The 127,474-nt window shown below is 49.4% G+C and overlaps 6 protein-coding genes and 1 pseudogene across 11 annotated transcripts; 2 read left to right on the forward strand and 5 right to left on the reverse strand.

Annotated features, from left to right (window-relative positions):
- Positions 1 to 1,978: 1,978 nt before the first annotated feature.
- LOC121436395 (oncostatin-M-like) lies at positions 1,979 to 4,630 on the reverse strand. Its single transcript, XM_041636233.1, has 3 exons — positions 4,597 to 4,630; positions 2,918 to 3,054; positions 1,979 to 2,443 (listed from the first exon to the last, which is right to left on the reverse strand). Exons 1-3 carry the CDS (start codon positions 4,628 to 4,630, stop codon positions 1,979 to 1,981), a joined length of 636 nt encoding a protein of 211 aa, XP_041492167.1.
- A 15,111-nt stretch (positions 4,631 to 19,741) lies between these two features.
- Positions 19,742 to 25,064, reverse strand: LOC121436506 (cytosolic arginine sensor for mTORC1 subunit 1). 3 transcript variants are annotated; one of them, XM_041636474.1, is made up of 9 exons: positions 24,620 to 25,064; positions 23,100 to 23,170; positions 21,881 to 22,068; positions 21,667 to 21,799; positions 21,346 to 21,469; positions 20,879 to 20,992; positions 20,628 to 20,710; positions 20,440 to 20,534; positions 19,742 to 20,276 (listed from the first exon to the last, which is right to left on the reverse strand). In XM_041636474.1, the coding sequence occupies exons 2-9, from the start codon at positions 23,122 to 23,124 to the stop codon at positions 20,199 to 20,201; spliced, it is 840 nt and encodes a 279-aa protein (XP_041492408.1). In that variant the 5' UTR covers positions 23,125 to 23,170; positions 24,620 to 25,064; the 3' UTR covers positions 19,742 to 20,198. The 3 variants fall into 3 exon arrangements, with proteins under 3 accessions (XP_041492408.1, XP_041492406.1, XP_041492407.1); XM_041636472.1 differs by lacking the exon at positions 24,620 to 25,064 and adding an exon at positions 23,707 to 24,523; XM_041636473.1 differs by lacking the exon at positions 24,620 to 25,064 and adding an exon at positions 23,793 to 24,521.
- A 1,174-nt stretch (positions 25,065 to 26,238) lies between these two features.
- Positions 26,239 to 60,764, reverse strand: LOC121436504 (TBC1 domain family member 10A). The gene is made up of 9 exons (XM_041636471.1): positions 60,490 to 60,764; positions 38,579 to 38,678; positions 34,460 to 34,567; positions 29,605 to 29,711; positions 28,905 to 29,019; positions 28,766 to 28,831; positions 27,993 to 28,182; positions 27,759 to 27,913; positions 26,239 to 27,047 (listed from the first exon to the last, which is right to left on the reverse strand). Exons 1-9 carry the CDS (start codon positions 60,696 to 60,698, stop codon positions 26,595 to 26,597), a joined length of 1,503 nt encoding a protein of 500 aa, XP_041492405.1. The 5' UTR covers positions 60,699 to 60,764; the 3' UTR covers positions 26,239 to 26,594.
- Positions 60,765 to 61,265: 501 nt separating this feature from the next.
- LOC121436532 lies at positions 61,266 to 61,924 on the forward strand (annotated as a pseudogene).
- A 6,910-nt stretch (positions 61,925 to 68,834) lies between these two features.
- On the reverse strand, positions 68,835 to 92,669 carry LOC121436527 (splicing factor 3A subunit 1). The gene is made up of 16 exons (XM_041636519.1): positions 92,480 to 92,669; positions 89,462 to 89,583; positions 83,499 to 83,706; positions 82,296 to 82,553; positions 78,512 to 78,586; positions 76,833 to 76,983; positions 75,783 to 75,976; positions 74,727 to 74,844; positions 74,112 to 74,297; positions 73,296 to 73,417; positions 72,971 to 73,216; positions 72,247 to 72,454; positions 71,653 to 71,807; positions 70,325 to 70,426; positions 70,140 to 70,211; positions 68,835 to 69,486 (listed from the first exon to the last, which is right to left on the reverse strand). Exons 1-16 carry the CDS (start codon positions 92,540 to 92,542, stop codon positions 69,385 to 69,387), a joined length of 2,382 nt encoding a protein of 793 aa, XP_041492453.1. The 5' UTR covers positions 92,543 to 92,669; the 3' UTR covers positions 68,835 to 69,384.
- Positions 92,670 to 92,751: 82 nt separating this feature from the next.
- On the forward strand, positions 92,752 to 108,503 carry LOC121436528 (coiled-coil domain-containing protein 157). 2 transcript variants are annotated; one of them, XM_041636520.1, is made up of 12 exons: positions 92,752 to 92,877; positions 97,822 to 97,975; positions 98,885 to 99,149; positions 101,288 to 101,459; positions 102,266 to 102,911; positions 103,553 to 103,630; positions 103,947 to 104,137; positions 104,855 to 105,031; positions 105,163 to 105,331; positions 107,120 to 107,259; positions 107,873 to 107,961; positions 108,045 to 108,503. In XM_041636520.1, exons 3-12 carry the CDS (start codon positions 98,902 to 98,904, stop codon positions 108,292 to 108,294), a joined length of 2,160 nt encoding a protein of 719 aa, XP_041492454.1. In that variant the 5' UTR covers positions 92,752 to 92,877; positions 97,822 to 97,975; positions 98,885 to 98,901; the 3' UTR covers positions 108,295 to 108,503. The 2 variants fall into 2 exon arrangements, with proteins under 2 accessions (XP_041492454.1, XP_041492455.1); XM_041636521.1 differs by having other exon boundaries at positions 104,864 to 105,031.
- A 1,723-nt stretch (positions 108,504 to 110,226) lies between these two features.
- On the reverse strand, positions 110,227 to 115,865 carry LOC121436391 (RING finger protein 215-like). Of its 3 annotated transcripts, none has more exons than XM_041636230.1 (9): positions 115,485 to 115,865; positions 115,085 to 115,237; positions 114,454 to 114,525; positions 114,288 to 114,373; positions 113,802 to 113,958; positions 111,732 to 111,848; positions 111,512 to 111,655; positions 111,194 to 111,296; positions 110,227 to 111,106 (listed from the first exon to the last, which is right to left on the reverse strand). In XM_041636230.1, the coding sequence occupies exons 1-9, from the start codon at positions 115,773 to 115,775 to the stop codon at positions 111,084 to 111,086; spliced, it is 1,146 nt and encodes a 381-aa protein (XP_041492164.1). In that variant the 5' UTR covers positions 115,776 to 115,865; the 3' UTR covers positions 110,227 to 111,083. The 3 variants fall into 3 exon arrangements, with proteins under 3 accessions (XP_041492164.1, XP_041492163.1, XP_041492165.1); XM_041636229.1 differs by having other exon boundaries at positions 111,732 to 111,851; positions 115,485 to 115,864; XM_041636231.1 differs by having other exon boundaries at positions 111,732 to 111,851; positions 115,094 to 115,237; positions 115,485 to 115,862.
- Positions 115,866 to 127,474: the final 11,609 nt, after the last annotated feature.

Here is a 127,474-nt window from a genome sequence, read left to right on the forward strand (position 1 = left end):
CACTCACATGCCCCCAAAACTATCTGTAACTTCAGTCCCAAGAGGTCTGATGCCCTCTCCTGGCCTCCACCAACATTGCACTCGTGTGCGCAGACCCACAGATAAAATCTTTAAAGGGAGGGTGGTTTGTAACCCCCAAGTTGCAGAAGAAGAGGCATATGGCCTAGCAAACAGGGAGCTCCAGGTTCAGTGACAGGGTTCCGGGACAATTTCCTCAAAACTGAATCACTGTCCAGGAGACAGGAGGCTCACGAGCCTCAGGGAGTAAACCAAAGTTCATAGCTCTGGGAGAACAAAAACTCGCAAGAGTCCGAAGGGTCCCTCCCCAGAAAATAAGGAGGAGGAGGTGCTGGAGAAGGGCGCTGAGCTGATGCCTCAGAGAGGGGACAGTGGGTTGTCAGCGGACTGCACAGTGCTCAGAGACCCTGCTGCTGCTGCCACCTGCGCTGGGTGGGCTTTTCAGGGAAGATCTGCTTCTGATTCATCCCTCCCCTGAGTAACCCCTCACCACGCTCCTGTGTGTAACACCGATAGAACGCGCTGCTTCGCCAACTCGGCCTTGAACTGTAGTCGCTTATGGGCTCCCGTTCTGGTACCGAGGAGATGTGCGCATGTTGTATCTCCCCAGGAAAAGCCTAATCACGCACGCGCGGCTAAGGAAAAGGAGATGCTCCACGTGTGTGACACAGCTGTGGCCGCGGGATTTCCCTTTCTGAGGGAAACTCAGACCTCTAATCTAGAGCGCAGCATCTTTGGCCTTGACACCTAAAGGCCTCCCCCCAGGCAGGTCTCCAAACCTCGCATAAGAAAAGACTGACACCAACTTTAGAAACTCGGCAAGTTTTAAATATGTTAGCAAAATATTAACATTAAATATACATTTATAAATAAGCCTTATAAATATAAAAGTGATTAAAACTGATAAAAAACAATAAATTAGTCATGTCTCTCCAAGTAATTAATTACTCATCTGCTTTTGAGTCCCCTTCCGGGAGGACCGGTTCAGCGTGTGAAAATTCCACAATACACCACCAGAGGGAGCAACAAGCAGCGAGGACCCACGACAGGGCTTACAGGCGCTGGGAGAGCTCCCATGAACCCACCCTATGACCGTTTGCGCCCTGTTCCCATTTACAGAGACTTTGATGTCCACCCTATGTCACAGAGTCCAGCAGCTGACAGGCGGTGAGAGCCTTAAATAAGGACCCAAACACACACACACACACACACACACACACACTCACACTCACACTCACACACACCACAGCTTTACATAGAGAAAGCTAACACTCAGATATATAAAGTGTCCTGACCACAGCCATACAGAGACTCGGGGAACAAGCCAGGACTCTGAACTCTCTTCCCCTAAACTTCTCCATCCGTGTTCCTTTTAGGATACCCTGCCCCTGTTGCGACGGGCAAATGTGAGGTCTCCCAGACGTCCAGGTATCTGGTCTGGGTGGGATGAGACACAGGAGAGAGCCCTGGACCTGACCTCCCCTTTGGAACTCAGCCACAGGGAAAGGAGGAAGTCTGGAGGCAACAGCTTCAAGTCATGAGAGGAAAGGACCAACAGCCTGGGGGTTTCAGCCCAGCCGTGAGTCAGCGTGTGTCATCAGACCCCTGAATCAATGGAAAGCCGACCCCACGTGGCCTGACCCAGCTGCCCCACTCAGATTGGAGGCTTGGAGTGGGGCATCACAACCTGACTACCCTTGCAGTCCAGTCGTGGTGGGAGGGGCCACCCGACGCCACGCTTTAAAGTGCTGTTCTTCAAAGCTCTGAATGTAGGAGCATCCCTGAAAGCCTCTGAGAGGCGACATCCCGTATCCACAGACTATGCTGTGTCCGTCAGTGTATCCTCAGGCTACCGGGGCACCTGCACCCTGGATTTAGAGCTCTGGCTGCTCCTGGAGGGTCTGATTCTGCGGGCTCCTTTGCGCCAGCCCCGGAGCAGGCTGCGTTGCGGACTGTGAGCCTAGAGCCGTCTCCGTCTCCGTCTGCGACTAGGGCCATCTCCCCACTCCCTGAAGACCCTCCCTACTGAGCCCATGAAGCTGTGGTAGCCCCACAGGAAGCGGCAGCTGTCTATCTTGGCCTGGAAAATGCTTGGTGTGGTAGTGGACGGCAAGGCCCCAGAGCCTGCTTGTGTGGGCTCAGGTATCTCCAGGTGGTGGTGGAGCAGCTGGGCCAAGCAGTAGACATTGTTCCTGATGCCTTGAATGTTCCCCCTGGCCCTCTTCAGCTCTGGAAAATTCTTAATGTTCAGAAATTGCTGTCTTAAAGCACCCAGTTGGTGCCAGACTCTGCCCAGTGTGGCGTGGACAGTGTTCAGGAAACGAGGCTTGCTCAGTGCCCGTAGGTTGTCCTCACTCGGGAAAGCCACAGGGTGCTCGGTGCAGGCAGCTCTCAGGGTAGTTGTGTTCAGGCCTTGGAGGAGGAGCTGAAGAAGGAAGAGAGTGAGGGTTGCATGCCAAAACCCCGCAAATACACACAGATGAACCTGCCTTTGCTGCCTTTGAAACCCTAGATCTTGTGTGATCTTGCCAGCAAAGAGATACAAAAGCCAAGGTAGAAGAGATGAGTCTGAGTAGCAGAGATGGGACGGGAGGGCTGCTGGGGCCGTGGGGGTCACTGTGGGCAGTGGATTGGGTGAGGGTCCCTAGGTACGGTGGGGGCTGCAGAAGCACTGGACTAGTTCACTCTCTCCCATATCTGGGAACCTAGAACATGTGCCAAACCATCAGGTGACAGCAGGTGGTCACCGAGGGACAGAGCCGGGAGCCAGGCAGCTCCACTGTCCCCAGCAAACACAGTTCCCCCACCTGTCCCTACCAGGACCTCCATGTGTGCACTCTCTCACTAGTCCCTAAGAGTCTTTGGGGCTCGGGTACCCTGAGGGCTGACTGAGGCTTACATAGGGCTCCATGAGTGATTCCGTGTTCCCCGTGATGTTCGCCTGATTCAGCAGCTGGCTGAGGAGCTGTGCAGAAGAGCTGGAGCAGCCGCGTGTGGCCCGTGCCATGTTCAGGAACAGGAGACTGAGGGCCATACCTGGGGCAGACAGGAAGGGTATGGTTACCCGCTGGTGGCATGGACAACCCTCATGCCTGGTTGTGCAGCTCAGAGCAAGAGCTGGGCATGGAGCAGGCACTGGTCTGCATAGGAACCCTCACTGAGGCCACCACCTTCCCAGTGAGTCACCACACAGACCAAACAGGGTGAGGAGGCAGCTGCAATCACCAAGCCTGGAAGCTGGGCATTTGCACAAGCATCCCTGTTGGCCTTGGGTCCACTAGGAGACGGCTGGCCTCACACACAAGGTTTGGTCTCGACCTAAGACTGACTGGTCAAGTCCCTGACTTCCGTACAGACCATAACATCCCATGTAGGCTGAATGAAGTAGTGGACCTGGGGTCCCTGACTTCCGTACAGACCATAACATCCCATGTAGGCTGAATGAAGTAGTGGACCTGGGTGCACACCCCACCCCCACTCCCCAGGGCAGCTGCTCTCTGTTCACAGAGCCAGGGAAGGCACTCTCCACCTATGGGACACCGGGTCTACTAAAAGGTGAATTAGGTACAAGAGAAAGTCCTACTCAGGTCACACATGCCCACAACTCTCCTCGACCTCCCTGCCCTTCCGTCAAAAAAGCCCCACGCATACGCACACCAGAGATACTGGGAGTCCCCGAGAAGGTAGTGGGGGTGGGTGAGGGTAGACTAGCATATTTCCAGCTTGCTGGCCCCCACCCTCAGGCACCGGCAGCCACGTGGTCGGAAGGGGCCTGTGGTGCAATGGCCCGGAAGGCTGTGACACCATCCTTCCCTTCCTACAAACCGACCAGCCCCTTGGGGAGGGCCAGCTGCTGGGGAGAGTCAGGAGCCCAGGCGTGCCAACCACAAGTCCCCTCCCCAACTTCCCCAGGTGTCTGTAGCTACACTGCCAGGGAGGGCCCACGGTGAGCATGTAACCAGTGCACGTGGGCCAGAGCCTGTAGGGGTGTGCCCATAGGCTGCGTGAAGCACTGGGGGTACCCTCCCGGTTCTTCGGGGTTCTGGTCTGCAGGTAAGCCTTCCTGTATCAGTGTGTGGGAAGCCCCTCACCCATACTGGCGGCTTTGTTTGCTTGTCTCCATGGGGGTGTGGCTGTGCGTGAAGCGAGATGATCTGAGGCCCTCAGACTCTGCTGAGTTTCTGTCTACCCTAGACCCTGGGAATTGAATCAGGGCAAGAAGGAGGCCCCATCCCAGGACTTACCCCACTTCCTCACAGGTCTCCTGCAACTTCCTTTTCTGTTCTTCTCCCATCTGCCCCAGGCTTCTCCAGCTTCTTTCTGCTCTATCCTCTTTCCTCATGTTCTGGTCCCCAACACAGTCTATCTCGCCTCCCTTGGTTAGCCTTCCAGGAATACCTCATCTGCACCTGTAGGGATGCTGGGGTCTCAGCGGACCCCTGGTCTTCTAGTTCTCCCTCTCATCAGCATCCTTCTTCACCTGATGCTAGATCTGCAGCTCCCCAAGGGAAGAAGTGCCCACAGCCGCCGGGTGGCACAGCTGTGCCCTGGGCTGGCAGAAAGGAAGGAAGTACTTACTGAGCAGTGTTCTCTGTGGAAGCTGTATCCGCATGCTGGGTGCTGGTGATTCGGCCCGTGCTGCTCTGGGTTGACAGGGCTCGGCTGGGTGTCCTGCGGGCTGGCAGCCACTTTATGCCCGACAGGGCGATTGGCCAACACCTCGTGAGGTGGGTGGGGAGGGGGAGGGGGAAGGGCAGGCCTTCTGGGAACATGACCCCAAAAACCAAAGTCTCCACAGGCGGCCAATGGGCGCTGGGCGCCATGACAAGCCCGCTCCTCCTCCCGTTTTCTTCGAATTCGTTCTTCGAGGTCAGCCCCACGCCCAAGGATGATGTAAACCGCAGGCCCAGCCTTCTTGGAGTGAGCGGGCAGCACGGGGGTCCATGCCATCTTCAGGGAGTCAGTTCAGGGGTCAGGGCAGGAGCTGCAAAGCCAGGCCTCTGGGAGCCCAGGCCATCTTTGGCCCAGGAACCACCAACCTCACAGGACACTGAGGTTTAGGGCTAAAGAGGAGCTAGACATCTTCCTCGTTGAGTGCCCTTCCCACCCTCTCGCTTGGGCTGTCGGGACATCTGTGAGCGGAAACCACCAGGCTCTGGGCACAGAGCCAGACTCGGGCCCCAAGATTGTGGCTCTAATCCTAGACCAGCATCCTCTAGCCCAAGTCCACATTTCCATTTCCCCCAGTAGCTGTCCCCTACATCCTTCCCAATCCCAGGTCCCCTCTCTGTAGACAGGATCATCTAAGAAGACTTGGGCACTCAGGACAAGACAGAGACTAGATCTCAAACCTTCTGACATGCTGTGTGGCGTGAGACAAGTCACTTAACAACTCTGAGCCTCACCTGTGAAATGAAAAGAGAATGAGAAAAGCATTTCTTGGTTCACCTTACAAGGCCCACTGCCAACATGGACATAAAAGGAAAAGACAAAACTCGAATTCCAAGTACTAGTTTTCGGGGGACGGGATACAGAGGGGGCGGAGGAGATGGGGAAGCCGTGAGCTCAGAAGGGAAGCTGGGGGGGGGGGGGGGCTGCTGCGGTGGCAGTTGGAGACCAGGTTTCACTTTCTCTGAAAGATAGTGATCCATCATGGGTGGGTCTCCTGTTTCTCAGCACTGGCTGAACGTGACCATTTATGGCCCTGGAGACAGTGGCTCCCAGTTGGTGAGCTGCTTTACTGTGGTAAACTGAGACCCAGGCTGACCCAGGTCCACAGGCCACGCTTGGAAGCCCCAGCATGTCTACCAAGCTACAATGAGCATCCTCAGGCTGTAACCTCAGGGACCAGAGGTAGCCTGAGGAGGCCTTGGTGTGGGCCCTGGGACTCTGGGGGGGGGCCTGAGCTGCTTCGGCTGCGGGGACACTGCAGAAAGAGCCCAGCCCCAGCTATACACCCTGCCGCTGGTCCTCATGTATCCATTGAACAAACATCTTCACCCCCACTCCTCATCCAGAGGCAGCTGTGTCTCCACCCACCCGCTCCCTGTGCCCAGCAGGGTGCTCCCCTTGACAGCACCCCATCAGGCTGGCCCAGTCTAGATCCCTCCTCCTGAGGCCTTCATTTCCTCCCGTTGAGTTTCTCACCTCTGCCCACCCCAGGGTACTGTTCCCTAAGGGCCTTGGCCAGGGCTCCTTCTGCGTTTCACATCCCTGATGTCATCCTGGAACAGCTCCTCTGCCCCTGCACCCAGACTCTGTGGGAGCTGCCTCATCTCACTGGGGCAGGGACACAGAGGGAAGCTCTGAGCAGCCAGGTCTGGCTGGAGAACGTGTTGTGTTGTGTTGGCAAGAGGCCCTCCTTCGCCTCAGCGTTCCTTTCTCCCACCGTGGACCCTTCACTAGCTCCTCCATTGAAAGCAAAGGCAGAGAGAGGTGCAGTTGCCCCCCTGGAGGCCACCCTGCAGAGTTGAGAGGGCACCCAAACCTGGCCTGGTGGGACACATTTGTAATCACAGCTTCTCGGGAGGCTGAGGCAGGAGTGTGAACCAGAGGCCAGCCTGGGATAAACAGGGAGACCCAATCTCAAAATCAAATCACCAGCTGGGCATACGGTCCCAACACTCGGGAGTCAGTCACATACTCACTGCAAGTTCCAGGCCAGCCAGGGAGACTCTGTCTCAAACAAATAAATTCAAGTAAATCAAGTAAAAGGGGCTGCCAGTGTCCGCCAATGCTAGGTGCTGGCCTGGACGGTTGATGTCCATAGCATCCTATTACTAAAGAAAAGAAAAGGAAGGAAGCCGGGTGGTGGTGATGCATGCCTTTAATCCCAGCACTCGGGAGGCAGAGGCAGGCAAATCTCTGTGAATTCAAGGCCAGCCTGGGCTACAGAGCAAGTTCCAGGACAGTCACCAAAGAAACCCTGTCTCCAATAAACCAAAAATAAATAAACGTTGGAGAGGCCACTTGTTGGTTTGGTTCCTGGCCACCCGGCTAGGTTAGACCCGAAATAATCACACAGAAACTATATTAATTAAAACACTGCTTGGCCCATTAGTTCTAGCTTCTTATTGGATAACTCTTACATCTTAATTTAGCCCATTTCTATTAATCTGTGTTATCACCGCGAGGTTGTGGCCTACCAGCAAAGTTTCAACACGTCTATCTCCGGCGGCGGCTCCATGACGTGTGTGTGTGTCTCTCTCTCTCCGCCTTCCTTCTCCCAGCATTCAGTCCAGTTTCCCCCCCTGCCCCCCCTTCCCCCCCCCCCCGCCTACCTAAGCTCTGCCCTATCAACAGGCCAAGGCAGTTTCTTCATTCATTAACCAATAAAAGCAACACACAGACAGAAGGATCTTCTACACCAGATAATAAAAAAACAAATAGCAAAGGAAGGGAAGAAGAGCATTCCCCCCCATGCTCTTAGCCCGGGGGCCAATCTAAGTGTTCTGTGCACAGAACTGTCACCCAGGGCAAGGTCTGCGTATATGTATTCTTTCCTGGAACTGTCATCATCAGTACAACTGACCCTTGGTACACACAAGTGACTGATTTGGCGGTCTCCTTCCCAAAGGTACAGAAGCCTCAGACCCTTTTAAAAATGGCGTAGTGTATGCACGGAACCTCCACACGACTTCCTGTAGACAGTCCCCAGCAGAAGGCAAAGGCTTCGTGCACACAACGGTGTCGCTAGGGAATCACAGCAAAAAAAGTCTGCGCACATTCCTTACCGAGGGGCCATCTTAGTCCAGTCTCATTTTCTGTGCACACCTCACTGAAGCCTCTGGTAAGGAGCCTATGGACGGACGAGTGTCCCACAGGCTGAGCAGCCTCAACAAAAAGTGCACTCCCTACCACTGTAGAGCTAGACATCTGAGTTAAGCCGTCACTGGAGCCGGTTCGTTCCCAGGGACAGCTCCTTAGCTATTGATTTATTTAGGACAGTTCTCAGGCCCAGGCTGGCCTCTGACTCACCCTGAAGTCCAGATTGGCCTCAGATTCTCATTCCTCTTGCTTTGGCCTCTCTAGTGTTGGGATTGTTGGAATATGCCACACCACGTGGCTGCTCCGTGGCTTGTGGATGGCCGGCATGTTTTCCCGGTGTCTTATATAGTCATTTGCTTCTGCATTTTCTGTGTCCTGACCTCTTTGTACATGGTACATGCATGCCTATGTACTTACGAGGACAGGTACACGTACAACTTGTGTCTGTGCTTGTGGAGGCCAGAGCTCACAGCTAAGCATAGTTAAGTGTCTTCCTCTGTTACTCTCCACATTTGTATATAAGGGTGTGTGTTTGTTTGTGTGTGTGTAATGTATGTGTGTGCATGTATATGCTGTGTGGACACATGGGAGTGTGCGTGTGCACACGGAAGCCATAGGAGGACACTGTACATCCTGTCTTACCCCTCGAGGTGGGACCCAGCATCCGATCTGGAGCTAGACTAGCAGTTGAAAACTCCAGGCATTTCTGTTTCTATTCCTTACACAGTGCTGGGGTTGCAGGCCTGCATGACCACATCTGGCTTTTTACAAAGATTCCAGGGATTTGAACTCAGGTCCTGATGTTTGCAAAGCAAGCTCTTTACTGGTGGAGCTGTCTCCCAGCCCCTAATTTCTTTCCTAATCCAGACATACTGACTCAAAGCCCCCCAATGACCCGTTTTGATTTACCATTTGAAGGACCCCATTTCCAAATACAGTCCCATCTGAGATACTGTGAGTTAGGATTTACATTGTGACTCCAGGAACAGGCTCCAGTCCATAACAGATTACAAGAGGAGTCAGGATTAGAGGATGGGGACACCAGTGGAGGGTCCTTGGTGCTACACAGGAGCAGTAGGAGTGGCCCAGAGGCCCAGAGGCGGGGACTCACTACCAGCCAGGCAAAGTGTGAGGGAAGATGCGTCAGCGATTCTGGTGAGGTCAGCTCCTAGTGACGTCGCTATCGCCAGCAGGAAAGGCTTGCAACAGCCAGTATAAATAGGATCCTCAACCACAGGGCCCAGGCTGTCCCCTCTTCCTGGGCCACGTCAGTTAGGTCCTCGTGATGCAGAGAGGAAGAGAGGGTGGGTTTGTTTCCTCAAAACTGTTATCTTCCAGTCTTTCTGACCCACCCTCTGGCTGCGAGGGCTCTGCCCCTTTAAATGCATGACCAGGACCTGCCACGGCCTGAGGTGGGGTACAGGAGGCTGCTCCATTGGGCAGAGTGGGTGGACCCCCACTTGCTGGGTCAGAGGTAGACACAGATTCAAGTTGCAGTCCCTATGGCTCATGAGCCCCTTCTCAGCTGAGTCACGCCCTCTCAGGGCCTCGGTCTCTCTTCCCTGTAAACCTCAGTGGCACAATTCAACAACAAGACGCATGAACAATCCAATTAAAAATGGGCAAAAGATGTGGTAGCACAGGCCTGTGATTTGAGCATTTGGAAAGGTAGAAGCAGGAGGATCAGGAGTTCAAGGTCAGCCTCAGCTACCTGGGGAGCTCAAGGTTGACCTCAGCACACAGTGAGACCAAGGGTCAATCTCAGCTACACAGTGAGACCAAGGGTCAATCTCAGCTACACAGTGAGATCAAAGTCAACGTCAGCACACAGCGAGACCAAGGTCAGCCTCAGCTACAGGGTGGGAGCACGGCAGTCTGTGCTTCAGGAGAGCCTGGGGATGGATGGCTGGGGTAATGAAACTGGGAAGAGTGTGCTGGAGATGGCACAGCCAATGAATTGTGGCCTGAATTCCATCCCCAGAACCCACAGAAAAATGCCAGGCACGGTGGCCTGTTCCTGTGATCCTGGCAGCAGCGTGACAAAAATGGCATCCCAGAGGGTCACTAGCCAGTCCGACTGGGGAGCTCCGGGCTAAGAACAGACCCTTTTTCAAAGGAGGTTGCTGGCATTCCTAAGGATGACACCCAAGCTTGTCTCTAGCTTCTGGGCACACGCACACCACACACACACACACCCTTGACAAAGGATTTGATCAGACATTTCCTACTGAAGAAAAACATACAAGACTGTCCTAGAAGTGTCTGAAAGGTTGCTCAAAATCAGGAGATATAGAGAGGTACAGAGCGGCGGCTGTACCACACCGTTATGGGTTGAATCAGAGACAGACAGTAGCAAACATTGGTGACAATACAGGGACACTAGAACCCTTGTACAATGCTGGCAGGAAGGCAAGACACTGCCTGGAAAACAGACAAAAACAAAGAATCAGCCCAGCAAGTCTGCTCCTGATGTGGGATTCCCTTCTGTATGCTGTGAATACCATTGGTGAATAAAGGAACTGCCTTGGTCTGTTGCTAGGGTAGAGTAGAGCTAGGCGGGGGGGGGGGGGGGGGGGGGGCTAAACTGAATGCTGGGAGAAAGAAGGAGGAGTTGGAGAGAAGCCATGTAGCCCCACTGGACACAGACATTGGAACTTTACCTGATAAGCCACAACCTTGTGGCGATACACAGATTAATAGAGATGGGCTAAATTAAGGTGTAAGAGTTAGCCAATAAGAAGCTAGAGCTAATGGGCCAAGCAGTGATCTGATTAATACAGTTTCTGTGTGGTTATTTCAGGGCTGAGCTGCCAAGAACTAACTAGTGGCCTCCTACTACACGCTCCTCCTAAACTCACACCCCAAAACACATCCAAACTGTACCATAGGCTAGTCCTCACTCTAGGCTAGTCTGCAATTCACTATATAGTCAAGATTGGCCTCAAACTCACGGCAATCTTTCTGCTTTAGCCTTCCAAGCACTAAGATTACAGGTGTGCACCACCACTTCAGGCCAAAAACACTTGTTCTAATGAGAAGCAAAACCAGAAAATACATGCCCACACACAAACCTGCAGGAATCAGAGGAGAGGTTGTTTGCATTCCCCCGAAAGCATAAGCCCGATGGCCAGAGGAAATGGATAAACAAAGTACAGATAAACAACACAATGCCATATCAAGTCACAAAGACAGGTGAAGTGCTGACATGTGCCACAACATGGACACGCCCGGAGGAAGCACACCAGTAGGAAAGGCCACTGACACTGTGCGATGAAGATGATGCTCACACACGAGGTCAGGGAGGGCAGCAGGAGTGTGGGAACTCAGGGATGGGGAATGACCGCCAGCAGAACCTGGAGAGGAATGGCTGGATTATTCTAGAACCGGAGAGTGGCCATGACCGTGTAACCCTGAATGAAGGAAACACACAGACCTGTGTAAGCCCGAAACTATGAGGGCTGTACCTGCCGTGGCAATGCAGGCCACTTCTTAATCTAGTTAGTGTCGCTCAAGGGCTGAGCCTGGCCCTCAGTGGGAACTTGGTAAACATGTACCTGGCACTTCGTGGGGCAGACGAAGGCACACATCGGTTTATGTCACTGGGTGGCTTTGGGGCGGTTGAGAAAGGCATTGTTACGTAAGCCCCAGTGGCGGGGACAAGCGGGTCAGAGAGGTCATGGGGCCCCGGGGATCCCTTGTTCTCCAGTTACCACAGAGTCTTCCTGGGCCCTGGCCTGCCAACAGGTGTGCTCTCTGCTTCCCCAAATGAGTAACTGACCCCCAGGGGTCTGAAGCCTTATTCAGAAGAGGGGAAGGAAAGACAAGAGTTCCTCCAGCTCTGTGCCTCTCTCTGACACACTAGCCACCATCACTACAGCTCCTGTGACCAGACCCGAGTCAGGGAAACCCAGACTGAGGGGAACCCGGGGACAGTGACAACAGGCGTACCGACAAGCTGGCAACCGAGCAGAGGTTGCCCAGCCGTCACTGGCTGGTTACCCCAGGATGACCTTACCACCTACTATAAGCCCAGATCAAACCTGCAGGGTAAGAGAAGCCCAATGGCTACAGAAGGTCCAGGGCCCCCACAGACTGTGTCCCTCCAAACGAACCACCATGCCCAAAAGTGACAAGGTAGGAATTCAGCTGTACACCACATTGCTTGTAGAATACACTGCTCACTTTTTGAGGCGGGCTCTCAGGGATCCCAGGCTGGCCTTGAGCCATTATGTGGCTAACCCTGAACATGTGACCCCACCTCCTCCACCAGTGCCTGACACCACAAAGACCTACAAGGTGTAGTGCTTGAATCCAGGGCTTCATGCATGGTAGGCAAGGAGTCTACTAACTGATCTACCTCTCCGGCCTTTGGAACACCTATTTTGAAATTCAGATCCTTGACTAAAATATTTGGGTTCCCTAGCCCCTCAAAACTAGGTAGGTTTCTAGATTGTTTTTCATGGGCCAGGCTTGGCATTACACACTTTTGCAGCGCACACCACCAGATTCTCATAACCGGTTTAGGAGCCAGCTCCATTTTGCAGATGGAGAAACTGAGGCGTAGAAGGCAGGATCCTGAAAGGAGAGAACATGCAGGCTGGAGCTCAGATAGCCTTCCTAGGCCAAGAGACCAGCATGTTCAATGGACTGTCCAGAGCTGATGCTGCCAAGTGACAAAAATGACAGTCTCGGGCTGGAGAGATGGCTCAGAGGTTAAGAGCACTGGCTGTTCTTCCAGAGGTCCTGAGTTCAATTCCCAGCAACCACATGGTGGCTCACAACCATCTGTACTGAGATCTGGCACCCTCCTCTGGCGTGCAGGCATACATCGAGGCAGAATGTTGTATACATAATAAATAAATAAATCCTTTAAAAAAAAAAATGACAGTCTCTCCGCAGGGGCAGAGGTAAGAGGCACAGGACCAGGTAGGTGTGACCGAGAGTCCAATAGGGAGGGAGGAAAACAAGGAAGGAAAGTGTGTCCCGTGCTCAGGGTGCAGACAGGGCCCGGGATACAGGAGGGGCTGAAGAGACCTCAGTGGGCATATGCATGGACATCCAGATGTGGCCATCTGGAGAAACCGCAGCGCAGAGGAGTCATGGCTGCCAACCTGCAGGACCCAGACACGCACCCATGCATCCATGACTGGGCTTCTGGAGGGGCAGCATCCCGGGCCGCTGGCTGGAGCAGCTGATCTCAGGCAGTCCAGCTGCTTAGGTCCCTTTCCAAAGGAATCAAGTCTCTGTCACCCTTGTCACACCGGAGCACGTGATCTTGTTTCTGGGCAGCTTTGGAAACATGCTGACTCTTTTATAGCATGTCCGAAAATTTGCTTTTTAGACTGCTCTAGATTGCAACACTTTTCCAGGAAAGCCAGCTGAAAGAAGAGTGCCACACGTCACCTCCTTTAGACAATTCACTCGGGCACCCATTCCACAAAAGCGGCACCTGCTGGTCTCACAAAGGGAGGTGCCGTGGAAGGCTGACTCGTTTTATGTGTGTGTGTTTGTGTGCATGTGTGATGTGCATTGGCTAGAGGCCAATGCCCAGTGTCTTTCTCAATCACTCTCCACCTTATTTATTTATTATTTATTTTGAGACAGGATCTCTCCCTGAACCTGGGTCTCACCAGCCTGACTGGACTGGTTGGCTATCCAGCAAGCTCTAGGGATCTACCTGTCTCTGTCCCCCCCACCCCTCAGTACTGGGGTTATACCTGCACCATAGGCCCTGGATTTTGCGAGGATATTGGGCATCTGAACACAGATCCTCACATATGCAAGGCAGGCACATTACTGACTCTTTATTCCTAGGAATTGAACACCAGAGATAAACAATCAAGAAAGAGAAGTTATGTATGGGTGTGGTGGCGCACGCCTTTATTCCCAGCATTCAGGAGGCAGAGGCAGGTGGATCTTTAAATTTCAGGTCAGTCTGGTTTACGTAGCAAGTTCCTGGACAGCTAGAGGAAGATGTGGGAGAAGGACTCCAGGCCCACAGCAAGAGCACTGGGTAAGTGACTTGGGAGATGCAGTGAAGTCACCGTCTTCCATGTGTGTTCTTGGGGACACCCCAGGGAAAGTCCACATGATTACATGATATAAGAAAGAAATTTATCCTGCACCCAAGGAAAGAATTCATCATGCTGTTTCCAAGCACCTCCTGGTGGCCACGCAATGGAGGGGAGGGTGTTAAGGGGTTGCTGATCCCCGTGTTCTAGAATGAACTTAAGATCAGGATGGAGGAACCATACCAGCTTACTCAGACTCTGAGTCTAATAGGCTCAAGTGGGCAATCCCCAAATTTCTTCAAACAAAACGCAGCATGCAGTAGGTATTGCATGCAATGGGGTATTAGCACCCATGAGGAGGACATACTGACACATGCCACAGTGCAGGTGACACTCAAGAACATTGAGCTAAGTGGGAGCAATGACACACAAGTCACACTGTACGGGTGTGTGGTTCCACCAATAGGAACCAGGGAGGAAAATGCAGAGAGAATGTGGACCAGTGGTGAGCACAGAAGGAGCAATGGGCGTGGCTGCTCATGTGTGCATGGGTGGTGAACTAAATGTGCCAAATACCATGAAATCACTCGATTGAAAACAGCTGTCAGCACACCTGTAATCCTAGCACTGGGGAGGCTGAGGCAGGAGGATCGTGACATGCAAACAAGACCCTGTGTCAAGAGAGAAAGGAAAAATAGTAAAATTATGCAAATTTAAAAATTGGCCAGGCAGTGGTGGTGCACGTCTTTAATCCCAGCACTTGGGAGGCAAAGGCAGAAGGATCTCTGTGAGTTCGAGGCCAACCTGGTCTACAAGAGCTAGTTCCAGGATAGGCTCCAAAGCTACAGAGAAACCCTGTCTCAAAAAACCAAAAAAAAAAAAAAAAAAAAAAAAAAGAAAGAAAAGAAAAGAAAAAAACTGGAGAAGAAGCGGGAGAGATGGCTCAGCAGTTAAGAGCACTTGTTGCACCCACACTGGAGCATCGGACTGAGCTCCCAAGGTCCCAATGAAGAGCAGAAGGAGGGAGAACATGAGCAAGGAAGTCAGGACCACGAGGGGTACACCCATCCACTGAGACAGTGGGGCTGATCTATTGGGAGCTCACCAAGGCCAGCTGGACTGTGACTGAAAAAGCATGGGATAAAACCGGACTCTTTGAACATGGCGGACAATGAGGGCTGATGAGAAGCCAAAGACAATGGCACTGGGTTTTGATCCTACTTCATGTTCTGGCTTTGTGGGAGCCTAGCCAGTATGGATGTTCACCTTCCTAGACCTGGATGGAGCGGGGAGGACCTTGGACTTTCCACAGGGCAGGGAACCCTGACTGCTCTTTGGACTGGAGAGGGAGGGGGAGAGGAGTGGGGGGAGGGGGAGGGAAATGGGAGGCTGGGAGGAGGTGGGAATTTCTTTTTTTTTCTTTCAATAAAAAAAAAAAAAACATAACCATAAGAGAAAAAAAAAGAGCACTTGTTGCTCATGCAGAGGACCCGAATTCAGTTCCCAGCCTCCACGGTTCACTCACAACTGTCTGTAACTCCAGTTCCTGAGGATCCAACCCCCTCTTCTGACATCTGCAGGCATTGCACGTATGCGATGCAAATACATGTAGGCAAAACACTCATACGCATGAAAACGTGGAACTTTTTTTAAGTTGGGGAACTGGGGAGATGGCCGGGGGTAAAGAGCTTGGGGCACCAGCACAAGAACTGAGTTCAGGTCCCCAGCACCATGTAAAAGCCGGGCACGGTGGTGGGCATCTGAGACCCCAGCACTGGGGGTCAGGGACAGGTGTGCCCCACGGGCTCACTGGCCAGTCAGTCTAGCAGGAACGTGGAGCTCCAGGTTCACTGAGACCCGACCTCAAAAACAAGGTGGCAAGCCATAGAGGAAGACACGTGGCTTTGACCACTGGCCTCCACAGACATGCATCCCTGCATCCACTACCCATGTGTCCACGCATGCACACATGCATCCACATACTCATGTGTCCATGCATGCACGCACAATCCAAACACTAAGAAAAAAATGAAAGAGCTTAAAAGCATGCAAGGGCTTGGGGTGTTATCAGTATGTGAGGGGCCCTTCAGTATGGAAGCGGGGAGGAAGGAGATGGGTGAAGAGAAAGATGCAGGACAGAGGGAGGAAGGGAGACAGACATACAGCCACCTCGGGAAATCCAAGGGGTTTCCAAGGTTACATGAGTGAGTGGGAAGCCCAGGGTCTGCTTGAGAAGGAGCACAGCTGTGGGGCTGTGCTCTCAAGGGACGTGCTGGGGGACAACTCACTTGTGCAGTGACAGGAAAGGGAACTGAGTCACTAAAGCCAGTAGAGACCAGGGCCAACACCAGGAATAAGAACACCCATAAGGTGCTGTGTGCTGATCAGGAGGCTCACGAGGGGCTGGAGGATGGGTCGTATCTTGGGGTCTAGGCAGGAAGCTGTCCATGCTTGCTCTGGGGGCAGCAGGCAAGGGGACAGAGAGTGGGGTGAAGTGCGAGCACCTAGGAGAGCTGAAATAGAGGAAAGCAAGGGGAAACAGGGACCCTGGGAAGAAGCAACAGGGGCAGAGGGCACCTGTGATCATGTAAACACCAAAGATGCCCACAATTCCTACATACATGCAGAGATAGAGTCAAGCCCACAGCGGACATTCATACAACACAGACACGCACACAGACAGACATCCACATGCTCACCAAAGACTGGGTAACGACCACACCAGGACACTGTCCCTTCTCCATGTGTATAGGTGACTAGCAAATACACACACACACACACACACACACACACACACACACACCACCAATATCCATATGATGCCACAGCTAATCCCCTGGAAAGAAGTTCTGGGCTTCACTATGACAGGCACCCATGGCTCAGAACCCCAGCACCATGACCCTCTTGGGAAAGTGACAGACAGGGGCCATTGCTCAATATCTCCACCCTATTCAGCTCAGGGTCAGGGAGGAGCCAGGGCCAGACCTCGCGTGCCTGCCCACACAGCCGCTGTCAGCTGTCACCAGCAGCAGACACCCGGCCACCAACGCAGACAGCTTGGATTACAAGGGATCTGACAAAATCTTTCCCATCCTTCAGGGCTCCTCTGAAGTCTGTCTCTCTCTCTCTCTCCCTCTCCTCTCTCTCTCTCTCTCTCTCTCTCTCTCTCTCTCACACACACACACACACACACAACACACACACACACACACACACACACACACACACACACACACACTTCCCAGGCCCGGTGGGCAGACAGACCCTTTCAGATCCCTGATTTTGTTAGCCCTAACTGTGTGGCCTTGAGCAAGCTGCTTCAGCTGTGCTTCATTTCATCTAAGGATGAGAAAGACTGTATGGGATGTGAACCAACAGGCACACCCCCTAACAGCCCTACCCACAGAGGAGGACACTGCACACCCCCTAACAGCCCTACCCACAGAGGAGGACACTGCAACCCCCTAACAGCCCTACCCCACAGAGGAGGGCACTGCACACCCCTAACAGCCCTTCCCACAGAGGAGGGCACTGCACACCCCTAACAGCCCTACCCCACAGAGGAGGGCACTGCACACCCCTAACAGCCCTACCCCACAGAGGAGGGCACTGCACACCCCCTAACAGCCCTACCCACAGAGGAGGGCACTGCACAAGATCAATGGGAGAAGCAGCCTCCTTGTGGGCATGCAGCGCCAGCTGCAGACAATTTCACCTCCCGCTCCTGCCTCCTGGCTGGGTTTCCTGCAGGGCAGGATCCTGGCATTGCGTGGTGACTAGCACCTTTTCTCACTCCTACAGAGGAGCAGGAGTCCAACTGCGAGGGCTGGAGAGACAGCTCAGTGGTTAAGGGCACTGGCTGCTCTTACAGAGATCAGGGTTCAGTTTCCAGCAGCCACGTGGGGGCTCACAACTATCCATAACTCCACTTCCAGGGGCTCCGATGCCCTCTCCTGACCTCCGTGGGCACTAGGCATGCACGTGCAGGCAAAACACACACATAAAATAAATAAATCTTTAAAAATTAAGAAGAAAAAAACCCAGCTGGGATGCAGCTTGGCACACACAGGAGCAGGCAACCCTGAACTTCTGTTCCTCTCCTGGAGGATGACCTGACATGGATTCCTGTGGATTTCCTGTGTATTGACAAGATGGGAGAGGATAGAAATGGGCCCTAGCTGAGATTTGCTCCTGTCCCATCTCCACTTGTCCAGGCCCACATCTCAGCCAGAGCTGGACCCTGGGCTCCATGATGGAAGGCTAAGCATACCTTCCGTTGCCTCTAGGACAGACCTGCTGACCCCAGCCCAGGCTGACCACACTGATTGCCCCGAGACCCCCAAAGAGGCCTATGGAGAACAAACGGGTTGGGTCTCAGCCCCTACCTCAGCCTGGAGACTGCTAGGCCCAACCTAGAACATCAGCCTCCAGAGAGGAAACAGGCAAGTTGAAGCCACTCTCTGAGGCACCAGGCTGGGCTGGAAACCCCCTCCCTGGGGCACCTTCTAAGTCCTGTGCCTGTACCCCCCAAATGTCTGAGGCCCCTTGGAACTTAGTGGACCTGCTAGAGGCTAGAACCCCAGCCCTGGGACCCCAAGGATCCCAGTACCTTGAGAGCCAAGACCCTCTACACGGACGAGTCAGATGCAGACAGAGAAGTGAGACACAGATACACTCACCAAACTGTGCACACCACCAACGAGGCTTATTGCATCTGCAGCCAGAGGCCCCAGCCTTGGGGCGCTCCTGAACAGCCTTCTTGGCCAGGGTTCTGGCCCCCAGCTGGATCAGACAGTGGGAAGCCCTGAGAGGCAGCTGGGACTGGTCTGGACCTGGCTGAGGCCTGAGGCTTTTGAGAACCAGAACAACAAAAGCACCCAAACCTGAGAGTGACTCACAGGCAGACCTTCCAAGTGGCACAGGGCCAGCTGGGTAGAGGAGAGGCAGCCCTGAGCGTCTTCACCCCTCTCTAGGGCCGTCTGCCCACCGCCCCAGCCTGAGCTTACACTAATCCCCAACTGTAGAACACAGGAGTTCTCCGTTCCATTCCCCAATCCAGACAAACTCCAAGAAAATGCTCCCTCCCAGGGTCCCAGAAGGAACTGATTCCTGGGCAGGAGAAACTGAGGCTGAGGAAGAGGACTGGCCAAGGTCTCTCACCACTCACTCACCATGCCGGACTGTGCTCTAGGCTCATCGGATCTGCAGCCTGAGGCCCCAGCCTCGGGGTCCCCAGAGCCAGGTGGGCATACTGCCAGAAGCCTAGCCCGTGTGTTGGCTTTTCTGGGGAGTCACTGTGACCTGGGTACACAGAAGTCACACCCTTCTTCCCCTCCTGAGCATGGGTGGGTCTGAGCTGAAGGCATCTGATAACCTCCCAGGGTATGTGTGGGGCCCTGGCTGCTGTAATGGAGTCCTGGTCCTACTGAACAGGGGGCCCCATGACAGAAAAACCCAGGTTCGGATGTACCCAGACATATAGCCCTGGAGGGCAAAGAGGGCTCCAAGTGGCCTCTAGGGTTCTGCTCTGTCTGCTTAGCCCTGTACCTCAGCAGGAAAAGGCCTGGCCACCTTCTCAAGTGTCATAAACTGTGTGATTTCTCCACAAGAGGAACATAAGAATTCGGGCAAGACCCATAGGAATGTAGGCAGTGGCCTGGGAGGAAGGTGTTCTGGGAGCTCCTGGATAGCTTCCCAGTGTCCAGCTAGGGGACTCAGGTAAGAGGGACAGGAATTTCTCCCTGAATAGAACTCTAGGTCATCCTGTAACTAAGAATGAATGGACTCCAGACTAGCTTTGGCTGGGAACCACGTGACCTCGTCACAAATGCGTTAGAGGCCTCAGTTACTCATTGGTCACACATACATACTGCTCGAAAAGTCACGGAGGTCGGAGAAATCTGGAAGGCCAAGACCTGACACTGGCTGACACTCAGAACCTGAAGGCCCAGCTCAGAAAGTCTTTTATTTAAACAGTCATAAAAATATGAGTGAGATGTAAAACCCCTTTCCTTGGGAGCCCCAAGCGGGAAGGCACTGTTGGAGCTCACCTGGCCAGGAAGGCAACCCAAGCTGGAGATCAGAGCCCAGCTCAGGGCAGAAGGACCCAGCAAGGTGAGACAGAGATGGCTCGAGCCTTGTGCAGGGACTGTGCAAACGCTGAGGTCATGTAGAAAGTGATGGGTTGGGGGTCTAAGCCCCAAGCACCAAGGTGTCCTTTTGGGCAGATATTTGGAGGCAGCACTGCCCACTGTGCTGAGGGCCAGCTCCATGCAGCTTACATACAGACAGCAGAACCAGGGTCCCTTGGTAGGATCAGGGGCTCATTCTGCAGCTTCAGGAAAGAGCTCAGAAAAGTCTCTGAGAGCCCCGTGGTAGGGAATTCTGGGAGGCTTGTGTACCCTACGGATCTTTGGAAGTCAGCCCTTCTTGCCTTCGCTGGAGCACACCAATGACACTGCCGATCCCATCTTCAGGAACCTGGGGTAAGGGCACAGCACGAAATGCCAGGGCCGAGTCTGGCCAGGGATGCCCAACTCCCTAAATCAGCTGGAATTTCTTCCCGCCCCCACTCTGGGATCTTGCAGGATATGCCCCAGGGGTCAGGGTAGTTAGGGATGACCAGCCCAGTCCAGGCACTCACCAGGGCGTGGTCAAAGTTGAAGGTGCTGATGTAATAAGCAGAGATATCGGCAGCCGCCAGGGGACCCGCGATCTGGGCCACAATCCCACATTCATCTGAGGGTTGGAGAAACGGGTGGCTCAGGGTAGATGCTGTGGATACCCATAGGCTTGCCCTAACCCCCAATTCAGGGTGTGTGTGGTCCTCACCAAAACCCAGGGGCTGTCCCCCGATGCGCACCATCCTCCACAGCTCTCCAGAGGAACTGGTCAGCAGGAGGTCACTGGGGAACCTAGGGAGGCAGGTGGGTGATGGGAAGGGAACCGAAGCATCCCCAACTACCCTGACCCCTGGAGCATATCCTCCTGCCAACCACAGAGTCTGGCACCCCGCCTTCCCCTTTCCCTGAGGCTGGCTGAGGGGCTATGACCTTCTTGGGGGTCAGGGAGGGGTTACATACTTTTTCTGGGTCTCGGCATCCATAACAATGGAGATGTAACCCTCAATGAGGGAGAAGGCGAAGAACGGGATGGAGCTTGACTCAGGACCACTGGAGGCTGCCTCCCTGGGGACACTGGAGAGGGATGACAGGGTCAAGGGCTCTGCCAGGCACATGGCCCTCTCCATTTCCTGAATACCAGACTACAGAGGAGCCAGGAGAACGGCTCTGGAAAGGGCCTCATGAGAGAATCCTGATTTCCCAAGGGACAAGCCCTAACTGCCAAAACCCAAGGGCCTTGGGCAGAGGGCCTGACTGGGGTGTATGTGGTTTGGAGTGGCTCTGTCAACACCTCTGGCTGAGGGCTACTGGGCTGTCAGGAACCCTAAGGCACTGAGGACACAGAGTGACAGAAGGGATGGATGAGACAAAGGTCAGAGTGCACGGAGCACTAGTGAGGCCAGAGATCAAGTGTACGCATGGCCCACCTGTGTGAGTAGAAGAGGACATCGATGAGGGTGGTGGCAATAGCCGGCAATGTCTCAGGGTCCAGTGTGAGGACACAAAATCGGTTCTGCGGGCTCTGAATGGGATGCACCGTGGGGCTGGGCCCTGCACGAGACACAGGGGTCATAAGGTGAAAAGGCAATCCTGGGCTGGGGCGACCCCTGGTGGCTGGTCAGGGAAGGGCTTGGGTGTACCCATCCCATCTCACACATTGAGAAACACCCATCCCAGTCCTTCGAAAGACAAGCCCTCCTGTGGGGAAAGGTCCCACCGAAATCTGGGTGTTGGCGGGCAGACTTTACCGTGCTGGGCTCGGGGAAAGCCGTTGCTCGAATCATCCTTGGCAACCGGAACAGGCTCCCCACCTACTTCCCGGTAGATTTGGAACTCCTGGGCCAGTGTGTGGATCACTACAGACAGGTCCTGCTCCCGAACCTGGGTCAAGGCAAACGGCACACATTACGCAGCCCCAGGCACCTAGGCTCCCGCCCTGCCACAGCACCTGCCCGAACCCACCAGGATGAAGTCTGTCTGGTATGTGGACAGCATCAACACAGACACGTGGTGCTCGGCCAGCGGGGCAATGACAGACCGCGCAATCTTGGTAACGCCAGCAGCCTGCATCACCGCCCCACTGTGAGAGGATACGTTCATCACCAGCCATGTGGCCTCGGCCACTTGCAGGAACTCGGATGGGGGTAGCTCTGTGGGCAGGAGGTACATGAACCTTAGTGAGTTCTAGCAGGGCAGGCCAGGACTGGAGCTCATGGCTGTCTCTCCTCAGTTCTGCCTCCGTGTGTATGAAAGCATTCTCAAACTCAGCACTAGGGTGACGTCCCAGTTTTACCATTTGCTGTGAGACTTGAGACAAGTGGTTGCTCATTGCTTGTTTCCTTTGAGCCGTGTCTTACAATGTAGATTAGGCTGGGCTTGAACTCAAACCGATCCTCTTGCCATAGCCTCCTAAATGCTGGGATCCCAAGCCCTGTTTAGTCTCAGTTTCCTATCTGCAAAATGGGATATTTCTCATGACTTTTATGTGACCTGATTGGCTTCGTAGCACCACCAGAGGGTGCCGAGTGACCTACTGATGAGGAGGTGCTCTCCTGCAGGCCAGAGCTTTCCCTGCAGAACAGGGAAACTAAGTCCTTCGGGAGGGCGGCTAGGCCAAGCTCCAGGTGGCTGGCTTGAGACTCCAGGCCTTAGAGGACAGGACAGGCAGGCAGAAGTGGGAGCCAGAAGTCAGCTCCCAGGTTCCAGTACTGAACAGGGACAAGGGCCAGGGTGACTGTTGTTCGCCCAAGCACAGCCAGGAGGCCCCAGGACCTTGCTCTGGGCTTGCTGCCTGTTCCTGCATTCCTTCCCCAACCCTCAGACTTTTAGACTTCCCAGGCCAGTAAAGGAGAAGCTGGCTTTCACCGAGGAGCTAATTCCAAGAAGAAACAATGACCAGGGGTTAAAACAGCTACAGGACTGTAGCTAAAACACCTTAATCTGGCCTAAAACTGTGAGAACTCCCCCCAACCTTGCTGGCCTGGGACTCATATCCAGACCTTTATAAAGCTCTCATAAATATTGTTAAACAGCCATGACTATATCTTAGATATGAGAAAACAGTACTTAAGTGAGGGGTGGAGTTTCGAATCCAGATCCATATGCCTTTGAGTCCTAAACTCTCTGGAAGCTGTGCCTGGTAAGAATAGGGCTTAGAAGTGAGCAAGGGGTCAGTTCCCACCTTTAAAGCCCTCCTCATCCACCATGAGTGTGTAATCTTCCGGGGTCTCCGTCAGGCTGAAGAACTTGCACCTAGTGGGAAGGAAGGGGTGGGAACTTTCAGGCTGGGGAGGACAAATGAACTTTGCTCCAGCAGCACTAAAGGACCCCCCGCCAGGCGCCTTCCTGACCCGCCCTCAGGCCTCAACTTCTTCCTCGGAGCAACGTGGTCTGGGTCCAACGTCTGGGATCTCCGGCTGTTTTCCAACTCCAGATCTCCCCTCCATTCCACACCCTAGAGGTGTCGGGCTTTGGATTCCCCTAGACAACTCTTAACACTTTACGTGAGGAGTCTGGGAAAGGGCTAAGGCAGGGCTAGAAGGCATGCTCCACTACACTGCCTATCCCAGGCAGTTTGCACCTTGACAAGCCCAGCAAGAGGACCGCTCCAGGCCGGATAGGCGGCGTCTCAGAAAGGGTAATCCCCGGCCAGACGGCGGCCAGAGAGGACAACGTCCCCACCCGGTACATGCCGCTTCCTCGCGGCGACCCTAATCCTCTGCCCCTGGCCTGGAATGACAGAGGAGCCCCCACCCGTCTGGCCTGCGCCCCTGAACCCGGGTGCGCACCGGCTGCGATGGGGCAGGAAGAGCAGCTTGATGAGAGGGTGAGTGTAGAGCCAGAGGCCCGGGCGGGCGAGGCTCAGTACACGCACCCGGTGCTCTAGGATGTGGAGTTCCATCGCAGATCGCCCGGCCACGGCCCCGCCGCCAGCTAGACCCAGGCAGTGGCGGGGCGGCGCCCGGCTTAAAGGAGCCGCGCTGAGGGGGCTCCGCACCGCCCGCTAAGCCGCGGGCCCGCCCAGGCAGCGACCCACTCTCCGAAGGCCACGCCCCACAGCCTCAACGAAGTGGTCACGCCTCCTCCCGAGCCCCGCCTTCCCGGCGCTGCAGGCTGCCCTCGAACCCGGACTTGGTCTACTGTCCATTCCTCTAGCCCAGTCTGGGGATCCCTGCCTGCTCCCACCCCTCGGCGGCCTCCAGGCCACGCCCCGGCCACGCCCTTTCCGCTGGCCGCCGGCTGTGTTGGGTTTGGAAACGTGCCGGAAGCTCAGGGTCCTGTCTGAACTCCAGGCTTGCACGTGGGCTTTACAGTTGAGGTAATTAAGACGCGAGAGGGCTTCAAGACTTGCCGGGGTTCGGCTAGGGCTGGAATGCTGTCCACAGATATCCGGAGCGTGGAGACTGGAGACCCGTGCGCGGTACAGCTGGGTGGCGCTTTTGTCCTTCCTTTTATTGCTGGGGACAGGGACTGCAGAGCTGACAGGGCTGATCGTACTAAAGATCACTAGGCAACGGCTGCCCTGGGCTGGTATTGGTAATACTGCATCCTCTACCCGGCCATTCTGACCAGCCGTCCTAGGTTTTAATCACCCGACTTCCAGAGTAGAATGCTCCTCTCTAAGGGGAAGCACAGAAAAAGCATCCCATCACCTAGCTAAGCAAAGCTTGGGGTTATTCCAGGGAAAGAACCCAGAAGTACCTGAGTTGGGACCGCCCAGGGCTCAGGCATTGAGGGGACAGGCCCTTGCACTTGAGGCTCCCTGGGTATTCAGGCCAGAGACTTGAGCCCCATAGAAGTCTCCTCAAAGCCTGTCACCCTCAGCAGAACGCAACTGGTCTGAGCACATCTAGATTTGCTTCCGATCCAAGAAGGCCCCAAGCGCTGGCAGACACCCCAGGTTTGATCAAGTTTAAGAAGACCCCAAGGCTGAGCAGGAATGAGCAGGCACAGGTTGGTTCCACGGCAGGACACAGCATGCTCCATGGGGCTTCGATTTGGCCCAGGCACTCAAGCCTCAACTTGAAGGCGTTGAATAAGGTAGGTTAAAGTCGACCTCCAGCACGACTGGGACCCAGCAGGTCCATGCAGGACGTGTTCTGGACCCAGTACCGCAGGCAGACGGAAGCTGGGCTCAACCCTGTTCCTGGCTTTTCTAACTCCAAATGATTCTCATGGAACACAGTGCAGCCACCACATCCTGGCTGGTCCTCTGGAGAACTGGGGGTGGGGTGGGAGCACTTCCCAAAGGCTGAGTCCATCTCACCATGGCAGGTGTGGAGAGTGGGAAAGCAGAGGGTGAGAGGCAGGAGCAGAGAGCGAGTGAGCTGCCCAGGGCCTCTGGTGTCCACTCACTTCTCGAGCCTCGGTATCCTCAGCTGTGCCAGAACATGTTCTAGGCCCAGGCTGTGTCTGAAGCTCCCAGCGAGAGTCTGTTTCTCCCTCCCTGTTCCCTCCTATGGTCTGGCCCAGCTTGGTCTCAGGCCAGGAACAGCCACTATTGTTTGACTAGAAAAGCTGCTTCCTCAGCAGAAGGGGGGAACCCTCTCCCAGGGACACCCTGTTCTCGCCATTGCCAGTTATCAGGTTGTCACTGAGCACCTGCCTGCCCCTCCATGGCAGTCCGCTCACTTGGGTGAGTGAGGACCTTGGGGTATAAATGTGGCTCTTGGAGGGGGAGGACACAGAACTCCTTTTCTGTCAGGCACAATCCCAGCCTAGCAAGAGGACCATGTCAGCAAATAGGAAGTAGCATCGTATCAAGGAGGCCAACCTCGCCCCTTACCGGTCGGCCTCTGGTGGAAGCCTGTGTCAGACATCTACAGTGCCTCATCCTGGTGGCAGCCCCTGACACAGTGTGAAGTGATCAGAAGTTAATGGGATCTGAAGTGGCATCAAGGCCTGGCTCTGGAGGAGGAACAGCTCTAAGCTACCTCACAGGGATCCACCTCTAACTCCCACCCCCAATAAAAAGACAGGGACCAGGCCAGCACACGCCTTTAATCCCAGCACTCAGGTGGATCTCTGTGAGTTCAAGGCCATCCTGGTCTACAAAGTGAGTTCCAGGACACCCAGGGCTACAACAGAGAAACCCAGGGACCTCAGGGATTATTTCCTGCTCTGCCCCAGTGGTGAGCTTCAGTTCTCGAGTCATCTAGGTCAGAAGATGGACACAGCATCAGAGAGAACAGCCTAGAACAGCAGCTGGCCTTGGACTTGGGGCCTCGTGTATCAAAGGTATGTTTCAGAGGGGTTCCTGCCGGGCTGGGGGCCCAGGATGAAGGGTGATACCCCTTTTGGGTCCCCAGCTGCACACCAGCTCTCTATACAAGCCTGTTTATTTTCGTACAAAACCATATTTCTATTTTACACAAGAGTACCCCCTGCTTCCCCTCACGTCAGCACCCTAGCCCTGAAGAATATCCCCCAGAAGGACAGGGCTGGGTGAGACCCAACCCATTTGGCCATAGCTTCTGCCTGTGCTGGCTGGGCCAGCTTGACTCAAGAGAAAATAAATAAGGAGGCTTGGGCAGAATCTGTACTGGGCCAGCCAGATTCTATCCCAGCCCAATGGCCAAGCAGTTGGGCCTTCAGGTACACAGGACCTGGAGTGTTGTCAGTCTCTGAACCGTGTAAGATGTGTGGAGACCCCACCTGGAGGCCTGAACTCCCCGGGTTACAAGTAGGTGTCCTCACTCTCCTGGGAGGTCAGGCTCTCCTGGGAATGGTGGAAGGCTAAGTCCTGGGGAGCAGAGTCCTGGGGGACTGGGTCCTTTGGAGGCACATCCTGAGGAGGACATGCATCTCCTGAAGCAGTCACCACTGTGGCTTGATTGGGGCCTGGGGACTTGTCCAGCTGTCCACTGGCCTTTGTCCTCCTCTGCTCCTTCTGGACCTGCTTGGGCGGCTTTGCTTTGGAAGTGAGGAGGGTTGCATCTGGGGGTAGGCGGATGGATGGTGAAGGTTGCAGGGCAGGTCGGGGACCAGGCTCTGCATCCAGGATGGCTTTGGCACCATGCATCCTGGGTGGAGAGCGACACTCCAGCTCACCACGGGTCTCTTGCCAGCGCCGCAGCTGGATGAGATGTTCTCGCTCAATCTGGCGCTCTGTCACCGGCAACTCTATTACCTTTGGGACAACAAAGGACAAGTGAGCACCAGAAAGAGTGACCTTTCCCTTCTGTCTGCAATCCTAGGCTCTCCCCCCACCAGCAACCCCTAACTGTGTCTGCTAAAAGCTGAACCCAGGAAGGATGTGACTGTGGTTTGAGTGCCAAACATGAGAGACCCATTGTCTCAGAGGACAGACCTGCCTACAGCTCACAGGCCCACCCAGCTTCCATCTTGGACAGAAGCAGCAGTCTTGTATTGTCCCCTACTGACCAGGGCAGCCTGGCTGTCCAGGCTCCACTACTTTTCAGCTGGAATTGAAATCTGCCTCTGAGCCTCTATTTCCTCAAACGTAAAATGGGGACACTGCTGGAAGTTGCATATGCTGAAGATGGCCTTGTATGTCTGCCCCGTAACATGAACTAACATTGGCCTGGCCTTGGTCTGTCCCCCCTCACAGAAGTTAGCCATGCCTATGTCTCTTAATTTGTAGCCTCCAAAAAACAAGTACCCTCAGGAGAAGTGAGAGGGCAGTAGATCACAGCTCTGCTCTACTCACAAAGCAGACTCGAAGGAAGGCACTGCACAGCTGGGCCCCACTTGCCTAGCAAAATGATGAGGTCCATCAGTCCTCACCTGGGCTGACCAACCCTTGGATCAGGGCCATATAAGGCCTCCTCTAAAACCAGCTCCCTTCCCTCCAATAATATGTGGGAGGTGTGGGCCGCACCTCCTGGACCAAGAAGGCTTCCTGCATGATCTTGGGGCTGAGGCTCCGCAGCTGCTCGATGGTTTCATACTGGCCCTGGCAGGCTTTGAGCTTCTCAGGAGAGCCTAGTGCATGCTTCAGCAGTACCAGCCCCACACGGAAGATAATCTTGACGCCTGTATGGGGCAGGTGATGAGTCCAAGGGAGGCTTGTGGGCTTCTTTTGCACCCCCCACAATCCAGCACTGCCTGATACCTTCACAAAAGAACATGTCCCAGACTCGCAGCACGGAGCTCCAGGGCAGGGTGCGGGCAAAGGCACACATAAACCATTCTGTCATGTACAGCAGGGGGTCAATCTTCTGCCTGCTAAGGTGCTTGTGAGCCACGGGGGACACCTTTTGTAGCAGTGAGAAGAGGATCTCACCATCCAGCTGGATTGCCTCCTGGAGAAACAGCAAGGCCACACAGCATGACCACAGCCCATACTGGGTCAGCATAAGGTAGCTGGAGCCTATAGAGTACTGGAAGACAGGTGAGCAAACTAGATACAGAATGGGAGAGGGAACACTGGGGCTGAGTTTCCCAAACAAGGAAGGAACAGGTGCAGCCTATCAAGGTCAGGAAAGGGCCACTCCTGGGCTGAAGGACAAGGGAAAGGCATTCTGAGTTAACAGAATGGAGCTGCAAGCAGAAGCTCTCCCCTCCCTGCAACACAGGGGTTTGTTCTGGAACTCACTTTGTAGACCAGGCTAGCACTGGACTCAAGAGATCACCTGCCTCTGCCTCCCAAGTGCTGGGATTAAAGGTGTGTACCACACTGCCAGGCTCTTATACCTATGTCAAGGAGGGAGGGACCAGGAGTCCTGAGGAATTTTGATCCGTCCCACTGCCTCAGAGAACATCAAATGGCCAGAGGCACAGATGAAAATATAACTGATGAAGCTGGTGCCTGAGTGGCCTCTATCAGGTTTTGGGACTTTAGCCTTGGAGTGGCCACAGAAGGCACCCAAGTCAGCAGGTACTCACCAGTTTCTCACTGTAGTAGCCAGGCAGGTACTTCTCACAGACTTGTACCAGACACCAGAAGGCTTGCTGTGGGTGAGAGAGGCATGAGCCCTTGTGGCTGAGGTCAGGTCCCCTGCCCACCCACCCGGGTCCTGGGTACCTCAGCAGGCATGTGCATGAGCAGCACAGCGGCAATGGGTGCCTGGGCCTGGCAGTAACCCTCCTCAGGACGGTACAGCGTGTAGGCCTTCAGCACACGGAACAGGTCCTGCTGGCTGTGGAGAGGACAAGCAGGATAGGATGGCAGGCATGGCTACTGCCCACCACCTCCCCTGTACTTCACTGAACCAGACCTGCCTCAGGACTTGCTCTTCCCTGGAAAGGATGTACTGTAGTCACTGTGGGTCAGTCTCCCACTGGGATCCAAGGACAGGGTTTAAAGAGAAAGCAGGGGTTGGGGCAGGGCTGTATAGCAGATAGAGACTGAAGAGGGGCTAGAGAGGGCTACCTTGCTAGGCAGCTCTGTCCCCTTGCCCAATATATCACTCCCCTCCTACCTACTGTTTCGGTCCACCAGCCTCCCTTACCTCTTTCCCCTTGCCCAATATATCACTCCCCTCCTGCCTACTGTTTCGGTCCACCAGCCTCCCTTGCCTCTTTCCCTACATCAAGCAGGCCTAACCAGCAAAGTTCTAACAGTCTAGAGAGGAAAGAGTCACAAGTGGGTCAGGACACCAAACCAGAAGGTAAAGGCTAACAGCAGGGTTTTGAGCACATGCCCCCAAGCTCAGTGTACCTTCCTTGACAGTCTAAGAGGCATCCTAGAGCCACTTCCCAGCCCACATGCTTAGCCTGCTTACCCATGGCCTCCTCGGGACACAAACATCTCATGGAAAGGGAACTGCCGGTGCAGGTCACGTTCAATCACATCTAGCCACTTGGGGTCCCCAGGAGACATGTCCAGTTCCTGGAAGCAAGGACATAATGTCAGGAAGCAGTGGGGGGGAGGGGTGGCACTTCTGGTAGAAGATAACTGTCTTGGGTATCAGATTAGGTACCAGAGGCACCCAATTGCATCATAGAACCAGGCCTTCCTGAAGATAGCAGAACCCTGGGAAACCTGAGAGCGATCCTAGTGCTCAGTAGTTTTGTTTTTTGAGATCCAGAACTCTATTTTTTTTTTTTTTTTTTTTTTTTTTTTTTTTTTTTGGTTTTTTGAGACAGGGTTTCTCTGTGGTTTTGGAGCCTGTCCTAGAACTAGCTCTTGTAGACCAGGCTGGTCTCCAACTCACAGAGATCCGCCTGCCTCTGCCTCCCATGTGCTGGGATTAAAGGCGTGCGCCACCACCGCCCGGCTAGTTTTGTTTTTTGAAACAGGGTTCCGCTCTGTAGATCAGGCTGGTCTCAAATTCAGAGATCCATCTGCCTCTGCATCCCGAGTATTGGGATCAAAGGTGTGCGCCACCACCAACCAGGCTCTCAGAATATTCTTATGAGCAAGAATCTATCCTAGCTGTTTACCTTTTTTTTTAAACCTTATTTAACTTTATTTTATGCACAATGGTATAATGGTGTCAGATTCTCTGGAACTGGAGTTACAGACAGCTATGAGCTGCCATGTGGGTGCTGGGAATTGAACCCAGGTCCTCTGGGAGAGTAGTCAGTGCTCTTAACCACTGAACCATCTCGCCAGCCCCTCCTAGCTGTTTATCTAGGGATAATGTTGTGTCCTTCAGATAGAAGGCTTCTTTTTTTCTTTTTATTGAGAAAAGGAGGAAAAAAAAAAACAAGTTTCCACCTCCTCCCAGCCTCCCATTTCCTTCCCCCTCCTCCCACCCTACGCCCCCTCCTCCCACCCTTCTCCCCCTACCCCCACTCCTTTCCCCCTCCCTCTCCAGTCCAAAGAGCAGTCAGGGTTTTCTGCCCTGTGGTAAGACCTAGGACCTCCCCCCTCCGTCCATATCTAGGAAGGTGAACATCCAAACTGGCTAGGCTCCCACAAAGCCAGAACATGAAGTAGGATCAAACCCCCGTGCCATTGTCCTTTGCGTCTCATCAGCCCTCATTGTTTGTCATGTTCAGAGAGTCCAGTTTTATCCCATGCTTTTTCAGTCACAGTCCAGCTGGTCTTGGTGAGCTCTCAATAGATCAGCTCCACTGTCTCAGTGGGTGGGTGCATCCCTCGTGGTCCCGACTTCTTTGCTCATATTCTCCCTCCTTCTGCTCCTCATTGGGACCTTGGGAGCTCAGTCCAGTAGAAGGCTTCTTAATAGCTACAGGTGTTACCATTGCTCAAAGCCAAAGACAGAGCTGAGTGTAGAACACACATGGGACTCACTGGCCCCTTTTCTACCCCAAAACAGATCCTGACATAACACCATGTTCACAGATGAGAGAACTGAAGGGTCAAAATAAAGTCGGTTACCCAAGGCCTTGAGACTAGAAAAATGATGGAGCTGAGATGTGAAAGCAGGTGTGACTCAGAGCCACCAAACCCAGACTCTGCTGCTTGCACCCCGTGTTTCAGGTATCCCCTGTTCAGGAAGGGACTGTGACATCTGTCAGCCTTAAGTGCTTGTCTAGGTACTGAGGGCTCAACAGTGTGCCTTTCTTCTCCAAACCCTGACTGTGTACTTTTGAAAAGCCATCAGGCTCTACCAGAATAAAGTCCCACAGTCATTGGAAATGTCTCCATCTGAGCGCTGGCAACATGCGCATGTTTTCTCAGACTCACAGCTCTATGCTCGAGTCTGTCCTTCTTACTCTAGGTGAATCCATACATCCATTTTCAAAAAAGGAAATTCAGAGGGATGGGCCGGGAGGCCAAGCAAGTACTAGTTGCCTGCGGGGTGGAACAGCATCTGGAAAAGTCCTGTAAAGTGAAGCCTTGGCAAACATACAAGATGGGTGTAGGCGGGGCTTTGGCCCTGGCAGACAGTGACTGCACACAGACCCCTTTCTCTCCTGGCCCTAGGTAGTGGTATTCAGAATACTAAAGAACTAGTGTGTTCTTCAACACACTTCTCTCTGGTCAGACCTGTTCTCTATGAAGAGGGCTCGAGCTATTTGTTGGCAGCACTCAGACTTGAAGAACAGAGTCTGAAGGGGTGGCAGCATCAGACTAGAGAGCATTGCCCAGTCAGTGAACCATATCTCCTGGGAGCTGTTGTTCATCTAAGATTCTACCCTTAGCAGGCCTAGTGGAATGAACTTCATTACAGCTCTGCACCCTATTCTAGCCCTTTCTCTTGGCAATTACTCAGGTTTGCTTTTATGGTTGAGCTCAGTGCATTACTTCACAGCTCCTGGTCATCAGGAAGTGACCCTCAGACCACATCCCTTCCTGGTGCCTCTAACATGTGCCGTAGTCTTTAGGAGCCTTCACATTTCTTGGCCCCAATCTCTATTCTGTCTCCTGTCTCTAGTATGTCAGAAACTGGGCTGGAAAGCAAACAATGAGGTGAGGCTCATGGAGTGTTGAAGGTTGCAGGGCAGAGGAAGGGGCTGGGATTTTTCAGTGGAAGGAGTGGGCACCACCCCCTCAAGTTAGTGTCCTGTGTACTCCCCTGTATCACCTGAGTACAATGCAGGCTTGCTTTTCTCAGGAAGAAAGTTCACTCGATTCTTCTAGTGGCTCCTGAGAACCCCAAAAGTCAGCTCCTTGGATGTGGGATCGGGAACCTCAGCAGCCCAGCTGCAGGGCCTCCAGGGAAAGGGATGCTGAATACCACAGGCAGGTGCAGCTGCCAGCAGACCCGTGTGTGGTGCAGTCGTTAGGACTGCAGCCTCTGTGAACCTAAGTGGTGCTTGAGGTGCTTAAGGAGATGAAGTCAGAGAAAACCAAAAAAAAGCAGGAAGATTCTGCCAAGGAAGAGGCAAGAAAGAGCAAGTGCTGGAGAAAATGGAGCCAGCAGATGCTGTAGTGTGTGCAGAAGGGCCCCGAGCTCGAGAACAGGTCAGAGCGCTGACACCACAGATCGGCTCTGTGCTTCCCCATGGCTCAGGCACTCAGAGCAGAAGAGAACACCCCACCCTCACTACTTTCTCTAGATCTTCTCCAGGTAAGTCTTTCCAGGTGTGCTTGAAAACACTGGGGCCCCAGTATTGCCATGACGACCCACCATACATCTTCAGGGTTCCAAGACAAATCTACCTCTTTATATAAGCAACCTACCAGCCATCTCAGGGGTGGCCATTTCCTCTCTGGCACTCATCTAGGCACACATGTACAAAGTTCTGTGCTTCTGCTGGGTGGTGGTGTACACCTTTAATCCCAGCACTCAGGAGGCAGAGGCAGACAGATCTCTAAGTTCGAACCAGCCTGGTCTACAAAGTGAGGACTGTCAGGACTACAAAGAGAAACCCTGTCTTAAAAAATTAAACAAACAAAAAACAACCAAAAGACCCCCCAGAAACCAAAGCTCTGTGTTTCACTGCACTGTGGACACACTCCTTCTAGACCATGCACCAGGAGGCTAGCTACTCACAGCCTGCCTTTATGCTTATGTCTGGGCCCATCCTCACACTGCCAGCCCTGGCCAGGATGGAGCCCCTGGAATACAGGAGGCATTACTACTAGAGGGAAGATTAGAGAATCAAGTTGCTCTTGTGGGACCTGGTCTCGGTGTTGTATGGGAAGATCCACTCACCCTTTCTTTTAATGAATATTGAGAACATAGTTACTGGCTCTGAGCCTAAAAGGCACCCTTGGCACTATCAAACCCAATTCACAGCTGCCTCTAGCCAAGTGCTGCCACCCCCATCAGGCTCTCTGTCTCCCAGGACCAAATGCTGCCAACAAATAGCTCGAGCCCTCTTCAGGCCAACAGTGTAAACTACAGGCTGCCCTGCTCTGCCCCTGACCACTCTTCACAGAGAACAGGTCTGGCCAGAGAGAAGTTATTTACTGAAGTATGAAGCATATCAATGAAGAGTTGGTAGCTGGCATCTCTGTCTCACTGCCTATTGTTAGTCCCAATGGCCTGGAGGAACCCCTAATGCCTGGAGCCAAGTCTGGAGGTAAGCTGGGTCAACTGTTACCATGGTATTCTCCAAGGGTAACAGGCTCTGCAGTTCAGTTCAATGAATGGAAAAGTATTATGCCATGGGAGCCATGGGGAGAGCGCTGGGGAGCAGGATGGTGGGGCATGACTATAGAAGGCACTGTCTCTGACTACTGACTGACTGGCTTCTGACCCCAAGTAGCTGTGAAGACCACCTAGTGGACATGTCTCTGTAGGCTTAAAGACAGGAGACAGAGTAGATAGAGGATGGGGGCCAAGAAATGTGAAGGCTCTTGTGATCCTAACAGGCAAGCTCCTAAAGACTACGGCACATGTTAGAGACACCAGGAAGGGATGTGGTCTGAGGGTCACTTCCTGATGACCAGGAGCTGTGAAGTAATGCACTGAGCTCAACCATAAAAGCAAACTTGAGTAACTGCCGAGAGAAAGGGCTAGAATAGGGTGCAGAGCTGTAATGAAGTTCATTCCACTAGGCCTGCTAAGGGTAGAATCTTAGCTGAACAACAGCCCCCAGGAGATGTGGTTCAGTGACTGGGCCAATCTGGGTCTTGAGCAGTCAGGTTGTGAGTAGAAGTCCTGCCAATTGTCCATCTTGCTGAAGCCTAGGGCAGCACATGGGAGATCCACTGCCAGGGGAGATGCCCAATCCAGAGACACAACAGGCAGACGAAGTAAAGGAAAGAAAACTCACATCGAATTTTCCAGGGTTCTGCTGAAGTTTCACCTTGCCTCCTGACAGGTACTGCCAAGCCCGTCCCCGCAGAGAAGGTGGGATGCCCTTCTGGCACCGAAGACGAATCTGAAAGTCAAAAAGACAGCTGTGCCCAAGCATCCACCCTAGCAGCTCCTCTGCCAAGGCTTGGTGGTCCTTCAGTGAGCATTCACACAAGAGCAGAAAGGGACTGAGGGTTTTCCTACCCTGCAATGCAGAGCCCATGGCGGGAATGGGGACTGCGATTAGACATGCTGCCACCAGGTAATGGCAAAGTGCACATTCTCTAATGGCAACACAGGGACTTCTGGACCCCACAACTACAGTCAACTGTCAGTAACCATGGGAGATTGGTTCTGGGATCCCCTGCAGACATCAAACCCACTTACAAAGAAGAAGCCAAGCATAATGGGACATACTGTTAGGACTCAAAGATCTGGGACAAATGGCTAACTGTGGTGCCTATTAGCCTATAAGTGAATGCAGGGCTCCAGGCTCACTCAGTACCTGTCTGTGGCTCTCTTAGCTCTTCTCACTACATCCCTACCTTCTCCAGTCCAAGGCTTCTCTTCTCTTCCCCCAGCTTCTCTTTTCTGTGCAATCCTGTCATTTCAGTCCTCTGCTCTTGGTTCCTGGTCTCCTCTCTAGGTCGTCCCTCCCTCTCACTGCCCAGTCCAGTCTGCTGGCCATGTTCAGTCTTTTTCTTTCTTTCCCTGTTCTGGATTCTTCCAGATGCCTTTGGCTGTTCTCTCCCTCATATCTACAATAGAAACCTCCTCAACCATACCTTAAAGTGTCATGTTCTCATTTTCACTTGTACACCTTGAATCCCAACACTTGGGAGGCAGAGGGAGGCTAGCCAGGAACTTGCTGTGTAGACCAGGCTGGCCTTGAACTCACAGAGATCCACAGGCTAACACATGTGCTACCATGGCCAGCCTACTATCATGCCTTTGAAGAAGACACAGAACTATTTAAGGGAACAAAAGATATTAAAGGGAAGGAGAGAGGAAAGGGATACAGATAGGAATATGCTCAATGTACAATAAATATATACTTACATGAAAATTTGAAAACAAAGAACAATATCTTTCCTCAGAACAGGGAAAACTCTTATTAGCACAGGCTCAGAAACCCTACCACCTCTACACTGTGCCACACAGGCTGGAGGGACCCAACCCTGTGTACTTCCTACCCCACTGGTCCCTCAGAAATCTATAGGCGAAAGGAAGTAGGCTCCTCCTGGGCTTGATCCCCAAAAGAAGTTTTCAGGGTAGCTGTCTGACCTATCAGTCAGGTGAGCGCAAAGGGGCAAAGAGGGCCTGAGTTTGTGGGGTGATGGCAGAAAGGATAGGGTCGAGAGGCAGTGACCCTCCTTCACCCCTGCACTAAGCAGCCTGGCCTGAGATCAAGGGGACCAGTGCTTGTGGCATGAGAACACCTGATGTGGGTTTGAATCCCACACTACCCTTGGACCAGCCACTTCTTACCTGCTTTAATATCTGAATAACATTACATGTTTCTGTGGAAGCTTGACGAATTTCCTTTAGAGGAGAAATGTGCTTAGTGTGTGTGGGGCTTTCTCTCCACCACCATCCCAGAAAGGCACTTGGCACAGAAACGCCAAGGGATTCAGCTGCTCACATTTAAAGCCTCACAAGAGGGTTGCAAAGTGGCTGGCCTTCCTGATGACGAGCATAAGTAAAAGGAAAGTTTCTAGAGTTAAGAGCAACTTAAGGACCAGGAAGGAGACAGACACCAGGCTGTAGAATGCAGTCAGTAAGGAATAGCAGCTGGCTACTCAAAAGAGCCAAGCTGGGGCTTCTGACAGCTTGAAAACTGGGAGAGAAGGGAGCGGAAGAGAACTGCATAGACACTGGGGACAATTTCCTGTTGCTGTGGGACAAGGGTCACCTTAAGGAAGCCACTTTTGGCAGGCTTTGGCAGTGGGACATAGGACAGTGCAGAGCCACAGGTCCTTCAAGCTCCCACACTTGGGCAAAGTCAGCATAAGACAACCTTCTCTCAGCCCATCACACATGCCTGCTGCAGGACAGTCCTGGACGCACTCAGCCTACTGTGATGCTCCCATAGACACCAGGGCGAGGGCAGGAAATGGAGAGTCAAGTGCACATCCAGCCTTTTCCAGATCCCTACAATTGAACACAAAGGTACTGGAGATGGTCATCAGCCTGCCTTAGGGAGGACGGACAGAATGAGTTAGGATAACACACGAGGAAGTATGGCCAGAATACTCAAAAGATTGCCAGTCTCTATGGCAAACTTGAAGGGGGTCATCAATGACAGCTAAGTGAAGCCACACCCTTGCCTGCTGAACTCTGGGAGGGCAAAGTCCTGACTCCCTTTCACTTCTGTCCTGAGCACAACTGGGAGGTGGAGGAGGCATCCTCCTAGCAGGACTAAGGATGAATCCAGGAGAAATGCTGAGTCTGAGCCCACTTCCCAGAATGGTTATTACCCTTCCTGTGACATGACTTCCTGAGTGGAAGAATCCATGCTTCCAGAGCCAGGCAGGAGTTACCCAAGCAGAGCCCGATGTGGCCACAGCTGAGGCAGCAGTCTTGGTTTGGGTTTCTGAGTATCATAGGCTAAAGCATGTCTCTGAAGGCCTCTGCTGGGCAAAGGCAGCCCTTGGCTCTACCCACAGTGCCAGGGAAGTCAAAGGGAAAAGGAAGGGTTTCAGGGTGATCTACTAGAGAAGGTCCCCACAGCTACAAAAGAGGTACAGAGCTAGCTACAGCTCAGGGTAAGAACTGCAGGGAAGATAAGGTAGTGCCCCAAAGTTAGCCAGGGAACAACTGGAGAATAAGTGTCCTAAAAATACTGAGTTTATCAGGTATGGTGATAATCCCAGCACTTAGAAGAATTACAGCAAGATGGAGACTAGCCTGGTTTATAGAGCAACACACACATACACACACTCTCTCTCTCTCTCTCGGGGGGGGGGGTGAAAGAAGGAGAAGGGAGGGGAATATTCTTTCTTTCCTTGCACATGCTAAGCACGTATTCTATTACTGAACTCTACTCCCAACCCTACACAGAATAGCAAGAAAGAGCCCCAGCCTGGATGAGCCTCTCCCGCTTGGCAGCATGTGAAGTACTTCCTGTTACCACCTTGTAAGGATCCTCATAAAAAGGCTTAGCACTCCCACTAGACTAAGGGCTCTGAGTCTGAGGAGAGGGAGACGACTTGTCCTAAATTCCATAGCTCACGCGTGAGGACACACGTGAGACTGAGCCCACACTCTCTCCAGACTTGCAGCTCTGGGCCAACAGACAAGTGTGTCAGCTGGTGACAGGAAGCAGTGAGCTAACTTTGTAGATTGGGAATTTGCACAGACTGTGGTCACGAGAGGCCAGGCAGAGATTAAACTCTGCAAAGGGCTCCCAAGGACATTGACACACACACTTCAGAAAGGTAATTGAGTATGATGTTCCCATAGGTGGACCAAGTCTATACCTAAGGACAGTCTAAATAGACAGAGAATGGGTATTCTCATTTCTGTAACACTACTTGTAAATTATAGGGTTACTTTTCTTTTCACTCTGGCCAGGAGACAAGAGGAAAATCATCAACTTGTCTTGGTGGTGAAGAAGGCCCTTACTGTGGGGGTCAACAGTGCAGACACTAAAGCTTGCTGCCTGGCTTCAAATCTTGACTCTTAGGTCATTAGTAAAGCAAGCGTGTTGCTAATACTAACTTCATCAGGGTGTCAGCTAGATTATTGCACTCAAGACATGAACCCAAAAAATGCTCCCACAAGTTAGCTGCATTAAAATTAGGAAGCTCTTCAGCCCTTCTTCTGCCAGGTGTAAAGCAAAATTACCAATGAGGGCTGTTGGCTACAGAGCGGCTCTGAGGTTTAACTCCAGGACAAAGTTCTGTGCAGCTCTTCGCTGAAGTCAGATGCCAAGTCCTAACTCTGTCCCAGTCCTAAAGCCAGGTTTACTCCCCACCTGACCAATAGAGGACCCCTAAGGCAGTCTGGCAGTTGGAGAAGCCCCATTTTGCTATAAAGATGAAGTTCATCCCCCCTTTCCCTCTCCCCTCAGACTGCGCAAGGCCAGGCCCCTTACCTTTTTGTGCTTCTTGGCCATCCATTTGTCCCAGTTGTTGAGCATGTCCAGCCACTTGGACTCCCTCTGCCTCAGCACCTCCAGGGGAACTTCCTCCAGCCTGTGGATGCAGGGCAGGGTATCAGATGTGTCAAGACAAGCAAAGGCCCTGGCTTTGGCCAGCCCTGTAGTCCACTGCACTCTGCCTCTCGACCTCCTTCAGGTCTGCAGACTCATGATGCCCTGCTACAGATGAGCACAAACGTCGCAGGCCAGATACAACAGGTGCAGGTGCCTACTCTCCCGATGTGTCAAGGGATCAGGGACACCTTGCCTCTCCGGGTCAAAGGCTGATGTATGCCTCTGTGCACTGAAGTCAAACATTCCTGTCTCAGGCCTGCCTTAGTAAATAAGCTCTTCAGGGGCCAGCATGTAAGAGTGAAGCTGGATGCAAAAACTAGTCAAGCAAGTACAGAAATATCATGCTCACCTTTTCACCTGAGCCAAACTCATTACTCAGACTTTTCCCAATTATACGCTCGCTCTTTCCCACCTCTCAACCTCTCCTCAGGCCAACCCCTTGGCAGGAATGCTCCCCAAGTGGTCTCCACCTATTAAAACCATACAGACACTTCAAAGTCCTTCAAATGCCACCTTCTATATTTGTGCACCTACTGACTGAGCAGCTGTGTCAGTTCTGGGCAGGCTAAGCAGATTCTTGTTCCCAGACCCCTTGTAGAGTTGACATTTGATGGGTGCCGAGGATCAGCCCAAGCAGATCAACACCAAAGCAGGCAGAGGTGGGTTGAGGGAGGAATCCCTGTCTTATGTGGAGAGCAGTAACTGAGTAAGCTTCCTCAGAGAATAAGCCCTGGAGACCCACAAGTTCACAGAACTCTCAAAAACAGAGAAAAGAAGGAAACTATATTTATAATACAGGCATTGTACATATGATTTCTTATCCGGCCTACAGAGTCACGGCAAAGCAGACAAACATGTAACACAAATGTACATGTACAACTCTGTCACACACACACACAGTTTCCTTAAGTGCATTTTAAAGTACTAGCTTATTAAAATCTTACATTTCTTTGTTGTGTTTTTGTGAAGTTCCCCCCAATTCCCCAAGTAAGAAAGTGGTACTTGGTCTGATGATTTGTAGCTCAGTGATAGAGTGGATGCCTAGCATGTGCCAAGCACTGTGTTCAATTCTTAGTACCTCCAGAAAAAAAAAAGTAGTATTTTATAAACTGGGCATAATCCTGGCAGAGGCAGAAGTTTAAGGCCAGCCTGGGAAACATGACATCCTGTCAAAAAAAACAAAACAAAATAAAAACAAAAACTGAAAGTACTTGGGGGCTGGAGAGATGGCTCAGCCAGTGGTTAAGAGCACTGACTGTTCTTCCAGAGGACCCCGATTTAATTCCCAGCACCCATATGGCACTTCACAACTCTCTGTAGTTCCAGTTCCAGGGGATCCAACACCCTCACACAGACATACAGGCAAGCAAAACACCAGTGCACATAAAATAAAATTTTAAAAAATCATTAAAAAATTAAGTACTTTACAGTATTAAGAAAGGATTAAATACAGACGAGGAAACAGGCACAGAGAAGCTAACATACCCAGGGAGGGTATCCTGCTCAGAGTCAGACAGAAAATCAGTGAGGAACCTGGATTCAATTCCAAGTCAGACCCTACACAGCCCAAAGCTGGCATTCAGTCCTATTGACTGCCCTGAAAGGGGCACAGGGTAGGAGGACTTGAGTCAGCTCTGGGGAGCTCTCAGTAACAGGACATGGTAGAGCTGGGCCTGGCCCAGAGCTGGAGTTTCTGATCCTCTATGCCGGAAGGAAATATGTTGCTGTGACTTTTACTGGTTGCAAGTGCAGAGGGAGGGGCCCTGGCAGAGCTGAGGCCTCCAGGATGCCAAAAGGCAAGTCCTCTTGTTTAGTGAGCTTTATCTGGGGAACTGAGCCTGAACTCAGCCTTGGAATAGAATTTGCCTAGGATTAAAAACAAAAAACCGGGCCTCTTAACACACTGACACTAGTCACTGTGCCTTAAACTGTCTCTCCAACCTAGGGCAGGTCCAAGGCACAAAGTTACTTTCTTTCTCTCTTGGGTAAAAACAAAGCAGTGTCAGGGTGGTGGCGCACGCCTTTAATCCCAGCACTTGGGAGGCAGGGCCAGACGGATCTCTGTGAGTTCAAGGCAGCCTGGGCTACAGTTCCAGGACAGGCTCCAAAGTTACAGGGAAACCCTGTCTCAAAGAGAGAGAGAGAGAGAGAGAGAGAGAGAGAGAGAGAGAGAGAGAGAGAGAGAGACAGAGAGAGAGAGAGAGTTAGTTTTAGAGAGAGAGAGAACACAAAACTGTCAAATAATTAACAAGAGGATACACATGTTCAGGCAAACCCCAAATACCTAAGAAGCAAACATCAAAGGTCCCTACACCCCACGCCACAATGACCTGTATACCAACAACAGTATTCACTTAGGCAACAAGTCAGTGATGGTCTTCTAGTTAACTAAACCGAGGGTAGGGTGCCCATGAGAAAACAGGAAGTTCTAGCAGTAATGGGTGTGATAACATCTGATTCAGCCCTCTGTGCAGATAGGAAACTAAGGTTCAAAGAAGATGAGACTTACAACTGAAACTGCTAGTTGCCAAAGAATCCCCCTGAGATGAAATCCCTGCCTATATGCCAGCTCAATCCCGGGGTCTGGTTTTTGTTGGTAAAATGTGACTGTAGGGCCTCAGGGACACCTATTCTCCCAACTGCAAACACAGGCAAACATGCTAAAAGTTCTGTCAGCTGATACCAGATGATATCTTTGGCAGTTTCAAAGCCCCAGTGCCAAACAGCAACGCAGAATTCAAACAGGGCACAAAACAAAAGGTCATGTTTCCTGGATTCTAAGACACCCCTGATTGTAGGCAAGTTTCCAGAAAGACAAACAGCTATTGCTCTCAATGTGCCTATCAAATAGAAGATTTGTTTTAAATTTAAAACCTTGAACTGGGGAAATTTTGAGGAAATATACTCGTTTAAATGGCTTCTCTTCCAGTAAAAGAACTTAATCTGGAGGTTGGGAGGGCAGCCACTGAGGCCTGGCTGTCCCTAGCACTCCGCACGGTTTCCAACTACAGGTGGGTATGTCTTCCCACACAGGATGTCCATTTTTTAAAAATCAGGTTAAAGATCCTTCAGTAGTGTCAGTCAGGATCCTAAAAAGCATGTCTGGTTTCTACAACAACCAAGTCCCACCAGGGCTGGAGAGATAGCTCAGCAGTTAAGAATACTGACTGCTCTTCCAGAGTACCTGGGTTTGGATCCCAGCACTCACATGACAGCGACCAGGTGTCTATAATTCCAGTTCCAGAGGATCCGATGCCCTCTTCTGACCTCCACAGGCACTGGTACATAGACATACATACAGGCAAAACACTCATACACAGTAAATAAAACTAAAAACTAAAAACAAAACAAAACGAAACAAACACAAAAGCCAACAAGCTAGTCCCCTTCCTTTTCTGTGCTTGTTTTCTTTGATATGTGTACAGGCGATACTGTAAATTGACTTTAAAAGGATGCCAAGAGGGGAGCTGAGGGATGAAGCTGGGAGGTTGGGAGTGCTTTAAACAGCTTGGTGGTATAAAGGCCCTAAGGTGGCTCCCTCCTGACAGTGTGGAGTGTATGAGCCAATTGCTAGTAGTGAGAGAGAAACTGACCAAATGCTCTGTGGGGGTGCTTCAGGTCAGGAGCACACTCACTTTCCAGAAAACCCTCTGGTGTAGGAGGTCCTTCTGTTTGTGTGTTGCTTTCATTGGTTAATGAATAAAGAAACTGCCTTGGCCTAGTTGATAGGGCAGAACCTAGGTAGGTGGGGAAGACAGAACTGAATGCTGAGAGGAAGAGAGGCGGAGTAGGAGAGAGACACCATGGAGCCGCCAGAGACAGACATGCCAAATCTTTCCCGGTAAGCCACTGCCACATGGTGATACACAGATTAATAGAAATGGGTTAAACTGAGATGTAAGAGTTAGCCTTACATCTTACAGTAAGAAGTTAGAGCTAGTGGGCCAAGCAGTATTTTAATTAATGCAGTTTCTGTGTGGTTATTTTGGTTCTGGGCAGCTGAGACAAACAAGTGGCCGCCCCTGCAACAATCCTCTTTCTTGAAGGTGGTCTGAGGGGGTTTCAATACCCAAAGAGCCTACTAAGAGCAATCTCTGGGGTCAGCTTTTACTGGGACGGCACGGGCTAGTGCTTATCTCTATGGCAGCCATCCTACTGCTGAACAGGTTCTACTGCTAAATGTTCTTTCCCCAGCTAGGACAGAAATTTCCTGGTATCTCCTCCCTCTAATTTCAACACCACCTTCTGGGGCTACAGTGCTCGCGCCCTCTTATACCAGACACATACAGCGTATCCCTTGTCACCCACTCACCTACTCTTGTCTGAAATGCTCTCTCTTCTCTCTTCTCTGTCAGCACCAGGGCCTCATATACCATCAAAACCCCCAACAACAACAGTAGTTAGCATTTATACATCACTTACTACTTAACTAATTCTGTCTCAGGATTTCATGTGTTTATCACATGTACCCCAGGACAATGTCACTCTCTCCATTAACAACAGAATACCAGACCTACATGCACAACTGTAAGAAGTAAAATTGAAACGAAACAAAGGGCTGCGTGACTCCACAGCCATGTTTTTGACCTTTATGCTATAGTCCTACACATCTAGAGGCCAAACCCTCAGTATCCTCACAGCCTGACCATCTGTGTGTGCAACTTGCAGACCTTCATCTGGCTTGCAACACTGTTTCTCAGACTTTAAACTGAGGCCCACGGTAAGACCCACATTCTATATTAAGTATACATTCATATAACTGAAATGTTTTATGAAAGAAGTTTCCCTTACATGAAGAAATATGCACTCTGATTTTCAAATCAATTTCAGTCAGTTTTTTTAAGTTAGGTAGGCTGGGCATAATGGCATACATCCCAGCACCTGGAAAGTTGAGACAGAAGGAGTGTCGTGAGTTTGAGGCTAGCCTGGACTACAGACTAAGACCCAAACAATCAAAAAGCCACTTTCAGGACAGTGAGATGATTCAGTGGCTGAAGGTACTTGCCTCCAAGCTTGACAACCAGAGTTTGACCCCTGAGGTCTGTTTTCCTTAGACCTCTGCACACATGTAAGTGTGCGTATGCACACACACAAAGTTTTAATAAAGAATCATTTATTTATTTTTGGGTTTTTGAGATACGGTTTCTCTGTGTAATCCTGGTTGTCCTGGAACTTACTCTGTAGACCAGGCTGGCTTGAACTCAGAGACGTACCTGCTCTGCCTCCTGAGTTTTTTTTTTAAAAAAAAAAAAAAAAAACTTGTTTTGTTTTTGAGACAGAGTTTCTTGTAGCTTTGGAGCTAATCCTGGAACTTGCTCTGAAGACCAGGCTGGCATCAAACTCACAGAGATCCACCTGCCTCTGCCTCCCGAGTACTGGGATTAAAGGCATGTGCCACCCCGCCTGGCTCAAAAAAAGACTCTTTAAAGTTACATATAATCCTCTGGAACGGACTCCAGTAACTACATGAATGGATGGAGACATTACATCTGAAATGAATGTTCATTACAGTGTGGGTTTGCTCATACTGCTTAGTGTTATCCACTGCTGGTTGAATCAGGTCTCACTTATGCAGTAACTCCTACTCCTGATTTTCTCTGACATCATAACTTCCATATATATTATATTCAGGCATATACAAGGCACTTCTACCTACAGTAACTGTCTTTGTCTCTCTAATGTTCAACGAAAAGGAGCCCTAACAGATTAACTATAATTTCCATTTGGGCAATAAGGAGAGTGGACCAGATCAGAAACGCTTAGGCAAAGTCACATAGTTAGAAAGTAGATGGCTGACCAGAGCTTCTCCTCTGCCACAGTAACTCATGCACTGACGCTGACTCCCTATGGGAGTCTGTGGGGAAACCAGACCCTGTTCCAGATGATGCATGGTTTTATCTGGCCCACAGGCCCCTGGAGAAGTCCGTCTCCTGCCTGTGTTCTTACAGCTATAATGAGAGTCAGTCAGCCTATGTGTAACACTGCCCAGCAAGGTCAATAGGATGGACAGGCATTGCTGGCAAGTACAACCTCAGCAGGAGATGCTATGCTTAGGCGATTTGCTGTTTGCCAATAGGAGAAGGGCAACTCAGAGACAAAGGTGGTAACTGACTACAGATCCTGCCAGGCTCCCAGACTCTCAGACCTAGCTGTGCTGTGCCATCCTATGGCCCAAGGTGGCAGCGACACTTCACATACCCCACTCTCTGCAAGCCCTCCCAAAACTCAGAAGTTAGAGGCTTCCAAAAGCTCAGAGCGACAAGCCCACTTCCTAAGGTTCCTGAAGTTTCTCTCCCTAGTCCTTTTAGACTTCTGTTCTCAATCCCCTGGCCCGGCAAACTCAGTAAGGTACTGCACATGCCTAGAACCCTTATATCCTATGTGGAAGATACACCTTGGTTCCCCTCCTACAAGCTGCACTCCCTGAACCCTAAGCAGACATACTTACTGAAGTCACAGATCACAGGACTCGTGCTTTTCATCTCCCTCATCAGGGATACTAAACGGGACACCCCTCAAGTCAACCCACCTAGGAATGCATTACAGTTCCTCCATCTGTTCGCTGGACACCATGAGCTGGAGCTTCCCCCAACCTGCTCAGCTCCGGCTACATCACCCCTGGGCCTTGTGTATGATGTAAAAAGGCAGTCTTTGCCGAGCTGCATCCCCAGCACTACTTCATCTTTAGAGGGACCACATACACACCTTGTATTACCCAGGACTGCAATGAAGAATAAACACACACTGTGGATAGTCAGAAAATGGCAGCCAGTTCACAACTTGTATTTGGAAATATAACTTTCACACTCATTTTCTCTTCTAACTAGTCCCCAAATGCAGCTCCTGGACACAGGCAGGACAAGATCATCCTCATTTTACGTAAAAAGCCACAGAGGTCCACGAGATGATGTCATTTATTCTATGACACATGAACTATAGTTCCTGGCATCTATCACTTTATTTTGGGGGGTGGGGGCTCAAGGCAAGGTTACTCTGTGAAACAGTCTTGGCTATCCTGGAACTTACTCTGTAAAACAGGATGGCCTTGAACTCACAGAGATCCACCTGCTCCTGTCTCCTGAGTGCTGGGATTACTGGTGTGTGTCACCACCGGCTGCATCTATCACGTTTCAGCTATGAGAAAGAAAGAAGGGCTCTGCTTCTCCATCCTCTAAGCTCCCTGTTTCTCATTTCTAATAGGGTGGCTAATGTCACCTGCCCAGGGAGCAACTGTAAAGATGCCTCAAGAGCTGCCCATGTACTAACTCTGCTGAGCCACTACAGGGTACACATTTCCCCCTGGAAACGGTTCTTATCACCTCCATTCAGCATGGTTAAGCAATCTGCCCACATTAGATAGCCTGTAAGTGGAGACTGTCACTCAGACACTAACCTAATAGATATAAGTACCCCACACAAAACACAGATTGTCTTTGTCATACTCCCTTTCCCTTCTCTTCCCTACCACTTAAGTTAAGAAAGAGAAGAATATGAAACAGCTTTCACACCTGCACCTCTAGGACAGAGACAAGGTCACGTGAGGAAATCCCAATCAAAGTGTGGGAATTAGAAATATGCAGAGAAATATGGTTAACCGTGAAGAGAGGGGAGCTGGGAAGATATATGATAAAGAGGATGCCCTGCTCTACACACTGGGTGATAACTTCTAGAGTTCATACTCTAAAAGGTAGTAATGCCTGAAAGTACACATAGCTTTACAGCCAGTTTCATAGAAATGGAGGGGAAACTAGAGTATGGGAGAAGGTAGGGAAGGGTGTGCAAATGGCTGACAGTCAGGCCCGACAGATCACACAGTTAAGAATACCCTTTCCAGGTGGCACATGCCTTTAATCCCAGAGGCAGAGGCAGGTGGATGGTTCTCTGTGAATTCAAGGCCAGCCTGGTCTACAAAGTGAGTTCCAGGACAGCCAGCATTGTTAGACAGAGAAACCCTGTAACAAAAAACAAAACAAAAAAACAAAACAAAACAGCAACAAACAAAACAAAAAGAACACCCTTCCCAGACAGCTGGGGAGGTCTGGTGTCCAGAGGGTAAGTGACTTGCCCAAGGACATGCTGTGGGTGGCAGGGAAAAGGTGATATCTGTAGCAGCCTAGTGCTCCCTCCTGTGGTCTGGTCTCTCTGCCTTGGAGCTGGCTGGCAGTGGCTCCTGTCTGGGTGAGAGAGTCTGGCTTGCTTCACTCTCCCTCACTCCCAGTGGCAGTGAGTTCTGGACCAACCTCTCTATCCCATGAGGCACTTACTGGCTCTGCTCCTTCCGGCTCTGGGTCAGTGCACAATGGTAAACAGGTTCTCTCCACCCTTCACTGGCCTCGGCATCCTGGCCTCTGCCCAGCTCTCCACTCTACTCAGCTCCACCCTGTTCTGTTTTGCAGACTCCAAAACTCAAGGAATCATCTTTTAGTCCACTAAGCTGGGGAGGGCACAGATAGCAGAATGCCCAGGGCAGCTCTCCCTGACAACTACAGGAAGCTGTGGAGGCTCTTCTTAACAGAAGCCACCACTTTCCCAAAACTTAGCTGTGCTCAGGCAGAGTGGTGTTGGACATTTTCTGCTTGTGACTGAGCACTTAGCTCACAATCTCCCTTGTAGACGCCCAGAGTCCACCCTGATCCACGTGTGACTCCCTAGACCATCCTTACCAAACTGTTAGCTCTCACCTACTATCCTGACTCACTGTGTTCACAAGGGCCCTCCTTCTGAAACTTCCTGGCTCCCTATTGCCCCCATCTACAACAAAAATTGTAGCCCCTGGTTCTCCAATCCTCCTGTCCTTTGCACATGACTCCTCTCTCTCCTACTTTTACTCTAGGTGCCCCCTCCCTGAGCCACTTCTCTCAGCCGCCCTCCACTTCTACCTGGCTCCTACTGACCACTGAAGATCTCATCCAAAACTGCCTCTCCTTTCTGTATTGCCTCTAACTGCTCCAGGCACTGCACAATCAGCACATTTCACTCCATACACTTCTCTCCAGAGCCTTACAGGAAAGATGAATAGAATACATACTCTGCCTTTGCAGAAGCCAATGGTGCAGAAGCAGCTGGGTGGATAAATAACTCATACACACTGAAAAGAGGGCACAGAGCTTGGGAAAGGTGCTAGGAATCTGCAAGAAGCCCCGGGGTGAGGGTGGAGACGTTTGGGGAGCTGACTTTTAAACTGAGGTTTGAAGGCTGACAGGAAGTGGCTAGGCTGAGAAAGGGGGAAAGAACATAGCAGGCAGAAAGCCCAGTATGCACAAGCGCAAGTTAACAGGAAGGGCATGGCTTGTGTGGGGAATGTGAGCAGTCCAGCAGAGCAGGTCCAGCTTCCCACCTGACCTCTGCTCTGCTGAGGCAGCATTCCTTGAGGAGGTATGCTCCTAGCGAGCCCATCAGGTCATACTCTACAGTGCGTCTCAGGCTAAGACCATTACCTAGTACCTAGCTGGCACTTACTTGATCAACACAAGGTGAACGATTTCCTTTGTGACCTCAGGTCTGAGTTCTCAGCAACAAGCTGGGAAAACTGACTGCCTTGAGACCAGGCAGATGCACAGTAAGAGTATGCCCTCTCCAGCCTAACACAGCTCTGGATCTTGAAGGCTAGCAGAGGGCTGAGCTCAGATCTGCTTGAAGATGGCCTTTTACAACATTATAGTTCTATTCAATTAACTTGACTGAAGTCTGTAATAACACTTACCAGGCACTTGCTAAGCACCAGACACCGCTCAGCATCCAATTGACATCATTTCATTTAACCCTGATAACAAAGTCCATGAGATGCATTCTCCAATTACCAGTCCCACTGGGCAAATGAGAAAACTCAGACTTTCAGCAAGCTAATCACTGCCCAGGGTATATGGCAAGCAATCCCTGGCAGGTGAGGGTAGGCCCTCTGCTCTTCTCTGACTATGCCACCCCACTGCAGCACTCAGTGAGATGCACACAAACTTTGGCCCCAGGAAATTAGCGCTCAATGAACTCCCACTCACAAGCAGTGCAACACTTTGCCAGTCACTTTAGCTCTCTGGGATGAGGCTTCTGCCGATGTAAAATCAGGGTTATAATGATAACCCATCTCCCAGAATTAAGTCTGATGTGGGAGTGATTTCTTTCTAATCTGTTGCTTTCATTGGTTAATTAATAAAGAAACTGCCTTGGCCCATTTGATAGGCCAGCCCTTAGGTGGGTGAAGTAAACAGAACAGAATGCTGGGAGAAAGAAGCTGAGTCAAGGGGTCACCATGATTCTCCCACTCCAGACAGACACAAGTTAAGATCTTCCCTGGTAAGCCACCTCGTGGGCTACACAGATTATTAGAAATGGGTTAGATCAATATGTAAGAGCTAGCCAATAAGAGGCTGGAACTAATGGGCCAAGCAGTGTTTAAAAGAATACAGTTTTTGTGTAATTATTTCGGGTATAAAGCTAGCCGGGTGGCGGGACACAGCCCGCCGTTCCCTACAACATAAGTCAGAAGAGACAAGTGACAAGGCTACCACGCAAGCTCCTCTGTGAAATGGCATTAGGTAACAATGGCGAGAGAATGGAGGGGTCACCTAGGCATGCCAGGAAAACAGGACAAAAGTCCACAAGGCACAAAGAGGGAGAGTGCTGATGGCAATTATGAAGCAAACCTGCACTCTTCCTCAGGAGATTACTGGATGGCCCTAGGAGGACACAGGACCCAGGCAGCCCTCTGCCACACACTGCCCTGAAGTAAGCCTACCTCCTCTCTCACTTCTGTTTTTTCTTCACAGGCCACATAGAAAGAAAAGCAGACCTAGAGTCAGGGCTGTCAGAGGGCCTTGCTGCAAACGACTCAATAAGGAACTAATGGGGGAATTCCCAACCTGCCCTGATTGGTCAGGGAACTCCTGACCTCAAGCTGAGTAGAACTGGCTCCTGCCTTACCCCCAAGACCATGGACGAGTGAGCTGCGCACACGAGGGACACATGTGCTGGGTGCTTTTTAAACATCCTCCTCCTAAGATCCTCTTCCACTGCCACCAATGCCCAGAGAAGTCACACGGCTGGAAAGTGTCAGGAGGAGGCCTGAAAGCTAAGTCTGCTGGTGTCTTGAACTTGGGCTCTTCCAGACCCGAGTCTAGGTTGCCCTTCCCTGTGAGTCAAGACAGGGAGGAAAAAGAAAAAAATAGCATCTTCCCGGGGGCAGACTAGGAAGATTGTTCTGTGCACACAGTGTCCAGGGCCAGATGCACTGAGAATGAGCAAGAGCTCCTGGAACCTATGCTCCCTCACACCCAGCTTTTCTGTCTCATTTCAGGGTGCAAGTAAGGCAGTGTGTGTGCAGACATGGGACAGGAGTTGTACTATTCCTTGTGTGCAGACATGGGACAGGAGTTGTACTATTCCTTGTGTGCAGACATGGGACAGGAGTTGTACTATTCCTTGTGTGCAGACATGGGACAGGAGTTGTACTATTCCTTGTGTGCAGACATGGGACAGGAGTTGTACTATTCCTTGTGTGCAGACATGGGACAGGAGTTGTACTATTCCTTGCAACAACTCAGTTACAAAACAACACAGAAAACCTGTTAGGAAGAGTAAACATTTAGGGCTGGGCTGAAGTCCTAAGACTGTGGCAGGAAAAGGGGCCACAAGGCGATCACCAGCTTTAGTAGGATGGAAAACTGAGACCCCCAGATATCAGGCCCAGTTCCATCCCTTGTTCAGCCAGTTTCCCTGCCTATAAACAAGACAATTTCCATTACTCCATCAATTTCCCATTGCTCCCATAATGGTTACCAGAGACGAAAAAGATAAAGCTCAGCATAGTGACACAGGCCTTTAATCGCAGCACTTAGAAGGCAGAATTAGGCCGATCTCCCTGAGCTCAATACTGGCCTGGTTTACATAAGGGTTCAGGCTGGCCAGAGCTACATAGGAAGACACTGTCTCAAAAATAAATAAATAGACCCAGGAGGTCTCACCAACATGCTGCCTAAACACGACCTGAACTAGGCTGGTACTGACACTAACAGGTGTGCTAACGTGAAGAAGGAAAGCACACGGGAACCCATCCCTAACAAAGAGCCACAGACAATTAAGGATGAGAGTAGAAGACTGGGACAAATAGTCTTCCCTGACAAGAGCTCATCTATTGGTTATCCAATACCAAATGATAAGCCCTGAAAACTATATATACAAGTAACATTATACTGACTGTGAAGGCTGTATTTATATAGTTAGGAATAAACACACACACGACTGCACATGAGGGACAACTAAAGAAGAGGCCATAGCCAGGCAGTGGTGGCGCACACCTTTAATCTGAGCATTTGGGAGACAGAGGCAGGAGGATCTCTGTGAGTTCAAAGCCAGCCTGATCTATAGATTGAGTTCTAGGACAGGCTCCAAAGATAAACACAAACACCCTGTCTTGAGCTGGGCAATGGTGGTGTATGCCTTTAATCCCAGCACTCAGGAGGCAGAAGCAGGTGGATCTCTGAGTTCAAGGCCAGCTTGGTCTACAGAGTGAGTTCCAGGACAGCCAAGGATATTATATAGAGAAATTCTGTCTTGAAAAACAAAAAAAAAAAAAACAAAACAAAAAAGAGGCCATAAATCTGAGTAAAGAGTGGGTGTGTGTGTGAGGGTTTGGAGGGAAGAAAGGAAAAGAGAAATGATGTAATTATATCATAACCTCAAAGACTAAAAGCTCTTTTTAAAATTAAAAAAGAGATGAAAAAAAAGAAAAAAAAAGAAAAAGAAAAAAAAAGAGATGAATCTGATTTAAAAAAAGAAATAAAGCTTCCTTCCATCTGAATACATCTCCACACACATGAGGACCATTGGTTCAGTGCACAAAGCTCATCCAAGAGGAACAAAGTATGCTGGAAGTGCTGGCTTCTGTGGAATGTGCCACAATGACCCCTGGTGTTGAGGCTACCTACCAAAGCATTTTTCCAAGGCCATTTCTCAGAATGTTTGAATAGATGAGCTCTATTTTCTCTGCAGGTAAACTGAGGTTTAGAAAGGCCAAGCAGCTGATGATATGATAGTTTACATAAGCAACCCCAAAATTCTACCAAGGAACTTCTACAACTCATAAACACTCAGTAATGTAACAGGATCCAAGATTAACTCAAAAAAATCAGTAGCCCTCCTGTACACAGATGATAAATGGGCTGAGAAAGAAACCAGAGAAACATCACCCTTCACAATAGCAACAAATAGCATAAAATATCTCGAAGTAACTCTAACCAAACAAGTGGAAGACTTGTGTGACAAGAACTTTAAATCTTTGAAGAAAGAAATTGAAGAAGACACCAGAAAGTGGAAAAATCTCCCATGCTCTTGGGTAGGTAGAATTAACATAGTAAAAATGGCAATCTTACCAAAAGCAATCTACAGATTCAATGCAATATCCAGCAAAATTCTTCACAGACCTTGAAAGAACAGTACTCAACTTCATATGGAAAAGCAAAAAATCGGGGTTGGAGAGATGGCTCAGCGGTTAAGAGCATTGCCTGCTCTTCCAAAGGTCCTGAGTTCAATTCCCAGCAACCACATGGTGGCTCACAACCATCTGCAATGAGGTCTGGTGCCCTCTCCTGGCCTGCAGGCATACACACAGACAGAACATTGTATACATAATTAATTAATTAATTAATTAATTAAAAGAAAAAAAGCAAAAAATCCAGGATAGCCAAAACAATCCTGTACAATGAAAGAATTTCTGGAGGCATCACAATCCCTGACTTCAAACTCTACTACAGAGCTACAGTATTGAAAACAGCCTGATATTGGCATAAAAACAGGCAGGAGGACCAATGGAACTGAATCGAAGACCTGGATATTAATCCACATACTTTTGAACACCTGATTTTTGACAAAAAGCAAAAAATATCAAATGGAAAAATGAAAGCATATTTAACAAATGGTGCTGGCAAACTGGATATCAACATGTAGAAAAATGAAAATAGACCCATATCTATCACCATGCACAAAACTCAAGTCCAAATGGATCAAAGACCTCAACATAAAGCCAGCCACACTGAAAACCTCATAGAAGAGAAAGTGGGAAGTACACTTGAACACATTGGCACATGAGATCACTTCCTAAATATAACCCCAGGAGCACAGATATTGAGAGAAACAATTAATAAATGGGACCTGCTGAAACTAAAAAGCTTCTGTAAAGCAAAGGACACGGTCAACAAGACAAAATGACAGCCTACAGAATGGGAAAAAATCTTCATCAATCCCACATTAGACAGAAGTCTGATCTCCAAAATACACAAAGAATTCAAGAAATTGGTCATCAAAAGAACAAATAATCCAATAAAGAATGGAGTACAGACCTAAACAGAGAACTTGCAACAGAGGAATCTAAAATGGCTGAAAGACACTTAAGGAAATGCTCAACATCCTTAGCCATCAGAGAAATGCAAATCAAAACAACTCTGGGATTCCATCTTACACCTTAAGAATGGCAAAGATCAAAAACACTGAAGACAACTTATGCTGGAGAGGTTGTGGGGAAAAGGGAACACTCCTGCACTGCTAGTGGGAGTGCAAGCTGGTACAACCCCTTTGGATATCAGTGTGGTGATTTCTCAGAAAATTGGGAAACAACCTTCCTCAAGACCCAGCAATACCACTTTTGGATATATATCCAAAGGATGCTCAACCATGCCACAAGGACATGTGCTCAACTATGTTCATAGCAATATTATTTGTCATAGCATGAACACAGAACCTAAATGCTCCTCGACCAAAGAATGGATAAGAAAAATGTGGTACATTTACACAACGGAGTACTACACAGCAGAAAAAATAACAACATCTTGAAATTTGCAGGCAAATGGATGGAACTAGAAAACATCATTTTGAGTGAGGTAACTCAGATCCAGAAAGACAACTATCATATGTACTCACTCAAAGTGGTTTTAAAACATAAAGCAAAGAAAACCAGCCTACAAACCACAATTCCAGAGAACCTAGACAACAATGAGAACTCTAAGAGAGACATACATGGATCTAATCTATCTGGGAAGTAGAAAAAGACAAGATATCCTGAGTAAATTGAGAGCATGGGGACCTTGGAAGGGGGTTGAAGGGGAGGGGAGAGGCAGGGAAGGGAGCAGAGAAAAATGTAGAACTCAATAAAAATCAACAACAACAACAACAACAAAAAAAAAGACCAAGCAGCCTTCTCAAGGCCACACAGCTACTTAGTAACTCAGGGGAGACCAGGACTTGGGTCTTTTGAGCCCTGCTCAGACGCCTTTGTTTGCACTGTGTTCCTAACCCAGTTATTTTATTTGAGCCTCACAAGCCTTTGCATAGCTGCACCTGTAACCACTTGTCTAATGTGCGACTTCCCGGTTAGACTATAAGTCATTTGAAAGTAAGACTGGTTTCTATCTGGAAGCTGACACAGGGCTATACATATAGTAAATGCTGGATAAAAAGCAGGGAACTAGCCTGTGATTGAATTAGGAAACATGCTTAAGCCATAAACCACAGAAATCAATTGGAAAACTGGCACCAACACCCTCATACACCTGTGCTGAGTTAAGAGTACTTTCCCCATTCTGTAGCCTTATGCTTCCAGCCAGAATCTCTAATCTCTAAGACTGCCTCTCATAGACACTGTACTCACCTGTCCCAGCTAAGGCACCAGTTGGAAGAAAATCAAGATACTCCATGAAATCAGACTAACCCCTGGCTGTCATCCTCCTCCCCTTGATCAGTTTACACTAGGCCGAGAGCCAAGTCCCCTGTCCCAGCTGCCATGCTACCTTAAGGTAAGGATTTCTATGTCCTCAGACTCATTCCTAGCTCCTTGGAGAGAAGCTTGGCTCTCCTTGTAGCTTTTCATACCATCCAATTTGTTTACCAGGCAGCAACTATAAAGCTCAGTGTTACCCTTCCGCCTCCTCCAGCCAGGTCAGCCAACTCTCTGTCCTGCTAGAGAGAGACAAAGAACCCCTTGATGTGCCCTGGGCATTCCAGCCAAGCTATGCACCTTGGGGATATGACAAAGGCAAATCAGCAGCAGCCCACTGCAAAGGCTCCGGAATAGGCCGTGTAAGAGGCCTTTCCACCTCTGTCACTCTCAGGGTTAGCCACAGTCCAAGCTCTAATGACTTGCCAGTCTCTTCCTCCCTCTTCCAAGTCCCACCATAGATCCTTTGGCCTATCTTGGATTCTCATGACAATTTCACCACCTGTGATCCAGCTCCTCTTTCTGTCATCTTCAACAACCTCTGAGACACAGGAGGACTCAGGCTGGCATTCAAGGCTAACTTAACTGTCTGTCTAACCTCTTTTCCAGCCTAACCCTGCTTCTATCTTGCCTGCCACCACTGCTCTTAGCAAATTATATACTTCTCAAAGAGCTGGCTTTTGGGTGGAATGTTGCACATAAGTCCTTTCCATCCAATGAAAAGACCCTGCTTGTCTTGTCCCTTCTGAGTGCTGGGATCAAATGGCACTTCTTCATAGGCTCCTGTAGGCAAAGCTGCCGCTTCCTCCTGTAGATACTAAGAGCAGCTGCACACCTCAATTACAGCCTTTATCACTCAACATTGCAAAGATTTGTTTGTGGTTCTGTCTTTCAACCAGTCTGAATTCCTTGAGGGCAACAAGACAGAGATGTCTTGTTCAGTTCTTCATCCAATCACAGCATCTGGCAGAGCAAGCATTCAAGAGTTTTTTGGAAATAAGCTCACTGCTAAAGTGGCTAAGCTAGCAAAATGAAGCCTTTAGCTGGCTCCCCAGGCTCCCGCATGGGCTACCTCACTACCTAAGCAGAAATAAAGAGCTAATCTGTGCCGGCCTTTGCAGGGCTAGACAAGGAGTAGGGTAGTGTGGGGCAGGAGAGGTGGAAAAAGGAAGATGAAACAGAGAAACCCAAGCTGGCAGCTGCCCTAAAGTCCTGGCTAAGTGAGCTTTGAAGCAGGAGTTCTGGTTTGCCAGTGGGGCAGCCAGGCCAATTTTCTCCCTTCTAGGATTCCCCTCAAGGAACCCAACTGGAAGAAGAAAACTGGTCTGGCTGCTTCAGGATTTGTCATGTGATAAATTTGGGGCACTCTTTTCTGAGGTCTTCAGGTGCTTGTGTTCAGAATGGGCACTACCACCCCTTCAAGGGAAGTGAAGTTCACCTGATTAGGACTTTGTCTTGCCCATAGGGCAAGGCCTTACTATGACCTGAGAGGTGGGAACTACTCACCTTTAAAAGGGGAAAGAATATTACTGAGCACCTACTCTGTCCCAGGCTCTTTTCACACAGCAGTTCATTTAAACCTCACAGCAATCCCCAGAAGTCAGCACTAGCATAATCTTTTCATGGGTGAGACTCTGACGTTCAGAAATGAGGCGGCAAGTTCAAGGTCACACAGACAGCCAGACTTCAGAGGTTGTATTAGGAGAGGGCCCAGGACTACCTTCTTCCCCGCATCCCGGTGTAAACAGACTGAGTGACTGAGCCTCAGTCAGGTATTGTTGTCCCCTACTCCCAGGTTCTGTTTCAGGCCAGATGCTGGGAAGACAAAACATCAAGCAGGCTCCATCGCTTATCTCTTTCCCACAGCTTAGGGTTTCTAGTGAGTGGACACACAGGCACCTTCCCAGGACGGCAGCTGGTGAGCTGCCTCCTCCTTTAGCCTTTACCAAGTCAGATCTTGTCTGAGGCTCTAGAACAGTACCATTAAACGGGATTTTCCTTAGAGGCTGAGAAAAGGAAATGAGAAACAAATAAGAAGGCTCATGGTCAGGAGTCAAAGACTGTACACACATGTACAGTCGTATTCTTTCAAATGGATGACCCAGGGACCACTCACTGCCAGCTCCATGCTCTCCTGGGACCTGTACTAGCTCAACAGAAGTGGAGAGTCTGAGCTTACACACTAAAAAAGGCAGTGGAGGCAGTATAGCAGAGGCAGGCTCTAGCTTGCCAGAAGGGCCCTGGCCCCACCTCAACAAAAACTGGCATAGACCAATCTGTAAGGATGCCAATTAAGTCAGTTCTATGACTTCCAAAGTCATTAGGCTGATATAATTGGCTAGAAGTAGAGGGAACCAAGGGATTAAAGAAGACAATACTGCTGTTCCAGATGTTTCTCCCTGAGCTCAGCTCAAATCACTTGCTCCCCTAACAGGAAGCCAAAGCCCACAGGATCCCAAAGAGTGTAACTCCTGACTCATCTGGCCTACATACTGAGCAGACTGAGGCAGGGTGGGACGCTCCAGCCTCAGGCAAGTGCTGACAATCACTTGGAAAAAGGAGAGGAGGGTTAGGGATTTACCTCTCCAGCTACCAGGGATTTAATTTATGCCCTTTCCCCCTCCTGACCAACTTTCAGCTGCAGAAGGACCATCAGACAGGTCACTCTTTCCCCTCAAGAGACGGAAGGATAACGTCACTCTTCCCTTCCCACCCTTCCCTGCTCAGAACACCTGGTCTTCCTAGGATTTTAACTGCCCAGCTAAGTCTTGGGTTAACCCAGAACTAATGCTGCCAGGGCCTCTGTCTGTGACTGTGCCACCCACAGGGTCATTCATGGGCTAGTTGCTTTCTTCCCTTTGGCTACTGCTCAAGAGAAGACAGGGAACAATTCAGTTCCACTAACGGTTCCCTCCAGAGCAGGCTGAATGACAAGATGGAAAAGTGCAACAGCACAGGGAACTCTGGTTTAGGCCAGACGGAAAAAGCAGGGCTAATACTTGTTTCACATTCATCTGTACGACAGTGGCCACCTCTAAGTTCACGTCTAGTTTTCTGACTTGGTACATCTATCAGTACAGCATTTAATTAATACATATGTAGCATTTATTCCACCGCAGACCTGAGGAGAGAAAGAGGTGAACAAGGCTGGTTGGTCCAGTCCTAAACCAATTAGACTAATGACAACACACTCTTTTCCTTTCTGGCCATTCCTGTTAGCCTCCTACACTGTCAAGAGTGTAAGGAGTGCGGAGGAAGCAAGGAAAGGTGATGGCAGGCAGATTCCTGTGAGTTATCTTCAGTTTTACCTTCCTGCCTGCCTGCCAACTGATTTCCTACTGGGGATGAAGGGCCACAATTATGGATGGTGAAGCCGATCCTGACCTTGGATTCTAACATCCTGGATCCAAATTCTAGTTCTGCTGTAATATGCTAAGTGAACTTAAGCATATTAAGCAAGTTTTTGCTTCTCTAGCATGTTTTATCTTCTGGACACAGGCTATACTGGACAATCTTCTTAAGATCCATTGCAGCTTAGCCTACAATTTTATTATATCCTTTAGGCCAAAATGCAACAGACATCAGAATGAGGAAGCCTCTGAATTCTTTCCCATTCCCACAGCCCTTGGCAACTACCAAAACTAACCTATATTGAGACAACCTTTGACCCAGAGTGTCTGAAATGGACCTTTAATCTGGAGACAGAGTCCCCATCATCTCCACTGCAGGACCTTTGTGCTAATGTTTCACTTCTCTGGGATGGCACATGGACTCCTAGCCCTCAACCACGAGACTAGGTTCAGGGCGGTCACCCTGAAACTTCCCACAACTTCCCCTCTATGGCCTTGGGCAGGGACTTACTTTTGGCTTTTTTAGAAACTAAACAAGGAAGATCCAAGCTTTCTGATTCCAGAGATCTTGCTAACCGACAAGCTGAAGGGAGACAGGCAGGGAGACAGAAGTAGATCGGGGCTTTCATTCAGCCGTGGCCTCCCAGACACTGGAGATGTGGAAGGCATCTGCAGAGTCACATCCCAGGTTTGTAGTCGGAGGGTGGAGAAGATAGACATCTGGCTGCCTGGTTGGGGATGAGAGCCAAAGGGAGGTGCTCCCGTTGGGCGACTCTTCCCACAAATACCAGAGGTACGCCCTCATTTTTCTCTTCATTTCTCAGACCCTTAGAAGGAGAAAGAAAGCTATTTCTTTGGCTATTACTTGTGCCAGGCAGAGTGCTGGGTGATTTCATGTATTAGATTCTCATTTTTCTCAGTATCATTGGATTAATTTTACCCTTGAATAAACAGGTTAGGGATTCAAGATCTGCCCAAGGTCACACAGCCAACAAGTATGACCCCTAAGTCTGGCCCTTTTTCACTTTATGCATCGCCCTGTACCCTGAAATCTGGTTAAATGCCCAATAGGCATGAAAGAAGAATTTTCATGCTTTACAATGTATCAGTAAATCTAAGCTGTTGCTTCCAAGACCCCACAAATAAAACTGAATCCCTTCCTACCCCAAGACCTCACCACCCTAGGCCCCTGATCCCTGATGCCTGTGCCCTAAATACACTCTACATGACGCTCACACCAAGGAAACTAGGACGGAGTCAGGGTGAAGGGTGAGAATCAGGGGTTCTCCTCGTTTTGGACTGGACGAGGCTTAGCTTAATGTGAGCAAGTCTGGAGGGGGTGGTGGAGACAGATCCAGTGGGTGGGAGGAAACTCCTTCTAGGGCAGAAGAAGCCTGGATTTGTAAGATTCTCCTCCTAAGGAGGAGGAGGCCTGGGGAATAAGAGACTCTTGGAGGGGAGGGGAGTTGTGATAATACGGAACTGACATTTATATGGGACAGCTTTACAGAATGCGTTTCTTAAGATAGTCAAGTACTTCTGTAAATCCCAGGAATAGCTGGGGACACCTTGGGCAGTCACACCTAGTCAGAAGAGGGGGAGGATATATTCTGGAGTAAGGCTCTCCTGGTGACGGTCTCTAGAAACTGGGAAGCACACTCACTATGGGAGGAGGCTTGTCAGCTCTCTGTATGGCACTAGTCTCACACTACAGGCCAACTGGGATATAAGTGGGATCTAGAGGCCATCTTCCTGAGGGGCCCACCACATTAGACTCTCAAGTCTCTAGAGGGCTGACTTCCAGGGGTTCTGTGGGGCAGACGGCTGTATAGTCCAGCATGCTCATCTTGGAGGGAAGGCGCTACTCCACTGGCTCACCTTTCCCTAAGGGTCAATGGGGTGCCTGGATGCTCAAGGGTGGGGTGCCCCATGAGTGGGGATCCTGCTGTGTCCCTCCTTCTCCTGCCCTAGATCTGGAGCTGGGAAGAAAGTATGCATGCACACAGCAGCCTGGGAGTCTGCTGGCTGGCTCCTATGGTGATGACGCTGACAGGGAGTCCTAGCGCTGAGGGGCTGTCACCCTAAAATTACTAGGAAGGGGGAGTGTCTGCTCACCTGTTGCCTGTGACAATGGACAAAGATGCCTTTTGGCAGAAGGTTTGTGTGTGAGAGAGAAACAGACACTCTTTGACCTTTCCATGATGGAAAGAAACTGTAGGTGATAAAACGGGTCTGAGAGTGAGCTGGCCAGTGTCAACGTGTCTACGTATCGTGATGTAAGGTTAGTGTGACCTGGGGTGGGGCCAGTCGGGAGTCCTGAAGTCGACCTAAGATTTCCTGGGATGGGGATCCTGAGGGGGTGAGACAAGGATTCTGTGGGGTAAGGGAGAGGTGAAGAACAGCTATGGGGAAAGTATGGGACAGCCATCTGTGCGCATGTCAGGGGGTGGCAAAGTCAATCAGCCTAAAGACCAGGGTGACCTAGTGTGAGTCTAGTGGTGTTGGTGGCTATCCCCCAGTGGCGAGGGCAATGTGAGTCCCTTGGAGGGAGCAGATCATTCGATCAGGGGGTTACCGGCGTGGGGACCGGGAGGAAGGGGGTGGCCTGTCTGTCCGACGTAGGTAGGAAGTAGACTCCGCTTGGGGCGGGTCCGTGGGGATGGGGCAGTGGAGACACGTTGGTGGGTCAGGCCCACGCCTGCGCTGGTCCCGCGCCCGGCCCAGACCCCAGCTCTACTCACGCGCCCTCGGCGCCCTGCGAACCCACGATGAAGCCGAACTTGTCGATGCGACGCTCGGCGAAGCCGTTGGCCTCCGAGTCGGAGCCGACAGAGCTGAGCTCGTCGGCGGTGGCGGCATCGGGGCCCTGGGCCAGGCTCTCCCGGGTCCCGGACAGGCTCCCGCCCGCTGCGGGCGCGCGCGGCCCATTCTCTCTGCTGCTCTTCGCCATCCCGGCCGCGCCCGCCACCAGAGCGCCAGCGGCCACCTCAGCCGCTCGGCCTCTGCCGACGCTGCCGACGCCCCGCCCACGCACCGCGCCCATTGGCTGCCGAAAAGCTGGGGGCGGCTCCCCAGGGAGCTCCCACCACGCGCCCAATGGGTGCCGAGGGGCCCGGGCCCCGCCCCTCTTCCAGGCTGGCGCCAACTGGACCGACGTGAGGGGGCGGGACAACCGTGACCACGGACCCTCCTTCCCTGGCTGCCAATCACACAAACTCACCTGGACGAGCTCTTCTGGCTTTTCCGGGTTGGCCCGGCGCTGGCGTGTCACCTGCTGCGGCTCTCGGGACAAAGGCCCAGGGCTTCCCCGGAGGTCCCGCCCGCCTCTGCCTCTTTGGGCCCGGTCCTTGCGAAACAGGGTCGCGGGTGGGGCTGCTTCACTCTTTCAATTACAATGATCAGAAGCTAGTGGGTTTAGGTATCTGAATCACCTTGCTGCTGTTTAGGGGCGTTTAAATTAACTCGTGGGAGACGCTATAAGAATAATACAGAGCTCTTTGCCCCATCTACTGCTAGAATGAAGACCATTCTCAGCAATCAGACGGTCGACATTCCAGAAAATGTGGACATCGCTCTGAAGGGGCGCACAGTCATTGTGAAGGGCCCCAGAGGAACCCCCCGGAGGGACTTCAATCACATCAACGTAGAGCTGAGCCTTCTTGGGAAGAAGAGGGCTCCGGGTTGACAAATGGTGGGGCAACAGGAAGGAACTGGCCACCGTCAGAACCATCTGCAGCCACGTTCAAAACATGATCAAGGGTGTTACGCTGGGCTTCCGCTACAAGATGAGGTCCGTGTATGCTCACTTCCCCATCAACGTCGTTATTCAAGAGAATGGGTCTTTGGTTGAAATCCGAAATTTCTTGGGTGAAAAATACATCCGCAGGGTTCGGATGAGGACAGGCGTTGCTTGTTCTGTCTCTCAAGCCCAGAAGGATGAATTAGTCCTTGAAGGAAATGATATTGAACTTGTTTCAAACTCGGCGGCTCTGATACAGCAGGCCACAACAGTTAAGAACAAGGATATCAGGAAGTTTTTGGATGGTATCTATGTGTCTGAAAAGGGAACAGTGCAGCAGGCTGATGAGTAGACCTAAGTTACCAGTTCCAGAAACAAGAACCTGAATTTTAATATGATTTGGGGTATCTTTTGGGACAATAAAAGACTTGTATTGATAAAAAAAAAAAAAAAGAATAATACAGAGCAGGGCGGTGGTGGCGCACGCCTTTAATCCCAGCACTCAGGAGGCAGAGGCAGGTGGATCTGAGTTCGAGGCCAGCCTGGTCTACAAAAGCTAGTTCCAGGACAGGCTCCAAAGCTACAGAGAAACCCTGTCTCGAAAAAAGAAAAAATACCGAGCCGGGCGTGGTGGCGCATGCCTTTAATCCCAGTACTCGGGAAGAGGCAGGCGGATCTCTCTGAGTTCGAGGCTAGCCTGGTCTACAAAGTGAGTTCCATCCAGAACAGAGAACCTGTCTGGGGGGGGGGGGGGGGGGAGAACAAAAACAAACCTGACCTAAGCTCTACTTTCCCTTGTAATCTTTTTCCTTCCCAACACCTTTTTTGGTGAAGGTTGATTTGTATTGTTTTGAGATAGGGTCTCCAGACCCTATGTAGCCCAGGGCCCTCCCTAGTCTCCCAAGTGCTGGGATTACAGGTGTGGGCCACCATGCCTGGCTCCCCTAATGATTTTATAGAGATACGACTAATATACCCCAAATCTGTTTAAAGTGTAGTTTCTAGATTTGAATTCCATCACCCTATCCACTCATCCACACATGCACCAATAAATATAAATTAATGCATGCCTATAATCTCAGCACTCAGTAAACTAAAACATGATGAGTTTCTGGGCCGACTTGGCTACAAAGGCCTTAACGCAAATAAATAGTACAATACCATGGTTCTTTAGCATCCTTAGAGTTACACAAACACTGCAATCCAATTTTCCAACATTTTTATTGTCCAAAGAAATTACTATTCAATAATGGTCACTCTCAGTCTTCCTCGCCATCTCTGGCAACCACTACTCTACTTTGTGCCTACAGATTTGCTCTTTCTAGACATCACAATTATCTGTGGTTAGCCATCATTTTGTGTGTCCAGTTTTTTTTTTTTTTTTTTGCTTTTTTGAGACAGGGTTTCTCTGTGGTTTTGGAGCCTGTCCTGGAACTAGCTCTGTAGACCAGGCTGGTCTCGAGCTCACAGAGATCCGCCTGCCTCTGTCTCCCAAATGCTGGGATTAAAGGCGTGCGCCACCACCGCCCGGCGTGTGTCCAGTTTTCTAAGAGAGGGTTTTGTCTTATGATACAGGCTAGCCTTAAGCTTTCTTTTTGTTGCTTCTAAGATACATCTATATTTGAGTGCTTCTTAGTGCCTTAGTCTTTTCATGGCTGAAATTATACTCATTGTATGGACATACCATATTTATACAGTATTCATCAGTGAGAGTCATTTGATTCTTTTTCTTTTTCTATTTGGAATAATGTTGTTTGATCAGGGAACATATTTCATTTTTCCTAGAACTTCCTAGGAGTGGAATTTCTAGGTTTTAATGGTAACTCTGGCTAAACTTTAAAAAAATAATCTCAAACCGGGCGGTGGTGGCACACGCCTTTAATCCCAGCACTTGGGAGGCAGAGGCAGGCGGATCTCTGTGAGTTCGAGACCAGCTTGGTCTACAAGAGCTAGTTCCAGGACAGGCTCCAAAACCACAGAGAAACCCTGTCTCGAAAAACCAAAAAAAAAAAAAATAATAATAATAATAATAATAAAATAAAATAAAAAAATAAATAATCTCAGTACTCAAGCGGCAGAATTCTGCGAGTTTGATCCCAGTCTGGTCTATAGTGTGGGTTCCAGGACTGCCAGGGCTACATGGAGAAACCCTGTCTTGGGAAAACCAAAAACAATAAATAAGTAGTGTGTATGCATGTGCTCATGCATAGCATATGTGCAAAAGTCAGAGACAATTATGAAGAGTCATTTTCCTTCTTCTACCTCATGGATTCTGGGTATCAAACGTAGGTCATCAGGCATGGGCCTTTACCTGCTGAACTATCATGACAGCCTGTTTAACCTTTTTGAGTAACTGGTAAATTGCTTTCTAAATTGGTTGTGCCATCTCTTGTAATCTTTTAGTAATTTTATTATGCATGTTCTACTCTACAGGTAGGTAAATTGAGGCTCTAAGAAGTAGTCAGTTGCATAGGGTCCCAGGCTAGTTTGACAGTCTCAGATATGACCTGTTCTCACAATATGCTTGTATTTGAAGGATTGGGCCAATTAAACTTCTATGGACTTAACCCCAGCATCCAACTTCCAGCCCTAGAGATCATCAACTCTTAGAATGGTTCCTCATCCATCTAGTATTCTATGGTTTACCACAGTGGCATTTGACACTCTAACAACTAAGGAGGGAGACAGTCTGAGCTACCAGGGTCTGAAACAAGCTCCAAGAAAGGGGCTTAGCCTAGAGTGAGTGACTCACCAGCCATTTTCTTGATGCCACATGGCCAGAAATTCTTAGAGACCTGTAGTCTGCATTCCATTTGCTTTCGGTTTTCCACAAAAAGAGCAACAGCAGACATGGGAGCAGGCACAGGCCATTTTGCTCTTAAACCCCGTCTGGGAAGGCATTCCTCCTTTCCAATGACTGAACACAGCTCCCAGGAGGCAGAGTGGGTCTATTCCAGGGAAGGAGGAACCAGATATATACACTTTGACCTAACAATGCTGGTCCTAATATTCTTTCCAAAACATAACTACCATTCTGTCCTGTAATGTACCCGACAAAAGCAACCAGGGAGAGATGTTCATTCATTTGGGACACACAGCTTAAGGGTCCAGTCCATTATCATGGTGAGGTAGCTCTATTTGTTCGAGACAAGTCTCACCATGTAACCCTTGGGATACAAGGTATGTGCCACCAGCTCCTTTGTCTTTTTCCATTTTATTTAGTACTGGACATCAGCCCATGGAATGGTGCCCTTCACGTTCACAATTGGTCTTCCTCCCTCTTCAGTTCAACCTTTCTGGAAACCTCACAGACATGACCACAGGTGTCTCCTAACTCCAAATCAAGTTGACAGTGACACAGATACCCAGAGATCTCAGAGCAAGGGTACCTGTCTTTTAGAAACATGACAGACTGTAGTTGATGACTTGATTCTGAGGCTTTTTCTTCTTTTGAGCCAGGGTCTATGTTACCTAGGCTGGCCTCCAACTCCAGGGCTCAAGCAATTGCCCTGCCTATCCAAGTTCAAGTAGTTGGGACCAGGTAGGCACTACCATGCCTGGCTTCTTTTAGACCATTTCTTCATTAGTAAAATGGAATACTGGAAAGAAGCAAAAACAAATGCTTAATTATTTTGAGATTGTAGTGTGACATGTTCTTAAGCACTTGCTTAAGGAAAATTCCCAGTAACAATGGGCAGAGGTGACAGAATTCATCAATTTCATGAGTCCACTATAGCCTACAGCTATAGCACTGAAGTTAACAGCTTAATCCAAAGCATGTGGATTGCTTCACGCCTGTCCTAAATTACCATGTGTCCTTGTGTAAATTTATTTAACTTTAAGAACACCATTTTTCCTCTTCTGAAAAAATGGGAATGCTATTAATTACTTGGTGAGCCAGTGTGCTTTGATTCTGAAGCCTTCAGAACAAAGCAGGCTCACTGTTAGTTTATGCGTGTCTGGGTGTATATGCACACAAATGCATGTGGGTGCAAGTGAAAAGCCAGATGTTCTTGTAAAATGTCTTCCTCAATTATACCCCACCTTATTTTCTGAAATAGTCTCTCAATGAACTCACCAGTTCAGTTAGATTGGCTGGCCAGTCAGCTCCAGGAACTGTCCTGTTTCTGCCTTCCTAGTGTAGACAACATGGTGGAGATTGTTTTATGTGGTGTAGGGACCTTAATTAACTCAGGTCAAGCTTATTTGGTAAGTGCTCTCCCAACTGAACCATCGCTCTACCTCCCAATGTTAATTTCTTTAACGCCAGAGCATTGTCAAATTTTTTTGCTTTTGTTTTTTGGAGATAGGATTTCTCCTGAAACAGTCCTGGCTGTCCTGGAAATCGCTTTGTAGACCAGGGTGACCTCAAACTCACATGGATCCACATGCCTTTACCTCCCAAGTACTGGGAGCACCACCACCACTTGGTTAAGTTTTTTGTTTTTAAATGTCTTTAAAATTTATGTCTGTGTATACAGGTGCCCCCTCGGGTCAGATGGAGTAATTGGCAATTGTGACCAACGTGGGAAGGATGATGGGAACTAATCTAGGATCCTCTGAAAGAGCAGCAATCTTCAAGCACTGTATGACTGTAGTGAATGGGGCTGGCTGTTCCATGGCTGTTGTACCCATGAACTCACAGCACAAGGCCTGCTGGAAACTGGGGCCTACCAATATTCCATCATGGATGGGGAAGGACGGTTATAAGGTCCCACCCTCCCTGAGGATCTAGAGGCAGTTAACAGTTGTTTGGGTAGAAAGGAATAGTCTTTAGTGGTATAGCCACTGTTACGTTGTTGCCCTTGATCAAATACACAACCTTAATTAAATGCAGTGACATACACACATACACACACAAACATGAGAGGAAACTTGTTGGGAAGAGTGTTTGCTGGGAGGAGGAGAGAATAATGATAATGGAGGGCATATGACCAAAGCATACACATACACATATATATTAGCTATCTTTTTGGTTTACGAGATAGGATTTCTCTGAGTGAAAATGCTGGCTATCCTGGAGACCAGGTTCGTTGGCCTCAAACTCATAGATCTGCCTGCCTCTGCCTCTTGAGGGCTGAGATTAAAGGAGTGTGTCACCACACCTATTTTACATTTTTTAAATAAAATTAAAAAGCAAAACTTTAAAAACTCAAAAAAAAAAAGTAAGCACTTTTTAAACTTGCAATGTTGTAGAATGTGCAGTGCCAGCAAACAACATTCGTCTACGGCCAGCCACCAAAGGTCACAAGGCTCTGTGGTCAATGAGCCTCCAATGAATGTGAGCCAGGACAGGCTTTCATTCAGGAGTTCTGGGAACTGTGAACTCCATGGCGTATGGATCAAAGGGCCCATTCACTTGCATTCTGCCCAGCCCCATTCCTGGCCCCTTGTCATAGCCTCAGCTACAGAGAGGCACTGTGGGGTCTGCCAGTCTGCAGAGGCATATGTCTTGACACCATGCCATGTCCCTAATACCAAAAGGGAGCTCTTGGACATGGGTGCCCTCCCCTCCTGGAAATCCCTCCAGAGGATTTCTAGTGCTGCCCAATTAGTGTCTAGCAGCAAGTCTGCTTTCAGGTCCCTAATCAGAAAAGCCTACCAGCAAGTCAAATTTTGCACTAGTCCTGAGGGACAACCTTGGGGCAACCAGGAGAATGGCAAATGTCACACAGGGTACAGAATGGCATGGCATCAACAAGGTTGAATGTGAGGAATTTGTGCTGAAGCCCAGTTTCTGGCCCTGCCAAAGAGCTTCCTAAGCTTAGGTTGAGAGAGGAAAGGTAGAGCTACGGTGAGGACTAGAGCACTGCTTCCATGATCATGAAAGCACTTTCCTCTCTGACACCTGAATCACAGCAAATGAAAAGGTACCAAGAACTCTCAGTTCTGAGCATGTATAATTCTCAAAATAAAATCAGCTTTGTTTACATCATCAACAGGCTCTCATCTCCCTCCCTCTGAATACTTACAGCAGCGCCTATGCCTCTGCAATAGCACAATTCCAAAAATAATAACCTATATCAGCACCTCACTCAGCGACCAAGACTGAGGCAAATGTTTCACCCATACTCTTTATCTGAAACATGTGATTATGGGCATGTGACTTGCCTTTGGTACCTCAAACAAGAAAAATCACATAAGGACTACCACACAAGTGCTTGAACAGAATGCAGTGTCAGGTCTGACAGCTTCCGTCTTTAATCCCAGCACTTGAGAGGAAGCAGCAGGCTGATTTCTATACATTCAAAATCAGCCCGGTCTGTATAGCAAGTTCCAGGACAGTTGTCTCCAAACAAAACAAAAACAAACGAACAAAAAACCCAACAACAACAAAAACAATAAAGCAGCAAACTAAATAAAAGGCCCTTAGATATGCCCACAGACATGGCATAATTAACAACACACATCCTAAAGAACAACCTGTGTTCACACTAGATGAAACACTACCTAAAAATCACTGTGCCAATCAGTGGATGGGTGATTCCAGGTCTGAAGGAAACTACTATACCAGGTACTGTGGTCCTTGTGCTGTGGGATTCTGCATGCTAGAGGGTCCCAATGCTTTACAAATATAAAATGTGTCTATGTAAAAGTGTGGCATTGTACACACGTGGAGACAACTACAGGCATCAGGCCTTGCCTTCCATCTGGCTTTAGAGAGGGTCTCTCTTGTTCACTGGCCTGCTTCAGATGGTTCTGGCTCAGTCTTCCACCTCCCAGTGCACAGAGGTTACAGCAGCTTAGGCGGATTTTTGTGCCATAAGCACTTTACTCACCTGATTGGGATTTCCCTCTGAATGCTGTGATTACCACTGATAAATAAAGGAACTGCTTTGGGCTATAGCAGAGCTATAGGGAAACAGAGCTAGGTGGGGAAAACAGAACTAAGTTCAATGCTGAGAGAGAGAAGGAGGAGTCAGGAAGAAGCCACGTAACCCCACCAGAGACAGATGCCAGAATTTTAACCAGTAAGCCTCAGCCATGTGGCAATACACAGATTAATAAAAAAGGATTAAATTAATATGTAAGAGTCATCCATCCAATAAGAAGCTAGAGCTAACGGGCCAAGCAGTGATTTAATTAATATAGTTTCTGTGTGATTATTTCGGTTCTGGGTGGCTGGGACGAAGAAGCAGAGAGCAGCCAGGAACCAACAAGCAGCCTCTCTCTAACACTCACCGAGCCACTTCCCCAACCCATAGTTTTTTAGAAGAAGGACTAATTGACGGCAGTAAAAATTTACACCCAAACACCGCGACTACTGAGACCCTAAGAGCTCCATAGCACCAGGTAGTGGACACAATTGGTTAAGAGACAGACCTTATTAAACTGATTCCACGAGGGTCCAAGAGGTGTTTTGTTTTTAATTTTAAAAATACTTTTTGTTTAACACAATATCTCACACAGCCCAGGCTGGCCTCAAGCTCTACAGGTGAGGGTAACTTTGAACATCTAATTATCCTGTCAGCACTTCCCAAGTCCCAGGATTACAGGCATGCAAGTCATGCCTGGCTTCAAGAGGTTTATTAGAAAGACCAAAGCATGATACAAAATGATCAATGACAGTAACCATATCCTATCAGCCAACCATCACTTGGCATTATGGAACTGTCCAGTAGGAAAGCCCTGGGTTTTCCATCCCTAATGGCTTCCTGAAGAACCTCCAATCCAGAACCTAACATGAAGTCATTCCACAGACTGGCTTAGAAAGCTCTGCTATTCTTACCCATGTCAGGTTAGATAGTGGGCAACAACTCTAAGAACAAGGTGAATTTCCAAACTGATTTAAGAGGGAAACAAATGCACAGGCTGTGCTTGAGGTTCCAGAGAAGCTCCTGGAAGAAGTGGTGAAAGAAGAGGTCCAAGGCAGGAACTCAACTGCAGAAATTTCTCGTTACTTCTTCCTGCCACCTCTCTCCTTGAGGGCTAAGTGGATGACAGCACCACTGGCCATGTTGTAGTAAGCCAGGGAGTTGGAATCCTTGATGAAAATGCCCTGGAAAACAGACAAACGTCTTAGTTGTGGCACCTGTCTTTGACCACATCACACAGCTGAGCATAGCTGTTAATACTTAGACTTCAGCAATATGGAGACTTAAGGGAAGGCCAGTTCTGGATTACAGAACTTCGGTTTCTTCTAGAACACTTTTTCCTTCCTTCCTTTTCTTCCTTTCCTTTCCCTTCCTTCCTTCCAGCTGATATTGACAAACATAAGGGACCTTTATCAACATCTGGTTCAATTTTCAACTCCCCAAGATGTCAGCCATGACCAAGTCCAACGAACAGCCAACTTCTCAGGTCATAAGACCTTTAGTGATTACCTAATTCAACACCCTCGTTTTACAGAGGAGGAGATGAAGTCCCAGAAGACATGGAATACCCCCTCTGCAGAGAGAACCAGGCTAAGATCACATCACTGGCCTGGTCCCCATCCAGTTCTAACAGGTTTTTAGACCCCGCATTAGGCTGTGCTGTCAGGTCCAGCACTGTCAGGTTCACCTGCCCCAGCAGTCCAGCTGTATCATTTCTGGGATGGGCTCAGATGGCCACATCCAGGTCTCTCCCCATCTACTTTGTAACAGGAGATTGTTTCTAGGATGAGAGAGATGCTGGAACCTAAGGGGCAAGACAGGGGTTACCCTGGCTTACTTCATATTGTAGTTTTTGTTTCCCTGCAGGCATGCCTGTGGCTTCATGAATCTTCACTTTGATGACAGAAACCTGTGGGACCAAAGAAAAGCCACACTCATTCTGTTGCTAAAACCAGCTGGAAACATCTGACCTAATCCATTGGCTCTCAAGCACGTATAACAATTAGGGGTGGCAATACATACCTGGTCTGTGAGTGGGAGAGTGAAGACCAGTCCCTGTCCATTCAGCTTCCATTCTGTCTTATCCTGCATGTTGGGTACCTGCACTTTGATGGACACTGGACCCTGAAAAACACAGTGCTCATTATGCCTGGAGAGCTCCAAGGCAACCAGGAACTATGCTCTGCTAACAGTGGGCCCATCCAAACAGTGATTCCTGTCCCTCTGGCCCCATTTACTACTGCTGCTACTTGAGACACATTACACAAGGCTTCATTTCTTTATTTACTACTGCTGCTACTTGCAACACGTTACACAAGGCTTCATTTCCTTATTTTTGGTTTTTAGACAGGGTTTCATATCTAGCCCAGGCTGGCCTCAATCCTCCTGTTCTGAGATTTTAAGGGTATACTACCATGCTCAGTTTCCTTTCCCTTCCTTAAATAGACCCATCTTGTTTTCTAGTTAATTTGGAATTAAGGTGAAAATATTCTGCAACCCCAAGGACCAGTAGGATAAAGAATGTGGTCTGAAGTACTGGGCTCACAACTCAGCTCCAGAGTGGACAAGATGCCTGAGCTCAATGCAGCTCAGAATGCTAAAGAGAGGACAGTCTGAACCTTTAGTAGGTGCTCAAAAAATAGACCTTAGTCTTGGAAAAACAATTATATCAAATTTACAGGGCAAATCTAGTGGGAGCTGGGACTCTGTTTCCTCACTGACGCCTAACAACTTTCCTAGTGACTGGCAGGCCAAGGTAGGATCCTTGGTCCAGAATGTCAAGCAGAATCCTACAATAATAGGCAGCTTTCCCAGGGCTGGGGTTAGAACTAATTTTTTTTTAAAATGATTTATTTTTATTTTATGTGCATTGGTATTTTGCCTGCATGTATGTCTGTATGTGAGTGTCAGATCTTGGGAATTACAGACAGTTATAAGCTGCTATTGGTGTTGGGAATTGAACCCAGGTCCTCTAGAGGAAGAGCAGTCAGTGCTCTCAACCACTGAGTCATCTCTCCAGCCCCATGGGTAGAACTGAATTTAAGAGCCATGCCTAGGACTTCCTCCAGCTAGTTTAGTGCTCCTTCACTGAACTTCACTTAGGTGATATTGTCTTGGCATCTCCACACTGGCCTCTACAAGACTCCATACTATCAGAACCACCACCACCACCACTACAACTTTCTGTTCCCCCAGCTGTTGACCTCACGTTAAACACATACACAGAAGCTTCCTCTGGCTGACCTACATCCCAGAAGCTAACAGAAAGGGAGTGGAAAATAGCTGAAGCCTGGGCAACCCACGATGCTGCCACATACTCCAGGGAAGAGGCAGCATTCTAGATCACAGACCTTGTTCCTGCGCAGGAACTCTTCCTCAGGCATGAGGCTGTCCTCAGTCTTTAGTTTCTTGGATGGAGGCTCATCTTCCATAGGAGGTGGGGGGTGTACAGGAGGCATTGGAGCTGGGGCTGGGACTGGAGCCACAGGTGGGGCAGGCACAAAGGCTGCAAAGACATGGTACAGTGCCCAATGAACGTAGAAGGGGTGCAGAGGCCCAGGAGGCAGGACTGGGGAGATTTTTAAAGGCTTTACTCTTTAGAGGTATGAAATGCTCTGTCTTGGTAAGTCTGGCACTCAGCAGGTTCTCTGGCAGGCAGCCTTGGGAGGCTGCCCAAATTAGGCAGCAAAGGACTAGAGGCAGGGCAAGATCAGCCAGAAATAGTCAACTGTCAGGCTTCTGAGCCTGTCAAGGACCCGACCACCAGATGCAGACACACTAGCCATGCCATCTCAATATCTTGTCTCCCTCAATAACTATGGCCCCTAGATCCCAGTTTGGATTTCCTCTGGATGGATACCCAGCAGGAATAGTTAGCTGCCATTAACACCAGTCATGGTTCTGTGAACTGATCTAACAGATAGGAAAGCAACACTCAGACTGACCTGTTGGCACAATCATGGGAGGTGGGCGGGGTGCCATGATGGGAGGTGCAGCAGGAGGCATAGGTACCACATTGATCCTGGGTGCATGGATGATGGGTGGCATGGGGGCGATCACTGAGCCTGGAGGCAGCCGGACCACAGATGCCATGGGTGGCCGAGGCATGACAGGTACTGCAGATACAACAGTGGTACGAACTGGAGGCGGCATCTGAGGGTGGGAGGAGACCCATACATCAGTCACAGAAAACCAAGGCTCAGGTTCAAGAGCACAACAACTGGCCACACAAGATGGGGGTTAGACAACGTGGACTCTGCTTATCACTGAGACTGAAGTCTCACATCAGGCCCATGTTAACAACTCACTGCTGAGAGTTCCAGGATATTCTGTCCACCTGGGGCTTGGTGGTTCGGATTCAACCAGCTCCTCAGGGCAGACTGTACCACTAAAGAGGTTGACCTTGACTTAATCTCCTGGATACAGGCCACCAGTTCTCAAAGACCCATGAAGCCCACAGCCCTTCTTTGCCTCAAATCTGCCTCGCCACTCAGCTCACTCCCTATTGCAATGTTCCTTTGCAGTGGAAGACAAAGCTACAAGTTTCTACTTTCAAGTGAACAAATTAGCATTCAGGCCATACTCTAAAACAGTTGCCCTTCCCAGACATCATCCCACCCTAAGGACCAAAGTTTAAAACACTTGATCACAGGGTGGCTTCTGACTCACTGCAGGTGGCCGGGGCACTGATGTGATCGGGGGTGCTGAGCTGGGGATGTTGGTGGCTGAAGATGGAGGTGGTGGTTGCTGGGGAATTTCATTGGGCTTGCTGGGGCCAATTTTCTCCTTAGTGTCGTCTTCTGGCACCAGGCCCTTAGCCTTATGGATGGCCTCAATCTGCTCCTGGAGGGTGATGTTGGCCTGGGCAGCCTGCTGGGTCCGGGCCATGCTACCTGAATGGCCATCCCAAGTCACCTGCATGGGAAAGCAAAGATACAGTTTGCCAGGACTCTTGGAACTGAGCCCACATGTGGGAGACTCTTTGGAATTGTACCTTTTCCTCTGGCTTCTGGATCTCCTCTTCACCAATCTTCTTACCAATAGCTGTTTCTTCTACCCCAAAGATGTCAGTACGGCGCTCAGCCAACTGCTTTAAGCTGCTCTCAATATCCAGACCTGTACACAATAGAATGGAGAGAAAGGGAAGCTAAAGCTGGCGCCCTTTGGCAAGTCAGCAGTTTTCTGGGAATGTAGTGTGGAGGTTGGATCCACAGTACTGGCTGGCTTTCAGCTCCAATAAGACACTCTCATCCGTTTGGATGAGAGTCTTGGGAGGGTTGCCAAAGAAGGAGTAATCCTAAAGACCTGGTGCTTGTCCAGTCCTTACTAACAGGATTAAAGACCCAGTCCCTAACCCTCGGCAGCCCCCTTCCTATCCTGTTGTCTTTTTAAAGGTTCTATGTAGTGCTGGCTGTCCTAGAATTCTCCAACGTGTAGACCACGTTGACCTCAAACTCACAAAGATCCACCTGCCTCTGTCTACAGAATGCTGAATTTAAAGATATGCACCTCCACATGAAGCCCTATCCTGCTGCTTTGGCAATAAGACTTGTGAGTGTCACTCAAGAAGAGAATTTCAATTACAAGTCTGTCCAAGATAGCAAAAGACTAAGTATCCCTCCCAGCTATTGCCAGTATTTTGTTACAGAGTATCAGCAGGCAGTACCAGCCTTTGGAGAATTCAGTATATGCTGGAAAATAAAGATTTCTTTTGCATTAACATTGGTTGCACCTATCTCCCAAACTCTCACTGACCTCAAGCTTTCTGTGTCTACATAAGCAAGCTATGGGATGGGACCCTCCACCTCACCTGGTGCATAAACCTCATCATCACTCTGTTTCTCTCGGATGGAGCGATCTCGCTGCTCCAGCCAACGAGGGTCAAGAAGCCCAATACGCATGTGTTCTTGCATTTTGCTGGCAGGAATCTTCTCCCCAGTGATGGGGGATACAAGATACTCATCAGGAGCAGGAGCTGGAGGAAGAGGCTTGGAAGCTAAGAGAAAACAGAGGTGTCTAAGTGAGAATTCTAAACGGTAGTTCAAGTTAAGATTGTGGTGTATTCAAACGTCATTCACTGAAAACATTCATCCAGTACCACCTTCACATCAGAAACCCGAAACTGGAGAGGACTACTTGTGTTTCCCACCACGAGGCTTGTAACATGGGGTCACCACAAGTCCTTCTAGAACCAGCCCATCTGGCTAAATTACAGCTATGCCTATGTTGAAATAATTTGTTAAGTCTCTATACATTAATATGGTGAATAAATCATATAATATTCTGTGAATAAGGAACATGCCAGAATGTAACAAATTGTTTTTAACTTCGGGGGGAAAAAAAAAAAGAAATAGCCCATCTGAAGAACACACAAGACCATACAGGACTTTCTTTAGCAGCACAAGGTCTGGGAGGCAGGCCCTACCTTTGGGATCATAGTCCTTTCGCACAATGACTTGGTCTGGAGTTGGGGGCAGAGGTGGAGGCATGGGTGTCTCTGGGGGTGGAGGCACTTTCTGTCCTTCTTCTTCATCATCTGAACCCTGAAAAGCAAGGCAGTGGCACAACCTAGGAGATGAAAGGCCGCTTTCCCAAAGCTCAAGACTATGGCAACTCTCAGGGTGCCAATGAGCCTTGGCCCCTGCCAGCCAGCATCTATTTGCTAAGCCTTCTGGGGTAGCTGAGGTCAACTGGCAGCAAGCCAAGCTGTTTCCTCACAACATGAATGGAAGCATCAGGGACTATGGTGCTAACACTCCTCCCAAGCACTTCCAGTGGTTGGCACCAGGCGATCCCAAGAGGCCAAAGGCACTTAACACACAGAAGAGGAATACAGGGGCCAAGTTAGTACTCAATGGTAGCTGCTTCCAGAGCAATGCTGGGAGGGAGAAAAAAAGTCAATTCCCACAGACACTGGGGCCCTTTCTTCTCAAGCAGTACACAGATTCTTTCAGAGTGGGGAAAGCAGCTTGGCTCAGGACTCTGTGCCTACTTGGGAGGGCCATGCTGAAAGAGGGTAGAAATCTCTGAAAGGACATGTAGGCTACATTTAGACAAGTTAGGGAACTAGTGATCTTTTAGACCTAAGTGCTAAAAAGGCATAAAAGCATAGGGTAATATGGTTCCCTAACAGTGTTGGTGAAGGGCGTAGGTTGGGAGCAGGAATGCTGAGCCAAAGGGAAAGCAACAGATTATACAAGGCCGGCACAGCTTTCAAATCTTTCCTATGAACTGATCTTTGTTGCTGGAGCTGGAAAGATGTGTTGGGCTGCCTGGGTTTAAACAGCAGCAGTCAGTCTGGCCTTCTCCGGAGCTCACCATCTTTTGGTTGTGAGCCTAGCCTTTAACGGCTGAGCCATCTCTCCAGCCCAGGAGCTCACCATCTTTTGAGCCTCAAAGAATGGAACCTTGGACTAGGAGAGCATCACCTAACCTCTTGGACTCCAGGAGAAAGGTAGGCTAAAACCACCGGGGAATTTACCTCATCCATGTCCTGTACTTGAGTATCCTGGTCCAGCTGGGAAGGAGGCTCTTCAGCCTTTTCCTGCTTCTCATCCTCCTCATCAGACTCAACTTCCATCTCCACCTCCTCACTTTCCCCAAACTTCTCATAGCGCTCTTGAATGAGGATTCGGGCTCCCAGTTCCTCTGGTGTTGTTGGGGGAGGGAAGTTTCCTAAAAGGGGTAAGCCAGGGTCAATGGCATTCTGAGCTGGGCATGGTGGCAAACACCTTTGATCCCAACACTTGGCTGAGGCAAGCAGACTTTCTGTGAGTTTATAGTCAGCCTGATTTACAAAGTGAGTTCTAGAACAACCAGGACTACATTGAGACTCTGTGTGATGACTATTCTTGGTTGTCAACTTGACTATATCTAGAATTAACTAAAATCCTATGAAGGATTTTTCTGATTGACCATTTTAGGTGGGAAGACACAACCTAAATCTGGGCTGCACCTGGTGATAACCTGTATAAAAGGACATTAAAGAAAGAAGATTTTGCTTTTTGCCTGCTTGTCCTCATTCTTGATAGAAGGTTTGCCTATCCGGCTGCTGAGGCACTCTTTCCCTAGTCAGAATTCCAGTTAGACTGAAGACCAGCTGAGACATCCAGCATCCTGGACTTTCTATTGGAGACAGCCATTGTTGGACTAGCTAGACCACAGGCTGTAAATCACTCTAATAAATCCAGACAGACGGAGACAGAGAGAGCATGATTCATTATATCAGTTCCTCTGGAAAACTGATTAATATGTCATCTCCTAAAACAAACAAACAAACAAAAAAACAAGAAAAGGCATTCCTTGTCCTGTGAATGCCCCAAAGGCTGGGAAACTGTCTGATTTTATTATCTGCAGAGTCTAACATAGTAACCAGCTGTTGAATTGCATTTAACTTGGGCAAATGAACAATGTTTCCCTTTCTGGAACACAGGGAAGCAACACACTAATAAAGTCTGTGCCTGGCTCTGTTGCTCCCAGGAGCACCAGACTTCCTGGCTTCCACACGAAGGTACTCTCCTCCTAGACCTACCTTGCTCATTGGGTTGGAAATCCACTGTCTCCACCACTACAAAATCATGCCAGTCAATCTGAGCATAGGCCACTCGTTCCTTCTCTTTCTCTTCTTCTTCCTTCTTCCTCTCACGTTCCTGGAATTTGGCCCATTCCACTCGGTAACACACCTACAGGATTAGAAAATAGCAAGATGCCTCTTATGAGGCTTCAGGGCTTCACCTTCAGACCAAGAGGCAACTATATTCACAAGGAGAAAACTTCTAGTGTCCCACCAGAGCTGGCAAAGGCCTCTGCACTCACAGCAGCAAACTCTTGCAGCAAAAGTGCATGAAAACCTGGTTAAGTGGTACTTTAAGCCTTGTCAAGAGCTAGTGGCTGCAAGTGTCATACGCCCTAGGGGGATCCTGTTACCTTTTTTTATTCTTTTGCAAGATGGTCATGTTGTTAATTGTTCATGATTAGGTCTCAGCAGAGAAACCTCTTATTAAACTTTGTGGTATTTAATGCAGGCACTGGTCAAAAGCCAAGGGTAAGTGAAAGTAGTATACAGCCCTAAAGAGGACATTCATATTACTCCTTCCAAGGCTCAGTGGACATTTATAGAAGAGGAAGTAGAAAGAACGTAAGAGTCAGAAGATGGGGAAATGTACAGCAAAAAGACATCTTCTGGACATAACAAAGCCACTGGACTCATGAACTCACGGTAGCTGTGGTTACCTGCAAAATACTGGACCCATCAGCGGTCCAGTACAAATGGAGGAAGGCATTCTTCCCTGAGGAACTACTGGCAATTAAGGGTGCCTTAAGTAAGGCTATCATTTTCTGCAGTGTTGCAGTTGCTGGTGAACTGGCCATGTTCCAGTAAATAATCTCTTATCCCATGTCCATGTAAGCAACTCCAATAAACGCATCAGGGTCACACAAAAAGATGACAAGAAAGGAGGGGACCTTATTGAAAAAGGGTTTCAGTGAAAGAGGCAGGTTGGATGAAGACATCTAAAAATTATAGAAGTGTATATGAAACTATCAAAGATTTGGGGGGAGGGGGAGCTTTGTTTTTTTGAGACTCTGTAGCCCCTGAGTGGCCTTGAAGTTGTTCTGGGATTAGAGGTGCGACACTATATCTGTCAAAACATTTTTAAAAATTAAAAAGAAAAGAAACCCTGTTATCTTCAAAAGCAGCAACAATCTAAGTGTCTGAGAAGCAGTCACCTCACAGTTAAAACCAAACAGCACCACCCAATATGCCTGCTCAACTGTGAGAGCCTGGTGACTTCAGAAGGCACCTACCATCTCTCACCCGGCGATCCGCTCGGGAGGAAGTTTCTGCCTAAAGTAGGGAAGAGAAACTTGCTAAACTTCTAACTGGACTTCGTAGTCATCACAAGGCTTTTCTTCTCAGCACTCTATAACTAGGTTCAAGCTGACTATCCCTTACCTGGGATGCTTTGGGAACTGAAGTGTGTCTAATTTTGGAATATTTATATTCACATGTTGAATGAGATGTACCAGGGATAGAACCCATGCCTAACCTGAAGGTCATTACATTCCATACACACCTCATACACATGGCCTGAAGGTTAGAGAAGGTCAACCTGTACTGCCTCAAAGACAGGTTAGGTTTCTAAACAAAAACAAAACCCACATAAAGAACCTGATACGTTGGTACCTGGTACTGGGAAATCCTGTGTTTACCTGGTCCAAAACTTCTCGGGGATTTTCAGCCTCTTTCTTGAGCTTTGTAAATAAGCCTTTGGGTGGAATCAAGATCTGAAAGAGAATTACAGCAACTGTCAGTAAATCACAATATAAACAAAGAAGCAGCCTTCCCAGGCCCATCACAGAACATAAGAGATGGATTCTTAGCCTCAATCCCAACTCTACATGTCAAGAGTGTGCAAATTATTTAACAGCTAGAACTTATATTTCCTTCTCCAAATGTTGACACCACTACTTTAGAGAAGGCCATTTCCATGATTCCCAGTAAAGCATGTAAGCCACTGGCAGGTTATCCAGAACATGCTACATTATGGCTGCTGACATGACACTGATGCGCTCCGATCATTTTGAAAATATCAGCCGGGCGGTGGTGGCGCATGCCTTTAATCCCAGCACTCGGGAGGCAGAGGCAGGGGGATCTCTGGGAGTTCGAGGCCAGCCTGGTCTACAAGAGCTAGTTCCGGGACGGGCACCAATGCTACAGAGAAACCCTGTCTCGAAAAACCAAAAAAAAAAAAAAATCATTCAGTCCTCTCTACTGTCCTGTTCAAGACTGCAACCACCTCCTCCCTACTTCCCAGAACTTCCAACCCCTGCCTTCTGATCTAGAATATCTATCTCCATCTGAAACACATAGGACACTTCACTTGTATTCTCCTCCCAACTAAAAAACTCCATGAAGACAGATTTCTGTCTTCTCACTACTCATTACCCAATGTCTAACGTGCATTTACCAAGGACACCGACTGCCTTTATTCTAACAACCATTCCAATTGTCCCAGCAGTATCTACTTCCACTCATAAAGCGGCACAATTTTACCTTGCTCCCCTTATACCTTTATCCCTAGAATCTACCTGCTATAACAGCTTTCCATGAGTAGACACTAGTGCCTTCAATTATGAGTCAATAACAATAATCCAAATTTAGAGAAGGAGAGAAAAAAATAACAAAATAGAGACTAAGGATTTCTAACTATGGAAGCAGCTCAAACTGAACCCAGGCCTTTACTTAGAACTGATATTATGGGGCTAAAGAGATGGCATGCAGCTAAGAGCAGTGTCTGTTCTTTAGAGGACTTGGTTCAATTCCCAGCACCCATATGGTAGCTCACAACCATCTATAACTCTGGTTCCAGGAAATCTGATGGCACCAGGCACATGAGTGGTGCAGAGATGCAAAGTAAAAATAAATAAAATATAAAAATCCACAAAAACCTGATACTGTGTACTTACAGTAACCTTTGGCTTTGAATTTCAGTTATTGTTCTACTAACTTCTAGATTCTAAAGATAACCCTCCTCCCCCAAGACAGGGTTTCTCTATGTAACAGCTAGCTGTCCTGGAACTAACTCTTGTAGACCACGCTGGCCCTGAACTCACAAAGATCCACCTGCCTCTGCCTCCTGAGTACTGGGATTAAAGGCATGAACCACCACCACCTGGCTACATTTTTATATCTTTAATTTTATATAGAGCTAGTCCTTAAGAATTCTTTTAATTTAGATCTTTAACACCATTTCTAAATATTAAGAACAGATTTATAGACCATCTTACTAAAAAGGAAAACAAGAAAAATGTGCCATTGGTAATCATATACCAGTGAGTGCCCTTTGTAACCCATTATAATTTATTTCTAGGGGTGGAGAGATAGCTCAGCGATTAAGGGCACTGGCTGTTCTTCCAGAGGTCCTGAATTCAATTCCCAGAAACCACATGGTGGCTCACAACCATCCATAATGAGATCTGGTGCCCTCTTCTGCCCTTCAGGTATACATGCAGACAGAACACTGTATATATAATAAATAAATAAATCTTAAAAAAAAAAGAAAAAATTGATTTCTAAAGCAGAAAGTCTCTTAAAGAGCTCAGGCTGGCCTAGAACTCCTGATAATCCTCATGCCCCAGTCTTCCTAGAGCTAGCATTAGAAGTGTTAGTTACTATACCCAGCTAACTGATTAATTAATTTTAAATACCAGATTTCCATGTCAGATTCTGTTCTAAACACAATTTCAAAGTGGGACAGTAGGGGCTGGAGAGATGGCTCAGCGGTTAAGAGCATTGCCTGCTCTTCCAAAGGTCCTGAGTTCAATTCCCAGCAACCACATGGTGGCTCACAACCATCTGTAATGAGGTCTGGTGCCCTCTTCTGGCCTGCAGGCATACACACAGAGAGAATATTGTATACATAATAAATAATAAATATTTTTTTAAAAAAAGTGGGAGCCGGGCGGTGGTGGCGCACGCCTTTAATCCCAGCACTTGGGAGGCAGAGGCAGGTGGATCTCTGTGAGTTCGAGACCAGCCTGGTCTACAAGAGCTAGTTCCAGGACAGGCTCCAAAACCACAGAGAAACCCTGTCTCGAAAAACCCAAAAAAAAAAAAAAAAAAAAAAAGTGGGACAGTGATAGTGCATGCCTTTAATGTCAGCACACGGGAGGAGGAAGAGGCAGGCAGATCTCTGTGAGTTCAAGACTAGTCTGGTCTACAAAGAAAGTTCCAGGACAGCAAGGATTGTTACAGAGAAACTCTGTCTCAGAAAACAAAAAACAAAACAAAACAAAACACAAACAAAACGGTTTTAGTTTGTAACCCAGGCTACACATCACCAGGGCCAAATGGGAATATGTTGTACATGTTTTCAATGTTAGTAAACTCATACTGAACTTTCCTGGTATAAATTACTTCACTGGGTAAAAATAACAAAGGTTTGAATCTCAACAACACTGCTTACTAGCCTGAGACTGTAGACATTCTGATGACTTTGCATTTCATTCCTTTTTTGGTCTTTATCTAGCACTTAATCCAGAGCAAAACTAATTAATTAATAGAATCCATGCTAGAACAGTACTCAACAACCGAGGTGTAACTGTAGCCCCATAAAATCATCTTTCTTAATCCATTTCTGCTTGTGAAAACTGGGGAAACATCACTAAAGTTTTTGAGGATTAAATTAATAGGAAGCAACTATATAAAGAAAGAGCCTGCTTCTCAGGCCATACAGTAGACAAGTGAAAATGTAATACACCTAAAAGCAGCTAGTGCTACCTAGTCCTGTCACACAGCAGATGGCCACCTAATAATGCTTCATAAACACGTCTCCTTAATAACAAGATTTAAAGAGATAACGACTGAAGCTGCTGTCAGGGGAGGGACAGGGGAGGGAGGTGTGCCTTTAATCCCAGGGATCTCTGAGCTTGCGGCCAGATTGATCTACATAGTGAGTTCAAGGTTAACTAAGTTAGAATCACACAGTGAGATCCTGTCTTTAAAAGAACAAACAAAAAGCACAATAAAGATTTAGAGTCTCTGAGATGGTTCAGCAGGTAAAAGCACAAGCTATGCAAACCCGATGTACTGAGTTTGATCCTCAGTGGAAGGGGGAGCTGAACGCTGTTCTCTGACCCAAAGTGTGCTCCATGGAAAGACAAAAAGCACCTACAGTCTTTTTTTTTTTTTTTTTTTTTTTTGGTTTTTCGAGACAGGGTTTCTCTGTAGCTTTGGAGCCTGTCCTGGCACTTGCTCTGTAAACGAGGCTGGCCTTGAACTCACAGAGATCCCCCTGCCCCTGCCTCCCAAGTGCTGGGATTAAAGGCGTGCACCACCACCGCCCAGCAGCACCTACAGTCTTAAACACACACACACTTTACACTAAGCTGGGATTCACTTTTGCCCAGATACCCACAAAGCAATGTCCTTGTTGACAGAAGGTGAATGCTATACTCCCAGTGTGAGACACTACCCTCTGCCCCAACCCAGCACCTTTGTATACTGCTCCACCAGCTTTGTGAAGTAGTTGAAGAGGCTGTGCTGCGGACGGAGAAAGTCAAACTGATAGTTGCGCTGCTCTTTCTGCATCAGCTGAGTCAGAAACTGGCGCCCATTCCTGGCCACAAACTGAGCTGTCAGCTTCACTACATCCAGGTCGAAGGCTGAGATGGAGGGGGGATCAGCGATGAATTCAAACTCAGGAGGGGGTTCCTTCGGTACTATGGTCTCTTGGATCACCTGGGCTTGGACCTAAGACAGCGTTGAATAAGAACAGAACAGAAGTAAACTAACTGTGCAGAATGGCCAAAGACTCCAATGTTTTATTAACTGAGCATCACTGGGACTTGCTATGAGAAGACTGGCACCCAAGGGCATTGGAGTCTCACCCAACTACTGCTTCAAGTATCTACATCTCTGCTCCCATCCTGAAATTAAAGGCCTAAAGAGGTGGCAAAAATACAAAGGAAACAGGCTGTAAAATCTAACTTAAGAGGCTATACAGTAAGACCCATGTGTTCTGTAGTAAATCCCATTGCATAAAGTACATCAATGACCTCCAAGAGAACCACGAGGCAGACAGAATAGATACTATGGCTGTTTTTTACAATGAGAAATTTAGGCCCTACAAGCAGCAATCAAAATGCAAGGTCTTCAAACATGACTTCAATTTTTCTCATGGCTAAACAAAAGGCTGCTTTTCCCACAAAAGTCTGGGAGCTGTGTAAAATGAAGAGACCAGGCCAGTTCTACACAGTAAACAAACTGCATTGGCACTTTCTATCTTTACTGACTAGTGCTGGCTTCAACACTCCTGGGCCCCAGCACAAACTGGGTACTGGAACCGCCCAAACAAAAGGGAAGGAATGGTACAAGGCTAAATCACCTCCTTTAGCTCATCCAGGCCAAAACGTTATTCTCACACTACAACTAACTCACACCTTGAATTGATAGATCATATTTGGACAAGCCTCAGCTTCATCATCTGTTAAATAGTTGTTCCACTGGGCTCTTCATGATCTGGGCCCAGAGCACAGAGCTTGACCAACAAGTGCTCAAAAAGTACTATGTACTATCAGTGATTCTGAAAGACAAGGGTAACTTTATTCTGTCCCTGGTGATTGTGGACAGCAGAGCTAATTATGCCCACCAATCTTGCTTCCTCCCTAACCCACAAAGAGGGGCTGCGCTACAAACCTTCTGGGGCAGCTGTTGTTGGGTGGCTTGCTGCTGCTGCTGCATAACCTTGGGGATGGCAGCTGAGGGTTCCTGAGCCTTCCCCTCCTTAAACTCGCTGACCTTGTGGCGGTAGTAGGCATGGTAAGGGTCATTGGGATTTAAGAAGTTGAACTTGGGGTTGTTGATCTCATTTTGTCGGATCCTGGCTTCAAATTCAGGCCCATTTCTGTGGGGAAAAGTTAACACATCAAATGATGAATACCACAAACTTTGTGATGACTCAGATCCAAACCTCCATCTGTATCAATATCTGTGCCACCACCCACTCACAAAACCAGTCTATCCCTGGTATACTGGAGCTCCTCGTTTAGTAACTAGGAATCAGCAGTCAGTCTATCTGCCAATGAAGGCCTGGCCACTCCCACCAGTCATCCCTTAAGCTCCTCTGCCACAACCAGCTGAACAATTGTTTTTTTTTCTTAGAATAAAACATTTTTGACTAAGGATGTGACAGAAATGTAGAATGTTTGTCTAATACATACAAGGCCCTGGATTTGGTTCCCAGCTCCACAAAAAAAAAACCCAAAAAACTCAAACAGCTAATAAATGTTAATAGCTTGTCCAAACACTGCTTAAAGTAACTTCATTTATTATTGGGAGGCCCACAAAGGAAATGTTTCTCTGTAAGGTTCATGAGGCTCTGCAAGATTTATTTACTTTGTATATATACAGGATAAGGCCATGGTGCGATGCTTGCTGACAAGATGAACAAGCTGAGTTTGATCTCCTGGTTCCACATGGTGAAAGGAAAAGAACTAACTCTCACAACTTGTGCTCCGATCCGTGTGTGTGCTTGTGCACATGCACACATACAGATTCACACCCACACAAAAGAAATGCAGTCAATCCGCTAGAACGATGACAAAATGGGGAATCCAAATTTTTAAGAGTCCCAGTAGGTATAACTCAAGTGGTCATAACTTTTTGGTTTGGATTTTTTGAGATACAGTCTCACATAGACCAGGCTAAGAACTGGCCTTGAACCCTTGATCTGACTGCCTTTACCTTCCAGGAGCCACTAAGTGTGCCACCAAACCTAGTTCCAGGTGTCATACTTACATATAACATCTGTGTCAGCTTAAAGGCACACAGCCTTAAAAAGACACAGGATATAGACACCTTCAAGTTTCTGCTCACTACTTAGTCTCACAAAGGTCAAGGCTCCAAAGTATTCCTTGCTTTGATTTTCACTAATATCATTTTCTCTATGTACCTCCAGGCATTATTGAGATTTGTGTAAGTAGTGATTAAGGAAATGCTCCAGACTTTTTGAATACAGTGGTTTGCAAACAAAGGGGATAGTTACTACTATGTAGCCTAGAAGGGGCAGTTCCACCAACACTGAAGATGACTGGCCTCTTAGGAGGGGCTTCCACTGATTGTCACCAGAACCCTACGTTCAGGGACACAATGAAGACACCAAGCCAGACTCCCAATTCCCACTGCTGCAGGGATTAGTGCCAGACAGGTCACTTTCTTCAGACTGTCACACCACCCCTGGTCCTGTCAGTTAAACAGAGCAGAAGACAGGACACAGGTGACTTTATGGTTAAAATCAGCCACTAAAGGGGCTGGAGAGATGGCTCAAAGGTTAAGAGCACTGGCTGCTCTTCCAGAAGTCCTGAGTTCAATTCCCAGCAACCATTTATAATAAGATGTGGTGCCCTCTTCTGTCATGCAGGAATACATGCAGATAAAACACTGTATACATAATAAACAAATCTTTAAAACAAAACAAACAAAAAACAAAAGATTAGACACCAAAACAATCTGTGACATCCATGGCAGACTGTGGAAAGCCTAGACTCTAGCAAGTTCTGGTCACACCCTGCAGCCTGACTAATATCATGAAGTCTCAATTGTGCTTTAGTCCAACTAGAACCTCATGCTTTGGAAAGAAGCATTTTCCTACCTCCCTATGTAATGTAAACCACACACAGATTTGATTTGGATCCCACTAAATCAGGTCACCATGTCTGGAAAATGCCCAGAGAGACTAATGGCTTCTAGAAAAGGGGGTCTGGGTTGTCTCTTGCAGTGCTGCCTAAGCCATAGTCTCTACACATCAGGAAACAGTTAGAAAGATATAATGAGAAAGCAGATGTATTTATTCCAGGAAATTCCAGTGCTCTAAGTTGGCTTACTGATAATTTTAGAATTAGATCTTCCAACATAAGGAATGGATTTCAGCAGAAAAGCCTGACTCTGACTCAGCCCAGCTGGCGGGACTTTTTAAAGGTATTTCCAATTTAGCTTTTTGACAGAAAAATGCAGGTCTGGGAAAACCTACCTACAGAGAAAAGATTCCTTTCAGCCAGATTTGGTTGCAGATACCCACTGCCTGCTCCTGAGTACCAGGTTTAGCAGAGCAGACCTAAATATACCTCTCCCAGAGCAAGATCCTGACCTGTCCCTTCATTTCAAAGCGTGATGTTATTTACAATTTCTGAGAGAGAGAGAGAGAGAGAGAGAGAGAGAATGAGAATGAATATGAATGCATATGCTCATTAGCGCTCACAGGGAGACCAGAGGTTGACACTGAGTAACCTTTTCTATCATTTTCTGCTGTGGGATGGTCTTTCTGTATGCTGTATGTGTGGTTCTCATTGGTTGGTAAATAAAGCTGCTTTGGCCTATGGCAAGGTAGGACATAGCAAGGAGGGAAATCCAAGCAGAGATACAGAAGAAGAGATACAGCCAGCCACTGAGGAAACAAGACACGTAAAAAATAAGGTAACAAGTCATGAACCCTGTGGCAAAGCATAGATAAGAAATATGGGTTAATTTAAATATAAGAGATAGCTAGTAATAAGCCTGAGCCTTGGCCAAGCATTTATAAGTAAAATTAAGCCTCTGAGTGCTTATTTAGGAACTGGCAGGCAGGAGAGAAACCTCCAATTACAATTTTCCATCTTACTTTTTTGTGACAGGGTCTTGTACTGAGCCTGGAGCTCACCATTATGGTTAAGCAGGCTGGCCAGTTAGTGGGCCCCAAGAATTTCCCTATCTTTACCCACCAGGGGTGGGGTTACAATCACCCACACACACATACCACTTTTTATGTGGTGCTAGAGACTCAAACTCAAATCCTATACTTTACAGCAAGCCTTCTACCCATTGAGCCATCCCAAGTTCACATTTATAATGTCTATAAAAATGACTCCCATGGTTAAAAACCCATCTTATAAACACGGTGGTGTTTTTACACTAGAGATAGAATTCATATCTTTGTACATAAAAATAAACACTCACTCCATCACTAAGCTACACAATCAACCTTTTTCTTTCTTTTTTTTCTTTCTTTGTCTGTCTATCTATCTATCTATCTATCTATCTATCTATTTTGGGGTTTGAGACAGGGTTTCACTGTAGCTTTGGAGCCTGTCCTGGAACTACCTCTGTAGACCAGGCTGGCCTCAAACTCACAGAGATCTGCCTGCCTCTGCCTCCCGAGTGCTGGGATTAAAGGCATAAGCCACCACCACCTGGCTAACCTTTTTATTTTTTATTTATTTTTTTTTAAAGACAAGATCTTGGCCTTGGTTGATCTAAAGCTCACATTGTAAACCAGGCTGGCCTTGAACTCACAGAGACCCACTTACCTCTGCCTCACATAATTAGGGGACTTGAAGGAATATCCAATCCATTTTGTTTTCCTTTTCCAAAAATATAGTTTGTGTCTATGTGTGTTACTCAGATTGTGAGTTGCCTGACATGGGTGCGGGGAAACAAACTCAGGTCCTCTGTAGGAGCAGAAAGTGGTCCCAATGTTTGAGCCACTCCTCCAGTTCCTATTTCCTTTCTTTGAAAAGAAATAGCCAAGCTAGTCTCCAAATCCTCACTACCACCGGGATTACAGGTGTGCATCACTATACAGTGATAGGTTTTTCTTTTTAAGAGAACTAAGTCATGCTTTTCTGTCTATGGCAGCAGAGCATGACACAATTATTGGAAAGTCACTTGCATACATGTGTGCACACAAGCCTGTGGATACCAGAGGTTGACATGCTATCAGGTGTCTATCATTTCCCACCTTATTTAAATTTATCTATATATTTATTTTAGATAGTGTCTGATAGTGTCTAGCTGGCCTGAAATGCTACTAGGGTGGCCTTAAACTCAGTGATTGACCTGCCTCTGTCTTCAGAGTGCATCAACACACGGGCCCCACTTTAGTTTTTGAGGCAAGGGACAAGGTCTCTCACTGAATCTGAAGCACAATAATTTGATAGACTTCCTGGCCAGGAAGCTCCAGGAATCTGCCAGTCTCCATTCCCCAGTACTGCGGTTACCAGAAATACGTATCACTAAATCTTGCTTTTACATGAGAACCAGAAATACAAATTCAAGATCTTGTACTTTCTTGACAGGCACTTTACTGAACTGAGCCATCTTCCCAGCCCTTAGCATTGTTCTTTTAATGCTCTCTTAGCCACTAATGTTTCACATGGGATTTTCTTCTAAAGAAAGCATCTAAGAAGAAAAAACAATGTTCGAACTCTTCTTACAGCTTCACTGACCAAGTGGAAACACTGGAAACAATCTCAAGAAAACATAGTCTCAACACCTTGCATCCCTCTTTATAGAAAGCATCCAGCATGAGGGAAATCATAGAGTAGTGTAGGAAATGTTTACAATTTAGCATGCAAGAAAAATCAAGACATGATAGTATTTGTGCTGGTATTACCACATCCAAAAAAGGATGCTAAGAGCAGAAGGAAACAGGAAAAGGTGACAACAGCTGGCAGGAATTGTCCTGACAGTAAGATTGCACCTATTCCTTATGCAACACCCTTTTCCCAATTATTAACATCACAGGAGAAACGGCAAAGGCATTAATGTTGCTATGAAACATTAGCCAACTAAACATAATACCCAATGTCCTAATTTTAGGGCAGTTTTTAGGTGAAAGTCTAAGTTTAAAGTGACATAAACTCTCATGGAGTGGACACTGCGAAAGATGTCAAACAACCTCTTTACTTGAGTAGGAAGTTGGGAAAGAAACACCTATTAAATGATACAAGGTGGTAGAGACGTTGCCTCAGGGGAGTGACTATGAATGTGGGCCTAACACAGCATATGCCCCTAGACACTGTTCAGGGCCATGTAGTACTCATATAAGCAGTCTAGTTCAAGAAAAGCCAGAAATCCAGACAGATTGTGAAATCACTTCATTTTTAAGCGTGGTAATAGGAATTTTAAAGAAAGATTCTAAAGACAAACAAAACATCTGCAGACTGGATATATCTGTGGGATGTGTTGGCCTTTGGAGTCAAGTGGGCCTGAAGATTACATCTAAGGATGTAGGATGAAGAGGTTGGGGAAAAGCCTGACCAATGTCCACCCTGCCCAGAAAGATTAACGAAGTGTTTAGAACATAACTGAGCTTTACTCAGTCCTATCAGCTCGCTTCTGACTCACCTCAAGTGATCGTATACGGCTCCTTACACAAGGAGAATGATCAACTCTGCCTTCTATCTCCTCTGGTCAGCAGCCAAACACAGCATACACATCATCAGGGAAAAGAAGCCACCAGGAATTCCCTCAGGCTTGTTTTGGAAGCTGAAACTCCTGGTGACTATACAGTTGGGTATGGCTCTCACTGTGGTTACTGCTGTTACATGTCAAAGACACCAGTCCTGCTTATTGCCCACCTCCAGGCCCTACTGTGGTTTTGGAGGAACTAACAAGCCTAAGCCAGAGTCTTGAAAAAGAAAAACAAGAAAACAAAAAAACAAAAAATCATACTGCCTTTGTGCTGACTCAAAGCCCTTTCTTTTTTATTTATTTATTTATTGAGAAAAGGAGAAAAAAAAAAAAACAAGTTTCCACCTCCTCCCAGCCTCCCATTTCCCTCCCCCTCAAAGCCCTTTCTTTATGTTACAATTTTCCCCAACCCACTGTGCAGAAGCAGCTGTTACCTGGCCACAAAACTGGCAGTCTTGTCAACGATATTCCTGACCTCTGGAGGAGGGTAAATAATCCCTACCACTGGCTTGGAGGGAGTGGATTCCTCCTTTGATGTTGCTTCTTCTTCAACTGGCTGTGAAAACAAAAGAAAAGATCTTCAAATTCCTGGTTTGGGTTAGGCTATCATAAACCAGCTTCTAGCATTTCTCCAAGACATGGCTGACAATAGTCTTTGTCCTGCAGACTTCTTATATGGGGCCATTCCCAAGAGCTAGGGAAAAGAATGGCTTTCTTGGCTACCCTTCAGACAGGCAGACTGGTGTGATCAGATACACAATTTTTTTTTTTTTTTGCTTATTTGCTGACATAGGGCTGAAACTTAGAGCCTTACACATGCTAAACAAGGAACTGATTATACCCTTAGCATCCAAAAGGCCATGTCTTTAGCCCTGAATCTAGTATTGCGTCTTTCACAGAATACTTAATGACTGTCTGCCAAAGAGCAGCTCAGCAGTTTAATGTGTTTACCCTGCATGAGGTACTAGGTTCTATACTTAACACAAACAGAAATAAAGGAGAGAAAAAAGAAGAAGAAAAAAGTCTGGCTGATAGATCATTTTGTCTTAATTGTCCATTTTTTTATCCACCAGTTCCATAAACCTAGCCACTGTTAAATGCATAAATGGTTTGTGGAGCTTCAATGGAATTTGACACCAACGGTTCTTTAATGCTTTATCCAGCAGCTTCTTCTTCCTCTCAGTTAAGAGTTGGGCTCTCATCTTAAAAAACTGGGATTCCCTCCATCTTCATGTTCCTCTGGGCTGCTGCCTTCCCCTTGTTCTTCCTCTGGCAGCTGAACATTACAAGTTTCTACTCCATCTCATTTACTTCAAGTATTTTATTTATTTATTTATTTATTTACTTAGGGGGTTTTTGAGACAGGGTTTCTCTGTGCAGCCCTGGTTGTTCTGGAACTCACTTTGTAGACCAAGCTGGCCCCAAACTCACAGAGATCCGCCTGTCTCTGCTTCCTGATTGCTCAATTCAAATATTCTTGGCAGCTGCGGGAGCCTTGTCTTCTGTCTTCTACATTTTACCTCTTAACCTATACACTGGAAACCTCTAAACCAGCAGTTCTCAACCTGTGGGACTCGACTCCTTTGGGAGTTGAACGTCCCTTTCTTTCATAGGGGTCGCCTAAGACCATCCTACATATCAGATATTTATGATTAATAACAGTGGCAAAATGCAATTATGAAAGCAACAAAAATGGCTTCATGGTTTGGGGTTACAGCACAAAGACCTGCATTAAAGGGCTGCAGCATTAGGAAGGCCAAGAATCACTGCTCTAAACATATGGTTTACGATTTCTTCTCAGTATTCTGTCTTCAGCCAGACACTCTTGAGAACTATGTTCTACATTTCCTTTCCCTACTTTAGGCTGAAAAATCCTGCCTACATCGATCTCCCAGGCAAGTCTTGAATACCACCAAGCTTTAGAATGGTTTTCCAGGTCTCCTGAGCCTCCCTAATTCACCAAACACAAAGTACACCCCAGGCACTTGAAGCGTATTAGCTCTTAGGATCCTGATGCCAACCTTGAAGTGTTCTTACTCCAGACCACAGGAATAACAAACTTGTGCCTGGCCCCCAGACAGAATCAGGATTCTAGCACATCACTTTGGCTGGAGAGCCTGTGCCAACACCATTCTGGGACAAACACTTGCCCATCCCTCAAACCCTCAGTGTCTTTGGGATACGGTTAACTGTTTCTCGTCCCCCTCTTTACAGCACTGCAAGTCTATGTTTCTGAAACACAAATGGCACTATCCAGCCTAAACTATCTCCCACTGTCCTCATAGACATGTTCAAATCCTACCACCATTATCCCAAATTTGTACTTGAGCCACACTTGTTCACGTACCTTTGAGAAAAGAGGGAGCACCTGACTCTACCGTGGTGTAACTATTATTTGGTATCACCTTGTCTGTTATTCCCCAGTGTCAATGAAAATACACAAGCATACAAATACGTAAACGTTTGGAGAAAGGACATGGGCTTTATCTGTCATATTTGGGATTGTGTTCTGAACCCAAAGCAACAATCAGCATATAGTATGTGCCCGGTAAGTGTATGTTGACTAATTTCCTTTCCCCCATCACTCTTCATTGTTATTCTTTCCTGCAAAACAGCCACTCACCTCTCACTCCTGCGGACTTTCCTCACATTCATTTCCCCTCTGCTCCAGCAAGCAGTGCTGGTTAAATTCATGGCTTATTTGTATCCAACCCACATACTTCCACCTCAGCAATCTGTTAGCTTTTGGGTCTCGCCCTGTAGTCCAAGCTAGCCTTCAATTCATGATCCTCCTGCCTTAGACCCACAAATGCCGGGATTACTGACGAGTGTCATGGGCCCAGCCTTGAGAGCTTTTAAAGGCTGCCTGACATTTTATCACTTAACACCGACACAGAAAATAAACATTGAGTGTTCATGCATGCCTGTACTTTCACTAGTCTGGGCTCTCTCTTAAGGCAGGAGTTACGCCTCATCCGTTCTCCAATGATGAAGACTGGATCCTTGTCCGGTTTAGGAAAAGCACCTCGTAGGTGTTTGGGAAAAACGAAAAAGACATAAGGCAATCTAGGAAATTAGCGATTACTGGACAAATGCTGAGCGACGGGGAGGCCCAAAAGCCACAGTGAACAGACAGGCCCAATGCTTCTCACATCTGAACGAAACAGCTTGGGATCGGGTTAAAATAAGGTTTAGAGCGGAGGCTTCGTGATTCTAATAAGCTCCCAGGTGAAGCCTAGGCTGCAAGTCCGCAAGCTTCTTTGACAATTCCGGTTCTAGGGAGCTTTTTGGGACCAGAAGGCAACGCAGCGCGTTGACTCCTGGGACTTGCAGTCCCTTCACGTCCTTCAGGGCTGCCTGGGCTTCCAGCAGGAGTGCCGTAGAGCCCGCGCGGGAGGGGAGGGACGAGGCCTACACCGGGGCAGCGGGCTGAGGAGCACGGGGCGCGGTACCTGTTTGGGCTCAGTAGCTACTGGCGGCGGCGGAGGCACCGCCTGCACGGGTCCGGCGGGCATGACTGCGACGCTCAGAGCTGCCAGTCCGCCTCAGGGTGACAACCGGTACGGCGGTGAGGTTAAGCTCCCCACACGAAGGCTACAACGCAATGGCAAGATGGCTGCGACCCAGCGGAAAGCCGCGGAAGGCAGTGAACACACTTCCGGCCCCGCCCCCCGGCCTTGGCGCACTTCCCACCCCGTAGCGCGGGCACGGCGGCGCGCTACGTTGTTGCCATGGCAGCGGTCTGGGCGCGCTGCTAAGGGTTTCGAGGGATCCCAGGAGCCGCAGACGCCCTGGGGGAAGTTCTGTGAGCCGGCCACACACAGAGCTGAGGCTGCGACGCCGGAGACAGGTGAGCTGAACTCCCCTCGCGGCCCTGGCCGCTTCTCGCTCCCTGCGACCGCACCTTCCAAGCCCCCTCCACTCCAGTCTTCCTTCCTGCTTGGCCTGTCATTTTGAAGAATTTTCCTCCCATTAGACCTGTTGCCGTAGAGTCCCACCTAACTACACCTTTAGTCCCTTGATTCTGATCAGCACCATCTCCTCCGGATCCCTCCTTACAGAGCCCAAGCCCGCAATTCCCTGGGGTCTCTTCCCACTGGCCTCTTTTGTAAGGTGCACCCTAACTTCCATAGCCCCGCCCTCAAGCCCGACCTCCTCCAATCACAGCTGTTCTTCAAACTCCAACCGGTGCCGGCCTGCAGACCACGCCTCTCGCTTCCCGGAGTCGTAAACCACCGTCTCTACTCTCTTGAGATCTTCTAGGTCCCCATTCCCTTTCCTCTCCCAATTCCCCGAATACCGAAAGAGGGTTCTGTGCTCATCCTGCCTCGCTTCACCTGTGAAATGGGGCAACAACAAAACACCCAAGGTCCCTCTCCATCCCCTCGGTAGCTGGTTATTTCACTGTTGTTAATGCAGAATAGGGATAGTTAGGATCAGTTGGACATTTATTTACTCCAAGCTAGATCCTGTGTCAAACACTACAGGTAATGCATCATTTGCTCCTTAGAGCAAGCTGTTTGCTGGTGAAGACCACGAAGTAAGAGTCCATACTAAGGAGGGGAAAAAAAATTTGCACGGGGGGGGGGGGGGAATCCATTCTCAGTCCAGTTTTCTCTACTAATCTGATGTTTATTACTATATCTTTACTGTGTCACTTTAATGTCCCAAGGGGTCCAGACAATAGCTAACTCGGGTCAGAGATTGGCAGTTGTCATGTACGTGGTTTTAGAGTTTAAAAATACTTTCTTAGTAGTGACCGAACCTCAGGGGCTTCAGGCTGCCTGAGAAATAAGCACGGTCTTCAACTACAGTGTTAGTTGTTTGAGAGAGGGAAGACTAAAGGTTGAATGGAGAGAAAGGCTCCTGTCCTTCCTTGGGAGTCTGAAAACCTCAAATTACATTCTGAGCTGCTACCCCTGTAATAACAGTGTTGCTTCCCTTAGAGCCATAACCTCTGTGGTCACAGGCGCAGATCAGAGCTGGTAGCTTCATGTTTATCGTTCACTCAAGACCTAGGAATGACAAAGCGCGTGTCACATGTTCTTCACAAGCACACTATAAATCTGCATAAGCTCTATTTCTAAAAGAATCAATAGAGAGTAACCTTGGGTATTCTGTGGGCATACATGTTTGTGGTGCTGACGGCTTGCCCAGGGCTTCAGACATGTTAAGCAAGTGCTGTCCTCCCAAGCTGTAGTGTCTGCTTAACTTTGACTATTCTTGCTGTTTTGACCCAGAATCTTATGGGAATTGGTATCCAAGATGGCCCCAGTAAACAGATTGATTTTTTTTTTCACTCAGTGCTTTGTCTCCTGAACATGCTTCTCCCCAGACTGGAACTTCTTGCTCACTTTATTTCCTTCATGTTCTTCCCTGGAAAGAAATCCAGGTTATCTCATGTTGTTTTCCTTGTTGTCTTCACTTCACTTGGGGACATAAAAATCTCTTGGGCTGCACTGTCTCACCAGAGGCGGTTGCCAAGTCAACACATGGGAGATATGAGTCAAATGTATTTGTTTGTATGTAAGTATTATGGGCAACACTCCTTGCAGGGAGTTAGTGGTTTCTAAAGGCTCTCTCCTTCCTCCCAATTTTCACTTTATAGCCATGGATGTCCTTGAACTTGCATTCCTCCTGCCTTAGCCTCCTAAGAGCTAGGGTTACAGGCCTGTGTTACCATACCCTGCCTGACCCTAGCAGGTAGATTTTCAATCCCATTGTTGATAAACACATAGCATTTTACCCTCTGCACTGTACTGCACAACACAGTAACCACTAGCCCCATGTGGCTTTAAGTATTTGAAATAGGACCAAGTGTGGTGGAATCACCTTTAATCCCAGTACTGAGAGATAAAGACAGGTGGATCTCTGTGAGTTTGGGGCTAGCCTCGTCTATACAATGAGTTCCTGGACAGTTGGGGCTATGTAGACAGACATAAAACAAAACAAAACAAAAATTTTTTTAATTGAGATTTGACCCATATGGGTCAAATAAGCACTGGACTTTGTGGCTTAATAAATTTAAAAAAAAATGTTTAAGGGCCGGGCGGTGGTGGCGCATGCCTTTAATCCCAGCACTTGGGATGCAGAGGCAGGCGGATCTCTGGGAGTTCGAGGCCAGCCTGGTCTACAAGAGCTAATTCCGGGACAGGCACCAAAGCTACAGAGAAACCCTGTCTCGAAAAAAAAAAAAAAAAACGTTTAAGGGTTTGGTGTATAGCTTAATCAGTAGAGTATTTTCCTAGCATTCACAAAACCCTGAGTTCACTCTCCAACATCACTTGTAGAGGCTGGTGGTACACACCTGTCATGAGAGCACTTGGGAAGTAGAGGTGTGGGGGATCATATCTTGAAGGTCACCCTTCTCAAAGTCAAGGCCAGCAGGGGTACCTACAAGACTGCCTTTTTTACTTCTTTCTCTTTGTGTTTTTTGTTTTGTTTTTAGTTGTTGTTGTTATTGTTGTTTAGGTTTTTCAGGACAGGGTTTCTCTGTGTAAGAGTCCTGGCTGTCGCAGAACTCACTTTGTAGACCACATTGACCTTGAACTCACAGAGATCTGCCTGTCTCTGCCTCCCAGGGGCTGGGATTAAAGGCTTGGACCACCGAGCCCAGTACAAGCACGTCCTAAAAAAAATATTACCCAGGCTGTAGAGATGACTCAGAAATTGAGACCATGTATTGCTCTTGCAGGAGCCCTGAGTTCACTTCCCAGCACTCATGTCAGATGGCTGACCTGCGTGTACCATCAGCTCCATGGGATCCAACACCACCAGACTCCATGGGTATCTACAAACATCAGTCACACTTACACTTACAAATAAACAAATTAAAAATAAGTAAAAAGCCAAGTATGATGACACACACCTTTTGTCCCAGCCCTCGGGGGAGTATGGGACAGGTGCAGGCAGGTTTCTGTGAGTTTGAGGTCAGCCTGGTCTGTGCAGTGAGTTTCAGGACAGCCATGGCTACATAGTGAAAGCCTGTCTCAAAAAATAGAAAATAATAAACAAAAATCCTAATTTCATATTGAGTTTATGTTGAAATAATGTCTTGAGTATATTAGGGTAAATAAAATTAAATTTTCTTTTTTCACTCCTTTTTTAAAAGATTTACTTATATTTATGTGTATGGGTGTTTTGCCTGCAGGCATGTCCAGGTACTACATGTGTGCATGCCTGAAGACACAAAAGAGGGCATCACACCCTCTAGAACTGGAGGTACCCATAGATGCTTGTGGGTGCTGAATCTGGGTCCTCTGCAAGAGGGCCATCTCTCCTGCTTCCTTTTTGCTTTCTTTTTTAATGTGGTCTAAGAAAGGGAAAGTAATATTTTAACTTACTCATCACAAGGTTCATGACTGAGATCCCTAATAAGACAGATGTTAAAAAAAAAAGGAAGGAAGGAAGGAAGAAAAGACTGAGATCCCTAGTAAGACAGATGTTTAAGAAAAGAAAGGAAGGGAGAAAAGAAAAGAAAAGAAAAGAAAAGCAGGGCTGCATATACACACCTTTAATCCTAGCACTTGGGAGGCAGAGACAGGTGGATTTCTGAGCTGGAGGCCAGCCTAGTCTATATGGCAAGTTCCAGACCAGCTAAAGCTACATAGTGAGACCCTATCTCAAAAACAAAACAACAATGTACTTGTTTATTATTATGTGTTGATGTATGTATACATACATGCATGTGTCACAATGCCTGTGTGTAGGTCAAAGGACAACTTTTGTGAATTGATGTTCTCCTTGTACCACATAGGTTCTGAGGATAGAACTCAGCTTGTCCACCTTGAGTGACAAGTGTTTCACCTGCTGGCCATCTCTCTGACTCCAGATTTTTCTTTGCACTCTCCTGTGGTACTCCTCGCCAAGCAGATTTCCCACAGAATGCCAGGCATACAAGGTCTTCAGTGAGAAGGGAGGGGAGCCAGTGTTCCTGCTGCCAGGCATACAAGGTCTTCAGTGAGAAGGGAGGGGAGCCAGTGTTCCTGCATTTACCACCTTTTCAGGGAAGCGTGAGGGGACAGGAAAGGTGGCCTCTGTGCTTATGCCATTTTCTGTTTCCAAGCCCCTTTCTTTGTATTATACTTCTTTTGGACATGGCTATTCTAGAAGCAGCATGGCCTAAGGATGGAAGAAAGAGGGTAGATGGAAAATTCCTGCTGCCTGAGTGGTTTCTCTAGGTTCCACTTTCCCCTTTTCTGTATAAAGGGGATAGATTTGGGGCAGTGGCACTTCTGTGATCAGGCTGAAGGTCTGTATGCTCCCCAATCTTTTTTTCTCATCCCTGTTGCAAAGAGGGGCTGCTTGTTAGTCCCAGCTGCCCGGCTAGCTTAGCCCCAAAATAACTACACAGAAGCTGTATTATTAAATCACTGCTTGGCCCATTAGCTCTAGCCTCTTATTGGCTAACTCTCACATCTTGATTTAACCCATTTCTATTAATCTGTATATTGCCACATGGCAGTGGCTTACCAAGAAAGATTCAGCATGTCTGACTCTGGCGGCTCCATGGCAGCTCTCTCTCTCTCTCTCTCTCTCTCTCTCTCTCTCTCTCTGCTTTCTTCCTCCCAGCATTCAGTTCTGTCTTCTCCACCTACCTAAGTTCTCCCCTATCAGACCAAGGCAGTTTCTTTATTCATTAACCAATACAAGCAACACATAGAAAGAAGGACCTCCTACACCACTTCCCGTTCCTCCAGCCTGGACTCTTCTTCTTGCAGGTAGCTCCTACCCAATCTCCCAGAAATCCCTCCTGACTGTGTGCTCACTCACTCTCTTGTGCATCCATTCCCAGGGATGGGAGGGCCGCTTGCGGCCAGCCCTGCACCTGAACCAGGAAGCCAGGAGCCAGAAAGCCAGGCATCTGCACAAGCCCCAGACCTCAGAGCCTAGTGCGAGAGATAGACATAGTCAGTCACTCCAGCTTCATGGGCAAACATCTGTGAGAGGTAAGAACTAGTCCTCTGGGAAATCCAGAGTCCACCTCAGACCCCAGCACCACCTTGGGCCTCTGAGTTTTCCAGCACTTTTGGGCCCAGGTCTCAGGCTTGGTGACCAGGTCATACAGTGATGAGCTCAAAGGGCACGGTCCACATGTTCACAGGGGTGCAGTGATCCTAGCATTCCCTGTCGTGCTGAAGCTATGATGTGTTTGGGCTGTGTCACATGTAGCATGGCTCCAGACTTGGACCTGCCAGGGAGCAGCGACAGTGTGATGCCAGGACAGACACAAAGCAAAGATGGGGTTGGGATAGAGAGACCAGAGCATCTCAGAAGCTCCGCGTTTCTATAGAGGGCTGGGCAGGGGGGCAAGGTCATTATAAATACACAGGGAGACTGGGTTTATGGTCTACCAGTGGACATAGGAGACAAGTTTAGCTAGGTAGGTACAGTCTCAGTAGGGGGCAATACTCAGGCTGTAAACATCCATGGGGAGAAAGCTATGGTGGGAATAGTCTGAATATACTGTCAACATCCGTGCTTAGTGCCACAAGGGAGACTCTGGAGTCCTTGATAGTCTGTGCATATCAAGAGCATCCATTCATTCAGTACTCCACTTACTCGGGGCTTCCTCTGTTCCCTTCAGGTAGAAGACTCATTCCTATACAGCAAAGGGGCCTGGGGCACACAGATTCTCTGGAGGCAGGGTCGCCATGGGACTGGGTAGGTAGAAGTGAGGCTAGATGAGGCTGGCTAAGACATGCAGAGAGCCAGGGTCTAAAAGGCCTGTCACTCAGGATTTCTCCCTAAAATCAGAGGTGGATTTTGGATTTGGAACACCCAGACAGACCAGGGGGTTTATAAGGTTCTCCTGGCAATAGCGACATCACTTTGGCTGACCCTGGTTCCTCTTTCAGCCCCAGGAGTTGTGGGGATGGCACACCTGCTAGGCGGCCAGGCCTGCATGGACAGCCTGCGCAAGGACCTCACGGACCTACAGGGCACCATTGTGGATGTGTTCTCCCGAGCTGGGCCTGTGCGCTTCCCATCCTGGAAGTTCCCTGACCGTGTGGCCTGTGACCTTGACATGGTGGCCCTTCTGGAGCACTATGACCACGTGCCAGGTGACCCTGAGTTCACGCAGTTGTCCCATGCTGTGCTGCTGGAGCTGGTCATTGACAGGTGAGGCCTGGATCAAATCTGGACATCTAAAGATGCCAAAACCTGCCCCTTTGTAGCAGCTGCAGGAGCCCTTTCAACCGTCAACTGTGAAGTGAATATACAGGTCGGGCCACAACTCAGGACCCTTTGTTTCTTTTTTCTTTCTGTTTTTTTATTTTGTTTTGTTTTGTTTTTCAAGACAGGGTTTCAAGACACAGTAACAGCCCTACCTGCCTGGAACTAGCGCTGTAAACCAGGCTGGTTTCCAACTCACAGAGATCTGCTTGCCTCTGCCTCCTGAATGCTGAGATTAAAGGCGTGCGCCACCACAGCCCCGACTTCTACAACACCACCTTTGATTCTGTGCTCTACTCTGCTGCCCTATCCTGTCTACCTCAGGAAGTTCTGTCTTTAGCCCCACTCTGCCCTCTGCTGTTGGTCCCCATAATACCAGGGCACTGCTATCCCCTCAGGTTTCTTTTTTTTTTTTTTAATATTTATTTATTATGTATACAATATTCTGTGTGTATGCCTGCAGGCCAGAAGAGGGCACCAGACCCCATTACAGATGGTTGTGAGCCACCATGTGGTTGCTGGGAATTGAACTCAGGACCTTTGGAAGAGCAGGCAATGCTCTTAACCTCTGAGCCATCTCTCCAGCTCCCCCCCCCCCTCAGGTTTCTGTGTGGCAGGAACACTATAGCTGCTGCTTAGCATTTTCATCCCAGCTTCTGGCGTTTTGTGGGCTGTGTTCCCTCTGTGCTTCTCAAGGCCAGAAACGCAGTGGGGGATGTTTTTCCCACCCTTGGCCCTGCTAGGCAAAAGCCAGTTGCTCCTCTGTCACCCCACCACCTCTACACTGTCATTAAAATTTCCTCCTGGGAACCACTCAAAAACTGCCCATGCAGTAAAACTGCAGGGACCAATGGGCATCAGAAACACTGAGGAGGGACCTGCCTGGATCCAGAAGGCAGGGTACTCCTGAGAGGCCTAGAGGAGGTCTGAGTGTGAAAGCAGTGCTTGCACCTCCTCAGGGCTGGACTGCTGTGAGTGCAGAGCACTTCCTTTCCCAGGGCAGGCAGCGAAGCCAGCCCTGCCAACCCCTTCCTGCTCTGACAGAACACCCCTTTACCCACCAGGGCCCGATCACTCACCCCTTTCCTGTAAAGCTGTTCTGACATACCTCCCGACCTTCACACCCCAGCTGAGCATTGTTTACTTCTGAGTTAGTACTAGCTTCCTTTGTGTATAAGTGACTCCTGGGTATAAAAGTAACTCCTGCCAGAGACAACTGAATCTAAGCTTAGCTTGGGAACCCTAGAGTGAAGGCCGTGGCCTCTAGCCAACAGTGTGACATTTTAAGATGCTCAGGACATGTCAATGATGGGACCATGGCTAAGGCTACATGTATCACAGCATCCCCCACCACAGGTGGCTGTCTGAGAACACAGACTGATCAGCTAAATTCCCTGCTGGGTCCTAGTTTCCCAGTGTTATTATCCACATGGCCCAGAGGGTGGGCCTGGAGGCAGTAGCTACCTCCCTCTCAAGGCCTCGGGGCCTCCTGCTACCCCTACCTCCTGTAACAAGATAAGTTCACTTACCTTCCAGCTGTGTGTTGCAAACATACAATTCTATCTTTAAGGTAAGTCTTGGCCATGCCTAGGCACACTTTCCAACACCCCCTTTCCCTAGCATTAGCTTGACTAAACTTGAACTTGGAGGTTAGCTGTCTGCACCCCATCTCAGTTGTCACAGAGGTTGCTCAGCCTGGAAGAGGCAACTCTGACTGGAACCATGAAAATGCGTATGTGCCCTTGCCCTGCCCCGCTTACCCTGTGACTTTGGGATGTTCTTGCTATTTAGGGGTTTCATTTGTAAAAGTGAGGCACTACTTACCCAGGACTTTCTGAGCCAGGCTGCCTTTCTTCAGCTCCTTAGTCAAGTGGGAAGCAGAAGGCACATCCAGGAAGCCACAAGAGGGCACCAGCTTGGAGGTGGCCCCTGGTTTGAGCATGATGCTCACATGGACTCTCTCTAGGTCCTTGATGTCCAAGTCAATTCCCAGAGCTCAACCCCCCCCTCCCCCCCCCCCCCGTTGTATGAAGACTTTATTAGACCAGCATTGGCCCCAGGCCACCCAGCAACTCTGCCCGCAGGCTCCTGCTGCTGCTTCAGAGCTGTGCCAGCTACCTGGAAAACCTCAGTCTGGATCAGATGATGCCTCCTGCCCGAGTTGCAGGGCCATGCATGTCTGTGGGGCTCACAGTGCGGCGCTTCTGGAACAACCTGCTGAGGCTGGGCATGCTGTACCAGCAGGCAGTGCCCCAGGTGGGTCATCTCAGCCCCTGTGGTCTCCCTCACATACTGTTCCTATTCTAGCTTCTTACCACGCCACTGCACCTGCTGGTCCTTTGCTGGCTCTCCACTGTCCAGCTGGGGCACTCAAACTCTAGAGCCCCCCATTCAAGTCCCATGGCCTTGGCAATGAAGAAAGCAGACCTTGGGGTCAAGTCTGGCTCCCTGGCTTTGCTGTTTACACACTGAACCTCAGTTTGTTCATCTACACAGCAGGTTTTCTAACAGGTTATCCGTTAATCCTCACAGTCGCCCTGTGAGGAAGGGAGAGGAATCTAAAACAGAGTGGTTACAATGGCATGAGAGCAAGCAAGAGCCCGGGAAGTCTGGAGAGGTGGCTCAGAGGTTAAAAGCACTGGCAGCTCTTCCAGAGGTCCTGAGTTCAATGCCCAGCAACCACATGGTGGCTCACAACCATCTGTAATGAGATCTGATGCCTTCTTCTGGCCTGCAGGAATATATGCTGACAGAATACTGTAAACATAACAAATAAATCATTTTTAAAAAAAGAATTGGCTGTAACTGCCACCATTACCCTCCCAGTTCCATGCATATTTAACCATGCAAAGCCTGGGATTAGAGCAGGGAGAGCAGAAAAGAGGCCAGGGCTGGGTTGAGTCAGAGAGAAAAGGGAGAAGGTTCTCTGTGATTTGTGTGGGTGTCACTTAACATCTGAAGGTCTGATCACAGGGCAAGGCTGTCATGAACATCTCCAGGGTACTGGTTACCTCCCATGTCCATCTCTCTCACCTGCCTTCCCTTTCTTTTCCTGACCCCAGAAAAGAGCAAACCAAGGGGAGATTCCCATCGGCAAGCCCACAGCTAAGGGTGAACCAGCCAGGAGCCCCGAATGCATGACTGCCAAGTTCATCAAGCCTCCTTCCCCAGTGCCAGGCTTGCCCTTGATCTGCCAAGGGCTGCAGAGCATCCCTGTCAGAGTCTCCTTGCGGGGCCCAGCTGGGACCACCGAGAAAACCAAGAGCGTCCACTCCCAGACCATCGAGACAGCCTTGGTGCCCTGTGATGCTTGTACCAGTGTCCAGGGCAGCTTGTGGGAGGTGGGCAAGGTGGTCATCAGCCTGTGTCAGAGCCAGAACTTGCCTTCGTCCTTGGGCCAGTTCCAGAAGCTGGTGCAGGACAGCATGGGGCGCAAACCACTGCCAGCTGCCACCATGGGCCACTGGGCAGCAGAACAGAGTAAAGACCTGACTCGTCTCAATAAGCATGTGGGAGCCCTCACCCAACTTATCGGGCCCCTCAGGGCCCAGCTGGAAGAAGCTGAGGGCCAGAAGGACGGGTTACAGAAGCAAGTGGGCAAACTGGAGCAGGCTCTGCGGCAGGAGAGAGGAGAATGGCAGCGGCAGACAGAGGAGGCTGAGCGGAGCCTGGCCGAGTGCGAGCGTGACAGGCAACAGCTAATCGCAGGTTACTCCCCAGAGGCCAGATACTGCCATAACCTTAGGACAATCATCCCTCCTTCCCGTCAGAGAGCAGGGCGAATCCCAGTAGAATGCATGGAAGAGACCTAGGAAAGAAAGGCGGCAAGAAGGGTGTAGACATCCATTGGCCACCCTGTGAGCAGGGGATACCTGGAGGCTTGCGTAGCACCTGAGCCTCAGGCTTGTCGCCTCAGAAGGGGAGAGGGCTGGGATGTTCATCTAACATTCACTCAATAATGGTCACTAAAAGTACCTGCAGGGAGCTCCCCCTATCCCCAGCACCTCTGCCTCAACAGAGCAGCCTCTTGGCTTTGGCAAAAGCTCTTGGACAGACACAAGGTACTGCTGTCCACCGTTACCAACTGAGGGCTTAGGGCAAGAAGTCACTGCTTTCTGAGCCTCTCCACTGCCTCCACGCCCATCACTGGGTCCAGAGAGGCACAGGTAATCCAGCAGCCAATGGAGCATGCCAGGGCCCAAGGCCTCCTAGGATTACCCCAACCCCACCTTGGCAACTCAAGCAGCCCTTGCACACTGGATGGTTGCCTCTACTCTACAGGGTTCACTGGGCTTAAAGGCCACAGGCCCAAGTGATCCACTGAAAGGCCTTTCTCTTGGCTGCCACAGAAACGTGTGACCTAAAGGCAAAGGTGACCAATCTGGAGGGAGACCTGAAGCAGCAGCAGAAGTCCATGCAGGCCATGGGTAAGAAGCCCCTTTGTGTGACCCCATCCACATCTCCAACTCTTTGTATAACTGGACGTGTACCTCTGTTTCCATCCAAAGCTTCTAGGGCGGAGAGTGGGAACCACAGGAGAATGGTTCTGACTCTAGGCTGATGGTGATGGTTCAGGCTGCAGTCTCAATTTCAGGGGGCAGAAAGTGCCTTCTGTAGTCCAGACCCGCCTCATGTGGTCCAGAGCCCGTACTGTGATCTGTGACCTCTGCTTAGTCCCAGTCAGAGACTCACCCAGAGCTCCCTTCCCCTGCCCCCTGTGTACCTGCTCTCTCAATCCTGCAGTGGCAAAGACCCAGCAGCTGGAGGAGGAAGGTGAGCGGAGGGCAGCAGCTGAGAAGCAGGTGCAGCAGCTGGAGGAGCAAGTGCAGCTGCTGGCAGGGCGGCTGGATGGGGCTGGGCAGCAGATCCGCTGGGCCAGCACAGAGCTGGACAAAGAGAAGGCCCGAGTCGACAGCATGGTCCGTCATCAGGAGGTGAGGGCTTCAGGCTCTGCAGCCCTCTTATCCCTATTCCCTGCCACAATGGGAGGAGGTGGATACTCTGTTGTTCCTTATTTTATGAATGGAAAAACTGAAGCATAGTGAGGTTAAACAAGTTTCCCCAGGGCATACAACTACCGAGAGGTAGAGCCAGGTCTCTCTCTTTATATTCAGTGTGTGCCAGGATATTTGGGTTTCTTTTGTTTTGGCGGAGGGGTTCAAGACAGGGTTTCTCTGGGTAGCCCTGGCTGTCCTGGAACTCACTTTGTAGACCAGGCTGCCCTCAAACTCAGAGATCCGCCTGCCTCTGCCTCCCAAGTGCTGGAATTAAAGGTGTGCGCCATCACTGCCCAGCTGTTTTGTTCATTTGTTTGTTTGTTTGGTGGGGGGGAGTGATATTCAGTGACACAGGAAAATATGACACTGGAGACTTGATGAAAAGAAACAAAACTTGTTTCCCAGAATCCTTTTTGAATGAGTGGAAAGAAGGGGTCATCCAACTGCTTTCTCAACAATGGGTCTTGGTGTTGTCCCGATCAAATGTGCATCTGCCTGCTGCCTTCCTTCTGCAGTTGAGCATCTGTGCGCTGATCTCTGCATCCAAACATAGCACAGAGGGTCACAGACACCGCACCACAGCTTCCTTAGTCCCAGATGGCTAGTTGGGCCCTAGGGTCCTTTTATCTGCCCTGCCTATTCATTTCCATTCAGTCCCTGCAGGCCAAGCAGAGGACTCTGCTCCAGCAGCTGGACAGTCTGGACCAGGAGCGGGAAGAGCTGCGGGGAAGTCTGGATGAGGCTGAGGCCCAGCAAGCTGAGTTGGAGGAGCAGCTGCAGAGCCTCCAGAGCGACAGGGAACAGGGACAGTGCCAGCTACAGGCACAGCAGGTGCAGTGGGGGTAGGGTGGGAGAGAGAGGGCAACTCTCTTTTCCGAGGAGCCTCTAACCTGTTGTGTATCCCTGGACCTGTGTGTCCCCAAGAGAGCTTTGAGCCAGGGCTAAGCTCTTCTTTGCCCCAGGAACTACTGCAGAGCCTGCAGCGGGAGAAACAGGAGCTGGAGCAGGTAACTACAGACCTGCAGCTGACCGTCTCGGAGCTGCAACGGGAGCTAGAGGAACTAAAGGAGCGGGAGCGACTGCTGGTGGCCTTCCCAGACCTGCACCAGCCCACGGAGGCCCAGATCCAAAGTAGGGGCCTAGGGTACTGCTAAGGGCAGGGTGGGGCCTGGTTGGGCATAGGCTTGCCTGGATGTGATCGGGTACTGTTCTCACCCTCAGCAAGAGGAGACTGGGGGCAGGAGGTGAGTTGTGGTTCTAGAGATGCCATGATCCACAAGTGTCCCGTGTTGTTCACTCCTTTGTGGAGACAACGGCAAAGTGACTGTACCTCTCACCCTAGTGCAGTGTTCTCGGCCTTCCTGATGCTGTGACCCTTTAATACAGTTCCTCATGCTGTGCTGACCCCAGCCATATAATGCTACTTCATAACTGCAATCCTACTGTAATTAATTATAACGTGAATATCTGGTATGAAGGAGATCTCTATGCAGCTCCTGTGAAAGGGTCATTTGGCTTCCAGAGGAGTCACAACCCACAGGCTGAGAACAGCTGCCCTAGTGGAACTGAGGCATGTCTTCCCTTAGCACATGTCCTCCACAGCACATGCCAGTCCTGGTTCAGCTTCCCCAGGTTGCCTTTCCTGGTGTCATACAGCATAGGATCATCTTGCTAGACATATCCCCAGCTGTTCAGTGTCTTAGACCCCATGGTTAGGAGCATAGGGCATCTACACTGGTACAGGATCCTGCCAGGCAATCTCTGCTCTCCCACCAGCTCTCTTAGACTTCTCAGGCCCTGGGATGGGTGGGTCCACTGTGGCTCAGCTGTCAGTGAGTCATCACTCCTGAGCACTACACGTCAAACCCTTGCCTCATGAGCTCACCTGGACTTTCTCTCTCTTTTTTTTTTAATATTTATTTAATATGTATACAATATTCTGTCTGTATGCCTGAAGGCCAGAAGAGGGCACCAGATCTCATTACAGATGGTTGTGAGCCACCATGTGGTTGCTGGGAATTGAACTCAGGACCTTTGGAAGAGCAGGCAATGCTCTTAACCTCTGAGCCATCTCTCCAGCCCTGGACTTTCTTGTTAAAAACTTTTTTTGCACCTTTAGTGTGTGTGTGTGTGTGTGTGTGTGTGTACCTGCCGTGGCACAAGTGTGGTCAGAAGACAGATGTACAAGTTGGTTCTCTTATTTTGCCATATGGGTCCAGGGGTTCAGGGACCACACTCAGGTGGTCAGGCTTAGTTTCGATCTTTCCTTACCGGCTGAGCCATCTCACTAGCCCTACAAATGTTTGTTTTTTTTTTTAAATTTTTTCTGTATGGCTATTTTGACTATATATATATATATATATATATATATATCAATGTACTGGTGCCTGAAGGCCGAAAGACAGGGTAGATCCTCTGAACTGGAATTAGGTGGATGTGAGCTACTATGTGGGTGCTGGGGATTGAACCCCGGTCCTCTGGAAAAATAGCTAGCACTCTTCACTGAGCCTTCTCTCCAGTCCAACAACCTTCTCATAAACCAGGAAACTGGGCTCTAGCATGGACAGCAACTGCTCAGGTGTATAGGACTGGAAGCTGTCATTCATCTACCACATACAGTTAAGGAAGAACATATATGATGACTTCCTGGAACTCAAATCCCAGTGGACCTTTGCACAGCCTATAGTACCTCTGACAGGTCAATGACAAGCGGTCCTGAACAAGATCCAAACCTCCAAGTTGCAGAACTCACCCTGCTCTCAAATTCTAAAATGTAACATCACCTTTAACAGGCAACAGGAAGGGAACAAAAGCCTCTGAAGGACTATGTGACGGGATGCCTGGATGCTACCCCTCCCCACCGTCTGCCCTGACAAGAGGCAGGTCCAGTGATGTAAGGCCCCAAATATGTCTTTGCAGACTCCGGCAATGTCACCCATGACATGGAGAGGCAACTGCAAGCCAATGGTATCCGTATTCAGATCCTACAGGAAGAGAACAGGCGGCTCCAATCAATGCTGACCAAAATCCGAGAAGTGGCCCAACAGGGAAGCCTCAAAGTGAGCCTTTGAGGGGGGTTGGGTATTTGGAAGATATAGCACGATTAATAAAAACCCAGGGACTCCAGATAATTGGCGTTCAACCTGAAGGTCAGAAAAGCCAAACAGTCAGTTACTGGTTCTTACCTCTACCTCAAGATGAAATGGCAATCCTGCTTCCAGGAATCTCAGAATGAGATTAAAGGTGTGTGTCAGGCTGACCAGTGGGGCTGTTTTACTCTCTAATCTTCAGGCAGCTTTATTTATTGAAATGCAAATGAAATATCACTACAGGAAGGGGTCCTTACCAGGCAGGACTCAAGACTGCCTACTTCGTGGCATGTGGCTTTAGGCCACATTTGAAAAACTTCTTCCGTATGTCAAAAGGTATGAGGCTGTGGAAGATGTAGCCTTCCAGCTCACATCCCACTACAGCCCCTCCCTCCTTTACTTCGTCAGTATGCATTGCCTGCCCAAGGGTTTGCAGGTGAGGAGGCCCTTGGATGGTTTTGCAAACCCCATCTTAGTGAAGGGAACTGGAGGGTTTGGTTGGGGATTCTGCCTCCGCATCCATCTTTGGACACTAGTGCAGGGAGGGACTCCTGGGCCCTTCTAAGCTTGACCTTCTTTGCAGATGATCCCACAGGGCCAGCTCTGGTCCCCTCCCTACAAGGACACCCAGGGAGAGGTACCCCCAGCCCAAGCACAGAATACATCTCCAGGGTGAGTAGGCTTTCCTTGAGGTGGGGCAGATAAGCGGTGGGGTCCCCTTGATCACAGAGAATTGTGTTCCGGTCCTCCCTCAGGCCCATGGGCAGACGGCAGTCTCCTGGCAGCAGGACGAGCAGCACAGGCAGGACCCACCCAGGAGGGTCCCGAGCATCCCCCTCTAGGCAGCCCTGCAACTGGCCCAGCAAGTCCTCTTTGGAGGACAGAACCCACTCAGCCACCTGCACCCAGAACCCCATCCGAGCCCTGGCCAGGCTCAGGAGGAAACTCTCACCGAACCGAGGTCAGGCTGGCTCTACATACCAGCCCCAGGAACGACCCACCTAACCTGAAGCAGGGGTAGGGCTGGAGGGCAGGTGGCTAGCAACCCCCATGGAATAAAAGCCCCAGCCATCTGCCCACAGTGATCTTGGCCTCAGCGTGGCTGAGCTGGGGGAACAGACCTTCCCTCCTTGTTGGACAAAGGCCTCTGTGATCCCACCAGGCAGGTCACTGGCCCATAGAGGCCTGCCATTGAGTGTGAACTTTTTGTCTCCATCCTGACAGGCACTGTGGGGAGAGTATGCAGAGGGGGTAACCCTGGGTCACTGAGCAGCACTCAGGGTAGGGCTCGGGATGTGAGGGCACATCTGGAACAAGGAACCAGACACCAGGACTTTGCCTCTGGCCCATCAAGGGAGGCAGGGAACAGCAGTGCCGTCACCTTCCACCTTGGCTCTGCAGCTCACCAAGGAGCTCACTGCCTTTAGGGACAACTGAGAGGTCCCTCTTAAGTCCTAGAGGTCAGAGCCTCACAAAGCCACCGAAGGGAAGACCAGGCCTTTGGACACCTTAGCCAACCATGGTTTGATGAGCTCAGGATGACACAAGCCTGCAAGGCTGGACCAACCATCCTATGACACAGTGGTCATTTCTCTAGAGCGGGCCATCAGCCTGCCTCAAGTCACAGGACTTCTCAGGTCACTCTCCAAGCCTTCTGGGTGGCATTATTTATTATGTGGTGGGGAGGCCGTCAGGTCGACTGCCTTTGTTTGCAGTGAAGGGTCAATGGGAGCCACATGCGCAGTAAGCTGGCATTGTCAGGTCTCTTGACTCTCTCTAACAGCCCAGGGTATCTGGAGGAGACTGGATGCTCTGAGCCACTGTACTGGGGAGAGGCCATTACTGCTGGGCGTTCCAGGCCTCCGCTGACTCAACATCCATTTCTTAGCTCCCACTTCTACCAGTTGGTAAGCCAGACCCTTCCCAAACAGGAGGACTGAGAGTTTGAGGCTAGTTAATGCTATATAGGGAGGACCTGACTCAGACAGACAGACAGACGGATAGACAAGAGAACAACAAGAAACAAGCAAAAAGTCCAGAAGTCCAGGTTGTTTGTGTCTCCTTTAGATGGCTCTGCGGAAGAGTCCTTCTGGCTGGGGCAGAGCTTGATCCTTAGGCTTAGGCTGTGGAGCTGAGGTCCCCATAGCCATGCTGCTCTTGCCTGGCCTTATTTGCACCACCCATCTTAAAGAAGGCAGCAGAGCCAGGTGGTGGTGCTCGCCTGGAATCCCAGCACTCAGGAGGCAGAGGCAGGCAGATCTCTGAGTTTGAGGCCAGCCTGGTCTACATAGCAAGCAAGCTTCAGGACAGCAAAGGGTACATCTAGACCCTGTTGAGAGAGCGTGCACAGCAGAGAATGTGTCTCCCACACGGATTCCCCTGTCTCTGACTTGCTCCTGCTTTCCTTGGACGAGTGCTGACCAGAAGCTTTTCTCATTTTCTTGTTCCTGTTAGTGTTGGGAACTGGATTCAGGGCCTTGTGCATTTCAGGTGAGTAAGTGCTTGCTCTACCAGTGCCCTCGCCTGAAGGTCTCACCTGAGGTCACGTAACATAAACTTCTTAGAGTCAGGGTCCTAAAGATTACACATGGCATGTTCATGCAGCAGAAGGGTGCGAAGCTTTGAGGACTGTAAGAGTTCTCCCTGCTCCAAGCAAGAGAAGCCAAGGTGACTGGTGACTGCTATTTTGTTTGGTTGTTTTTGGCAGGAGCCCAGGCTGATATCAAACTCACTGTATAGCCGAGGTTGATTTTGAACTCATGATCCTCTGGTTTTCTTAGTAGCCCAGATCAGCCTTGAACTTTTTGTTTTGTTTTGTTTCTAATTTATTTATTTACTTATTTATTTTTGTTTTTATTTTATTTATTTAATTTTTTGAGACAGGGTTTCTCTGTGTATCCTTTGTTGTCTTGGAACTCACTCTGTAGACCAGGCTGGCCTTGAACTCACAGAGATCCATCTGCCTGCCTCTGCCTCCCCAGTACTGGGACTAAAGGGGTACACCACTGAGAGGCCCACTGGCCTTGAACTCTTAATCCTCCTGCCTCTACCTTCAGGTTTCTGCGATTATTGCATATGCCACCACATACCCATCTATTGCTTAACATCTTAAAACATCTGCACAGATTTTATGTCTTATGTTAAAATATATTCCATGTTTATTTTACTATTAAAACTTCCCTACCCAAATGTTTTTTTAAATGATGCCCTTGGCAGATGCACCACATATATTCTGTGGCTTCAAGTATCCTGGTCAGTGACATTTAGCTCAACCAAGAAATAGAGCACTAGATGGTTTCTAAGGCCTCTGATCCGCCAGACTGGAGTCATCCGGCTGGACAGGCAGCAGGTAGTGGAGGAGGCTCATTTGAACGTTACACCTTTGATTTGACTAGGCAATAGCCTCAAAGATGGGGCCATGCCAGTGGGTCCCATGGCCACAAATCTTTTCCCTCAATCTATCCCCCAATAAATAGCATAAAACTCAATCATAGAAGCCCCAGAAGCTGGAGACAGATGTAGTGGCCATGTTTTCTTTCCCCAGAGTCCTGGGAGCTGCCTATAAGGGCAGACACAAATATCCCAGGGTTGCAGAGAAGGGCTTTAATATTTCTCCTTGCCTGTTGGGTCCTGGCTCTGTGTCTTCAGCCCAGGGCTGTGAGTCCCTCCTACCCATCATGGGTACGGTGAGGCCTTGACTTTGCCCACAGGGCTAGCTGGTCTGTCCAACCCACTATCCTGTAGTGGAGGTTGGGAAGAGTCCATCCCAAAGTGGATATTCTTCACTTGGGCAGTTAGTCATCTGAGTAGTGGTTCCCTGAAGGGTAGAAGGAAGAACAGAGAGAGAAGGATCAGATGGGGCTTGGGGGTTAGCCCAGGAGTCCCCCCTGCCCCTGATGCTCACCCAGGACATTGAACTTGCACAGTGGGCAGGTCTGCTGTAGCATCAGCCAGGGGTCCACGCAGTCTCGGTGGAACTCATGCTTGCAGGGCAGTACCCGGAGCCACTACAGGGTGGGGGAGGAGCACAGGCTCTAGATGAGGGCCAGACCTGTGCCCTTCACCTGGGCTATGCATTGAGCACTCCTGGGTCTTCCCCGGGTATGCTCTTAGTAGCCATGATGAGGACTGGAAGAAGGTCCTGGTTGGAGGGTTGAGGGTCTTGGGAGCAGGATCAGGGATGCCACAGGTCAACTGGTGGCTGACTTGCCTAGGCACTAACCTGCTTGTTACAGAAGTTGTCTAGACACACAGCACAAGTCTCAGTGCCAGGCTCTGGAAGGCTGTGTGCTGCTCTGCTCAGCCGGCAGCGCCGGGTCTTGAGGGATGCTAGTCTCCGAACCACACGGCGTTTGAACAAATCCCCCTGTGGGAAAAGGATGGCCACAGTCTTGCAGGCCCAAGGGCTGTGGGCATGAGGGCTTCTACAATCTGGCTCCCACCTGGCCTCCAGGATCCTGCTGGTTTTGTCTTGATGCCTGCCGCTGGGCCTGAACCACAAGGCCTGTGCACAAGAGCATGGCCACAAGCAAGATGGCATTCCATAGCTGCTGCAGGGGCTTCTGGGGAGGGAGAAGGATGTCAGGGCCTCTGGGCTGCTCTACACATTTCCCCCAGGAATAGCCACCCCCAGGAACACTGGTGACAAAGCAGGGGACATGCACTGAGGGCCTCTGTCTCTTCAGGCTCCATCTCACCTACCTATGCGCTCCTCAGGATCTGCCCCAGATGCATGGAGAGCCACATCTGTCCTTAGTGCCTTGCTATTCTGTTGCCAGCGTAGATTTCCTCCTGGTCTGTCCCTACCGTCCCCATTTGACTTCATCTAAGCTGATGTTCACCCCTGAAACTGCAGAAGCAGCAGGAACAGGTGCGCCTCTATGCTGTGATCATTTCTCTCTCAATTGCCAGCATACAGGCCCCACCCCCAGACCCACGGACTTCAGCGGCAATCCAACAACGCCATGCCTCCTTCACTGTCTTCTCCCTTGTCCCTTGCCTTGTTCATGCCCTGACACATTTCCCCTATCTTGAAAATTGCTTTTACTTGCCCTTGTCCTTTTAACAACTTTGGCCTATTGCTCCAGGAGCTCCCCCGCCCCTCAGGGTGACTGTTCGCCCTGCCCCGCCCCGCCCTCCTAACACCCATTAACCATGGGGCTTCCTTGCTGCTGCCCTGGGTAGTCCTCCAGGCCCTTTCACTGGTGGAGAAGGAAGTCCGACACGTCACACTGTAGCTAGCCTCAGTCTCTGTGCAAGCCACGTGGGCACCCGCACACAGGTGCACTGGCTCACGCAGATTAAATGTGCTGTGACCAATAAAGACACTTCAAAACTCCCGGCTTTCTCAGTAGCTCTTGGTCTTCGTCACGGATTACAGGGCGGGATGTCCTAACAGTCAGTGCTTCCCTGTGATTGCTCTTCCTAACACCCTCGGTTGGGCCCAGGTGCTCTGGCTATGACCCGGAAGGGTTCACTGTTGTCCTACACAATGACTGTATCTTTCTGCTCCCCAGCCAGAGCCGCTCTGAAACTGCACTGAGGCAGCCAGGCTGGAAGCCCCAGGTAGGGAGAGCAGGGCAGGGCCCCTCCACTAGGACAGCAGGGTGCTGCTCTTCAGGACAGCTTTTCATTCCTGGCTCAGGGTGGCAGCTGGACCTGGGGCCGGACTTGGCATCCATGTCCATCAGGACAGCTACTTGAGATGCCTGCCCAGCTATCGTTTGGACATCTCATCTGCCACGTCCACCCCAACTTGGCTGGCAGTATGTTTGCAGCTGTTGAAATCTGTCTTCTGTCCCTGCCAGCCTGTCCTAAACACTGTACATTCTCACCTCCAGGCCACCTGGGCCCTTTCCCAGAGGTCTATGTAGTCCACCCCAGGGGAAGGGAGAATGTGAGGAACAGGAAAACACTGGCCTGTAGTTGCTCAGCTAAGGTTCAGGAGCCAGGGTTTTAACCTGTCTGACTCCTCTCCCCAACTTATACAGACTGGGGTTCAAGAAATGTTGTGGATTGAACCCCTGGAAGCTAAACACTGGGAAACGTGGACACTAAGCCACTCTCTCCAACATACTGGGTTGGATCTAAAAATGCTGAGAAAGCCTGGCCAAGCCCAGCTATGACTGAGCAGACGGAGCGAGACTACAAGCAGAGCAATGGAGGGGACAGACAGTCCAAAGCAGTGAGGTGGGCTGAGCTACAAAAGTGCCATTAGGCAAGGACTCATGTGGACAGAAAAAAGGGGAATGAACACCAAAGGCCAATCAAGGCCAAGGTCCTGAGGCAGGAAGTGAGGGTACGTATAGGAGCTGGTAAATAACATAAGGTAGCCAGAACGTAGAGAGAAGACTAGAAATAAAGAAGCAGCGGGGGTGAACTCTGCAGCAGAACACTTGCTTAGCGTGTACGTGGCCTGGGTGCTTTCCCCAGTGGAAAAATAAACGGGAAGAGTGAGAGATCTGTGAAGGCTGCTGGGGGGGGGGGGAGACACGACAGCAGCAGCTACCTACCTGCTCCTGGGCCTGACCACCTCCCAGGCACACCAGGTCCTGCCAGCCGCCATAGCTGTCCTTGGAGAGGCCACAGGTAGTCCACAATGTCAGCTTCCACTCGATGTTGGCGGACAGGGACTCTCTACTGGTGATCTCAGCAGTAGCCTGGGTCCTCCTGGGAGGAAGAATCATGGGGTGGGGTGGGGTGGGAGGGCAGACAGAAGGAGATGAATCTACCTGGCTCTGCAGTGGATGCCCAGGGTTCTCACCCAGCCAGGCCAAGGAATAGCCTGACAACCAGGCTTGCAGCTTCCTCATGCTGGGCTAGTCCCTCTCTGCCCATAGGGCAACTCCTTTCCCAGGCCATGCCTCCTCCTCCCCATCTCCCCGGTTCTGAACCAGACAGTAGTTTACAGGCTAATGGGTCAGGTAAGGGCCCACTGGAGGAGAGTCAGAGACCCACGGCACTCGGGCAGCAAACCACCCCAAACAAACCCAACTCACTGCAGAAGTGCCTCCAGCAGCTTGGTGACATTGGCAGAGTAATGGAGGACAATTACTGGCCTGAGCAGAAGCTGGGAGATGTCCAACTGCAGGGGACAGGGGAGGTCAGCAGGCTGCGGTCCCCGTTCCCCTCACCTGCTCACCCTCACAGTCCACTCCGGTTTACCTCTCGGACCACACTATGGTTTAGGATGAGGAGAAGCAGGGCCGAGGCTCCCAGGAAGAGGGCACGGCGCATCTGTAAAGGAAGCAAGAAGGTGAGAGGCCGCCACATCTGCCTTCCCAGTGGCCCCGGTTCTCAGGAGCCTGACCACTGGAGAGACTAGGCTGAGCTCCCTCAAGGTAAGCAAAAGCTAAACCGGAAGAGCTATGACAGCCAAAGGTAACATGTGATGGTTGTGGACTGAGGCAATATTTAATTATGAGGCAGAGATTACAATATTTTAGCGATGTTAACTTTCCCAACTTCAGATACCATAGTTACATAAGAAATATCCTTGACTTTAAGAAATTTGCACATTTCCAAGCGTGTGTGTGAAACTTCCACTACTGTAGGATCCAGAAAGCCTCATCATTTGCCCTAATCCTGGCAAAGCAGCTTCCCCACCCTCGCTGACTCCCGTCACATATTCTGAGAACAGGTGCTCTTTCCCAAGGAAATCTTCCACCCCCTCCCACCTCCCCATCACACTGGGGTCTACTGACCCAAGGCCAGGCCTTCTCTGGAAGGCTCCTCATAAGACTGGCTCTAGAAGATGTTCTGAAAGCATTCCCTTTCTCCACTTCCCTCCAAATACCCTTTGCACCTGCTGGACCAGGGCCTTGGGATATGCCTTCCGGCCACTGCCTTGATTGTCCTGGTGGAACTGGGCAGCCTGCTCTTTGCCCACATACGCCACTGCAATCCAGCTGTCTACAGGTATCTCTTGTTCAGCATCCACGACATCCATCTGTGTGAGGAGCCATGAGAAAAGGGAAGCAAAAGGTGTAGAAGAAGCAGCTGGGGTCTCCCACAGAGGATGCAAGGTCGGGGTGTGGAAATGAATTTGGAAGGGGTATGTGGATCTCAGGTCTGTGAAACCCTGAATGCCGGAGAGCGGCTCTGGGCTGTTTAGGGCTTGCTTCAGAAGGAAGACAGATACTGGGGAGCAGGGTCTACGCGAGGGTCACGGCATGTTTTGGCAGGGTTGCGCTCACCAGCAGCAAGCGACCGCCCAGCAGCGGCTCGGGACCGGCTTCAGGACCTATCCTGACGCCCTCCAAAACCAGGGCGTCTTGCCGCGGCAGCTTCACGTCTACTCGCACGGCGCGGGCTCCGCCCCGTCCCGCCCGGGCCGCCGGCTCGCTGCCGTCCGCCGCGGCCCCGGGCCCCGCCAGGCCCAACCACAGAGGGAGCAGGGGCAGCAGCAGTAGCAGCGGCGATGGCGGCGATGGAGGAGGTGGCGGCGACGGTGGCGATCTCAGCGCGGGTCGATCGGCAGGGCCCATGGTCGGAGCGAAGAGCTGGCGAGTCCGTGGGCTGGGGGGTCCTGGGCGCCTGGAAAACGGAGAAAGCGAGGCCGCGCCGGACGGGGCGGGGCGCCGGTAGGGGCGGAGCCGCAGCCGGAGGGAGCGGGGCACCGGGAGGGTAAGCTGAGTGGTTGGCAGCTCCGCGCGCCCCTTAGTGGTCCCTAGCGCCCCCTAGTGCAGGCGGCGGTGGATGCTGAGCTGCGGCCCAATCCCTGACAACAGAAGGCTCAGGAGAGCTTGCCAGGTTGTCAGTGGAGTCAGAGTCTGGGTAGTCGCGGGATTGGAGAAAGGCAGGAACGAGGGAGGTGCAGGGGCCTTGACGATGGACCCACGGTGTGACCAAGGCTATGTCACATCCTTCTCCAAGTCTGTGTTTCTTCATAGAATCAAATAGCAGGCGATAGAGAATCAGCAATGGAAAGCAGATGGAGAGATCGAGGGCATGGTCTTAAAGGAGCAAGGAGAAGGGCTAGGCTGAAGTAACCACCAACCACACAGAGCCATAATGGCACTGAGAACTGGGCTGTCCTCATCTGTAAAATGGGCTTGACCCGCAGTACTCCACATTTAACATAATCTCCAAGGCTTGCTGGATTGTAAAGGTTCCATTTTTGTACTACAATTTGTCCTTTACAGAGGGTTGTGGTTGCTGGGAACGGGCTCAATCTGAAACCTGAGCCTTTTACAAATTGTACCCTGATAAAAGGGCAAAGAGCAGATGAGCTGCAACACCCCCCCCCATTTTCTATTAAAATATTCAAACCTACGGAAAACAGAAGCCTGATTAGCTACCAGAATATGATGACCAAACTATTTCTAACGAAGACAGATGTATAGAATGTATAGAGAAAGTCTGCAAAAGGGAATTGACATAAAACCAGCCAGCACATACATAAATCTGGTTTGTCAAATGACGTGTTGCCTTTGGGGAGGTGGGAGGAGATGCTCTTTGACAAACTGCTGCAAAGTCAGGTAAACACTGGGAAAAGAAGTGAAATTGACTGGGCAGTGGTGGCACCTGCCTTTAATCCCAGCACTCCAGAGGCAGAGTTCAAGGCCAGCCTAGTTTACAGAGAGAGTTCCAGGACAGCCAGGGCTACACAGAGAAACCCTGTCTCAAAAAACAAAAACAAAAAAAGTAAAATTAGACCCCTAATGCACAGAAAACCAATTCATGTAAATTAAAGGTTTAAACATGAAAAGTAAAACTTTAACATTTTAAATAAACAAAATTTTGATTATTTCAAGTTCATAAGAGAGTTTTGTTTTATTTTGATTTTTTTTGTGTGTGTGTGACAGAAACTTTATTGTCATGGGCATGCCTGCAATCTCAGCAATTGAGAGGGTGAGGCAGGAAAGAAGATCATGAGTTTGAGTATCTGGCCATCAGGATACAAACGGGAGTCCCTGATAAACCTGGAGGAGGAAGAAGAGTGGAAGGGACAAGAGACTCGAGAAAACGACAGCAAAACAGGCTTTCTGATCAAGTCGCGAATTTTACTATTCCTTACAAGCTGTTACACAGCAAAGGGCAAGGGAGAGGGGAGGTGTCAGGTCTGCTGGAATTCAGGTCCGGAAGGTCTCTCTCTGGCTGAGAGAAAGAGATATTAACTAACAAAGGAGGTGCTAATTGCTTCTAAAGCTTGGGTCCTGAAGGTCTCACTAGGAGATGCCAGCTTGATTTCCTAAGGCTCGGAATTTACCCTGCAGAGGGGATAGAGGTGAACATTTTACTTATCTTGTAAGCTTAAGATGGCTGTAAACAAAATACAGATCTCAAAATACAGGTCTTTGCTTCCGGCATTTGAGGTCAACACAGGTTACACAGTGAGACCCTGTTTCAAAAAATGTACAATGGTGGGGACAGCAACTGGAGAGATGACTCAGTGGTTCAGAGCACTGGCTGCTCTTCCAGAGGATCTGGGTTTGATAGGCAGCACCCCCAGGGACTGCCAACTCACAAAGTCCTGTGACTCCAGTCCTAGGGCATCTGCTGCCCTCTTCTGGCCTTTGTAGGCACTGCATGAACATGGCACACCACTTAGAATGCAAACAATCATGGGCATAAAATAAAAGTGAAAAAAGTTCTTTTATTTTTTTCTAAATTTTGGTTTTTCAACACAGGGTCTCTCTATGTAGCCCTGGCTGTCCAGAAACTCACTCTGCAGACCACGCTGGCCTTGAACTCACAGAGATCTGCCTGCTTCTGCCTCTAGAGTGCTGGGATTAAATGCATGTGCCACCACCGCCCTGCTAAAAGAAACTTCTTAAATATAAAATTGTGTTGGTGAGATGGCTCAGCTGGTAAAGCCTGCTGACCTGATGGCCTGGATTTGATCCCTGGGACTCACCGGACAGATGGAGAGAACCAATTTCTGCAATGTCCTTTGACCTCCGCACGTGTCTTGGCACTCTCACACCCACACCCATATTTTCACACACATTTCCACACCTGTGCCATGGCACATGTGCTCCCCTTAGACACAAAGTAAATGTAAGAGTGTGCTGGACTGTGCTGGCACATGCTGGAGCCATATCAGAGGAGGGAACTTCATTTAAGAAAATGCTTCTATTTGATCGGGCCGCAGGCAAGCCGATGGGGTGTTTTCTTTTTCTTAATTAGTGATTTATGGAGAAGCAGTGCTGTTCCAGGGCTGCTGGTCCTGGGTTCTATAAGAAAGCAGGCTGAGCAAGCCACGGGGAGTAAGCCAGTAAGTAGAACTCCTCCATGGCCTCTGCATGAGCTCCTGCCTCCAGGTTCCTGCCCTGTCTTCCTTCAACGATGCACTATGATGTGGAAGTGTAAGCCAAATAGACCGTCTTCTTCCCAAGCTGCATTTGGTCATGGTGTTTATCACAATAGTAACCCTAACTGGCTACTATTATTAATAAATAAATTATATTTAAAATAAATAGACAATGTATCCATGACAAAATGAAAATACCAAACTAGAGTGTGCGAAGGGCTGAGGAGGCTGCTGAGGCCACGGAGGGGGGCGGGGGACAGACGACGACACTCATGCACAAGTCAGGCGGCTAACTGGGTCTTGCCTGCAATCCCGGCTCCTGCAGAACAAAGTCAGAGAAGCCCTGGAGCTAGCTAGCTGCGATTCAAGTGAAAGACCTGCCTCAGTGTCTAAGTGGAGCTACATCTGGGAAGACATCAGCGTCAACCTACGGCCTCCACACACACATATGCACGTATGTTTCCCCAACACTCTCGTGTGCCTGCACACAGACAAGAGAATCCTTCCATGAGCATGCATGTAAATAATAAAATGATATAAACCTAAGCTCCAAACTGAAAGAAGATATTTGTAACTAAATGACTCATCCCAGATTATGTAATGCACTCATAAAAAGATACCAGTAGGGAGTGGACAGATGCGGGAACAAGAACGCTCAATAAATGTGAAGAGTTTGCTGAGGAGAACTCATTGGTAGAGTTCCAGGCTGGCCTCAGACTCAGAGATCTGCCTGTGTCTGCCTCTAGAGAGCTGGGATAAAAGGAATCGTCCTAGCAAAAGTAATTATTGAGATGGAAAATGAAACTGTTAAGTCCCGTGAGAGATTAGCTGGAGTCTGACCCCGTCAGGTGCTGCTAGGGCTGTGGAATTTCCACATCGCTGGGGCATGCAGCTTTGCTGTGCTGGTCAGGTTCAGCCACACTAGAAACCCATTCCTCAAACAGAGATGGAAGTCAACATTTTAGGTGTTCTAGTCCCAAGTATATAGTCTAGAGTACTGATTCTCCAGACAGACAGAATACTGGTGTTATTTAAAAGTCTTAAAAAGAAGTCTAACAAAGCCCAAGATGGTGGAAGTTCTGGTGGAAGCTCCACCCCAGCCCCTGGCATCCTCATACCCAAAGAGTCTGGAATGTTCTGGGGGAAGCTCCACCTCAACCCCCCTCCTTCATCTCTCCCCAAACCCTGCCTCATCTCAGAAAGTCTATCAAACATGGCTCCTCCCCCAGAGATAATCAAGACCACATCCATAGGGTATTTAAACTGAGCCCCAGAAAACAGACACCTGATTTTTAGGTCTCCTCTATGGGAGGCTAGAAAATCATCCAGGAACATTTTACACATCAAACCTGGGCCTTTTCTAATTTGGTTTGATTTGGTCTGATTTGGATTGCTGAGTCAGCGGAGAGGCTTATGGGGTGCAGAAACTTATTTTTGTTTGTTTTAGTTTTTCGAGACAGGGTTTCTCTGTGTAACAGCCCTAGCTATCCTGGAATTCGCTTTGTAGACCAAGCTGGCCTCAAACTCACTGAGATCCTCCTACCTCTGCCTCCCCAGTGCTAGGATTAAAGCATGCCACCACCACCTGATTGTGCAGAAACTTTTCAATGGATGGGGGCTGGAGAGATGGCTCAGTGGTTAGCAGCACAGTCTACTTTTCTAGAGTACCCAGGTTCAATTCCCAGCACCCACAGGGCAGCTCACAGCTGTCTGAAGCTCCAGCTCCAGGGGACACCCTCACACAGACATACACACAGGCAAAACACCAGTGCACAGGGGGAAAAAGTCCAGCTGGATGGTGGTAGTGGCAGAGGGCGCCTTTAATCCTAGCTTTCAGGAGGCAAAGGTGGGCGGATCTGAGTGTGAGGCCAGCCTGGTCTACAGAGCTAGTTCCAGGACAGCCAGGGCTACAAAGGAAAACCCTGTCTCGAAAAACAAAAGCAAAAAAGAACAAACCCAACAATAAGCTCATTGGGGTGTCTAGGATCAACTCACAAAGGTCGGTCTGCAGTGTCTTTTTATATACCAGCTAGGAACAATCGAAAAGAAAAAATTAAGGCAATAACCTCACTTATACTAACAGCATACAAAATAATGAAACACCTTTGAATAAATACAAACACGGAGGTAAAAGACCCACGCACTGAAAACTACGAAATGTTACAGAAATGCACAGCAAGACCTTAAAAAGCAAACCAGAAAGGCGTTGGCATCAGTGGATTAACAGAGTCGGCATTGCTAAAGCACAGGTGCTGCCCAAAGCAACTGAAAGAAGCAGTGCAATCCCAGCACAGCTGCAAGGATCTTCAGTGGGGGGAAGAGCTCAGTCCCAGGACTGCAGAATCGCAAGGGCTCCCTAATAGCCAGAACACATGGAAACGTAGGAAGTCAGAGGACCTGAAACCCTGTCCTGAAAAGCAAAAACAAACAAACAAAAAGGTGAACCTTGAAAGCACGGCGCAAGAAGCCATATATAAACATCACGCCTATGTGATTCCACTTATGTGAAATACTCAGAAAAGCGAACACCATAGATACAGAAAGTTAACTGGTGGCTGGGGGATGAGAAATGACTGCTAAATGGATAATGAACCTTTTGGACCTGGAAACAGGTATGACTGGACAACATTATGAACTACTACAGGTCATCGAACTTCCCATTTTAAACAGGCTAGTCTTATGTAGTGTGAATTTCACGTCAGTGACAAAGAAACCAATCCGCCACACCAACTGACCTGTACTTTATGGGGATGTGGTCACTTATAGTAAAGCTATGAAGAAAATCAGGGAGAGGCACGGCATTCGGTCACCAGAGTGGGACATAGTGCTGCTGGGATCCAGCTGAGGGCCTAATGCGTGCCAGGAAACACTTTACCGCTGAACCATGCTCTGCTTTTAAACCACATGAGTTCTCATTATATCATTTATTATTATTGTTATAATTATTGTTACTATTACTACTACTACTACTATTGGAACTGTGGGCTGGGTTAGACTTGAACCTGTGATCCTCTTGCCTTAGCCTCACTAGTGCTTAGATAGTCCATTATGTATCATTAATATAAGCATATGTGAAATAACTCATCATAAGTTGCAGGATATACTCTAAGGGATCTTTGTGCTCTTTGAGACAGGATCTCACTCTAGTACAGGCTGGAGCCCCCTACGAGCTCCCCTTCTGTGAAGTGAGTTCCTCCACCAGCTATGAGGCTGGGTAAAAGTTGCTGGGGAGGATGAGGCCTGGAACTCACTGTGTGACCCACGGTGGCTTTGACTCTTGATAATCCTCCCTCAGTTGGGCTACAGGCGTGAGCCACCACCCAGCTTCCATGAGTCTTCTTTCTTTTGGTGACTATTTCAGTCCATTTGTATGCCCCAGTGACAGGGCTGCTGTTATCAACAAAGCTGCAGGCTCTGACTGTTCCTGTTGGTTTCTTGCTCTCTGGCCCACCCTGAGGCCTGATAGGAGCATCCCCTCCCCTTTCCCCAAACTGACGATCCAGAAAGAAGTAGAACCTTGCTCATACTTGACATACTTTTTGTCCCAATAAATATCTACATCCCAGCCTTCCATCAGTGGCAGCCAGAGCTCCCTGAGAAAGCACAGTGGGTACTAAAAGTACCCTGTGGTCTGTCTTCCCATTGAGTGTCCCTGCCTATCCTGGAGGCAAAGATTAAGAGTGTCATTGTAGGGCTGGAGAGATGGCTCAGAGGTTAAGAGCACTGATTGTTCTTCCAGAGGTTCTGAGTTCAATTCTCAGCAACCACATGACGGCTCACAACCATCTGTAATGAAATCTGGCCTGCAGGCATACATGCAGATAGAACACAGTGTCTTTGTAGCTGGGTGCAATGCTGGCACATGAGTTCGAGGTCAGCCTGGTCTATAAAATGAGTTCCACAGTAACCCTACAGCTGTTACACAGAGGAAACCCTATCTCAAAACCAAACCAAACCAAAACAAAAGAATGCCATTATAATGTGGGTCTGGTATGGGTGCTGCTGCTGTGGGTGTGGTATGGGTGCCTGAAAGAGGAGAGCGAGCCCAGGAAAGGGAGCAACTAAGTCTAGGACACTGGCTGCAAGGAGTCTAGGACCTTGGCCCCACTTGGAGTGGACTGGGAGCGAGACAGGGATGGATAGACAGGATGCTCAATTCTGTCAATGCCTTTGAAGGAGTCAGGCCTGCAGCTACCAGCTTACTTGACTTCTGGGACAGGATGGGGAACAAATAGGACAGCCATTCTTTTATCATGTGTTTTCAAGCAAGCCATCACCGCTTTGGCCAGCTCTTATGGATCTTCAGTGAAAAGATTTGGGCCTTTCCACCACACAAGATCTGATTCCAACTGACTTGCTTCTGTTTATACCAGGTTTGCTAGCCCTGGCCTGAGCTGACTAGTACAGAGGGGATCCCAAGCTCCTGTCTTCTCTTAAGCCCTAAGGATGTAAGAAGATCCAGGGTGAGGCAGATGGGAGGATGGGTACCAGTAATGGGGCGCACAGTGAGCCCCCATGAGCTCCCTAGGCTGTGTAAATGCGACTGGGGTCGGTGAGGCCCACCTGGACCGGTGCTGGTGGGGGAAGGGCAAGGAATGCAAACCCACTTGCTGGTTACAGGCTCTACCGATCAGGAAGGGCCACTGCCAGCGCACTGCCACCAGGTGGCACCCCAGTCCCAGGGGAAAGGTTACCACCTTGAAATGCATGGTTTGATGTGCTACCTTACACAGAAAGGGCCTCTAGGGAAGAAATTCCCAACTCACAGGATCAGTTAAGACCAGATCAAGAGACAGTTAAGTTTGGGGGACGGGGGTTAATTTTAGAATTTAGAAGTCCCTTCACCTTGCAGACATGAGACCCGAAACAACACAGGAGAATCGGTAACTGTCCTTTGGCTGTCATGACACAGCTCCCTCTACTCACCTGGATACCCAGAGCGGGTTACTGAGTCACCTGGGGTCACATAGGTCAGTTGGAGAGTAGCAGCGGTCACTTGTCACACAGTGGAAGGAGAGACCGGCTCTTCTCTTTGTCAGTCCTGGAGTCCAGACACTGGGCACATAGCAGTGCCCCTGACCCACGGTGGCTCCTGCCCTTGAGGACAGAGAGTCAAGCAACCATATACACTGTAACATCACTTCAGACCACAGGTAAGCGCCACAAGGAGTACAAAGCAGAATGAGGCAGGCATGGGGATCAGGGGTTACTTCAGTCTCAAGCCAGGAGCAGGAAAGGCGCTCCCAGAAGGAGTGTGGGTGGCCGCCTACGGAATGTCTGGGGCAGGAAACAGGAAGTGCACGCAGACAAAAGCTGCTGCATTCTCTGGGTTCTAGACACTTTTCAGAAACTAGCTCACGTAACTTCACCCCAGCTGCTGAGGGACACTGAGGATGGTGACAGCTCACTTGGTTAGGGGACAGAACCAGGTGGTCTGGTTCCAGAGTTCTCTGGTGGGTCACCATTCTGTGTCCGGAGTCCCTGGTATAGAGGGTGATCTGGCCTCCATCTTGGATGCGGGGTAGGAACAGAAGTGGTGGACCACCTTCCCACAGGGTGGTCTCGGGCCTTTTGCCACCTAGTGCCAGAACTGAAGTAAGGCCCTTGAGACCCTTCCTGCCCTCCAGTCTCCTCTGAGGTAGTTCAGAGGTCCCTGTTCCCTCCCCCCAGCCTCTCCCTTGGCAGCAAACTGGGCCACTTCATTCTAAAGGGATTTGACTCTCCCCGTGAGGACTGGAGACTGGTGAGAAAGGATTTAGGGATTAGACAGTGATACCCGGGAAGGCAAAGGACTTAATCGGCGGGGGTTGGGTTCAGGTGTGGGAAGTGGGGCTGGGAAAGGATTTGTATCTCTTGACAAAGCCAGGGTGGACTGCGGAAGCAAGGAGGAAGTGGGGCCCCAGGGGAGGAGAGGGATGGACCTGAGTTCTCATTTTCTTCTTGTGACTTTACTGATAACCCATAGCAGCAATAATAGAGGCTCTCACCCCAGGCACTCACTGATCTGCCAGTGACGATGTCACCTGAAAGCATCCCAGTGGCATCAGAGAGAAAGGCAAAAGATTAGTTTTCACTCCAGGCTACTGGCACACTCAGAGAAGAGAGGTAACCTGAGGCAGCCGCACCCTACAAGGCCAGGTTAAGGGGGGACCTTGCTATAGGGCTGCCCTCTGAGTTCAAGGGCTTCCTAGAATGGCCCTGGCGTTGTAGAAGTAGAGTGTTCCACAAATATTTGTTGAAGGGTTTAAAAGACCGGACTATGTTTCCCAAATCTCTGTGCCAATCCTTGTGCCACTTTGCCTGCTATGGGCATCAGGAGATCTGAGGTCAGGGCACCAGGGGAGGGACTTTGGTTCTGAGGGCTATGTTCGCCATTTGATGAGGAAGCCACAGAGGCCTGGAGGCACAAGCCAGCAGTCATAAAGGGAACACGGTGTCCCCATGCCCACTCCCACCCCTGTGCACACTGCCGCTGGAGAGCCCCTAAAACACATTAGTTCTGGGACACGGAACAAGGAGGCCACTCAGGACTCCCAGGCTAGAACTCTTCCTTGCCCAGAGCTGCTCCCCAGAAGAGTCGAAACCCCAGCGCCCTAACTTTCAAGGCTAAGGCTCCCAAGCGTCTCTATGAGTCCACCACACTTCCTCAGCTCCCAGTACAGTGCCCTGAGAGCCCTGCACCCCTGTTGCCAACGCGTACCTCCAGGCTGTCTGGCCCTGGAGGCCAGTCCAGGTGGCAGTCACAATACAGAAGAGTCCTTGTTAAGGTCTGGAGAAATGGGCTTCTGGTTGGCAGAGGTCACATTTCAACGGGCAGATAAGGGAGAAGTTTCTGGAAACAGCTTTGGGTCAGGGCTTCAAGGGCCAAGGAGGAGCTGGTTGGAAGAAATAAAGAAGACCTCGGGCAGAGGCAGGAGGTAGAAGTGTGTTGAGGGAACAGCAGGGGACATCTCTGACTGATGAGAAAGGGTATATACAGAAAGGGGGACTTTTGAAGCCACAAGGGATGCTGGGAAGAGCTGGAGTAGGCCTTGAAGTGAGTCAGTGGGATTGGGGTGACTTCTGAGGGAACTAGGGAGCCAGCGATGGTTCTTGACCAGAGGGAAGCAATATACTTGCAGGGAGGAAGAATTGTGGGGCAAAGGGTAGGAAGTAGAGGAAAGGCTAGCATAGGACAGAGAGTCTCAGAAGCCAACTCCGAGGAGTTTACCGGACTATTTATCTATGATTTCTATTATCAAATTAGCCAATGGCTTCCTGGTGGACTGAACACAGCAAATCTCAGTGGACGCAATGAGCAGCCAGAGAACTGGAAAGGGACAGACAAGAGGGAGAATTTTTTGCTTGGACCTTTTTCTTGGGTATCTACAGATATGGGCTTGGGGAGCAACTCTAGGGACTTCATCCTTGGGATAAGCATGTCCCTTGTGGTTTTCTGAGTGGGCCCTGCAGCAGAAGGCACAGTCAGGTGTGTCTTGACTGACAGCACTCTTCTGGAACCAGCCCTTCGGCAGGTGCCTCCACACATCAGGTGACTGGCCACTTTAGAGAACGTTTGGCCAGCACTTCTAAGAGAAGTCATCTGCACGGTCCTTGCCTTATAAACTGCAAGAGGCTGCACCACCAGAAGGGGCTGCGCTCCTTTCCTTTAGTAAGAAGCACACTGTCCCCACCCCCGGAGACTCTTAAAGGTCTCGCATCCAGTGAAGAAGGCAGCTCTGTCCTGTGCTAAATCAGAAGCCATAACTAGGGCTGGGACACTTGCATTACCTGGCAACTCTGTTGTGGTCAGGCTCAGAGGTGTCAGGCACTGGCTGCCCCTCAGCCCACACCAGGGGCACAGCCAAGTCCTTTCTTATGCCATGAACAGGCCTTACCATCTGCCTTGACTCTGGGTGAGGAGAGACCTGGATTTGAGGTAGCTGAGGGTTACTTCTGCATTAATTAATTCATAAAGGAATGAAGGAGTGTGTTCAACTGATAGCTTAGCTTCCTTGATCTGTCACTGGGCACTCTATATCTCTTGTACTCTTTGAGCCCCAGCTTCCCCTACTATTAAGTGAGGCCCCATGAACTCTGTGGGATGCCGCCTGTTTCCCCTTCTGTCCAGACCACCGCCAGCACCAGCACCGAGCTTTGGTTTGAAGCCCACCACATTCTCTCCTTCCCCCTCTTTTCCCCTCCAGTTTTTGTTATTTGTTTGAGCCCAGGCTGGCCTTAAATTTGTGATCCTCCTGCCTCTGCCCTGAGTGCTGTTTTTTTTTTTGTTGTTGTTGTTGTTTGTTTTGTTTTGAGACAGGATTTCTCTGTAGCTTTGAAGCCTGTCCTGGAACTAGCTCTTGTAGACCAGGCTGGTCTCGAACTCACAGAGATCCACCTGCCTCTGTCTCCCGAGTGCGAGTGCTGGGATTAAAAGTGTTCACCCCCACTGCCTGGCTTTGAGTGCTGTATATATACATACCACCACACTCCATCCCTGTCTACGGGAGCCTCTACTAGGGGATGCAGGATTTGTGGGGACTCTAGAAGGTAGATCTTAATAAGCAAGATCACACCAGGGTTTTAAGCCCCCCACTCCCACCCCATGCTGCCTCTGCATCTCTGGTTGTAGCCACACTTTGCATCTACCAGAACTTAGCTCATGCTACTGTGCCAATAGAGGTTGAGAGGTCCTTCTTCCATGTTCCCACATCTTGAGGTGCCAGTCAGATTCTACTTTTTCCATGGAGCCTGCTAGTGTCCCTTCATCCAAAGAACGTTGTCCTTTCTGATCTCTTACTGTTAGATCCTCTCCGTGGCCGTCTGCCTTGCTTTTGTATTCTCTTCAGTAGGTGTGGGACCAAAGGGTGGTGCGTGAACATTTCTGGATTCCAGAGCAATGCCTACTACCTGACATGCAGTAGGACAAGAATGTGTCCCTGGGCTTGTGAC

This window comes from Microtus oregoni, unplaced genomic scaffold (genome assembly GCF_018167655.1).
Source record: "Microtus oregoni isolate MIOR12 unplaced genomic scaffold, Mior012 000049F_ref0000343, whole genome shotgun sequence".
Classification (NCBI taxonomy): Eukaryota; Metazoa; Chordata; class Mammalia; order Rodentia; family Cricetidae; genus Microtus; species Microtus oregoni.

Bases quoted from the DNA above. Each gene is read 5' to 3' on its own strand.
- LOC121436504 (XM_041636471.1), bottom strand. From the start codon at position 60,698: ATGGCGAAGAGCAGCAGAGAGAATGGGCCGCGCGCGCCCGCAGCGGGC. The intron at 38,679-60,489 runs GTGAGTAGAGCT...CTGCATCCACAG, and splicing joins TCGCAGGGCGCCGAGGGCGC to GCTGGAGGAAGTTCCCCTGG. The intron at 29,712-34,459 runs GTGAGTTTTCTT...CCTTGCTTCCAG, and splicing joins AGAACCCTGGAAAATTCGAT to GAACTGGACATGTCTCCTGG.
- LOC121436506 (XM_041636472.1), bottom strand. From the start codon at position 23,819: ATGGAACTCCACATCCTAGAGCACCGGGTGCGTGTACTGAGCCTCGCC. The intron at 22,069-23,099 runs GTGGGAACTGAC...TCCTGCCCACAG, and splicing joins GGATGAGGAGGGCTTTAAAG to AGCTACCCCCATCCGAGTTC. The intron at 20,993-21,345 runs GTGGGCCATGCG...ATCCCTCTCCAG, and splicing joins GTCCTCTTCTACTCACACAG to TGTCCCCAGGGAGGCAGCCT.
- LOC121436527 (XM_041636519.1), bottom strand. From the start codon at position 92,542: ATGCCCGCCGGACCCGTGCAGGCGGTGCCTCCGCCGCCGCCAGTAGCT. The intron at 89,584-92,479 runs GTACCGCGCCCC...TTGTTTTCACAG, and splicing joins TAGCTACTGAGCCCAAACAG to CCAGTTGAAGAAGAAGCAAC. The intron at 69,487-70,139 runs GTAAGCCAGGGT...TCTGTTTTCCAG, and splicing joins AACAAAAACTACAATATGAA to GGCATTTTCATCAAGGATTC.
- LOC121436395 (XM_041636233.1), bottom strand. From the start codon at position 4,630: ATGCGGATACAGCTTCCACAGAGAACACTGCTCA. The intron at 3,055-4,596 runs GTAAGTACTTCC...TGTCTGCCCCAG, and splicing joins TCCACAGAGAACACTGCTCA to GTATGGCCCTCAGTCTCCTG. The intron at 2,444-2,917 runs GTAAGCCTCAGT...TTCCTTCTTCAG, and splicing joins AATCACTCATGGAGCCCTAT to CTCCTCCTCCAAGGCCTGAA.
- LOC121436391 (XM_041636229.1), bottom strand. From the start codon at position 115,775: ATGGGCCCTGCCGATCGACCCGCGCTGAGATCGCCACCGTCGCCGCCA. The intron at 115,238-115,484 runs GTGAGCGCAACC...CTCCTCACACAG, and splicing joins TGGGCGGTCGCTTGCTGCTG to ATGGATGTCGTGGATGCTGA. The intron at 114,526-115,084 runs GTATTTGGAGGG...CTTCCTTTACAG, and splicing joins TGGTCCAGCAGGTGCAAAGG to ATGCGCCGTGCCCTCTTCCT.
- LOC121436528 (XM_041636520.1), top strand. From the start codon at position 98,902: ATGGCACACCTGCTAGGCGGCCAGGCCTGCATGGACAGCCTGCGCAAG. The intron at 101,460-102,265 runs GTGGGTCATCTC...TCCTGACCCCAG, and splicing joins ACCAGCAGGCAGTGCCCCAG to AAAAGAGCAAACCAAGGGGA. The intron at 107,260-107,872 runs GTGAGCCTTTGA...CCTTCTTTGCAG, and splicing joins CCCAACAGGGAAGCCTCAAA to ATGATCCCACAGGGCCAGCT.